Source organism: Clinocottus analis, unplaced genomic scaffold (genome assembly GCF_023055335.1).
Source record: "Clinocottus analis isolate CAN_PGR_092001 unplaced genomic scaffold, fCliAna1.0.p SCAF_16, whole genome shotgun sequence".
In the NCBI taxonomy this organism is placed as follows: Eukaryota; Metazoa; Chordata; class Actinopteri; order Perciformes; family Cottidae; genus Clinocottus; species Clinocottus analis.
The window spans coordinates 17,825,356-17,955,312 of NW_027175887.1; the positions used below are offsets into that span (position 1 = coordinate 17,825,356).

Below are 129,957 nucleotides of genomic sequence, written 5' to 3' on the forward strand. Positions count from 1 at the left end.
TTCAAAGCAACCCGGGGTTAAAACACAACAACACACGCACGAGATTTATGCCAACCAGATTATGAACCTTTTGGAAACTGTGCGCAAAAATCCTCCCAGCATGCCCCATTCAGACAAACTTTTGACATAAAATACGTAATATTTTTCCATTTTTTAACCGAATGACACAGTTTCTTGACTGAAACTTCTTCCTAACAGGACAAGACTTTGTTTTATTGTGATTTTTGTTGCAGGTTCTGATTCTTTAGGTCCTAATCTTTCCATAAAGGTGTCTTATTGACGCTCCAGGAGGCATTTTTGGGGAATTTTGCTCATATCATGCTGGATGTTCATAGTTACCATTAAAGTATCTTTTAAAAGTGATTTTTTTTTGCAGATATACATTTTTTTCCCAAGACTTTGCTGAACAAATACATACAATAAACACAAGTATTGGATTGAATTTGGGGTTCCTACAATGACTCAAACAGGGAAAAGGTCTGGAGGCAACGGGTTGATTGATATTAATTTAGCAGAGGAATATATCAGCGTGTTTTGCTTCTACGTAAACATTTCAGTCTGTTTTGTTGCATATTGTATAGAATATTGTGTTATGATTGACTGAATAAAACAAACAAACAAACTAGACTGTCTGCAGCGCCTCGTTTTAGCGCCTGTCTCTTTAAGAGACCCCGCCCCCTCCCCAAATAGCTCCACTCTGATTGGCTTGCGTGTTCCGTGACAGGCGTGTTTCCATGCTGGGAGGTGAACTCTGACTCCTCGTGCGCTAACCTACATTCATAAGTCGTAGAACAGACACTTCTGCATGTTCACCACTTGGAGAAAAGCTTCTGCAGCGCATTCAGACTCCAGCAGCCGTCGTGGTGAAGCTGCAATAACCTTCAGGATGTTCGGGGCGATTACGGCGGCGCCGGCATCGCGGCCGTAATCCCGGGAAGAGAACTTCCTCCTGGGTGTTTCTGCTGCGAGGCAATAACAAAACTCATAATCAATACAGGTGGACTTTATTCTGCCTGTCTGGGGCTTAAAGAAGAAAACATGTGTGCATCTGCAAAGATATGACGAATAAATCTCCCTCATATATAAAAATATATATATATCTGTCTTGCTTTCAAACGTGACATATTCATGCTGAGGGACTGCGTGCCTCTTATGTTCCTGTCCGTCACGCCATCGCTCGGATTTCACGTCATTTCATTGGAGGGCGGGCCTTCGTCTGCAGAGTGACAGGCGCCTCGTCAAAGGCAACGACAGCGCAGTGACCTTTTACATGGACGTGTTGAATAAAACAATATCTCTGTGGACGTCCCGTCTGCTCGTCGCATCGATCCGACCCCGCGATGCCGAGCTCCTCCTCGCCGCTTTATGAACTCGACCCGCCGTGTTTAAATACTCGAGGTGGCGCCCGGCTGATAGCCATCGTAATCCTCCACTATCACGCCATCTGAATCAATTCCTTTTTTTAATTCTTTCTTTAACGCCGCGGGGCTCTTCATGCTCCCGGCGTTTCGCTCTCTCACTTCCTCTCCAAGGCGCTTCGCGTCACTAATTTTTGATCTGCAGTGTCTCTGAAAATCGCCGTGAAATTGCATTTTATTAACTCCGTTTTACTCGCGGCTTCATCCAGTCAACCTGCAGCGTAACATTCAATCTGCTCTGAGAGGAGTCACGAGAGGCACCGAGTCTCTGCTTTCATTAGCGATCTGAAGCTTTACAACCGGAATTAAAGGTCGACTGCATCGGCGTTCCTTTCTGGGCTTTTCAAATGGAAACACTCAGCTAATCAATATAATTATTAATAATTATAGCACGAGTCTGCGTTAGCGGTGTTTGGAAATGACTGAAAGGTTTAGTTCAGATGTCTCGTCGGGAGTTTTGTGTGTCGGCTCTGAGAAGTAAAAGATGGAACAAGTAGTTTTTTGTCGATGGCGTCTGGAGGCTGTGAGGAAACGACGTTTTCACTCACGAGTCTTCAAACATCAGGACAACGTCGTGAACTCAAACCAAACTGGCCAGTTATTTTATTTTTATTATTTCTTATTATGAAAATAAGAAATAGTATTTTGATGTTTAACAAGCAGAGCATTATCGTAGCCTCAAACGTCTAAAGAGCAGAGTGACGTCGACCTGAACAGAGAAGGAAAGGCCTTTAGTGAGGGATGCTGCGTTCACAGCAAAAGCGTTGTGAATTCGACACAAACGCCGACAATCGACAAAAATTAGGATTCTAAAAAACAAACAGGCTTCAGACAGAACGGACCAAAGAGCCGGAGCTGGGACGAGGCCACAGACACACACAGTGTTACACAGTACAACAAGGGGTTGAATCCAAGGGGAAGGCAACGAGACACAGGTGGAAACAACGAGGGCAGCACAGGTGAAGCTATCAGACACTCACAGGGGCGGCAGGGCAGAGGAACAGAGGACCTTCAGCATGAGACAGGAACCCGGAAAAAAAACAAAACCGTGACTCTGAGCGTCGAGCGTCACATGTGGTGAACGAGCATCCATGACACAGGGAAGTAAAGGCCGGTGAGGAGGTTTGTTCTCTACGTGACGGCTGTCACACATCGGGATCGCTGCCAACGCCGCCGCCAACGCCGCCGCCGCCAACTACCGGACGTCCCGCTCGGCTCTCTTGTTCAATCAGCGTTCTCGGGCCTCCGTTGGCATTTTGATTGAATGTTTTCCCCCCGCGCTCGGCGCTCCGTCTCCACGTGACAGTGATCCACACGCAGGTGATTACGGCGTGATGGATGGCGCCGTCCGCCTCGCCGTGATTATCCCCCGAGATTAAACATGTTTCAGAAAAATCCCAAATGTCAGAAACTATTACGAGGTCACGGGGAGGAGTTCTTCACACTCGTAACGTTTATGAAATATGGCCGCGGGGCGTGGATGAATTTCTCTTTTAATGTTGGAAACCGTTCGGACGTGAGGTTGGAAAAGCGACGGCGTGCAGCGGGTGTGTTTTTGTTTATGGAGATTGAATCTCTCGGCTTGAACGTCGCGGTGCAAAGAACGCACACGGTGAGCTAGCAGAGCGCCAGGTGTCAGGTTTCAGGTTTCAAGTGTCAAGTTTCAGGTGTCAGGTGTCAGTTTTCAAGTTTCAAGTGTCAGGTTTCAGCTTTCAGCTTTCAGGTTTCAGCTTTCAGGTTTCAAGTTTCAGCTTCACAGACGTTAGAGTCTTCTATCGGTGAACAAGTGAAGTATTGCAGAGTGCCATTTCCTGCATATCTGCAAAAAAGTCACTTTTAAAAGATATTTTGATCATAACTATGAACATCCAGCATGATATGAGCAAGATTCCCCAAAAATTCCTCCTAGAGCGTCAATAAGACACCTTTATGGAAAGATTAGGACCTAAAGAATCTGAAGTCTGAGAGAAACTTTGGATTTCAACTTTTTTATTTCCCAACCCTGAAAACATTTTATCATTCTGGGCAGAGAAGCTTCAGAAGTTGTTTTGAAGCTGCAGCTGGACAACAGTATTGATCCTGAAGTCTGCATCGAAAACATTATGTCCTCAAATCATAGAGCAACATGAGGAGGTCATAACGAATCCACCTTATTATGGTCTGTCTGACTCTAACAGACCATAATGTACTAAATGAACATCACGCTGTATAGAAGAAGACTAGAAACTAGAGATTGAGACATAAACTCATGTTTACAATGTTTACTGAGGGAATACATCAAGAGAGAAGTAGAGTCACTTATATAGACTTCTATACAACCAGAGGAGTCGCCCCCTGGTGGTCAGGAGAGAGAATGCAGCTTCAACACATGAAGCATAGACTTCTATACAACCAGAGGAGTCGCCCCCTGGTGGTCAGGAGAGAGAATGCAGCTTTAACACATGAAGCATAGACTTCTATACAACCAGAGGAGTCGCCCCCTGGTGGTCAGGAGAGAGAATGCAGCTTTAACAGATGAAGCATAGACTTCTATACAACCGGAGGAGTCGCCCCCTGGTGGTCAGGAGAGAGAATGCAGCTTTAACAGATGAAGCATAGACTTCTATACAACCAGAGGAGTCGGACCCTGGTGGTCAGGAGAGAGAATGCAGCTTTAACACATGAAGCATAGACTTCTATACAACCTTTAAGACACTTCAGCATCACTCAGCAGAACTGGAGGTTGACTCTTCTCTCACATCATTACTTTGCAGTTAAGTTGCTTCGAAGTCCTTTTTCATGAAGCGTTGTCATTATTTTGTGCGTCAGCATCATCCTGCTGATGTGGAGCAGGACTGAGCTTCTGGAGTGAACTCGTGCCCGTCGGCTTTGGTTTCCTTGCTGGATCTCTCTGCTCCCCGCTGAGGCTGTTCTGGTGAAAAAAAACACACCAAAAAAGCGTCTGAAGTGGGTCACAGCTGTGCTGCTCGCGGTGGCTCATGTCAGGGTGAGTGAGGACGATCTGAAGGCTGTTAAACTGCCTGCGAGCGAGAGGAGCAAGAAACCATTAATCCTGCATGAAGGGAACGTCTCCGGTCTCTTCGTGCGGCTCTGACACCTCCAGGTGGCGCTCTGCAGACGCACAAGAGGAAACAAGGAAAACAACACAAAACACAACTTTATATCCTGCTCCTCTTCCTCCTCTGCTTCCTCTTCCTCCTCCTCCCTCAGCCAAAACTTCTCACTCAACTATCTCTATTAATTGAGCTATACAACTCAAAATTAATACATAATGCTAAACTAAGACATGACAAAGCGTATTAAAGATTGAATCATTTATCTGTGCAAAGTTAATAAATGTAATTCCCGTCCCGGACTCGGTGATTAAACGACTTCATCGGTGACCGATGGGAACAAAAGATCAGCGGATCGGAGCCGAAAGTGACGCAGAAGCCCAGGTTATGAATTTGTATGATCCATAACTCTGCCGGATCGTCATTAGGACGCTCTGCTATGCGCTCGTTGTGTTTCTGAAGCGATCTTCACGATCAGCATTCATGTGGCGTCGCATGAGGTCATCTCTAAAGGTCTAAAGGTCTTAAAGTCTTAATGAAAGGTCTTGAAGCCGAGTTGAACCAGTTCCCTCCCCGCGGACAGGAAGCAGCAGATATCATTCATTTCTTTTAAAGTAAAAGAAAATCCCAACAAAAACAAAAGCATTCTTATTCTTTGCTTGTTTAGTTTCTTTTTAAACACATCTTGTGCTTTTTCAGTTACTTTTCTTGATTTTTGATTTTTGATTTTTTTATGACAAAAAAAATTATGACAAAAGATTTTGACAAAAAAAAAATTGACAAAAAAATAAAAAATTTGACAAATAATATGACACAAAAATTTGACAAAAAAAAGTTGTGACCAAAAAAATTATGAGAAAAAAAAAATTAGGAAAAAAAGACGAAAAAAATATGCCCAAAAAGAAAATTGACAAAACAAATTGTGGCCAAAAAAATTTACAAAAAAAAAAAAATCATAATTATGACTTTGTTTTTGTTGTCATAATTTTGACTTTCTTTTTCTTGTGGCGGAGATCGGCTTCCATACACTTAGATTTTAATGGGGAACTTATTTTGTTATTTCTAAACATGTAAATAAAGTTGTGAGCGTCTTCACTACAAACTTGATAGGGTCACAGTTTGGGTTTTTCTGAGTTCCTGTTTTATTTTGTAGTCCGTGTCTCTTGACTAGCTAGCAGCAGCAGCGCTAGCTGGCTACCGCAGGTAGCTAGCGGGGACACAGTTTTGTAGCGTGGGAAGATCATTTCAGTGGATCAATTCAGTAACATTTGAGCTCCTGCATGTGTGAACATCGGGGTTTTCCGGCCTCGGTGTGTTACTCTCTCCCTCCATCGCTCTCTGACCGGCTAGAGGAGGAAGTGTTGGAGGAACTCAGCAAAGTGAGACGCGTTGGGAGGACCAGAGGACGCTATTTTTACCCGCTGTTCTCCTGCGAGGGCGGCCATGATGTCCCTTTGAATGGAGGTCAGGTCCTGTGCTCACAGACGGCTCCTTTGTTTAACGGCCTGGAGAAGCCCTTCTGGAGGCCTCAGACAGGTTCAGGCAGTCGTATGAACCCCAAATGAGTTCTGGTGCTTTTGTCATTTCATATAATTTTTCCCACAATGCTTTGCTGTAGTTCATCAATTTAAATGAAGTGAACCATCGTCGTGGTTCAGGAGATCCTTTAGGAAACGTCACTTGACTTATTGCTTTATTTCCTTGTCTGATAATGTTAAACTTTAAACAGATGGTTTCTCACAGTGGCCTCTGGATCCTCTTCCTCCTCCTCTTCCTCTTCCTCGGCTGTCGCCTGCAATCGATCTCCAGCTAATTGTCGCGCCACCTCGCCCGCCATTAGCCGCCCGCGGCCCCGGCTCGCCATTAGCTGATTACCGCCCACCGCCACCATCTTATTAATGCAAATCCCCGAGAGGGGAAAAAAAACAACATGGCCGCCGCACGGCGCGCTCTCAGCCGGCTCCGCCGCGTTACAGAGAGATTTTTAATGAGTCTTAACCAACCGCCGAAGACGAGGGTTTATTATTCCGTCCCGCCGCACGCCCCGATGAAAATAAATAAGCAAATAAATGATAAGGGGAGGAAATAAATTAATAACGTGGAGGAGCCGCCTGCTGAGGTGAACACGCTGCATTTTTAATTCACGGTTCGGGGAACAGAGGTAATCCATCTGCGTTTGCATCGCAAACAAATATCATTTAGACCCGCGAGGTGACACGCCATCCTCTCTCCTTTGTTGACTCTTTTGTTGTAAATTAATCGGAGCGCTCGTCCCGTCTCTCATCAGGAGGCCGAGGCCGTCCTGCATCCTGAGCAAAAAGGGAATTATAATTGATAACAGGCCCCCCGTTATTGATTTAGACAGAAAGAAAAGTCCTGTTATCGTATCCGAACAGGCGGCCTGTGACATGCTTCAACGTCCTTGTTCATCATTTTGTGTTTCTGAAGCGACTCGTTGCAATTAAACATGCGCTCGGCGCTGGTGTGAATATATACCAGAATATAAGTCCATGTTTCATGTTTGTGACACTATTCAACAATAAATATGAACATAATCCATCACATGACTGGAGAGTGACTTGGGAGAGCGCCCTAGTCTTTTTAAAATATGACTTTTCATATCGATGGCATGAAGCTACATGTGATTAGCATACAGTTGTGGAATCCTTAAATAAAGCCGACTCTGCTGGGAAACCAACACTTATTAATACACCCACAATGTTCACATTTAGGTCCAGCAGAAGAAAACAACAATTTGACTTATGGCTGAAATAAGTGTTTCTTTTCTAATATTCTGTGTACTATCATAAACTAATACACCACTAGCACGCATATGAACGTCTCATCTAAGGGTTTTCTGTACATTAAAGCTTTTTAAATGACTAAAATAGACCTCGTGGTTGAGGAGATTTCAGTGTTTAGTTGAAGGTGAAACTTTTCATCGGGGTGAAAAGATCCGACCGTTGGACCTGATGAACAGCTCGTCCTCTTCCCTGAAACAAAGGAAGTCTGGAGCTCAGGAGATCTTCAGAGGTCTTGAACCTTCATCGATGCGTTGAGCTCCATCGTCTTCATCGGCCGGTCAAACTCACAGCGATGTCCGCTCTTAATTAGCTTCTTTTTTCATTGGTTGGTAATAAATTAATTTGACCTTCCTAAAATAGAACGTGCTCAGCGATATGTCTCGTGTTTAACATAATCCAAAAACAATTCCAGTGCCAGAGTCCAATTATTTTTCATATTACCTTAACCTTTACCGCGGGTGAAGGATTCTCTCACGGAGCCGGAGAGCGAGATTTGGGCCGGGGCATTCCTGAAGGGGGGGGGGGGGAGGAAGAGGAGGAGGAGGAGGAGGAGGAGAAGGAGGAAGAAGAGGAGGAGGAGGAGGAGGAGGAGGGGAGCTCGTAACGGTAACGTCTGATTTGAGTTAGAAACACACAACACACAGAGACCCAGGAAGTCACTATATAGTCGATAGTTTAGTTTAAACTGTCCATATCATATATATATATATATATATATATATATATATATATATATATATATATATATGTGTGTGTGTGTGTGTGTGTGTGTGTGTGTGTGTGTCTAATAAACAACTAGCTTTCCTCCACTCAATAAGTAAATTCATCCGAAACACAAATAAATAAATCTCTTGTTATTGAAAGACGTTGGTTGCTCTTGAGGTCTTTTCAACATATTTAACACCAGAACCCAGACGTCCTTCATTCCTCTGAGGTGGAGCCAGAAGTCTCTTTTAAAGAAAACTCATAAACATGAAACCATCTGTGTATCTGTTCATCCCACGAGAGGCTTTTCTTCTTGTCATCAGCTTCCACGAGTGCAATTAAAAGTTCAAATCTGCAGCGCACACAAACGCTGAAGTCTTCAGACGTTCTCTGAGACGGATTAACACGTTCACCCGGGAGGTTCGATACCCGGCTCCGCGAGCTAATGTCCACGTGTCCTTGGGCAAGACACTTAACAAGCAGTGCTGCGGTGGTTAGCTTCTCCTGATTGACAGGTGTCACCTTAGCCCCTCCCCCCGGTGGACAGATGAACGATGACAAGTAGTGTGAAAGTGATTTAAGGGGTTAGAAAACTGGAAAAATGCTCTAAAGGTCCAACGGACGTCTGACTGGACAAAAGGGCCCTGAGCTTGTGAATATCATGTGAAGTTTCATTTCTCTAACACGGCACGTCAAAAGCACAACGCAGAGACACCAATAAGCCAACTCTGGCTCTGTGTCAATCAGTGGATCGGCGGTTCAATCCCCTGATCCGCTAGCCCATGTCAATGTCTTATTGGGCAAGACACTGAACAAAAAGGTGCTCCAGTACTTGTGTGTGGATTTTAGATATTCTTGATGGACAGGTGGAATCTTAGCCCCTCCCATCAGAGTATGAATGAATGGGTGAATGATGACAAGTAGCGTGAAAGCGCGTTGATTGGGTGGAAAACTAGAAAAGTGCTTTACAGGTACAGTTCGATGGCCGTGTGAACGGACTAAAGACAAATCTAGTCTTCTGCTTTGATAGTGAAATCTTTCAAAAGGGACAACGGTGAGCTCCCTTTACTGCTGCCCACTGTGGTAAGTTACAGTAAACCTCCACATCAAGACCCTTTAGCGTCAAAGAGCCGCTCCTATCTTCCTCAGCGAGCTCTCCATCAGCATCACTCCGGCTTGTGATTGGGCCGGGATGGGATCTCGCGGTTGGCAACCTCATCCGTCTTTAGAGCGCCGCGGTGACGGCGGATGACGAGGCGCAACGGAGCTGCCGGCTTTATCTATCGGCGCGTCTTCTCAGCCTTCGTTCTCCTGAGAGCTCTGAAGGACAACTTCCTCTCACTGATAGCGGCGAGAGATGAACGCCGGGGGTGGAGGGGGGGGGGGGGTTACCTTCCTGCTTACACCGTTACTGCATTACTTCATTCATGTGTTCATGCTCAGGGCCGCCGACCGATGACGTCGGAGCTGCCAGGTCGAGGAAGAGCCGGCTCGGTGTGACTCTGCAGGCTGATGCACAAACAAGCATCGGATACATTTTTAATCAGAGGGAATTAACAGGGGAGGAAGCAAACATCTCCTAATTACAGTGGAGGGTTAGCTTCAGAACCCAGAGAACCGGGCAGGAACACATGTTGACTTACTTAACCCTCCTGTTACCTATGGGATCAACTCGGGAAACAACTAGGTAAACGAGGGAAACAACTAGGCAAACAACTAGGTAAACAACTAGGGAAACAACTAGGCAAACAATTAGGTAAACAACGAGGTGAACAACTAGGTGAACAACTAGGGAAACAACTAGGTAAACAACTAGGTGAACAACTAGGGAAACAACTAGGTACACAACTAGGTAAACAACTCGGCAAACAACAAGGTAAACAACTAGGTGAACATCTATGTACACAACTAGGTAAACAACTAGGCAAACAACAAGGTAAACAACTAGGTGAACAACTGGGTGAACAACTGGGTGAACATGAAATAAACATGATGGTAGGTTCTCAGTGTCCTGAACACATCTTGTACGTATCGGTGTTCTTTGGGGTCAATTTGACCCCCGGATGTTTTGCTCTGTGTAAAACATTGGTCTTGGTTGTTTTGGACGATTTCAAGTCACTATAACATACAGTTGTATAATCTTCAGAAACCTTTAGGGTTCTTAACCTTAAATAACAGCATCGACCGACAAAGGGGAGATTTTTTTATGATGACTCATTGATCTTGTTTCTTGAGGACGGTTTATTGGCGCGCACATTCCCGCTGCTTTTTCTGTCCCTCAACCTTTTGTCTTTTTGAATTTTGTGACATTATTGTTAAATGGCTTAATTCCTCGGCCGTGTTTCAAGCTACTAGAAGTCATCAAATGTGCAAATATTAATGCAACATAAAGGAAGACCCACTCAACCTCCACTCCCTCCTGCTCCCATTAAAAAAAAAAGAAATCCCACAAAGTAAAGTGAGACAAATCAACCGGAGCTATTAAGATACGCAGCTTAATTATGAATGAGCCATGTGTGGGCGTAATAAGCATGGCTAATACAATGGCCCTGTGCACAATATGTGCCTCCGTGTATGAATTAGAGCCAGTTTAAAAAGAAAAGGGGGAAACACACCACATTACACTTTAATTATGAAGCAATAATTACATTATATAGCTGCAGGTCACCGGTCGCTCTTCTCATTGGTTGAAGCAATGAAAAGAGACGTGCGGTTGAAAAAGTACAAGCAACTGTTGCTGCTGAGGGAGCCGAGGAAACTGCATCCAGTCAAATTAGTTTGTCAAGTAACAACCTTGTGAATAATTGAATGCTCAAGGACTAAAACTCTGAGACTGACATTTAAAAAAGAAAAAAACAAACAAACGGAAATTCATTGTTAGTTAGAACGATTTAAATAAAGGATTCAATAAGTGATTTGTTAGACTGAATCAGAAGCAGCGACGAGAACGCTGAAGAGCATCCCAACCGGGAGCAGTGGGGGGGAACAAATGTAAGCAGCTTGTTTTAAGCAAAGACTGAATTAGCAAGTAAAAACACATTTGCTCCGTCAATCCACTGGCAGCACAGCCCTCTGTTGACACGCAGCGACGAGCTCCTTCAACATGAGTTCATGTGACGGCACGAGATGCTGGAGCCAGGAGGCTGCAATGCCTCACGACGTCTCGTGTTAAAGACTCGTGATTAGAAAAAGTGATTATGTGCAGAGGATGCGGTAAGAAGCCATTATTCTAGCTCCCCCCGACCACCATTAGCTCAATGACAAATTACACCCAACATGCTGGAATCAGGACGACCTTCAAAACGCCCATCACGAGTTTGTTTACGTCTTTCTCTTAATTTGTTGTTTTAAAGGAATATGTTTCATATGCCATTAAATGAGAATCAGATGTTAAAATACATCCATATTATCTCAATGAGTTCTGCACAGATCAATAACTTCCAGTTCTGAAGAGTGAAGTTTAACTGTGTTAAAGCTGCATTCTCTCTCCTGGCCACCAGGGGGCGACTCTTCTGGTTGTATAGAAGTCTATGCTTCATGTGTTAAAGCTGCATTCTCTCTCCTGACCACCAGGGGGCGACTCCTCTGGTTGTATAGAAGTCTATGCTTCATGTGTTAAAGCTGCATTCTCTCTCCTGTCCACCAGGGGGCGACTCCTCTGGTTGTATAGAAGTCTATGCTTCATGTGTTAAAGCTGCATTCTCTCTCCTGACCACCAGGGGGCGACTCCTCTGGTTGTATAGAAGTCTATGCTTCATGTGTTAAAGCTGCATTCTCTCTCCTGACCACCAGGGGGCAACTCCTCTGGTTGTATAGAAGTCTATGCTTCATGTGTTGAAGCTGCATTCTCTCTCCTGACCACCAGGGGACGACTCCTCTGGTTGTATAGAAGTCTATGCTTCATGTGTTAAAGCTGCATTCTCTCTCCTGACCACCAGGGGGCGATTCCTCTGGTTGTATAGAAGTCTATGCTTCATGTGTTAAAGCTGCATTCTCTCTCCTGACCACCAGGGGGTGACTCCTCTGGTTGTATAGAAGTCTATGCTTCATGTGTTAAAGCTGCATTCTCTCTCCTGTCCACCAGGGGGCGACTCCTCTGGTTGTATAGAAGTCTATGCTTCATGTGTTAAAGCTGCATTCTCTCTCCTGACCACCAGGGGGCGACTCCTCTGGTTGTATAGAAGTCTATGCTTCATGTGTTAAAGCTGCATTCTCTCTCCTGACCACCAGGGGGCAACTCCTCTGGTTGTATAGAAGTCTATGCTTCATGTGTTGAAGCTGCATTCTCTCTCCTGACCACCAGGGGACGACTCCTCTGGTTGTATAGAAGTCTATGCTTCATGTGTTAAAGCTGCATTCTCTCTCCTGACCACCAGGGGGCGATTCCTCTGGTTGTATAGAAGTCTATGCTTCATGTGTTAAAGCTGCATTCTCTCTCCTGACCACCAGGGGGTGACTCCTCTGGTTGTATAGAAGTCTATGCTTCATGTGTTAAAGCTGCAAAAATCCAAAATAGCAACGACCAATACACCGGACAAAAGTTATGCAACTAACGTGTGTGTGTGTGTGTGTATATATATATATATATATATATATATATATATATATATATATATATATATATATATATATTAAAGGCTTTCTTAAGTGCTTTACCAATATAAAAAAGGAAAGTAAAAGTCGTGCCAAGAGGTAAATACCTAAAAGGAAATGGGCTGAGTTTTGTTCACAGTCGAGTTATGACCAATGACCAAACGATTACAAAAGCCGAATGAGAAATGGAAAATCTATTTTAACAAAATGTAATAAAAGTAATGTCCAATATGTCACAGAAACACAGTTAGAGCTCCTGTTTCCACATCTGCTCACAAACAGCTATTATCTGTGTCCTGATATCTGCACTAACGTGGTTGGGAAGCCTGAAGGAGACAAATACTGAGCAGCGTGGTTCCATTAACTCATATTATTTTTAAAATGCTAGGGGCCTATTAGGAAAATTCACCGGGTTAATTTTCTGAGCCATTTCACGCTGGCTATCTGTATGCTTGTCAGCAAGAATTAATGTGCAAATTAAGGTCTGAGACGTAGCTGTAGGCCTGTTTCACAGGTCTAATGCATTATGGGTCTTGGGTGCATTGCAACAGAGGCTCTGTGTCCATAAGGGGAACAATCACACTGCAGCTGGAGCCCATCACACCTCCACCGCTTTGTTATCGCCAGCCTGAGGACGACTTCACAGATGATTACAGCCCTGTCAAAATAAAAGCCTTTTTTCCCACAACACACTTTGTTCTCGATGATGATTTTGCCATTTTGAAAAACTATAAATTGGTTTTCAAACAGCAAACAGGAAGACAAGATATGAGGAAATTAGCGTCTTAAATTGAAAAACTCCTCTGGTTGTATAGAAGTCTATGCTTCATGTGTTGAAGCTGCATTCTCTCTCCTGACCACCAGGGGGCGACTCCTCTGGTTGTATAGAAGTCTATGCTTCACGTGTTAAAGCTGCATTCTCTCTCCTGACCACCAGGGGGTGACTCCTCTGGTTGTATAGAAGTCTATGCTTCATGTGTTGAAGCTGCATTCTCTCTTCTTATGTCTAAATCTCTAGTTTCAAGTGTTTTTTCTTCATGTTGGTAACTGGAGGGGTAATCTCAGGCATAATTCTTACTCCAAGCCGAGCTTGTTATTCTCTTTCAACCCCAACTATGAGCGAGGAGGAAAAGGAAACTTGGTCGGCGGTGATAAACTGTCGGTCGTGGTCATCTGGAGACAGCGAGCTGTCTGAGGGAACGTGTCGCCTCCGTCCTCTACAAATGGAAACCGGCGGCTGGGAAGAACATTTGGGAAGCAATTAGTCAACGTGACGTCGAGGGGAACCTCACGGAGGCGGCTTCATGAGCGGAGGAACCCCGCGACGCTGGAAACCTGCTGGGCGTCGCAGGCGAACACGTGAAGCTCAAACACTCCAGACGACGAATCTCTGACGGCTCGAGTTCCACCGCCGACCTCTGAGCCCGGAGAAGTTTTCTAATTTTCTCCACTTCCAGGTTCAGAGTCGTCTCCTAACTCTTTGCCCTTTATGACGTTAAGAGAGGTGTGTGTGTGTGTGTGTGTGTGTGTGTGTGTGTGTGTGTGTGTGTGTGTGTGTGTGTGTGTGTGTGTGCAGGGGGAAACAACTCCATCAGTAATTCCATTTTCCTCTTCACAAGCTGCATATTGCTCATTAAATATTAACTGACAGGGCCTGAGCTTCTTTGCATTTTGATTATTGTTTTTGTTTTTTATATATAATTATTAATGTCTGGCAGCTTAAGATTGTCAATAAGACCTTTCAATTGAAGCAAATTGAGGAGAAAAAAAAGAGAAACAACCAATTAAATGTTTTCTGACTCATAATTGCTTCACAATGTACCTGAAATCAGAGTGAAGGTGACAGCTGGGCCAGGTGAGGCTTCACCTGGAGGTCGTTGTGACGTCCTAGAGGTCACACTGATTAGTCAGGCTCATAATTGAATAAATAAATAGTAAAACAAATAAGCAATAAGAGGGAGTTTAATATTTGATGTTGTGCGTCTTATCTCTATTTTCCACACGGTCATTTGTCTGAAGATATTTATCTTTTCCCCGTTCATCATAATGCTGAGAAATACGTTTCTAAGCTTTCTGTAGTGTGTAGATGTTATTTGTGTAAATGTCAACGTTGTCATTCATTTTGAGTCTTGTTTGTATTTTAGGACAATTTTTTTCACCTTTTTGCTCCACTTTTGGTCTCTAGCTTCTACAGGATGCTGTCTGAGAGAAACATGGTCAGTCAGTCAACAGTTGACTTGTTTCACAGGACGTGAACAACGGTCTCCTGGGTTAAAGTCTCCTGTGTTAGAGCCTCCTGGGTTAAAGTCTCCTGGGTTAGAGCCTCCTGGGTTAAAGTCTCCTGGGTTAGAGCCTCCTGTGTTAGAGCCTCCTGGGTTAAAGTCTCCTGTGTTAGAGCCTCCTGGGTGAAAGTGTCCTGGGTTAAAGTCTCCAGGGTGAAAGTGTCCTGGGTTAAAATCTCCTGGGTTAAATTCTCCTGGGTTAAAGTCTCCTGGGTTAAATTCTCCTGCGTGAAAGTCTCCTGGGTTAAAGTCTCCTGGGTTAGAGTCTCCTGGGTTAAATTCTCCTGGGTGAAAGTCTCCTGGGTTAGAGTCTCCTGGGTTAGAGTCTCCTGGGTGAAAGTCTCCTGGGTTAAATTCTCCTGGGTGAAAGTCTCCTGGGTTAAAATCTCCTGGGTTAAATTCTCCTGCGTGAAAGTCTCCTGGGTTAAAGTCTCCTGGGTTAAAGTCTCCTGGGTTAAAGTCTCCTGGGTTAGAGTCTCCTGGGTTAAAATCTTCTGGGTTAAAGTCTCCTGGGTTAAAGTCTCCTGGGTTAAAGTCTCCAGGGTGAAAGTCTCCTGGGTTAAAGTCTCCTGGGTTAAAGTCTCCAGGGTGAAAGTGTCCTGGGTTAAAATCTCCTGGGTTAAATTCTCCTGGGTTAAAGTCTCCTGGGTTAAATTCTCCTGCGTGAAAGTCTCCTGGGTTAAAGTCTCCTGGGTTAGAGTCTCCTGGGTTAAATTCTCCTGGGTGAAAGTCTCCTGGGTTAGAGTCTCCTGGGTTAGAGTCTCCTGGGTTAAAGTCTCCTGGGTGAAAGTCTCCTTGGTTAAATTCTCCTGGGTGAAAGTCTTCTGGGTTAAAGTCTCCTGGGTGAAAGTGTCCTGGGTTAAAATCTCCTGGGTTAAATTCTCCTGCGTGAAAGTCTCCTGGGTTAAAGTCTCCTGGGTTAGAGTCTCCTGGGTTAAATTCTCCTGGGTGAAAGTCTCCTGGGTTAAAGTCTCCTGGGTGAAAGTCTCCTTGGTTAAATTCTCCTGGGTGAAAGTCTCCTGGGTTAAAGTCTCCTTGGTTAAATTCTCCTGGGTGAAAGTCTCCTGGGTTAAAGTCTCCTTGGTTAAATTCTCCTGGGTGAAAGTGTCCTGGGTTAAAATCTTCTGGGTTAAATTCTCCTGGGTGAAAGTATCCTGGGTTAGAGTCTCCTTGGTTAAATTCTCCTGGGTTAGAGTCTCCTGGGTTAAATTCTCCTGGGTGAAAGTCTCCTGGGTGAAAGTCTCCTGGGTTAAAGTCCTGCGTCAGTTTGACCGTCTGACCTCCTCAAAGCTCTGTGAGTCCTGACCGTCGGGTCCATGAACTACAGTTAAAACTCCTGACAGCCAGACGAGGACTCAGAGGCTTCTCTTCGGACTCTGCTCATTATCACACCAGCAACTGCACACAAAGAAAAAGGAACATTTTAACATGAATTTGAATAATTTAACTGACTGTTATTTATTGATGTATTCAATTATACTTTTGACTGATGGTTGACGGCATTTCGGCGGCGGCGGCGGCGGTTTCGTGGCGTTTCAGGACTCGTCTCTGACTCGTTGTCGGATCCCCGGGCGCCGGCGCTCACTCCCATCGTGATGCACCGCGAGGCGCTCGCCGCCGAGGTTTGGTTATCAATAAGCCGCCGAAACGGGGAGAGCGTACTCGTACCGCGGCTTTTCTTGACAAGCTCTGACTAGCAGCCGTCCACCATGGTGGTGAATTATGAAAACCGTTGATGGATGAAATATGAACATCAATCTTTCTCAGCTCCTGTCTGCTGAATAAATTACTTTTAAAGTTTGGCTGCCATGTCGGCAGACATGTGAGCTCCGCTCTCCTCCTCCTCTGAGTGGAGGGAACTGATCTCTGAGCGCTGAAGCCAGTCGTAACTCATCAACCTCGAGTTCATCTGCTTGATAAAAAGGGTTAAAAAGTCTTGTCGCTCGTCTAATAATTTATGGTATTGTGAAGCGATGAAAGCAGATCCAGCGCTTTGATGAATGCGATCTTTCTGACTCTGCTCGGGGGTTTTCTGCTGCTGGATGGAGACATTTCTCAAGTTTTTACAATTAATGAATGGGGTTGTATTTCTTCTCTCTGGCCCAGAGTTCCTATAAACAACACAACAACACAACAACACAATAACACACTTCCTCCCGCTGCAAGAGGGGAAGGAGCAATGTGACGTTGTTACACTTTGACTGAAGACTTTAAATGTTTTATTCATTCCAAAACCAACGTAAGAGCTGTGTAAGACACACAAAACAATTGTTAGCTTACCCCTTTAGCATTCATAGCATTCATAGCCAACACTCATGCTAACTTATGCAGCTTAAACTAACCTCGTGCCTCTTCGGGGGAGTGCGAACACTGTTCATCTCATTTGTATCCAAAGTTTACCGTTAAGGCTCTTTGCGTCTTCCGTTCCAACTGCGTTTGCCGCCTTCAAAATAAAAGCACCGTATCTCAAAACAGGAAACCAGATGCATTTGGCTTACAGCAGACAATAAACATGCAACAACATTGATTGACAAACAGTGTCTCAGGTCAGAAGGCTGTTGTGTTTCCTCCACACACCAGAGGGGCGGCGCGCTCGGTGGCGTTCCACATCGTCCGGATCAATTTGAACATTTTTTTCTTTCTCGATGGAAAAGCTCCGAAGTTTCCAATGTGGGTCTCTCATCCCTTATTAACACTCGCAGCATGTGGGCGAAGACATCTGACTCTGAAACTCTGAAACTCCAGAACCAAAGTCCTCCTGAAGCCTGTGAGAGTCGCCGCTCTACGACGAACATCTTTTATGGAATAAGCACATTAAAAAAATACAAACGCACGTTCTGTCCACAGGAAGTGAGAGACAGTGTGTGTGTGTGTGTGTGTGTGTGTGTGTGTGTGTGTGTGTGTGTGTGTGTGATGGTGAAAGGTTAAAAGAATATATAAGAAAACTGAATTATGAAAATGGTGCAAAAATAGACAAAATCTTTGATTCTGATAAAAAAAAATCTTGTCATACTTATAAACAAATTGTTTAATTCATAATTTCTTAATAAAGATGCAAATTAAGCAAAAGCATGAAGTTTTGTTCTTTTTAAGGTGAGATTGTCATCTCTCTGTTTAATGAGGCAAAAGTGTGAAGTGTTGTGACTCCAAAGCTGAAAAATTGAATCTCCATTTTGTAAATTCTTCATTTCTCTTGTAAAAACACACAACCTTGTTGTGGTATTAATGTTCTGATGGAAATTGGTCTACAAAAGGTCTTTTGTTCAGAAAAGCAGTGAAATATATGAATGAAATGGCAGATAAATGTAAATTAATGTTTAAAACCACATTTAAGATTCTTAATTAATTAATCCTGTGAGGTCATTTTCTCAATTTCACATTCTTTTTTAAATTTCTCTTTTTAAAGTCACTTGAATATGAGAATCATACTCATGTGTTACATCAGACATTTCAGTTTATTCCATATATTTCAATTTAAAGAGACAATTTGTCCCTAAAGCTGAAGCACAGAAGCGTGACTCTTCACGTCCCTGCTGGTCTTTGTTTGCGTCCCGTGGAGCCGTCGGGTCCGTTTCAGGAGTTTTAATACTTGCAGCGCATGTCTGACGTGGCCGTACGTCCAGAGCGCTGCGGTCCATTAACACACTGTAACCTCATTACCATCTGAAGGCCTTTATAACCCCCTGTCAGCCGGCGGTGCGGCTAATCATCTGCAGATTTACATTTTCATCACCGTGTAAGATGTCAAGAGCCTCTTCTGCCGATCTCCACTCACAAACAACGGCGCCGCGGCGTCGCGCAGCCTCCATTGTGTATGCTGAGCGGCGTCGAGGGAGACCGCCTCGCCGCCGAGTGAACGCTGCCCAAAAGAACCGCAAACGGGGCCCTGTCTCTAAAACAGGGTGCATTGTGGGTCACCATATAGATTTCTCTCACACCACAGCTCCATAAAGCGGCTTCAGGTGGAACATTAATTGATTTTTTTCCTCCATTTCGACATCAAATTCAAATTAAACTCACATTTAGTAGCTCTGCTTTTCCCTCTGGGGGGTTTCCTGTTGAAGAGCGCATGACTTCATGTTATTGTTTATGTTTATGTTCATAACTACGTGGACAGGTGTCATCACATTACAGAGAAAAACTCAACACAAATACATTAAATTATCCTCTGGGAACCCCGAATAGTCACTTAGCACATAGCAAGGCTTCAAGCTACATGCTAACATGCTCAAAATGACACATTATTTTTCAAATATTATTTATTTTTCGTTTAAAAAGAGACTAAACAGACAAATGTGAGTCACCTGAAGGGATCGTTTTTCATCAGCAGTCCCTTCGCTTGGTGGTTTTTTTGCATCCTATAATACAAAAATATCATAAAATGCAGTTTTTCCGAGTGAGATTGTTCATCTCCAACGAGCTGCGTCTCTTTCTGGTTTGGAGCTCATGACACCGGACGGAGCAAATCCATGTGTGATATGACTCAGTAAAGCACAAATAAATGCTTCTGACAAACACAGGACTTTCACCCAGGACCCAGTGTTCGTGTCCCAAAACATTTGACATCCTTTACGTCCTTATTTTCAGCTCAAACATGTTTCTCATGAACTAAACCAGTGTTTTGGTTTAAATTAACTACCCAGCGTGTTGGAGAGTTACGTCAGGTCGTCAGTACGAGATAATCTGGACTCTATAGTCTACAAAATTATAAAGTATAAATGAGATTACAGTTACTTCTGACACGGTGAGCCACATTTGGGCCTCAGCACCAGGACCGGACTGGACTTCAAAGACAGATAATCAAACACATTTACACGCGTTCACGTCATAAATAGATCACCGCTCACACACTTTGGGCTGCATTTTGGAGACTCTTTCACTCGCCCTGATGTTTAGGCGCAATTATCTTAAATAACACAAAAACAACCCCACAAAGCACCGCACAGCGTCCGGCCGTCGTCTCCCGGCTCTGAAAGCCTTCTGGCTCCATCACGCCGGCGAGATGGAGGCTCGGCTCTCAGCGGGATCAATATTTTCCTTCAGCCGCAGATTCCTCACTGATAAGGCACTTTGATGTGGACCGGAGTGCCGGAGCGAGAGGCCGTCATGAAGTGTGTGAGGAGAGAGGCTTCATTATCTCAGACAGCTGTCAGCGGGTCGTCTTCAATTAGCTCTAATACGTTTGTCAGTTTGGAAAACAAAGCAACGGTGTGGAAGAAGAAGAAGAAGAAGAAGAAGAAGAAGAAGAAACCAACAGAGATGCTAACACCTGACGGGCTGCAGCGGCCAAAAGAAACACAAGTGAGTAAAGAAACACAAGTGAGTAAAGAAACACAAGTGAATCCGTGACGCCATCGCAGCGTTTTATCAGCCGGTGAGACGCGTTTAGAGACCAGAGAGAAAAGGTTTATCTCTCGACGTCGAGGAGAACGAGTTCCTCCACGAGTCTCCGTTTAATTTCCCTGGATTGAATCATTTGATAATAAATTGTTAAACCGCTCTGTGCAAAGTGAAAGCGGATGTAATGTTTGCTAATTAACTCCGTGATGAACGGCCGCTCCCGAAAAGCTCATTGAGTTTGATCTTTTTTTTTTTTGCTGCTGTTACTTCTGGAAGCAGCTGAAACCTGCAGCGGCGGCGGCGGCGGCGTCCATGTTGCATCAGCTCCAGCTGCCTCCGCTTCATTTGAATTAGCTCGTCAGAGACTCGGCGTGCGTAAAACAAACAACGCTTTTCCTTTTTTAAACGTCTCCTGTGAGGTTTGCTGCTACATTAAACATGTTGTCTGGAGCAACCTGCAGGAGAAGTGTGGTGAGGACGCGTGAAGGTGTGCAGGAACTAACAAGGAGATGCACATCCATCAGCTCCACGCTGCAGGTCCACTGCACGCAATCAGCGTCTGTTCATGTCGAGTCGGCGATTACGAGTCTGCGTCGGACCTCGTGGAGCAATTAGCTCCACAGAGTTTAGTTACTTCCTCTTCAGCGTGCTCGTGGATTAGAAACACGACATCAGAGCACTTCATCTTCCGTGGAAGTCGAGCTGGAGAAGATAAAAAATAAAAAAGCGGCAGAGAAGAGCACTTACGCAGAGAACTTAATGGGGACAAGAATAACCATTTAGCTTGAAAAAGCCATAAGAGGCTGAGCTGCAGCAGCTTTTCAAGGATAAATTACAAACATTTAGAAACGAATAAGTAGGAAAATAAAAAAAGAAGAGCTCCATGAAAGCGTGGAAGCGTGCATGTAGAGCCTTCAGACCCCTCCACTCCTCTCAGGTTGTGATCTGCATCATCAGTCTTCTGAACAGCATCCAGACAAAGTCAGGATCTTTATTGCAACGTTATGTTTGTGAAAAAACGAGAATAAACAGTGAAATAGTTGCTGCACCTTTTTGGTTGGAGTCCTTTCAAGTGACGGAGCGCTGAGAGGAAAAGACTCGTGATGCTTTCACAGGAAGAGAAAGAAGAACTGCAAGTGGATTCTTCCACTTTGATGGAAACATTACGGGCGATAGCGCCGCTCGCTAGCACGAAGAACAGAGGCGCTAATCATCTTCATCAGGAAACGCATGAGGGAGGAGCTCTGAAAGCAGGACGAGCGTCTCAGAGGGCGAGCTGCTGGATTCCAGGTTTCAGTTCTTAACTGGAAGATGAAGCTCGCGGTTCATGAAGGCGTTTTGTTGATGCTTCCTATGCTGCGTTCACAGCAAAAGCACAAAAAAAACACTTTTTCGCAAAACTTTTTTGGCAACGCTTTTTTGCAAGTTTTTTTTTTTCGCAACATTTTTTTTCGAAACGCTTTTTCGCAACGTTTTTTTTCTCCCAAAAATTTTTCGCAACATTTTTTTTTAACATTTTTTTCGCAATGCTTCAGTTTTTTTTCGGAACATTTTTTTTGCAACTTTTTTTTCACATTTTTTTCGAAACGCTTTTTCGCAACTTTTTTTTCGAAAAAAAAAATTTCGCAAAAAAAGTTTTCGGCAAAAAAGTTTTCGCAAAAAAATTTTTAGCAACATTTTTTTTTACAACATTTTTTTCGCAATGCTTTTTCAGTTTTTTTTCATTCCATTTTTTTTGCAACTTTTTTTTCGCAACATTTCTTTTAACATTTTTTTCGCAATGCTTCATTTTTTTTTGGGAACATTTTTTTTGCAACTATTTTTTCACAAGATTTTTTTTTAAACGCTTTTTCGCAACTTTTTTTTCGAAAAAAAAATTTCGCAAAAGAAATTTTCGGCCAAAAAATTTTCCCAAAATTTTTTTTAGCAACATTTTTTTTCGCAATGCTTTTTCGCAGTTTTTTTCGTTCCATTTTTTTTGCAACTTTTTTTTCGCAACTTTTTTTTCACAACATTTTTTGCGAAACGCTTTTTCGCAAGGTTTTTTTCGAAAAAAAAAATTTCGCCAAAAATTTTTTTCGCAAAAAAAAATTCACCAAAAAATTTTTTCAAAAAAAAAAAAACACAAAAAATTTTTGCAAAATTTTTTTTAGCAACATTTTTTTTTACAACATTTTTTTCGCAATGCTTTTTCAGTTTTTTTTCGTTCCATTTTTTTTGCAACTTTTTTTTCGCAACATTTTTTTTAACATTTTTTTCGCAATGCTTCAGTTTTTTTTGGGAACATTTTTTTTGCAACTATTTTTTCACAACATTTTTTTTTAAACGCTTTTTCGCAACTTTTTTTTCGAAATTTTTTTTTCGCAAAACAAATTTTCAGCCAAAAAATTTTCCCAAAATTTTTTTTAGCAACATTTTTTTTCGCAATGCTTTTTCGCAGTTTTTTTTCGTTCCATTTTTTTTGCAACTTTTTTTTCACAACATTTTTTTCGAAACGCTTTTTCGCAAGGTTTTTTTCGAAAAAAAAATTTCACAAAAATTATTTTTCGCAAAAAAAAAAATCACAAAAAAATTTTTTCGCTAAAAAAAAAAATCACAAAAAAATTTCGCAAAACTTTTTTTTCGCGACATTTTTATTTGCAACATTGTTTTTTTGCAAAGAAACAAAAAGTGAAAAAGTGAATTTTCGCCACACTTTTTCGCTTCATTCGCATCACATGGTGAAAACAATGTTGTGTTTTTTTGCAACCCTTCGTGCAACTCTGATGTGAACGCAGCATTTGATGTATTTTAAGAAATCCACAGCTGTCCTCCTGCTCTGCATAGTTTCTGTTTCCAGCCCATCCTCTGGGTTCAAACTGTCTTTGTTACGTCACACACGTGTCTCTTAGCTTGCAGGTGTTAGCAAACTCGCCTTTTTAAAAAAAAATTTTTTAAGTGCAATATAAATCAACTTAAATGCTGTCTGGCCTCTTTAAACGTCTCTCAAAAGCATGGCGATTAAAAACAACATGTTTTATTAAGAAATGAATCACTTAAAACTGCCCGGTAGACAATTTTAAACGCTTTTAATTATTTTCCAGTTGCGTTCCCGGTTTTGTTTGCGTTGTGCAAACTCAGACACAACATGAACACACAAATCACCCATGAACTTAATCACAGTCCAGCTCTGCTTTCGTGCAGCAGTCGTTCCAGTTTTGGACGGTGTGTTTGGCTAGCAGCTAACGGGCCTACACACACACACACACACACACACGCACACACACACACACACACACACACACATACTGGTTTTCGGACACCATGGGGTTCACTGACTGGAAGCAGCCTGGTGGGATCCGCCCTTTCTGAATCGTCTAAAGTCAGACTGGGTGAGTGACATGTGTTCAGACAGACACACACACACACACACACACAGCTGACTGTGTCTTCCTCGTTCCGTGGTCCAAACAGACACACACACACACACACACAGTTGTGCCATTTTAGTTTGTATTTTTGAGCATGGACCTCACGTTCACATGCATATTGCGTCGCAGAAAAGGAAATAGACTCGAATAAGCCGGAATGAACGCTTCAAGTCACGGCGTCGGCCGTCAGACGGAGCCGAGACACGCACTCCTGCACAGAGCCGCGCAGACATCTGCATGAATTATAATAAAATGAGAGCGTATCTGTTGTGTGAGACGTGCAGAACGAAGAAGTCTGATATACTCACAGTCTAGATGGGGGGGGGGGGGGTCATTGGATAACACACTACGGCAGCGGGTCGTTGCAGACGTTGGCGGAGATCTGCACCTTTTGATGAGTTACTATCCCACTCATCTTTAAGAGGGGAAAACGTGCCAAGAAATGCACGACTGCGTCTGTAAAGGTCGCGAGAGAGAAGACTTCCAGCACGTTAAACGTGCATCTAAAGGAACTTCTGCAGCCGGACGCTTTGCGTTAAAACGACCTGAAGGACGAATCCGGACAATGAGCTGTGTGTGTGTGTGTGTGTGTGTGTGTGTGTGTGTGTTTCTGAACCTGAGTAAGTTGCCTTCCCATCTCTTTTCAACCAATCGCTTTGATGGCCTTCGCCGTCTGATTGGTATTCAGCGGCGGCGGTGCAGCTCTCATTTCATGTAAGTTCTGCTCCGCGCCCCCTCGATTTAAATGACTTTCAATCTCTTTGTTCCGGGCAGCGGTCCAGGCCGGAGGGCCGGGGAGTGATGCATGGAGGCGGTTTATTTTATAAACGCGATCTGCTGCACAACCACCGACGGCGACAACAACGGTAGATTTTTTTCCTCCGGAGTCCATCGGGTCGACCAGAAGCACGAGATCCCCCGAGGCCTCGCGTCCGTCAAGAAAGCTGCGTTTGCCGGCCCACAAATCACCTCCTGAAACGCCCCATGTGACTTCACCCCGACCCTCGCCCTCTCGCCATATCTTTAACTTAACCTTTTGGAAACCGTGTGGAAAAATCCTGCCGCTCCTAATTTTAAGTTCCAGCATGCCCCATTCAGACAATCTTTTGGCGTAAAATACAATTTTTTTTTTCCATTTTTGAATCAAATGACAGTTTTTTACAATACCATAAATTTGTCTTGGACTCTGCAGTGCGTCACAAATGCCTTAAGTTACATAAAAACACACAATATATCCCCAGCCAAACAACAACTGCAGTATTGCACACGTCCCATAACAAACACATACATACACCTCATAAAAACACATGCTGAAAGGATACCATAATAAAAGCACTAATAAAAAGTATTTCATAGACTTGAAAAAGACTTTTTGACTGAAACTCCTTCCTAACAGGACAAGACTTTGTTTTATTGTGGTTTTTGTTGCAGGTTCTGATTCTTTAGGTCCTAATCTTTCCATAAAGGTGTCTTATTGACGCTCCAGGAGGCTTTTGGGGGAATCTGGCTCATATCATGCTGGATGTTCATAGTTATGATCAAAATATCTTTTAAAAGTGATTTTTTTTTTTGCAGATATACATTTTTCCCCAAGACTTTGCTGAACAAATACATACAATAAACACAAGTATTGGATTTAATTTGGGGTTCCTACGACATGTCGAACAGTAAAAGGAGGTTCCACAGTCTTCAAGGGGTTAATTAACGGTGGTGGAGAGTCACTAACTGAAGCGTCTTCTTGTCGTGGAGCGTCTCGTGTCAGCGGACTGATCGTCGGCAGGAGGTTTGAACCGCGCTGGTCGACGGGGCGGATTAGAAGTTTTACATAAAGCTGATGCCGCGCAGCCGAAACAGGATGAAGCAAACAATCCGCTGCTCATTAAGTGGAGTTATGGAGCAAGAAATAACAAGCAGCCGCTCAGACGTCAGGAGAACCTGATGAAAGCAGGAACTCTGTGTTCACTTCCACCGCTGAACGACATCCTGTTAGCAGCAGTTTTCTTTGCTAAGAGCACAGAAAACAAGCACAAGTGTCACAAATAGCAAAACAGCTATTTATACTTCCACAACCAGATCAGACGGGAGGTATCGATCACACGTGAACCAGAAGCTCTGAAGGTCAAGACCATCATATGTACGCGGCCCCAAAGTCAGACATGCGGCTCAAAGGGATTTACAATCTATACGATGATGCCCTTTGACCTTTGACCCACTGTAGCCAGCTAGCGCTGATGCTAGTTCTCCGCCAGCACGCTGCTAGCTCCCTGCTAGCCCCCTGCTAGCCCCCACGAGAACCACCAAAGGCAGCGGGACCAGCTCGACGCCCAACTCGAGCGCTAGCTAGCTTGCTACAGCAAGGAGCTAGCAGCAGCGCTAGCTTGCTACAGCGTGACGCTAGCAGCGGCGTCTTTTACTGTAGTTGTGTTCTTTTATGCCTCTATTTGAATGTATTGCATACATTTTATGCAATACATTCAAATATAGTGTATAAAAATATTATTTTTACAGAAAAGTTGCAGCTTCATTTTTTAAAAATGTTCCTCTTTTGGGGTACAAAGGTGTCCCGCTGCCCTCCAGGCGTCTGTGAGGTGTTTCCACAGTCGGAGGCTGGTGGACGTCCAGCGGCACGAGGAGCTGGTTAGCTTGTTAGCTTGTTAGCTGGTTAGCGGAGGCCGTGAGCGTTGCTGCGCGCTAGCGGGCGGGGCTCACACAGGAGGCGATGGTGACGAGGTCCGGCTGGCGGAGCATCCGTTCACCTCCTCCTCTCCTCTCACGAGCGCTTCACCTCGTGAGGGTTTCTGCTCAGGACGAGGAGCTGCAGCAGAACTGGGCTACAGGACCGAGAGCGGCCGCGAGAGCCATCCTCAGCGGAGGAAACCCAGATACACCAGCGATAACCTGTATATCAAGCTCTCAATCTGCCACGCGCTGAAGGGAGGGGGAGGAGGAGGAAGAGGAGGAAGAGGAGGAGGAGGGATAAATAGCCTTCATCTTGGTGAAAGTGTGCTCTCCGTCTGCAAAGTGGTAAATCTTGCCCATCGTGGAAGTGGGACACGACGGAGCGCTGATGGGGAAAAGAAAGAGACGACGAGGGGAGTGGAGGAGGAGAGGAGGATAGGACAGAGGAGAGGAGAGAGGAGGGATGAGGAGGAAAGAGGAGAGAGGACAGAGGAGAGAGGAGAGGACAGAGGAGGGATGAGGGGGAAAGAGGAGAGAGGACAGAGGAGAGAGGAGACGACAGAGGAGGGATGAGGGGGAAAGAGGAGAGGAGATCTGTGACTGTGACGGCGTCATCACGTTTCACATACAGTATCTGCACATTTCCCCCCTGAGCTCTGTGTCTTCCCTCTTTCCTTCCCTCCCTCCTTCCCTCTCTCCTTATCTCCTTCCCTCCCTCCTTCCCCTGGTTGACATCACATGTTGATGAAGTAATCGCTGAGAAGCTCGAGTCTGCAAATGTCTTTCTTTTTGTGTGTGGGGGTCTTCTCTCGAGTTTTTCTGATTTCCTCTTCATCCTAACTCCTCCTCCTCCTCCTCCTCTTCCTCCTGAGGAGGAGTCGGGTCGTCCAGACGATCAGAGTGTCCCCGTAATTACAGACCTGTCAGTTCTGATATCCATCAACAACTGTGCATGTGATGATCCGGCAGGAATGTTAATGAGTCCTCAATTGGAGTTAATCAGCTGCCTCCTCCTCTTCCTCCTCCTCTTCCTCCTCTTCCTCCTCCTCCTCCTTCTCCCTAAGTGGTTGATGTGAGAGGCTTTAGGGTTTGATGGGTTTTCTACTTTTTATTCATTGATTTGAACGTCTTCCTCAGAAGAGAAGAAGTCGTTTTAAATTATTTATTTACTCGTTTTGTCAAGACGAAATGTTTGATTAATGTAAAATATAAATAGCATTCCTCTTATGTGTTTTTAATACGTAATGTTGTAGTTTAAAGGTATTTCAAGGTATTTAAGGGTATTGAAGGGTATTTCAAGGTATTTTAAGGCATTTCATTGCGTGTCTTTTTGTTTGTTTTACTGTCTCACTGCTTCCATTGGGAACTGCGTGTTTAACGTCACATTGCTATGCATTGTGGGTATTTCCCTTATGCAAAGTCATGGTCTAGTATGTGAAGGGTTCATGAAGGACTCAAAGCTCCACCGTGTGACAGCACAGTTTGTGATCGGGCCACAAAGTGCGGAGATCTTTTTTATTTTCCAGTCAAAGTTCCTGTCGGCTCGCCGTGCGATCCCTTCACTTAATGAGGGGAAAGCTGCAGACGGGCCTCCTCCAGGGTCACGGAGCCAAAGACCTTCTGCAGCTAATGGGAGCCGGCGAGCGCTTTGTTCACTTGAACGCCGCCGACGCCTCCGTGAAGGCTTCCTGTGACAGGGAGGGCCGACCTCAAGACACACTCCTGCTCTGCAGGGCTGTGTTTTATCCTAATTAATTATGTGTGTGTGTCTGTGTGTGTGTGTGTGTGTGTGTCTTGAACCTCGGTTGCAAATGTCATGGGATTATTGCGTCGGGAGACGGACGGACGATCCTCCGGAGAGACGCCGTGAAGGTGAGCGGGAGCCTCGTCGCTGTGTTGTTGCCGCTCCTCCGTTCATTAACCTCGGAGGGAAAGTAGCTGAACGTAGTTCATAAAGTATCGCAAAGAAAGTTCATAAAACACCCAAAATCACAAGAAAAACGTCTCTGAACATCGACCGGCTAAGTCGATATGTTGAAGTTGTTGTGTTTACGTGGAGCCGTTGTCGTTCATTCAGAGTCTTTGTGTTGGTGTCAGCTGATGGATGATGATCCGATGTTCTCTCTTTTGGCTCTGCTCTTGGTCTCCTCCAGCTCCCAGAGGGAGACGAGCTTCTTCCTGTTAAACGCCGCTCGGCGTCGGCCAGCGAGTCTCTAACGCAGTCTGTCTGATGCTCGATGAGCAGCTCGAGTACACGATCGTGTTTTCTTTCTTTTTTCCTTCTCTGAGAACAGCCGCCTGCTGCCGAGAGCAGCGAGGCCGAACCAGAAGAGCAGAGAGCTCCAGAAACACAAAATAATGAGCAGAGGAGACTCGACACAGCCGAAGTTGGGTGATTATCAAGTTTATTGGGTTCGACCTCCTTTCACAATCTTTGAATCGCTCGTGAACATGTGAATCAGTGCAGCTTTAATGAAGAAGTTCACAGATTCACCTGTACTCTGCTCTCGCTTCTGGAAGTTAGCTTAGCAGACGGCTAACAGCTGATCCATGAAGGAAAGACGCAGGAATCTGGAGTAGAGTTTAAGGTTTTTAGAGCTCCTATCTCCTATCTCCTAGCGTCTATGTTCTAGCTCCTAGCTCCCATCTCCTAGCTTCTAGCTCCTAGCTCCTATCTCCTATCTCCCATCTCCTAGCTTCTAGCTCCTAGCTCCCATCTTCTAGCTTCTATCTTCTAGCTCCCATCTCTGATCTCCTAGCTTCTATCTTCTAGCTTCTTTCTTCTATCTTTTAGCTCCTAGCTCCTATCTCCTAGCTTCTATCTCCTAGCTTCTATCTTCTAGCTTCTTTCTTCTATCTTTTAGCTCCTAGCTCCTATCTCCTAGCTTATATCTTCTAGCTTCTAGCTCCCATCTCCTAGCTTCTAGCTCCTATATTCTATCTCCTAGCTTCTAGCTTCTTCTCCTTCTTTCGTACGCTGTCCCACTGACCAATCACACACGTCCACGGCATTTCGCAGGCGCTTGCACCTCAAAGAACACACCCAGCTTGTCAAGCTAAAGATGCTAAAGCTCTGATGTGTTGAAGTCCATGACAATCGACCACAACGTCCACTCCCCGTGTACTTTCAACCTGCATAGGCCTGCTACGGTAAGAGAGGAGGGACAAACACATGAACGACGATACAATGACACTCTGCACCACTTGGCGACGCGTGAAAATGTGGAGCAGAACAACCGGCAACGTAGCATCTTTAGCTATCTTTAGCCATCTTCTGCGGGTGTGATCCCGGTATTGAACACAGGGGGCGACCTGCGTATCTGTTTCAGTCATCGCAGCCTCGCTCCCAAAAATGGCAGCACAAAGTTAGTGACATTTGAAGCGGCAGTCAGGAAGCACCTCGCCGGCGGTCGACATTAATCAGCGAGGCGGTTTAATCGCCTTCTGGAGGCTCGGCACACTTCCATCGTCTCATCACGAAGAAAGAGAAGCGCTCTCTCGGTCGTAGGAGTTCCTTTTTGAACAATCTTAACTGGGTTTAATCACCAGGCTCAGCCGTTGTTCCTGTAATGACTCGCACAGTGTGTGTTTGACGCGGCGGCGCCGGATCGGCAGCAGCTGACTGCACACGGAGCCGACGCCGGCGGTACCGAGTGAATCCTAAGTAGGACACGAGAGGAGGCTGGAGCAGCTCTTTCTGAGTGTGTGTGTGTGTGTGTGTGTGTGTGTGTGTGTGTGTGTGGTTAAACTTCTTCTACAGGCTCAAAGTGGGGATGAAGTGAGGGCGAGCAATGAATCACAATCCACTATTTGTCCTTCACCTAATTTCTCACCGAGGTGATTTAACCTGTTGACCACACACACACACACACACACACACACACACACACACAATCACACACACACACACAATCACACTCTCACACACATAGACACACACACAAGATAGCGATAATGCACCTTTTGTTATATAGCATTAAAAGAAGAAGCTGATGACTAACAGCTCAGGTATTAAATCCACAGCTTTTAATAATCATCATTATTAGCGTCTTCATATCAATAATCAATACATCCTGATGATTTGATCAAAGAGGTGAATAAGCTCCTCCCCCTCCATGACACTGCTCTGAGTCACCGGTCTGAGTACAATGAGTAGAAGTACGGTCAGTAGAAGTACAGTGAGTAGAAGTACAGTGAGTAGAAGTACAGTCAGTAGAAGTACATTGAGTAGAAGTACAGTCAGTAGAAGTACAGTGAGTAGAAGTACGGTCAGTAGAAGTACATTGAGTAGAAGTACAGTCAGTAGAAGTACAGTGAGTAGAAGTACAGTCAGTAGAAGTACAGTCAGTAGAAGTACAGTAAGTAGAAGTGCAGTCAGTAGAAGTACAGTAAGTAGAAGTGCAGTCAGTAGAAGTACAGTGAGTAGAAGTACAGTCAGTAGAAGTACAGTAAGTAGAAGTGCAGTCAGTAGAAGTACAGTAAGTAGAAGTACAGTCAGTAGAAGTACAGTGAGTAGAAGTACAGTGAGTAGAAGTACAGTGAGTAGAAGTACAGTGAGTAGAAGTACAGTCAGTAGAAGTACAGTCAGTAGAAGTGCAGTGAGTAGAAGTACAGTCAGTAGAAGTACAGTCAGTAGAAGTACAGTCAGTAGAAGTGCAGTGAGTAGAAGTACAGTCAGTAGAAGTACAGTCAGTAGAAGTACAGTGAGTAGAAGTGCAGTGAGTAGAAGTACAGTCAGTAGAAGTACAGTCAGTAGAAGTACAGTCAGTAGAAGTACAGTGAGTAGAAGTACAGTCAGTAGAAGTACAGTGAGTAGAAGTACAGTCAGTAGAAGTACAGTCAGTAGAAGTACAGTCAGTAGAAGTGCAGTGAGTAGAAGTACAGTGAGTAGAAGTACCAACACGTAGAAAATTAAAGTGCTTTATCAACGTTTCCCACATTTACATTTCTGCGTCTCTCTCAGAGCTGAGACAGATCTGCAGGCTCACCTGGGGACAGGCGCACGCAGAATACCCACAATGCCCCGGGAGGAGGAGCACCGGCCCCGCGAGGCTGCAGATTGCAGGAAAGGAGGAACGCTGGCAGGCGAGTGGATGATGGACGAGTGTTCCTGTTGATGTTTGAGAGTCAAGAGACTTTGTTCACCGGGAAATGAAACGCTTTCTCAGATAAAAGTCTTTACACGCAACCATGAGCACGAAAGCCTGTGCTCCATGTGTTAAAGCTGCATTCTCTCTCCTGACCACCAGGGGGTGACTCCTCTGGTTGTATAGAAGTCTATGCCTCATGTGTTAAAGCTGCATTCTCTTTCCTGACCACCAGGGGGCGACTCCTCTGGTTGTATAGAAGTCTGTGCTTCATGTGTTAAAGCTGCATTCTCTTTCCTGACCACCAGGGGGCGACTCCTCTGGTTGTATAGAAGTCTATGCTTCATGTGTTAAAGCTGCATTCTCTCTCCTGACCACCAGGGGGCGACTCCTCTGGTTGTATAGAAGTCTATGCTTCATGTGTTGAAGCTGCATTCTCTCTCCTGACCACCAGGGGGCGACTCCTCTGGTTGTGTAGAAGTCTATGCTTCATGTGTTAAAGCTGCATTCTCTCTCCTGACCACCAGGGGGCGACTCCTCTGGTTGTATAGAAGTCTGTGCTTCATGTGTTAAAGCTGCATTCTCTTTCCTGACCACCAGGGGGCGACTCCTCTGGTTGTATAGAAGTCTGTGCTTCATGTGTTAAAGCTGCATTCTCTTTCCTGACCACCAGGGGGCGACTCCTCTGGTTGTATAGAAGTCTGTGCTTCATGTGTTAAAGCTGCATTCTCTTTCCTGACCACCAGGGGGCGACTCCTCTGGTTGTATAGAAGTCTATGCTTCATGTGTTAAAGCTGCATTCTCTCTCCTGACCACCAGGGGGCGACTCCTCTGGTTGTATAGAAGTCTATGCTTCATGTGTTGAAGCTGCATTCTCTCTCCTGACCACCAGGGGGCGACTCCTCTGGTTGTGTAGAAGTCTATGCTTCATGTGTTAAAGCTGCATTCTCTCTCCTGACCACCAGGGGGCGACTCCTCTGGTTGTATAGAAGTCTGTGCTTCATGTGTTAAAGCTGCATTCTCTCTCCTGACCACCAGGGGGCGACTCCTCTGGTTGTATAGAAGTCTATGCTTCATGTGTTAAAGCTGCATTCTCTCTCCTGACCACCAGGGGGCGACTCCTCTGGTTGTATAGAAGTCTATGCTTCATGTGTTAAAGCTGCATTCTCTCTCCTGACCACCAGGGGGCGACTCCTCTGGTTGTATAGAAGTAAATTATGGTCATTTAGAGTCAGACCATAAAGCAGGGGACGCTTTAGGGGCGGGGCTACCAGGTGATTGACAGGTCCTTACTAGTGACGTATACAGCGTCTCTATGGTCACTCCTCCTCCTTCCACATATGTTTGCTTCTTTTAATTGGCTGCAAAACAACAACCACGTGACGACCCTAATCCAAGATGGCGACCACAAACCGACAGGTGACGTCACGATGACCCGCCTCCGCGTTCTCTGCGGGTTCCCCCTGACCTTGTCGTTGCTCCCTATTATCTCACTTGACAAGAACTAACTTGATTTATCTTGTTTTTCAAACCCAGGAAGCGACACGCGAGGACATCACAACAGGTTAAATACGCCCTCTGGAGTCACGGACCATATCTTTTTAATCCAACCCGCTAAATGACCGGCGGCGGTGGGAGGGTTGGGGGTGGCAAACGCTGTTCATTTCAGATAGTCATCTTCTCTGTTTGAAGCGACTACAGATTGTCGACCTCATTCTGCAGCCGTCACCTGTCAAACACCTCCTCCTCCACGCCGCCGCCGGCACCCAGAGGCGGTGAACGGTGAGCACAACCCTTGCTGTGTACTTGTATTTTGCTTCTTTTTTTTTTTTTGGAGGGGTTTGTCGAGTGGTCCCGTCAAACCCTGTCGCCCCCCCCCCCCCCCTCCCCCGCCTCCGGCCCCCTGGAGGACACTCGGGTGCTGGCATGTTGACAAGAGCAGCTGCCTCGGTCCACCCTGAGCGCTGATAAGAAGCAGCACATCTAAAGACTGAATAATGGCCGGCTGTCCTCGCGCCTGCAGATCACTCCCGCGCTGCAGGACAGCGGGGGGACGAGCAATCAGCGCTCAATCTCTGACGAACGGGAACGAGGGGAAAGGAGAAGAAAAAATCAGAGAGAGGTTCATGCAGCCAGCGGGAGACAGAAGGAGGATGTGTTCACACTGACAACCACACAACCGGGACCAGGCGTCTGCAGAGTGTGTTAAAGCTGCACTCTCTCTCCTGACCACCAGGGGGCGACTCCTCTGGTTGTATAGAAGTCTATGCTTCATGTGATAAAGCTGCATTCTCTCTCCTGACCACCAGGGGGCGACTCCTCTGGTTGTATAGAAGTCTATGCTTCATGTGTTAAAGCCGCATTCTCTCTCCTGACCACCAGGGGGCGACTCCTCTGGTTGTATAGAAGTCTATGCTTCATGTGTTAAAGCTGCACTCTCTCCTGACCACCAGGGGGCGACTCCTCTGGTTGTATAGAAGTCTATGCTTCATGTGTTAAAGCTGCACTCTCTCTCCTGACCACCAGGGGGCGACTCCTCTGGTTGTATAGAAGTCTATGCTTCATGTGTTTTTGACACGCCCACACATGGTTTTTGGGTCAGCGTTAATAATCTGAGTGAGATTATTCTCCATGGACGCCGTATCTCATAAATTCCCTTCACATGAGTCACGTTCATCTTTTTTGAAGTTTGGCATCTCGGTTTCACTCACACGCCAATTAAGACACATGTGACTTTAAAACAATTAATTTCTAATTAGACAGAGTGGATAAAAAAATAATTCTAAAGTGTTTTTTTAACCATTTTTGATCGTGTGCATGGTACAAACAGACAAATTTATCGTATAAATCTGTCCAGAACCTGCAGCAGGTTTTTATTTTTTTAATCCACCTGATCCGCCGGCATCAAAGGACTCTTCTTTAGGCAAGAGAGAGTAAAACCTTATCTCTGTCCTTCAAAACGTCTTGTAAACAGGATTTGATGGACTAAAGCTCTCTGGTCCAGAAAGCAGAAGTGTTGCTGGCGCTGATGAGCAGCGGCCCTCCTCCTCCTCCTCTTCCTCTTCCTCCTCCTCAGACGAAGAGCTGCTCTCTCAAACTCACTCTCTGCACCAACACACTCACCTACTGTCTGTCAGCAAATAATCAGCGGATGACAGTTTTATAATTCTGCAGGGACGGTGAGATTACGCTTCACAATGTAAGTTACAGCTGGAATGAATATTGCATTCCAGTAGCGTCCGCATCACAAGCGTCACATTAACTTGGATATTTTTCTGCTGCAGTGCTGCAGTTTTCTGCAGTGAACACCATTTGGGGGGTTTTTATTCTCCCTGCAGGCCGTATCGTAGAAGATGTGTTTTATTCTGGAGCCACGGCGACATCACGGGGCGTTAGCGTGACGTCATGCGTCCAGGTTTAAACATTCATGTGTCTGATGGAGTTGAACTAGTGTTCCTAGCTCATGCTAATGCGGTCAGGCGTTTTATTTCCACTGTCGTCCTTTCACTGTCCTCCAGCGGTAACGTGAGCGGCCATAAACTGGCAAAATGTCAAAATCATTTGTCTTCATGAGGTTGACTTTGTCCCTGCGGTGCTGCCACGTCCCGACTGAAGAGCTCCAACGAGTAGCGTCGTAATGAGAAACCATGAGCTGCGTGTGGACGAGCCGAGAGAACAAGATGGCTGTTGTTTTAATGTTTTAAAGGTAACTTTATTGTTCATGAAGGAAGAAACACTTCATCATAAAAATCCACTGAAGATTTATTTCCTAAAAGTAATTCAACCATCACAGTTTGATAAATAAAAGCCCCGACTCGGGCAGTAGCACAGCAGCGCTAGCTTGCTACAGCGGGGAGCTAGCAGCAGCGCTAGCTTGCTACAGCATGGTACTAGCAGCAATCCTAGCTTGTTACAGCGGGGAGCTAGCAGCAACTCTAGCCTGCGACAGCGAGCAGCTAGCAGGAGCGCTAGCTGGCAACAGCGGGGAGCTAGCAGCAGCGCTAGCAGCAGTGCTAGCTTGCTACAGCGGGGACACCCTGTGAAGGCAGCAGCGGCTCGTAACCCGACCGCTCCGGTTGTTTTCATGGTTGTGCAGAAGTCGTGACTTCGGGTGTAAACGGTTAGAAGTCCTCTGGGGATCATGAATGTCTGCGCCACATTTTTTGGGGCAAAAAGGAGATTTTCAACTACAATTTAAACGCATTGATTCTCATCCAGAAGTGAATCAGGGTTCAGGAAACAGCTGAGATATTTGATCAGCAGACGCCCTCAGCTCACGTTGTGACCGTGCTTTTGTTTCCTCGCTCGGCCAATAGATTTGTAAAAGCCTGGAAGCTGCGAACAATAAGACGGAGTCTCAGAAATGGATTTCCTGGACTTTAACCCGGACACCGGAGCCGACTATTATGTTTCCTTTCTGTGAGCGAGAAAAGGCAATTAAGCTAGCAGCGAGCGGCCGGACGGACGGCAGCGCTCCGTCCAGCGGAGTCCAGCCTTCTGACTCCTGCATATTAATAACAGGAATGACATTCTGATTATGTCTGAGCATCAAACGCTTTGGTCACATTTTAAGGAGTTTATTCACGCTGAATGGAAGATTAACCTTTTTATTTCTCCCCATAAATGAGTTCAACTCATCGTGCAGAGCTCATGTCTGCTCTACTGTCTGTTAGCTTGACGCGACTCTCGCTAACATGCAGAGATCCACTCGTTCCCTCTGTCACTTCTGGCTTCAGAGCCTGACGGAGAACCAGAACCAGAACCAGAACACGGAGAACTTTGTTTCCACGTTGACGTTTTCTTTTTAAACTTTTACAACAATCAAAGTGCAAAGAAGGAAAAAAAAGACTTTTGAAATCAAACAGGTTAGTGCATCTTTTTTTGTAATTTATTGTATTTTTACTGGCCCTGCACTTTGTCCCAGACCGGCTCAACGACATCAACACACACACACACACACACACACACACACACACACACACACACACACACACACACACACACGTCAATACAAAGTTTAGTTTTAACCTCGTGCTATTTTGGAAAAATATAGATTTTCTTTCTGCTGGACCTGTACGCCTTCAGCACACACACACACACACACTGACAGACACACACACACACACACACACACACACACAGACACACACACTGACAGACACACACACACACACACAGACAGACAGACAGACAGACAGACACACACAAACACACACTTGAGACTTAAACTCATGTTTATTGAGGTCATAAGTCAGAGAGGGGCGGGTCTATAAGGAGGCGGGGCTTAAAGGAGGCGGGGCTTACAGGCAGCCCAGTGGCCATTCCCCCTGAACGAGAACAACGTGGTATGATGTCAGCAGCATGAACTGGACCTTCAGGGAGAGTTGAACTCAGTTCATCAGAACATGAAGTTTCTCCAGTTGGTGTTTCCAGCTCTGACGTCATCGTCTGGTTAATCAATACTCTGACATTTAAAGACAGAATCATCCATCGATCGATAAAGTCATTGATGGATAATGATGAGAATCATGAGCGGCGGACCTGAAGGGTCGAGAGCTCAAAACGTATCCTGAGACCGCAGGAAACAGACTCAGGAACATCTGTGACCTCGACCTCTGAACCCCGACTGAACCCAACGAGACATCTGCCCCGGGCTCTGGTGAGGAGGAGGAGGAAGAGGAGCAGGAGGAAGAGGAGGAGGCATGTTGTCTTTGGGCTGACGGCAGCATCCTGATCATTTCACCATGATGTCCTCCACAAAGTCAAGTCCCACTTCAGCTACCAATCTCCTTCCTCGTAAACAAGTGTGTGTGTGTGTGTGTGTGTGTGTGTGTGTGTGTGTGTGTGTGTGTGTGTGTGTGTGTGTGTGTGTGTGTGAGATGCAGAGTGAAGGGTTGATGTTCATTGAGAGTCAGGCTGAGTTCTGGGCTGTAAGAAGGAAGCGTCTCGTTTCTCTTAACGCATCAGGATACTTTCTGCTTCAGGCGACTGAGAAACAACAACTTCCTGCTGCCGGCGCTGACAACAAGATGCAACAGGAAGCTTTTCAAAGTAAAAGAAAGACATGCGGATGACAGAAATAAAAAGTACGTCAGAACTATTTGTGTTTTATAAAAAGAGCTACAATGTAGCATCGCAGTCAAAGTCTCCTCTCAAACGCGAAGTGTGTTTTACTCTGAAAAACAGTTTCTCGTTACGTCAGATGATCTTTTCAAAATAAAATACCGTCCTCACAGGAAACTCCGTTTGGGTTGAAGGCAACAAAACTACAAAGTTGCTTCTTGTGAAGATAAAAGTATATTTCAAAATAAACTCCACAGGAAACAAAGGGAATAAACTACAGTTTTCACTTTGTGTCGTTTCAACATCATCTCACATGGACGTCTTTGCTCGTCTGATCATGTGTTGTAATAAATAACAACCTCTGTCCTTCACTTCCTGTCATCTCTCCTCTTTATCTCCAGCAAATAAAGAGATAAAACACCGCAAACCTCCTCAAACCCTCTTCTGTCCTCTGCTCGTGCAGCGCCTGAACGCATCGCCTGAACCCTCGGGTGGGCGGAGCTTCGCATCTCGGTTCATGGAGATGATGATGATGATGATGAATACCGGCTGACAGGCTCTTTGCTTCTCACTTTAATGTTTTAATTACTTCAACACGTGTTCTGAATCCAGCGGTTGAGACGTTTCCTGATTCCTCTGGTTTGTGTTTCAGGACGATGGAGACGACGCCGCCTGAGTCCACGCAGACAAACCAGACTCCATCTTCCATCTTCCCTCCCATCCGAATGATTTCCGGTGTTTCTGAAAGTGTGAGCAGTAAAGCTGCCGATTACTTTCATTCTCGTTTGATGAAGTCTCTTTTTTTTTGTCTTACGCTCAAAAAACAACTGAATTATCTCATTAAATCAATCTGATTTGACAAAATGACGTTTCTGGATCAAACAGGTTGAGCCGTCGTGGTTCCCTCTGCGCTCAGAGTTCATCTTTTACTTCCTGTTAGTGGCCTCCTGGTTGACGTTCCTGCATCAGGTCTGAGGCGTAAAGTCTCAGCGACACGAAGCGGAACCTGAAGCGTCGCTCAGAGAGTCGAACGTCCGCTTCATCCTGACTCTGGTCCTCCGCTTTTGGCAGGAAACCATTAATAAGTCAGAGAAACGCTGGAAATCTGAGCAAATGTTCAGAAATCCCTGAGAACCCAGAGTCTGTGCGCCATGATGATGATGATGATGATGAAGCATTGCTTTGGGTCCGAACTCTTGATTTCCTTTTCTGCACAAACAAACTCGTTGCTCCTCTTCTTCCTCATCTTCCTGCTTTCTGCTGTTTCTTTCATAAACACAGAATATGATGATGAAACTTTTCCTCCAGCGTTGAAAAACCTGAGTTCACCGTCTGAAATATGAAAGCTGGATATTAATGTTTTGTTTCTTTGCTTTTCCACAAGAGGATCCGTGCATTTGTTTCCTCGTGGGCGTACGAGCTGGACATTTCAACCACGTCCGCTGCGTACGGTGGAAATATGTCAATGTTTTATTCATTATGGCGTCCATAAGCAGCCAGAAATATGATAACAAACTCTTTAATGTGCCATCAGACACCAGAAAAGCATTAAAATCGGCTTCCAGGCCGTTAACTTCCTCTTGAATCCTAAATCTCATCTTTCCACTGAACTTCTTACTATGTTTGTGAATAACTTTATGATTTTATGAACGTTTCTTTGACCCTGTCGTTTTGCGTGTTGTGAAACATTTCCTGAAATGTTGCTTTGCATTGTGTTCAGTTGAGTCTGGTGCAGAGAGCTATGTATTAAATATAATAACGATGAAACCCTCTTGAAGGGAACAATAAAGTAAAGCAGTAAAGACTTGAAGTGTTTCACTTGTTTCATAGAACTTCATTATTGTTTATTGACATAAAACTACAGATTTAATGGTCGACTTGGAGCCTTTCTTTCCTCCTCGTCATCGTCGTCCTCGTGTTGTCGTGTCATGTGACTCCTGACACACATCAAGAGCGCCAGTCAGGAGAACTGACCTAAAACTAAACGCGTGGGTTGAAAGGAAGACGGTGAATCGATGGAAGAGGAAAAGCAGGAAGTTGCAGCTGCAACAGGAAACTTTTCCTCTCGGCAGCAAAACATCCGTCTGTCAAATCTCACAAACAGAAAAGAAGAAGATGGTTTCAGCATCGAAGAGGAAGGCGTTCACCCCTCCACCTTCCTCTTCCTCGTCGCTCTTCGTCTCTTTGCATTTTCACTTCTGGCCTCAGCGAGGAGGAAATAAAACACCCAGAATGCCTCTTGATTCCTTCTGGATTGTTTTTTAAACGGCACTCGCTTGTGCAGGTTGCGCACGAGGAGGAGGAGGCGTTTTGAAAAATCATGTTTCTTCGCCTCTTAAAAAAATACAATTTCTGGAGTCAGGAGGTGTAATGAAGCGGCGGCTCGGAGACGCCGCTTCAGTCAAATGAAATAAACATCAAGCCGGCAGCGTGCCGCGCTGACAGCCTTCATTAGAGCCTCAATCTGTTAGGAAACGGCATTTTCATCTCACTCGAGGTGCTGCGACTGAAACGCAAGTTATTATATCTGCCATATTAGTTATGAAAAGGTTTCTGATGTTTTCATCTACGTCGAGATCTTACGAGTGTATTTCCTGCCTCTCTTCACATGTTCCAACATGCGTTTGTGTGCTTTCTGTCGACGGCGGGAGATTTAGGGATGTCATATAGGCGGGAGATTTAGGCGGGAGATTTAGGCGGGAGATTTAGGCGGGAGATTTAGGCGGGAGATTTAGACACGAGGTATAGCCGCGAGATTTAGACGTGGGATTTAGGCGGGAGATTTAACGGCGAGATTTAGGGACGAGATTTAGGCGGGAGACATAGGCGGGAGATTTAGGCGGGAGATATAGCCGCGAGATTAAATGGGAGATTTTGCAGATTTAGGCGGAAGATTTTATGGCGACATTTAGGGATGAGATTTAGGCGGGAGATATAGCCGCGAGATTTAGGCGGGAGATTTAGACGATTTAGGCGGAAGATTCAACGGCGACATTTAGGGACGAGATTTAGGCGGGAGATTTAGGCGGGAGATTTAGGCGGGAGATCTACATCACAGAGTATTTAACAGACGAGTTGCAGGTCATTCGCCGCCGTCATCGTTGTGTTTTAAAGTCTCGTCTTGCTTTTTAGTTTGAATCCAGTTTTCATCATCATGATTATCTTGAGACACTTTTGTAGTTTTTTAGCCTCTTTTGGTTGTTTTGTGTCTTTTAATGATTGTTTTGCCTCTTTTTGTACTTCATTGTGAGTCTCTGTTGTCTCTGTTTTTGCAGTTGATGACAGTTGAAGCGTCATTGAGGTCATTTTGACTCTGTGGTTTCTGTGTCACATACAGACACACACACGTGTGGTTGTGTATCACATTTTAGTGGTATTTTTTGTCTCTTTGTGGTTGTTTATCCTCGTTTTGTCGTTATTTGGAGTCTCTGTCGTTCAGCATCATTTTGTTGTTTGTTGTCTCTTTGGGGTCATTTTGTCTGTCATTTGTGGTTATTGTGGGTCTTTGCAGAGGTTTGGCATCTCTTTGTGGACTTTCATGTCTTTGTGGTCAATGCTTTTCCCCGTTGTGTAGTTATTTTGTGTCTTTTAATGTGTTTTTAACAAAGTCTTTCTGTCACACACAGACGTTATGATTGTTGAGTCTCATTCAGGCGTCTTTTCATGGGTTTGTGTGTCTTTGTGGTCATTCTGCCTTGTGTGTCATTGTGTTTGTTCTGTCCCTTTGTGTAGTTATTCACGTGTCTTTGCAGTTAACAACAGTTGATGCGTCTCTTCCCGCTCATTGTGTGTCTCATGGTGGTTATTGTGTGTCTCATTGTGGTCGTTACGCATCCCTTTGTGGTTGCTCTGTGTCTATTCGCCGTCTCTTTGTGTCTCTGTGCGTTTGTTGTGTGTTTCTTTGTGGTCATTTGGAGTCTCCTCGTGGTCGATCGGCGTGACGTCTCGTTGGCGGCGGCCAGAGGGAGGCGGGCCTGAACCCAGAGCGCCCGTTCAGTAAACCCATCCAGGATCCACTCACAAGATGCCAGTAAATGTTGTCTGGTAAACACACACACACACACACACACACAGTCTCTGGCTCTCCGTCTGGCTCGGTGACAGCAGCATCTGTGAGGACGTGAGGATGACACTCGGCTCTGAACCGTCTCGGGAGCAGATGGTTTATCAATTCAAAGCAAAAGAGGGAAAAATAGAGATTCGCGCTTCGGAAAAAGCCAACAAACAAACAAACAAACAAACAAACAAACCACTGAGCGATCAAAGTACCACCGGCCTTTGGATCCCGTTCCTCTTTGTGAAGAATGCATGAAAGGAAGAGGATTTATACATCCAGCAGTCTGGGAATCGCTTGGAAAGGAAACCGTGTGTAGCGGCGAATGTTTTATTCTCTTTCAGATTGATGGGTGGAATATTGCAATCGCGGCGAGCGAGAGAGAAACACTTTCCTGTTCCTCTGTGTGCTGCGTGGTGTTAGAAAAGAGCCGTAATGGAGCAGCTATTGAACAATAAAATCCATATTGACCTTACAGAGGATTTAATGGGATGAAATAACAAGCCTCTTCAGTGTAAAAACACACAAATGAGCCCCGAGTTAAGTGCTGAGTTTGTTTTTCCAGAGACAGCTGGGAGGCGAGTCTGTAATTTACAGGAACGCTGCCTTCAGGTACAAGCCGACGGCGCGAGGTTTGATCTGAACCTCCAGAATGATGAATTTGTGTCGTTTCCCTCAATCTGCAGCTGCAGGTGGTGAGTTCACCATCAGTCGGGTCTCTTTGAGATTTTCTTCCCGCGAGCTCTCTAGCGGAGGCTAACAAGCTAACAAGCTAACACGCGCAGCCGAGGTCCTTCCTAAAGGTCGGCCCGGCCGCTGAAAGGTGCCGGACTTTCTGCATAATTCATCTCCGCTGTTTTTCCTTTTGTAAATTGAGAGCGGCGAATCGATTTCCACGCGCCGCCCGGACGCAGCGCCGCCTCCTCGTCTCGGGGCGGCGGGTCGCTCGCTAACGAGCGGATCATCAACAAGTATAATGGATCCTGAGAGGGAGGAGGAAGAGGAGGAGGAGGAGGAGGAAGAGCGAGAGGCTCGGTGTCTGAACACGACTTGTTTCCAGGTGACGGAGAAACTTTCAGAGGTCAAAGGATGAAGACGGGAACGCTGGGACCCTTACTACTGAACATGGACCAGAGAAGGAGTGGTTTGTCCCTCACAGGGACCCTTACTACTGAACATGGACCAGAGAAGGAGTGGTTTGTCCCTCACAGGGACCCTTACTACTGAACATGGACCAAAGGAGGAGTGGTTTGTCCCTCACAGGGACCCTTACTACTGAACATGGACCAGAGAAGGAGTGGTTTGTCCCTCACAGGGACCCTTACTACTGAACATGGACCAGAGAAGGAGTGGTTTGTCCCTCACAGGGATCCTTACTACTGAACATGGACCAAAGAAGGAGTGGTTTGTCCCTCACAGGGACCCTTACTACTGAACATGGACCAGAGAAGGAGTGGATTGTCCCTCACAGGGACCCTTACTACTCGGTTCCTGCATGAGAACAAGTGGATTAACTTTCTCTCTGTGTTTTCTGAAAGCCTTGGAACAAACCCAGCGTTGCCACCAGCGTCTGCTCGTCTTCACGTCCTCAGGACGTTCGTCCCGGTGACTTCCAGCCCGTTGCTCTGTTGTTCTTCTGCTTTTGTACCGAAACAACGCCGGTATTGGAATTCCTCTGGAGTTATTGAACAGGAGGCCGGCTGTCTGTTCACCCTCCCCGCACCAGTAAACATTACTTATTCAAAGATGGCTCCCCCGAGAGGCAGAGGGATGGGCGAGAGAGCTCATAAATAAGAGAGAGAGAGAGAGAAGAAGATGTGTGTTCAATCAGGGCTTTAAAGAAGAAGCCTCCACAGAACCTGCAGAGCAGAAGACGACTGCTGAACATGGACCAACACGACGGGACATGCACAGAGGCTAGAGGTTAGTTATGACATCACGCTTTTGAAAAGCAACCCTCGACCTGCAGACAGGACGCAGGGCTGAAGGAACCCGCACCTCTTCTGTATTAAAGGCTGAAATTTTGTTTTAATATTTTAGGTTTTTACTTCCTGAAAGGATGATAAAATATCATAAATCAGAGAACAAGCAGTATCAGACTGATCTCTTACAGCTTTAAAGGTCCAGCGTTGAAATCACAAAAAGCAGTTTGAACAATTTTTACATAATAAAATGTTCACATTTCTAGAAAAACATATTTTTTATTTGTCATTTCATCCATTATTCTTTAACATAAAGCCTCAATGTTTAATAATTACCGGTAGCTCGTTGGCTGCATTATGGTCATCGATCACTTTTTATTGCTCAATAAGCTCTTAAATAACAAAAAGCGTCTTAATATCAGATCTCTTTGCAGTATTTTAGGACTATTTGCAGATGAAGTGACCCATTTTCCTCTCAGCGGCCGTTAAAATTCATTAAACTTTCATCTGATCTTCCTCTAATTTAAGACATGTGACAAATCACCGACCAGCGCCGCCGTCACCACGTCCTCTTGACACGATGGGAATGTGCTTCTTTTTCCTTTTTTTTTTTTTTAAAGAAAGAAGAAAAAAAATCTCCCGCTCCTGCATAGCAACCGGGCAGCCGGGCTGAGCCAATCACGTGCCGGCATCCGTGTTTTGGCCCTCGTGGGCGTCGTCGTTGCAGAGGGACGGCGGAGGAGGACGAGGAGGCCGGTGGCGAAGAGCCGCGGAGGAGCGAGCTCCCCGGCGACCTCGAGACGCCCTTGAAATGAAAAAAAAGAGCCGCTGATGTCGTCCTCGCCCACACACACACACACACACACACACACACACAGGCAGCTCCCTTCAGCCTGCTCGGCCTCGCAGGGTGAACAACCTCGTCGCTCACTTCCTCATGGCTCACTTCCTCGTCGCTCACTTCCTCATGGCTCACTTCCTCGTGGCTCACTTCCTCATAGCTCACTTCCTCGTCGCTCACTTCCTTATGGCTCACTTCCTTATGGCTCACTTCCTCATGGCTCACTTCCTTATGGCTCACTTCCTCATGGCTCACTTCCTCATGGCTCACTTCCTCGTCGCTCACTTCCTTATGGCTCACTTCCTCATGGCTCACTTCCTTATGGCTCACTTCCTCATGGCTCACTTCCTCGTCGCTCACTTCCTTATGGCTCACTTCCTCATGGCTCACTTCCTTATGGCTCACTTCCTCATAGCTCACTTCCTCGTCGCTCACTTCCTTATGGCTCACTTCCTCGTCGCTCACTTCCTCGTCGCTCACTTCCTCATGGCTCACTTCCTCATAGCTCACTTCCTCGTCGCTCACTTCCTTATGGCTCACTTCCTCGTCGCTCACTTCCTCACCGCTCACTTCCTCATGGCTCACTTCCTGCTGTCCAGGTTTTATACAACGATAATCAGCGGGTTGTTGAAGCAGCAACACTTTGTATGCGTTGTTATGTTTGGAGAGTTGTGTTGATGCACGACAGCAACATTTAAAAAAAAGCTTTAAACGGGAAAAAAAAATGTAATGAAGAAAATATAGTTTTTTATCTTATTACTACTTCCGCTCTTCGTGCGTCATGACCACGAGATTTAAGAGATTTAAGAGGTTTTAGAGGTTTAAAGCTTTATTCACAACATAACTGCAGAATAAAAACTACTTTGAGTCTTTCTGCCTCTGAGTTAAAGTGAGTGAAGTTTTTCCAACGTTATCTTTATTTAAGAGTCCATCGGTTGTCTCCACACGGCTCTCAACATGGCGTCGGCTGAGTCGGCCGCTAGCAGCTAACAGTGCTAACAGTGCTAACAGTGCGAACTACAGCATGTGATTGTGATTATGGGATTAATATGAATGTGTAACTGAGCGTCATCCTGTCAAACGCATCTTTTCTTTGTTTTTCAGTTATGGACGAACGATCTTTTGTTTATTCTTTGGATGTAATTAATCCCCAAATTAAAGCATTTGGACTCAATCTGACAGCGCGAGTGTCACCAGCTCTCTCCAGTCGAGGATAAGTGACTCTTTCTTTCTCCTCCGCTGGTTCTCTCGTCTGGAGCCGCTCAGCGATCACGACGCTGCTGTCGGACGTCACGGAGACCACCAGCTTTGTGTTGTTGTTGTCGTGCCGTCAGGTTGTTGTCTGGCATGCATCTACACAATGAAGAGCTTCACAACCTCAGGGAGTTGAGCGGCGTCCCCGGCAGCCGCTACGTCCACGTTCCTGCAGGATTTGAGAGGAACCGGACTCCTTTCTGCTCCTTCAGGACTGAACCGGATGTCCGGTGTTTGATCTGAGCCTCTGGACAACAACTCAGACTCAACGACTACCTGCTGCATCACATCCGTTTGTCAAATTACTATCAGCGTGATAATTGTTGTTAGTTTCATCATGTTGTCTTTTGAGGTTTTACTTCACCGTTTTCTTTTGTTAAAAAAAAAGCAATAGAAATAATAAAAGGAGCAGCTGAGTATGTTTTATAAGCAGATTACAAAACGTGCTCGTGACCTCTGAGAAACAACGTTTGACACCTCCAGCGGCCGTAATAGAAAGCAGTCCCAGCGCGACGCCGCTCGCTGCAGCGGATTGGTTTCACTTAAGAGCGCCGACGACGGAACCGACGAGTTAACGGATGAACATCGTCTGCGTGTCGCTGCCGGAGTCAAACAGCAAATTAAAACTGTGAAAGATTTTTAAAAAGAATAAAGAGCCAGTTCACCCTTCCAGGCTGCGCGACGTGAGCGCTGACGTCCATCAAGCCCACGCGCCCCCACGCCGCCCGACTCACTGCCTGCATCGCAGTTGCGATCCGGAGCCGAGCGCCTTAAGTTCCCGTCCGGCGCGACGACGCTGGAGTTGATTTTTCTTTTCTTTTTTCCTGCTCCGGCTCGGTGACGAAGCATCCCGGGGCCCACCTCCTCTATTTCACCGCCGCACGGTTGGGCGCTGCAGCGAGAGGTGATAAATGATTTATTTTCCTCGATGTTCACCGCAGTCGCTCCACTTTGCCCGAGCCGGTTCCACTCACAACGCCGTGTGATTTATGTGGGAACGTTCTGGCTAACTCGCTAACTCTGTCTCGGTTCACTCCCTTCCAGTAACGTTCCTCTGCGCGGAACCACCACACGGGGGTAATATATAGTGGATACGCTGTGTGTGAGAGTAGTATATAGAGGGCACACGTGCACGCTCGCACGTACGTGCACGCCAACACGTGACCCTCTATATACTACTCATGAACCCACGACTTCAAAGCACAGCAAACGCAGCCCGGTCGGTCTGAAAAGAGCTGCCACCCAAAATGATTCTTTTATTTATTTGAGTTTCTCCAGATGGAGCTCCATCTGGAGCTGACAATCAAGGAAATTCAAGTCCGATGTTTTGGACGTCAGCAGTTTTCCTTCTTTTGCGCTCAGCGGTCAGAAGTTCCCGAAGTAGCGAGAAATAAAGGAGTTCTTAAAGTGACAGTACGTGTGACTGAATAACTCCTCCCTAATCTAGACCGTAGTAACGAGAGCGGCGGGCTAAAGGGACGGCGTCTGGCGGTGCCACGGTTTGGTTTGACCCTTCATGGCCACCGTAGAGACGCGGTGGGTGAAACATGGCGGCCTCCGTGAGGAGGACCGGCTCTGTTGAAAAGGGTTCACAGTGGTTTGTATCACAGCCCCCTTCTGCTAGCAGATCACCCAAAATGCAACACGACGGCCCGTTAATTAGTTCAGTAAAAACTGAGCAAAAGTTTACAGAATTAATTGCAGCAGAATCCTGGAGGGGAGAAAAAACCTCAAACGCTGCAGACTGACGCTCCGGTTTTTAGTGCTGAATGCTGAAATAATTAAAGAGTTATTAAATGATGATGAACGAGCTAAACGCTCTAGTTACTTGGAGAGAAAACAAACTGGAATTGCAGAGCTCGAAATGTGCAACTGGACATATTTCAGCTGCACAAACGATGTCGCGATCAGCTGACACTTGTGATCCAACGAGTCCAGCAGCCGAGCGGGAAAAGACTTCATGCAGCGAGAGACGAGTCACAAAGCTCAGAACACTGAAGACGCACAGCGAGAAAACACAGCCAGAGAGCGGCCGCCACCAGAGAAGCCTGCAGACCAATGAGGTCAAAAGGTCAGAGGGGTGAGGAGGGGGAGGGGTGAGGAGCGGCGGGTCAGAGCGATAACTAAGAGAGAGAGAGAATATTCATTAAATTCTCCACAATAAAAGAATTTAATCTGCCAATTTAATTACGGGGCCGACGCTCAGGAAGGATTTGGTCTAGATCCTGTTTCCCCGAGAGATTCACCTCCATCACCGACTCCACCATGGGAGAGAGGAGGAGGGAGGGGGGGGAGATAAAGATGGAGAGAGAGAGAGAGGGGGGGGGGGGGGGGGGAGATAAAGATGGAGAAAGAGAGAGAGGGGGGGGGAAGATGGAGAGAGAGAGACAGAAAGAGAGAGAGAGCAGTATTTGACCAGTGATGAAGGGAGACTTGGCCTCACACCAGAGCAGAAATAATGAGTGAAGAAAGAAGAGGAGGAGGAAGAGGAGGAGGAGGAAGAGACAGAGGAAGAGGAGGAGGAGGAGGAAGAGGAGAAACGTCAACATGTAAACAACAAATGATGCAGCAGACGCTCACTGTGTCGAGTCTTCTGCAGGAAGACACACAAATAATAATCTGTGTGTGTGTGTGTGTGTGTGTGTGTGTGTGCGTGTGTGTGTGTGCGTGTGTGTGTGTGTGTGTGTGTGTGTGTGTTCTTCTGATCCGTGTCACTGAGTCTTTTCTTCAGACTTTATGGAGCGTTTTGTCTCATTAGGATCAGTTTGGACATGTGACGTGTTCAACGTCGTTAACCAGACTCTCTGTGTTCAGTATGTCGTGTGTTCGCGTCTCTTCACCAGCTGAACTTTGTTCAAACAGAACTTTCTGTTCCAATTCCCAGTTTCCAAAGATGCCAAATACGTCTGGCTTGAAAATGTCTATTTGATCGAATGAAGCGGCCGTGAAGACGGTCCAGACCGGCCATATCTCTCTGAGCCACACAACTAACACTCCCCTCCTCCTCCTCCATCATCTCCTCCTCCTCCTCCTCCTCCTCCTCTTCCTCCTCTCTCCTCCTCTGTTTGAACTCAGCCACATTCATCTGCAAAGTGTCCGTCATATTCGGCCACCGAGCTGCTTCCTGTTGTGTGATCACACCGGACGAGCAGCGCCGAGCGGCTGATTGAGAGGAAGACGTCGGCAGCAGAGGTGATTTACTTCATCTCTCTCTCTCTCTCTCTCTCTTTCTCTCTCTCTCTCTCTCAATCAGTGATTTTAATCAAGGGGCCGATCCAGCAACAACGCACGGCGTCATCACAGCTTCACCTGAGGCCCGGCGCTCGTTACTGGACTCTTTATGTTCTTGTAGCCTCAGAGCTCGCGGCCGGTGGTTAGAGAGCAGCGTTTAGGATGAACAAAGCTGTTAGAAAGGCGTTCGCACCACGAGGGCTCGGCCTGGACTCATCGCGCTCTTATGATCTCACCGCTAGCGCCGCGGGGCGGTAGTTATTAGCGATGGTCGTTTATGGCGCACAAACGCCAGAAACTCTCAGATTCAAGCTTCTGAAATGCTGCTTTCAGATGAAAAAACAAGATGATCAATAAAAGACATAATTGAGACGTGAATTGGTGGTGTGTCCCGCCTAAATCTCTCACACGAGTTGTCACAAAGCTGCTAACTTTTAACCAAACGGCAGACGCTCTCTACAAAAGAACCCCCGCTGACATCCATCTTTTATTTTTTACTGGGAAAAGGTTCAGATCGGTTTTTCAGAGCCGAGACAAATGAGTCCGCAGCGGACATTTTATTGCCAATAATGGAAACATGATCTCTTGGTGGAGACGCTCATTTTAGCCTCGCGCTAAAATATAAAACAGTTATGTGAAAGCAAGAGTACATTTCTCTGCATCTTTCTTTTTACCAGGGTTTAAGATGTCCAACAAGAAACAGGCTTTTCCACCTTTAAAACACACAACGCATACATATAAGCACATTTTGGGTGGAAAAAGACTCTTACTAGTATTAATATTTAGGCGGGAGATTTAGGCGGGAGATTTTAATGGGAGATTTAGGCGGGACATTTTGGCGGGAGATAAACGGCCTTTGGGGAGATGAACTTCTCTCCTCGGACAACCTCCCCAGGTCCTCGTCCGCCCGCAGGAAACCAGGGGAACTACATGACGTGGACTCTTCATTCAACCTCCCGGTCGGCTGACTCTGCTCTCGATTCAACGGCGATGGAGGCAGATCTGTTTTGTTGCAGCTGCAAACAACTGAACCACAAGAAGATGATGTCAGGCGGCAGAGAGACACAACAACTGATTCTCTCTCTCTCTCTCCCTCTCTCTCTCTCTCTCTCTCTCTCTCTCTCTCTCTCCCTCTCTCTCTCTCTCTCTCTCTCTCGCTCCGGGGGCAGCAGCAACAACAACTTGGGAGTGAAACGATATCAAGGGGCTGCGATTTGATTTGGATCGTGAGGCAATGAGGCAGAACGCTCATATTTACTCTGCAGGCGGTGCAGAGAGGAAACGGGAGGATTTTTAATCAAATGCAATGGAACCGTTTTTTTTTTTTTTATGGCCTCTGGTCAGAAAAGAACAAATATGGAGGGAAGGAGGAGAAAAAAACAAAAACTACCGGTTTACTGTTTGGAATTTCACCGTTCTGCACCAAACTGCTTCACGGAGGCGAAGCGCAGCCGGCGGCGAGAAGACGCCATGCGGCGTGTAAGAGAAGCCGCCATGCGGCTTGTAAGAGAAGCCGCCATGCGGCTTGTAAGAGAAGCCGCCATGCGGCGTGTAAGAGAAGCCGCCATGCGGCCGACGTTCTGACAGGTTGCACCAAAAACCATCCGGCTAACGGAAACGACGAGAAGGGAACCCCTCAAACAGCATTTTTGGGTTCTGGCTCGGCTGTTTTCAACATGGCGGCCGGGGACAAAACGTTGTCGTTTCACAGCTAAACGCAGACGAAAGTTTTGAAGTTTCATCAAATATTTGAGGCAAAAATAATGTTTGTTTTTTATTTAGCAATGCAGAGTTCTGCAAAGTTAGAGGCTAAAATAAAAGTGGATATCTTTCGATATTTGATTTATTCTTTTGTTTTTTTAGTGTGGATCCATAGGAGAGAATTAACTTCACATATTAAACCAAAGACAATCTCACAAAACTACAAATTAACCACAAAAACAAAAAAAGGCTCAACTGTACCGAGTGTGAACAGCACAAGGAACATATTGTGAAAAAGTGATTATCTAAAAATAATTTCACTTTTGTACTTTTTATAACATTTATTATTGTGTTAGGGGAACAGGACTCAAAAGACACCAGACGACTTAGTTTGTTTGCAAAAACAAGATTCACTCAAAACTCTCAAGACTAAGACGACACCAAAAGACAAACTGACCCCGGACTGAAGGAACTCAGACTAAATACTCAGGGAACGAGACGCAGGTGGAAACAATGAGGGCGGGGCCAGCAGTCACACGAGGGGGGAGGAGCCTGAAACCAGCGGCAAGGTGAGTGACAGCCAACACAACAAACAGTGAACGCACAACTCCTCTGGGCGTCTGGGCGTAACACAATGAGTTCACTGCTTTTTAATGGGCGTGAAAACAAGTCAGTGAAGCGCTATCCGGTCGCTTCGCTGCAGGACGTTGAGAACGGCGTCTTGGTCCTCGTTGTTGGAGCGTTTGTGTTGCAGGAGGGAAGCCCTGTGAGGGAGCACAGCCAGACGAGGCCTCCTGCAGGTGGACGCTCACCTGCAGGCCGCTTAGGACACGATGAGCGAGCAACTTCAAGGGTTCCCGGTGGCAGGTGTTCTGTTCTCGTGGTGCTTCCCTCCTCCTCCTCCTCCTCTTCCTCCTCGTTATGTTTACTGTACTCAGTGTATTCCCTCAGACGGCTCGCTCTGTCCACGAGGTCGTCTGCAGCTCCGCTGCAAACTAAGAACACAAAGTCCTGGTTTTAACGCCGGCGGCTTTGTTTCAAACTGCATTGTGCGAACAATCAGCGCGTGGAGGTGCTCGTGTGTCTCCAGGCTTCAACGAAACGACTCGGTTCAAAGTCTTGGAAATACATAATGCACTCTCACAGGAAGGAGATGTTGCGAAAAGCAAACAGAAACCACAGAAGCGCAGCTCGTCCTGCTCTTCATATCCCTGGACGTCCTCCACAGAGCGAGACAGAAGAGCCCGAGAGATTAAATTTGCGGTTGCAGCAAATACTTATTTTCTTTGACACGAGATTAAACGCGCTCCTCCGTCTGTATTCAGCAAAACCGAGACGGGTTTTTTCCGTTCGTCTAAATCTTCTGAAGCTCGGCGTCTCTCGGCAAAAACCCCCGGTTCTCCGAGCTCGACATGATCTCGCAGTTGTGGTTCTTGTGCTTGTTAGCGCCGCGGCGTTCAAACAAAGTACAGCATCAGCTGCAAAAGAGGAAGACATCTTCTGTTCTGAGTCTGAACCTGGAATCACACAAACCAAATACACAAACTTTGAATGAGTAACAAACCCCCAAAAACCTTAAAAGCGCATCACGTCAGCGGCTGGACGTCAGGGCCTGCTGAGCCTCCTCTGCTGGCCTGAAGGGAATCACAAAGATATAGATATTTTATCATTTAACTGTATTCATAATGTCCCTATTAGCTTATTTCCTCTGTTGCTCTGCCTTCAGCCTGCCGCTTCCAACCTGCTGCTTCCAACCTGCAGCCCACCGCTCATCCAATCACATTTCACCGTTCCTCTGGTAGATCTTAAACGACATGGAGAGGCCTTCCAGCATCACGGCCCTTTGTTTCGGCACTGAAGACCAGGTAGAAAATCCACGGCCCGCCACTGCGTTACATGGAGGTACAACCTGCATGGGTGGATCCCTCAATGGGCCTTCAGGGCCCAAAGTGGCCCTCGCCTACAAACTGTCGCGTTAAGAGACTCAAAGGAGGAACAAATCAACACACACATAGCGAGAGAGCCGGACGTCTTCATGCATATCGCTGCAGAGGGCGACTATGCGGCCGCTGTGTCCATGCAGGATGGAAACCCGGCGCGAGTCGCCCCGCTGCAGTAAAAGTTTTTTAGCATATACTAAATTTAAACCAAGGACACAGCCGGGGATTTATGGAAAGACTGAGATTATATCGCCACACTGTACGACGATAATAAGCCTCCACCAATTCATCACCGCGGCCAGGAACGCTTACCTCAGCTAAAGTCTCCGTTCAATAGAAACGGTCCGTTCTTTTTTTCTTTTCTCTTCTGATTCTCCATCGAGATAAAACACTAAACTTCCCTTTCGGTTTGGAAAACACTCGGCTTCCCCCGACGTCTGACTGGGTTCGCTCGTACAGTAAACAGACGTTTATCATTCAAGGTGCTCGCCGGGGGATTAAACAACGAAGGAATTCTGAATGTAGAACGTGTTTTTATTATCGTTGTACCTGGTTACGTCGGAATAAAAAAGGTCGTTCTTCTGGGTCTAGGATAACGAGAATAAGTCTGTGGGCGAGACGGAAAGCAGGACTTTCACCCAGGAGACCGCTGTCAACGTCGACTTATTTGTTGTGCAACTTTTGCATTTAAGTGACGTCGCTTCTGAGCAGCAACAGTGTGTAGAAACAGCCTGAAAGTTGTGTGTTGTGGGTTCTTTGTGGGTTCTTTAAAGCAGTTTAAATGCGTTCAGCCACAAAGAATCCCAGCTATGATTTCATTATATTCAAATGTAATGATGAAAAGTATAAAAAAAGACTTTCTTATGCTCAGTATGTTCCCGTTATATATTCTAAAATGCCTCTAATTATGAATTCCGATCACTTTCAACTCTTTGCATACAAACATTAAAACAAAATCCACTTTAACTGCCATTCAGACTGTGAAATAGCAGAAACATCCTCATTTTGTTAAGGTCTTGTACGCTTTGCACACTTTGCCATCTTGAAATCCCCGTAGTAATCTTCTTTTTGTCGCAGCCTTTATTCTGAAATGCTGCGTCAGATCACATTTGCAAACATCCCGAACGCCGACACCCGCCGCCGCACAAAGAAGCTGCATCTGATAAAAAATAAGAGATTTTTTTTCAGGTTTTCTGCGGGCCGAGGTCTTCATTATCTCCCTAAATCAAGCTCTGCGCGTACGTCGCTGTCGGAGACGATAAGGCCGATCCGTCTTTGTGGATCTGGGGGGTTTATCTGCTCGCTGCATCTCAGCACAGAAGCCACCGTGGAGAGTGATTATCCTCCTTTTCCTCCTCCTCCTCTCGCAGCAGCGTGGCGGCGGCGTCTCGCCTCACCGGCGGCTTGAGAACAGGGATCTTCCTCCAGGAGAGTTCACCATCGTTTAGGGAAAGATGGGACGGCTCCTCCGAGGCCGTTTCTCATCCGCTACCATCCGGCTTTTGTCTTCAGTTGGAAACGTTGCTGTCGGCTTCGATTCTCCCGGACAAACGGATCGCGGTGGACACAGGTTCTGGCTCCGATCAGCAGCGATGGAAACTCCCTCTAGTGCTCTATAGCGCCCTCTGATGTCCTCTAACGCTCTCTAACGTCCTCTGATGTCCTCTAACGCTCTCTCATAACCTCTAACGCCCTCTAGTGCTCTATAGCGCCCTCTGATGTCCTCTAACGCTCTCTAACGTCCTCTAACGCTCTCTCATAACCTCTAACGCCCTCTAGTGCTCTTTAGCGCCCTCTGATGTCCTCTAACGTCCTATAACGTCCTCTAATGTCCTCTAACGCTCTCTAATGTCCTCTAACGCCCTTTAGCGCCCTCTAATGTCCTCTAACGTCCCTCTAACACTCTCTAACACTCTCTAACACCCTCTAATGTCCTCTAATGTCCTCTAACGTCCTCTAATGTCTTCTGACGTCCTCTAACGTCCTCTAACGCCCTCCAGCGCCCTGCTCGTTAGCTAACCGTTAGCTAAAAGTTAGCTTGCCTCGAGCAGAGGCCTAAAAATAGTTTGGTTTTAAACTAAAACAAATGATGTCATCAAAACAAAACATGGGATGTTTATTTAGTTATTTTTTCCTCGAGCGTTGGAAACCTTTTAATTCAGAGACCTTTCTGTTTTATTATATTTTAAGTAGTTCCTTCCCGGTGACGCAGTCCTTAACGAGGTTACCGTCACGCGCCGGCTCGTCCTCGTTATATCAGGAGAGTTTCTTCACCGTCTGGATTCAGACCAAACACAATTAATCTGCACGCGTGAAAATTGTCTCGTGGACTGATTTCCTCACAGTGTGTGTGTGTGTGTGTGTGTGGGGGGGGGGGGGGGGGGGGTTGGGGGGGTTGTGTTCCCTCGCGTCTCCGGCGACGTTCTTGCTAACAAGCGTCACGCCGCGGCTGTTTAGCATAACGGATGTTTTCATTATGTCGCCTGGGCCGAAGGAAGCCTCTGTTAAAATGGCCCCCGGGCGGCGTTCTCGCGTCCGTCTCCTCGCCGCCGATTCCCGGATGAACCCGTGTACGAGTCCTCAGATGAAACTAGAGAGCGCCGGGTTCACTTTGTTTACTTTATTTACCGTAAGAAAAGCACAACGAGGAACAGACCCGGGTCCTCCCTCATGACTCATCGCCCAACACAGAACTCAGGTGTTTCCTTTAATGAGTCCGGCAGCAAACAAATTCAGCCATTCGTCAAGTTAATAACGCACAAAGACAGAGCGCACGCCGCTAACAGCACGCTGAGGAATGTGGCTGAAAGTCTTTAAAACTTTTAAAACTTTCACAGGCAGAGTTTTAAATGAGGGGGATTACCTGCAGCGTGAGAACACAAAAAGGCTAGCTAACGGTTAGCTAACGGTTAGCTCACCCTAAACTAACGGTAAGCTAACCGTTAGCTAGCGAAGCTTCTCAGTAGTTTCTCTCCGCTGTCGCTTTACTTCCTGCATGTTTGTTCATGTAGATGTTCCTCCAACAGGATCAGAGCTCTCACGTTGTTGTTTTTTTGCATTTTGTTGGATTTCCGTGATGAATTAAACTCGTTGTCCTTGTAAACGGCGTCGCTGCTAACGCTTCCATTGAGCGGTGCCAGAAGCTCATCGTGCACAAAAAAAAACCACCTGGAAGTTCAAAAACAAACGGGCGCAGCCGTCAGGATGGTGATTATCATCCAGCTGCTTTTTCCTCTTTTGTTCTGCAGATGTTCGACACGACGTCTCTGCTCAGAGCGCCAGCTTCCTGTGAAAGTTCACTCGTCATCCTGCTTCCTGTCGGCGCTGCAGACTCGTCTCCGTCCGAGTCTTTCCAAAGCTGCAACAAACTCTACATTTCTGCTCACCTTTCTATTGCAAACCGATGCTCCGTCGCGTCGGCCATCTTGTTTTTCTCCTGCAGTTTAACTGGACGTCGACGAGGTGCGAAGACGCTGACACGCACACGGCCTTCTGATTCCCGCGTTTAATGCACAGCCCTCCAGGAAACAAACACGTGCACACGTATGATCACCGATATGATCGCCGCTCGTTTCAACAGCCGGCAGCTTCGATCCCTCCACGCGCTGCAGGACTGAAGAGACGACCGGAGCAAATATTAAATATCTATCTTTATTTGTGATTTTTTTTTTTTTGCACATATACTTTTTTTCCCCAAGACTTTGCTGAACAAATACACACAATAAACACAAGTATTTGAATTAATTTGGGGTTCCTACGAGGACTCAAACAGGGAAAAGGTCTGGAGACAACGTTGGTTGACAGACGTGTGACGTGAGCCACTGACGAGCAGGACGTCCACGTCGTGCGTCCATGAATTCAATAATACATAAACACACAATACGCTGCTCGACTGTGTCGTGTTAGTGGCTGAAATGAGGAGAAGTTGCGCTCGCAGCTGCAGTTTAGCCGACAAATAATGACCTCAAAGTGTGTTTATTGGATTAAATATGAGTCGCTTAGGACCGTTATGGATTTTTTAATAATTTTTTGTAGAAATCCAGAGGCATAATTAAAAGAGAAATGTGTGAATCAATAACTTGTAGCTGCTGAGTGGCTGCAAAAGCAGAAGGCATGTTCCATTACAGGAGTGAGTCACTGACGCAGCTCACAGCTCAACACCTTTTATTAATTCCTGCACGATGGCCGCCGCAGCAGGAAGTCCATCGCTTCACAGACGGCGACGCACGACGCTCGTTAACGCACCGACAGATCGATGCACCAAGGAATGCATCTGGAGAAAGATGATCCATAAATGATATGATGAGGCGACGAGGCCGGAGAACCGTTCTCTGCTCCGTCTGCAGAGAAACACTTTGAGGAGGATTTCCCAGGTTTAAAATAACTTCTGTCCACCATCTCTCCTCCCGTCTGGCTGCTCAGTGAGTTCATCTGAACGGGACCAAAGAAATCAATGTTAGTTCATCTTTACCTTCACTTTTGTTTCTCTGCAAGGAGGAGGACCTCATTATGCGAGAGAGAGAGAGACAGAGAGAGAGAGAGAGAGAGAGAGAGAGAGAGAGAGAGAGAGAGAGAGAGAGAGAGAGAGAGAGAGAGAGAGAGAGAGCTACATGGAGTATTAATGCTTTGAGTCTCTCCTCTTCTTCTTTCCTTAAAGAGAGAAACATGTTCACAGTATTGTGAAGAACGGTCTCACTCTGGTCTTTAATCTCAACTTTGCAGCAGACGGATGGAGGTGTGTGTGTGTGTGTGTGTGTGTGTGTGTGTGTGTGTCCTAGATGGAGATGTGAGCTGGCAGCTGAGGGACAGATCTGCAGGGAAAGATCTTCTGACCACCGTTACCTCTCTGCTGTGTGACGGAGATGAACTGTGACCTCAATCTGAGCGGCTCAGGGCCTCTTCCTCCTCCTCTTCCTCCTCTTCTTCCTCCTCTTCCTCCTCCTCCTCTTCCTCCTGGCAGTGAAAGCCCCTTCATGGACTCCGGCTCAGAGTCAATGCATCTTCATCTCACACTACAGGACACAAGCTAATCGCCGGCTCAGCGCTCACTGATCCCTAGAGGAGGAAGAGAGTTCAGACACCTGAGAGAGAGAGAGAGAGAGAGAGAGAGAGAGAGAGAGAGAGAGAGAGAGAGAGAGAGAGAGAGAGAGAGAGAGAGAGAGAGAGAGAAAATAGTGCAGGCTTCACCTTTGGCCTTCATCTTAGAGAATTGTATAGTTCATGAGAAGAGTAGTTTCTTCTTCATGAAAGTTCACTCATCCTGCAGCTACTGTAGTGTCAAAGTAAAAGCACACACACACACACACACACACACACACACACACACCCTGTCTGCAGGCCTCCATGTTGTTCCTGCAGCCGCTGCTCCCTCTAGTGGCCACGATGAGTCATGAGGATCTTTATGGTTTTTCCTGTGGCGGCTCACTGACGCCCCCACGAGGCCACGAGGGGAAACGCCTGCAAACTAACCTCAAACAATAATACATAAATAATAATATAGTTATTAAACTGGACTAATTCTTGAAGTGAAAGACACTTTAAGGAAAGAAGACAGAGTACGGGCGTGACGACAAGTTGGTGTTGATGATAAATTATATTTGAAGATAAATATTGCATATCTAATATTTAATCCAGAGCCTCTTAAATATTATTTTAAATGTTCATTTATAGTTAAAATCTGTGTCTACCTCTAATAAAGTGTAGTAAAAAGAATTAATTCAACATTTTATACAGATTATATTGTTTTAAATGTGATATTATAAGAACCAGAGATAAGAGATAATCCAGAGGGAACCACAGAATATATTTAAACATCCGCTTAGTGACAGAACAACACGGATGAGTTCATATGTTAGATTGACGTGACCATGAACTACGAACTGTGTGGAAACTCTTTATTCTGTTTCATGAAGACAAAACGCTTTGTTCTATACGTGATGCTTCTGTCTTCAGCCACACGAGCCAAAAAATAATAAAACACAACTAAAAGTCTCTCAGCTGCTCTTCAGCCTCTTGGCCTCGTCGCTGTGCGGCGACGCCCCCTGCTGGGCTCTTTTGGCGGCGCGGCTCTCGTCTGCCGGCGGCGGCTGCGAGGCTCCTCCTGCTCCTCCTGCTCCTCCTGCTCCTCCTGCTCCTCCTGCTCCTCCTGCTCCTCCTGCTCCTCCTGCTCGCGGCTGCTTCAGCTCCCTCCTCTCACGCCGGTCCTCCATCTCGCCGATATCCTCGGCGAAGAGGGTTTTGAGGGCGGGGATGAGCCGAGGGAGAACATGGACGTCTCTGAAGCGAAGCTGAGAGGAAAGAGGAAGTGGTCAGGAGCTTTAACACGTGAAGCATAGACTTCTATACAACCAGAGGAGTCGCCCCCTGGTGGTCAGGAGAGAGAATGCAGCTTCAACACATGAAGCATAGACTTCTATACAACCAGAGGAGTCGCCCCCTGGTGGTCAGGAGAGAGAATGCAGCTTTAACACATGAAGCATAGACTTCTATACAACCAGAGGAGTCGCCCCCTGGTGGCCAGGAGAGAGAATGCAGCTTTAACACATGAAGCATAGACTTCTATACAACCAGAGGAGTCGCCCCCTGGTGGTCAGGAGAGAGAATGCAGCTTTAACACATGAAGTGTGTACTTCTATACAACCAGAGGAGTCGTCCCCTAGTGCTCAGGAGAGAGAATGCAGCTCTAACACATGAAGTGTGTACTTCTATACAACCAGAGTGGTATCGTGGCTCACCGTCATGTGGTCGAAGGAGATCCCCACGCGGTCGTTGAAGTCCTCGCTGAAGAGCGGGATCTTGGCGTATCGCTGGCTGAAGTGGTTCAGAACGATGAAGTCGGCGTTCATCTTCATGCCGACGCCGATGGCCTGCGAGGTCGTGCTGCCGAGAAGAAAATATATAAAATATAAAAGAAATACACGGAGAGGAAAGCCGAGAGATTCTGACCAATGGATTTTCCTGACTTTTAACCAAATTTCATTTTTTTTCAAACCAACCTTCAAGGACCTTAACCAACTCTCAAGGACCTTGAACCAAGATTCAAGGACCTTGAACCAACTCTCAAGGGCCTTGAACCAACCTCCAAGGGCCTTGAACCAACCTCCAAGGGCCTTGAACCAACCTCCAAGGTCCTTGAACCAACCTCCAAGGGCCTTGAACCAACATTCAAGGACCGTGAACCAACATTCAAGGACCGTGAACCAACATTCAAGGGCCGTGAACCAACATTCAAGGGCCGTGAACCAACATTCAAGGGCCGTGAACCAACATTCAAGGGCCGTGAACCAACTTTCAAGGCCCTTGAAACAAGATTCAAAGACCTTGAAACAAGATTCAAGGACCTTGAACCAACATTTAAGGGCCTTTAACCAACATTTAAGGGCCTTTAACCAACATTGCAATGACTTGTAACCACATTTTAAGAAGCTTTCAATGACTTTTCCAGGTTTCCATGATCGCATGAACCCTGCTTTGTGTTGCCCGTTCCTCCTTTCAACCTCAGCTCAACGTGACGTCTTCACCTGTGTTTCTTCTCCACCGCCTCGTCCTCCATCCCGTCCTCCAGCGTGGCCTCGTGGATCAGCAGCGTTGCATTCTTTCCTGCAGAGTAAAAGCAAAAAGGAAGTGGAATGAGAGCCCTGAATCACAGAAGCACTAACGGCCTCTTCCCCCTCCGTCCCTCAGGAAATCAATCAGGTCGTCGGCGTGATCAAGAATCGGCACGGCCCCGTTCTGTCCGGCGAGCAGACGCCATCTATAACGTGTGGAGGTCCATAGTGGAGGTGGAGGAGGGGGAGGGGCCCGAAACCAGAGGGGCAATCTAAGGAGAGTCAATGAAGTGAGCTCCCGCAGGAACCTTTCAGAGGACGGGAGGCCTGGTGCATTATTTAGCGAGCCGCTCGATGACCTCATATGAAGAAAGCTCCGGATTATTGAGCGGAAACTGACCGACGTGCACGAAGGCGTCGCAGGGCATGGTGTCGCCGGAGAACGCCAGCTTCCAGCCGGCCCGGTGGACGAAGCTGCAGGCGAAGGCGTTCCTACAGTGACGCACGATGCACGTCTGGAACTGAGACACACAGACACACACACACACACACACACACACACAATGAATGCATTGAAAAAAGGAAAGTTCAATAGTAAAGAGGACGCAGCGTTTAAGGACCTCCATCAAGTCGTTCTTCTTCAGCATCGCTTGGAACAACGACTTCGTCGTCTGGTTCGACATCTCGGCGCCGTCGCACAACTGTTTGTTCGGGATGAAGCTGAAAACAACGAAAATAAAGAAATACACGATAATAAAAAATTAAGGAATGATCTACAGCCACATTAAAGCTGCATTCTCTCTCCTGACCACCAGGGGGCGACTCCTCTGGTTGTATAGAAGTCTATACTTCATGTGTTAAAGCTGCATTCTCTCTCCTGACCACCAGGGGGCGACTCCTCCGGTTGTATAGAAGTCTATATGATTGACTACTTCTCTCTTGATGTATTCCCACAGTAAATATTGTAAACATGAGTTTATGCCACAAGTCTTCTTCTATACAGCATGATGTTCATTTAGGACATTATGCACACGCACACACACACACACACACACACACACACACACACACACACACACACACACACACACACACACACACACACACACACACACACACCTGATGTGGTCGAGGATCTGCTCGCAGTTGTTGTGGTACTGGTTGAGCCACGTCATGATGGAGGTCGGCCCCATCAGGTAGACGGGGCTGAACGGCTTTCCTAACGTCGTCTAGAAGGAATGAATGACTTCATTAACATAAATACCAATATACAATCAATACATTCTGCAATCAACGGTCTAGAACCATCACCAAAGGTTTCAACGTAGCCTTTTCTTTGACATACCAGTGCTCGTCGCCTCTGGTAAAGCAACATCAGCAGCCCCTGAGAACAAAAAGAAGAAGATCAGTACTTCTTCCCGCATTAAAATCCAACATGGCCGCCTCCCGCGGCGCTCGGCGGCGCACCGTGTGGTGGTCGGCGTGCATGTGCGAGATGAAGACGCTGGAGATCTTGGCCAGGGCGTCGTCCACGGCGTCTGCGTAGTGTCTGCACAGCTGACCGAAGGTTCCCTCGCCGCAGTCTAGCAGCAGCGACTGAGTCGCGCTGCACGCAGACAACAAACAAACAAACAAACAAGGAGGAAGAAATAATCAAACTCAATCAATGCATACACCAGAAAGAGAGAACATGTCTCCTTCCATGGAAACAGCCTCCATCTTTAAGAAACCCAACATCACATTTATAGAGAGAAGGCTCGACGCCCGACTGGGGGAGAAGGTACGCGGGCAGTAGCAGCTAGCTAGCAGCAGCACTTGCCGGCTGCAGCGGGGAGCTAGCGGGGACTAGCCACATACCTTGTGGTCACTCGCCACATACCTGATGTTCACTAGCCACATACCCGACGTTCACTAGCCACATACCCGACGTTCACTAGCCACATACCCGACCTTCACTAGCCACATACCCGACGCTCACTAGCCACATACCCGACGCTCACTAGCCACATACCCGACGCTCACTAGCCACATACCCGATGCTCACTAGCCACATACCTGATGTTCACTAGCCACATACCCGATGTTCACTAGCCACATACCCGACCTTCACTAGCCACATACCCGACGCTCACTAGCCACATACCTGATGTTCACTAGCCACATACCCGATGCTCACTAGCCACATACCTGATGTTCACTAGCCACATACCCGACGTTCACTAGCCACATACCCGACGTTCACTAGCCACATACCCGACGTTCACTAGCCACATACCTGATGCTCACTAGCCACATACCCGACGTTCACTAGCCACATACCCGACGTTCACTAGCCACATACCTGATGTTCACTAGCCACATACCTGATGTTCACTAGCCACATACCCGACGTTCACTAGCCACATACCCGATGTTCACTAGCCACATACCCGACGTTCACTAGCCACATACCCGACGTTCACTAGCCACATACCCGACGTTCACTAGCCACATACCCGACGTTCACTAGCCACATACCTGATGTTCACTAGCCACATACCCGACGTTCACTAGCCACATACCCGACGTTCACTAGCCACATACCCGACGTTCACTAGCCACATACCCGACGTTCACTAGCCACATACCTGATGTTCACTAGCCACATACCCGATGCTCACTAGCCACATACCTGATGTTCACTAGCCACATACCCGACGTTCACTAGCCACATACCTGATGTTCACTAGCCACATACCCGACGTTCACTAGCCACATACCTGATGTTCACTAGCCACATACCCGACGTTCACTAGCCACATACCTGATGTTCACTAGCGTGCCGCTGACGTTCCTGATCTTCATTGGCAGAGCCGATCCGGTTCCCAGGAAGACCACCTCCGGGTGTTTCTCTTCTTGTTTTCCTGCCGTAAAAAACAAACAAAAAGTCCTCAGTGAAACACACGCTCGAGTTCTTTCCCGTCACGCCACCGAAGGACGATCCACTTAAAAGTAAGAGCCGGTCTGCCGGGCCGTGAACGCCCCACACGCCTCGGGAGGAGAACACGCTACCAGCTGGATCGGCGGCGTCAGCGGAGCAAATCTTCCTGCACTTGTCCACTTCCTCCAGGAAGTCGGGCACCTCGGAGGCCTCCTTCACGAACTCCTGCAGGTCGCAGGACGGGACGGCCTCCCTAACGAGGAGAGGGAGAGACGGAGTCAGGGCGACGCACAACGACACGCACCGCTGCACACAACGCAACGCTGCACACACCCGACCGCCACGGCAACTTGACAGAAACACTGACAACGAGACGAGGTAAACAAAGAAGAAGAAGAAGAGGAAGAAGAAAGCGGCCGAGGGCAGCGGACCGGGCCAGATTGTTTTCTGGGATGAGGAGCTGCAGAGTAACGCTGGCTGAATTGGGGAAGAGGAGGAGGAGATGAAGGAGATGAAGGGCAAACTCACCTTTGCCACTCCATTACGGGTCGGAACTGGAACCTGAGGAGACACTCGGCTCTGACGATCGGGACGAGCGGCTCAGCCGGAGCCTCCTGGGGAATGAAGAGGGAGCGCTTGATTTATCACACGGTGGAAATACAGTCACTGAGGGACCAGGGGGGTGTGTGTGTGTGTGTGTGTGTGTGTGTGTGTGTGTGTGTGTGTGTGTGTGTGTGTGTGTGTGTGTGTGTGTGTGTGTGTGTGTGTGTGTGTGTGTGTGTGTGTGTGTGTGTGTCTTTCCTTTTTCGATTAACTTTTCGGATTATTTTCCCAATTAATGTCGGCAAAACATTTTTTTTAAAAAGGATGAAAATTGTAAAAATGGAAATTCTAGTTGTTTGCAAATATTTTTTTGGTCCAAAAAAAAAAAAAGGCAAATTTTTTTATTCCTACCTCCTTTTTGTAAAAAAAAATTGTCAAAAAAAGAAAGTCAAAAAAAAAAAAATTAATAAAAAAAAAAAATATTCCTACCTTCTTCGTCAAAAAAAGAATTTTTTTTTTGGGTCAAAAAAAAAAATTGTCTTTTTTTGGCACTTTTTTTTGTCAAAATGCAAACTTAATTTTTTTTGACAATTTTTTTTTATGTCAAAATATTTCTCACGGAAATCTAAAAACATGAATTAAAAAGGAATGAAAACAGAAGAGACATTTAATCCACTTTCAGTCCTTTTTGATGGTTGTTTCTCTGATTAAAGTCCCTCTCTCTAGAGTCATATCATCTCTTTATATTGGACCTCATGATAATGAACACTACATAGAGAGCTGAGATTGTTCTGCAATGTTTGATGTAACACATGAGTGTGTATCTCATATGAAGGTGTGTGTTCTTCGTTAAATGTTCTGAGTGTCTTTCCACCTTGGACTCGTAGGCGGTGAGCTGGGGGAAGATGTCGGGGAAGATGTCGGGGTGGATCACGTTCAGCTGCGCCTGGATCTTAAGGCTCCGCACGTTGTGGATCGTTCTGACGCTTTCATTCAGGATCAGGTGTTGTGTTGTGGACGGAAACCTGCAGACACACACACACAGACAGACACACACAGACCTTTAAAGGAGGCAGACTCCGTGTGTGTGTGTGTGTGTGTGTGTGTGTTCGTGGGCGGTTCGGACCTCTCCATCCAGCGCTGGTACTGGGGCGAGGACAGCAGGGCCTCGGGGGTGATGTGCACCACCAGCGCAGCAGAGTCCTCCAGCGCCCCCTTCTGGTGCCTGAGGACACGACGCCGACTCTTTAAATACTTTACACTTAAAGAACATGCACGTCACAAGGTTTCTACTGAAATACTGACGATGTAGTTGGGATAAAAAAACATTTTTTATTTTTTATTGTGACAAACACTTAAAATATTGACCAGATAGATATGAATGAATCACCTTCATGAGGCTTCAGGAAACTGAATTTAAAGAAATGTGGGGAAGGTGGAGAATGTTTAATTCCCTTTTTTCTGCATTCAAACCCCTCATGAGGCTTCATGTGATCTCCAGTATTACGTAATAAAAGCGTGTACCTGCTGAGCTGCTGGTTGCTGCAGAGCGGCTCCACAAACTCCTCTGACGGACACTCCACGATGATGAACACGGGTCCGGGCTCTGTGGCCGTGCACACCTGCTCCGGCCGGATCTACCAGAACCAGACGGAGGGAACGAACTCAGAGCTGCAGCTTTTAAAAGAAACATGAATGAATGAATAGCAGGAGACGGGTTTCACCTCTACGCCTTCGTACATGACGCTCTTGCCGCTCTTCAGAGCCGCGACGATGGGGCCGATGGCCGACTGGCCTCTGCAGGAAGACGAGTTCATACAGTTTACACAGCTTGAATGGTTTAGTTTGGTTTCATTGACTGGTTCCCCGTTAGCTGACGCCTTAGCAGCTGCTAATCTCCCTGGGGTCAGCAGAAAGGTCCCCGTTAGCTTCCCGCTGTAGCCAGCTAGCAGCAGCGCTAGCTCTCCGACAACCACCGGAGGCCGCGGCTCGACCGATATTGTGGGAGTGATATTTACTCCTTGATATTATTATTACTATTATTACTGTGTTTTTAATTTTTTGGACAATCCTTTTTAATAATGATAAATAAATATATACAACTGTGTCCGTTTCCATCCCATAAAATACTGGAATCATTACTCAGACGTCCTGATGAACAGATCGACTCACACGGGCAGGCCGAGCGCCCTCGCCTTGGGCACCAATAAGTTTCCTTTCTTGGGCTGAAGCTGTAAAGGAAGAGGAGGAGGAGGAGGAGGAGGATGAAGAGGAGGAGGATAAGAAGAAGGTCAGACACAAAGTGTGAAACATCTCAAACATCACTAGAGTTCAATCATCTAGTTTCTCACCTTGCAGACGAAGGAAACCACTAAGGAGTTATCTCGAGTCGCTCTCCGTCGGTCACCTGCAGGACGACAAAAACAACTTGAGCATGTCCGCTGCAATGCATTGTGGGAGAACAGCCTCGAACAACACAACACTAAGACATCAAGTGATTCATCTATAAGAGATAATATCAATATTTAAGCTAAAGCCTCGATCAGTTTGTGACTCACTGCGGTCGCCTGCGTGTCGGTTGTTGAGGGAGGCGGAGCTACGAGAGGGGCTCGCCTGAGCTGAGAGAGTGAACACATGAAGAGTGAGCTGAGAGTGAACACATGAAGAGTGAGCTGAGAGTGAACACATGAAGAGTGAGCTGAGAGAGTGAACACATGAAGAGTGAGCTGAGAGTGAACACATGAAGAGTGAGCTCAAAGTGAACACTTGAAGAGTGAGCTGAGAGAGTGAACACATGAAGAGTGAGCTGAGAGTGAACACATGAAGGGTGAGCTGAGAGAGTGAACACATTTTAGAAAGACTCACAGAATATCGGCACCTGGTGGACGGTCATGGTCTCGTCGCTGTACGACTCGTCGGTGTACGGTCGGACCGCTGCCGGAGAGAGACACAACCGACATCACACAACTCATACTACACACACACGTTCAACACAAAGAGAAGATGAAGCAACACACTCCACATACACAACTTGATGTTTTCTAGCGGGCCAGAAAACGACTTGATGGCGTTCACAAAGTCCTCCTGCAAAAGAAAAGGTTTTCAAAAACAAATATGCGTTGTTGTATTGAATATATGAATACATCATGTAATATGTAAATATAGTACTTAATATGTAAATGATGTGTTGAATATGTAAATGACGCATTTCACATGTGAATACTGCATTTAATATCTAAATACTGCATTTAATATCTAAATACTGCATGTAATATGCAAGTACTGTATTTAATATGTGAGTACTGTATTTAATATGTAAATCATGTATTTAATATGTGAGTACTGTATTTAATATGTAAATCATGTATTTAATAAGTAAAGTGAGGTTGAGTTTCTTACCAGCTGTGGCGGTCCAGAGAGGACGCACTCTGGGACGCCGGTGTCCTTCAGCGTTAATATCATCCCTGCAGAGGAAATATAACACATTTAATGAATTTTAATAATTAAGCCGTAATGTTGCCGCTCGATTTCAGACCGTCACCGACCCGATAACCCGCCCACGTTCTCCCAGCTCATCCTGGTCAGGAAGATGTTGTCCAGTCGAGCCGCTTTCAGCCTGCCGGAGGAAGAGAGACTCGTTAACGCATCAGACGACCGCGAGCAGCTAAAAACATGCTTTTAAACCGTGAAGCCGCTCACTTGTGCTCCTGCATGAGTCTCTGTGTTCCTTCTCCACAGTTGAACAGATACCTGCAGCAGGAAGAGAGAGTTTGACAAACACACAGCTGTTTGACTTCATTACTGCTGGATGACAAACTGCACAACGTCATCAGAGTATGCAATGCAGTGTGTGTCTGTGTGTCGTTTAACCCAAGAACACCTGAAGGCATCTTATCGATTTAGTGCTGAGAAGTTCTGCGTTTTTGTATTTCATGACTTGGCGTTAAATCAGATGATGTCATCAGGGTCATTTGATGATGTCATCAGGGTCATTTGATGACATCATCAAATGATCCCGAGAGTCAAGCTGCACATTATTAACGGTGCACTCTTCCTCTTCACTCCAGATGTGGAATATGGAACATGCATATCTCTATGCCACACATCAGAAACACTTTTTTTTCATCACATGTCCCTTACTGTTACTCTGATTTTGGTATTGCACCTTACAGTTGTTTTTATATTTTCAAGGTTTTTAATGTCCATAAAGTTACCCTCTCATCTCACTGCAGCAGGTCAAACCACTAGAGGTCAGTAAACACCACATGTTCAGCTCTTCGTTCAGAAACCACTCTCTCCTCCATCGTTTTCACTAATAGTGCCGTCTATGTACTTCTGTACTGATTTTCAAAGTAAAAGCATGGCCTGCTGGTGACACGGGACTGCGTGACGTACCTGTTGTACTCGGAGAAGACGTACAGGGACGCCGAGTTGTCTCTGCTGCCGGCGCCGACCACCTGCAGGTACACGGTGGCCGGTCCGTGAACGTCCCCCCGCTTCCCCCGGAGCTCCTTGGTCTTCAGCCGCCGCAGCGGCTCCTTCTGCTTGGCCTTCTTCAGCCCCTGCGGCGGCGGCCTCGTGTCCACGGGGTTACTGTCGGTCGTAGCCATTGATCGGACAAACTGGAAGACAGTCCGGCGAGGAGGAAAACAACAGCTCGTGACAGCAGCAGCAGCGGCAGAGAGAGCTCTGCCTTTAATATCCAGCAGCGTAAAGTACCTCAGCTTCAAACGCACCGTATTCATAATAAAGTTATTTTTAAACAAAACAGCGCCGACGAGTCACTTCACGCTTGTTTGTACATTTCCAGGCGTTTTAAAAGTTACCTAAAGGGAGCCCGGTGCGCATCCAGCAAGATTTTAGAGGTTGGTTCACACATGGGGCAGCTCTTCCGGCATCTAATGATGACGTAGGCAAACCTTGACGCTCATTGGTGTGTGTAATCATTTACCAGGTCTGGGGACCAATCACAGCGGCGCTTTAAGGGAAAGAGGCGGGGCTAGCTCCACTAACTTTCTGCTGTAGTGCAGGTTACCGCTACTGATGTAGCTGCTATATACACATACAGTATATCTACACATACAGTATATCTACACATACAATATATATCTATATCTATATATCTATATATCTGTGTGTGTATATACTTTATGTAAATGTTGATTCATATTATTGTGCACTTTACTTTTTATGCCAATAAAGAACTGAATTAAGTTGAAAATATCAACTGCAGTTCAGTATTTTCCATTTGAAGTCGTCCCGTGAAGGTTTTCAACCATACATTTTGCATTTTAAATATTATATTTAAAGGGAAACGGCTAATTTTGAAAAAGCATACAAGTCATTCCTACGACCTGAGCCCCTAAAACATATAACCACGGAGCTGCTCCATAGATAATGCATTACGCATCTTTAAAGCCATGTTAACGTCCACAGATATAAAATCACAATTACTTAAAGCTACAATGTGGAGGATGTGGTGGCACCTAGTGGTGAGGACGCAGAATGCTCTGAGGCTTCATTTAAATGTATTCCACAATAGCCTCTATACTTGACGGGCCCTTGCACTGGACGGGCCCCTACACTGGACGGGCCCCTGCACTTCATGGCCCCTGCTACATGACCCAGACCCCATGCGTTCACCCGGGGACAGACAGACAGACACAGGCGTCCTTCCTCCTCCTTTATTCAGACATCAGCGTATAGTCACTGTACACGAGGACGCTCGGCACCGGCAGCGGGTCCAAAACGGGATTCGGACCGCCGACACTTTTTGTTTATTTTTTTCTCTTTTCCTCATTTAAACTGCTTTTTATACCCAGAGAAGCGAAGTTCCATTAAGATAGCAAACACGATGCTGTCAGTGACGCACATGGAGAGGTGGGTTCACAGAGTCCAGGGTGCTGAAGAGTTTGTTCTTTTGGTTTCTATAAATACAAGTTCCACGTTGTTGTTGTTATTTTTATTTGTAATCACTGTACTAACCACGGAGGCGTGTCCTCGTTAACATGAGTCAAGACCATATGATGGATTCAGCTGCGACTATACGTACATGACAGTGCGTCCGTGTGTGTGTGAGTGAACAGAGAAACAGAAGTGTTGATATATTATACAGACATGTATTCATGTGTTTTAGGCTTTACAATTCTCTTTTTAAACACTGCAATAAGGGATCAAGCAAATGTACACAAGGATTTGATTTGTTCACGTTCTTGTCTTTGTCTGTTCTTTTTTTTTCTGGTGTTTTTGTGTTTTTTCTTTAGCGTATTTACGGTTGCAGACTGGTGAAAATATCCGTGCGTTTCAGTCCATGTACATCGGGGAGCTCGGAGACGTCGGCATCTGATCCATCAGCCGGCAAACGTAGCTCGCCGTGTCCACAGAGCGCTCCTCGTACATCTGGATGAACGGGTCCTTCTGCAGAGGGGGGGACGAGGAGGAGGAGGAGGAGGAGGAAGAGGAGGAGGAGGAGGAGGAGGAAGAGGAGGAGGAGAGGATGGAGAGGAAAGGAGAGGAGAGGAGAGGAGAGGAGAGGATGGAAAGGCAGAAAGGAGAAGAGGAGAGGAGAGTAGGAGGGGAAGAGGAGGGGAGGGAGAGGAGCAGGAGATGGAGGAGTAGGAGGAGGAGGAGTAGGGGAAGAGGAGAGGATGAAGAGGAGGAAAGGAGAGGATGGAGAGGAGGAGAAGAGGAGAGGAGAGAGGAGAGGAGGAGGAAAGGAGAGGATGAAGAGGAAGAAAGGAGAGGAGGAGGAGGAGGAGGAGGAAGAGGAGGAGGAGGAGGAGGAGAGGAAAGGAGGAGAGGAGGAGCAGGGTAAGAGGGGAGGAGTGGAGGAGGAGAGGAGACGAGACGAGGAGGAGAAGAGAAGAAAAGAAAGGAGAGGAGAGGAAAGGAGGAGAGAAGGAAGAGGAGAGGAAGGACAGGAGGAAGAGGAGGAGAAGAAGAGAGAAGAGGATGAAGAGGAGAGGAGATGTTTCACAGGCAGACATTAAAGGAACAAACAGCAGCATATTTCCACATTAATACACATCTCCAAACGCATATGAACGAGTCGCCCACACAGAGGCTCTAACAGGAAGTGACCGTTCCTTTGACTTCCTGTTAATTCTTTAAAGGCAGCTGAAAACTGTCTGGATCTTTTTTCAGGTTCTTCTCCATCAACTCGTTGACGCTTTGACGACAGAACACAGAACTCACCAGCAGCTCTTTGTACTTTGGCCTCTTGGACTCGTCCTTCGTAAGGCTGCAGACGGAGAAACAAGAAGCGTTAATGAGGAGGAGGAGGAGGAGGATGAGGAGGAGGAGGCTGCAGCGCCGCCTGCGTCCACCAGGCGGCGCTGCATAAAGGAGCAGACGGTCGGCCTCCTCACCACACGTTGACGAAGGAGATGAACTTGGGGGAGAAGCGGCGCTCCTCTGAGTTGCTGAGCTGTGGCGGGTCTCCTCTCACCACCTGGGTCAGCTGGTCGAACACGCTGTTCCACTTCGGGTACGGGAACCTGCCGGTGGCCAGCTCGTACTGCCCCGCAGAACACGGGACACAGAACACAGGACACAGGACACAGAACACAGGACACAGAACCAACGCATGAGAACAAACACTGCAGCAACGTCAGGCACTAAACCTGCACTCAAGCTTCTCCTGATGTGGTAAATATCACCATCACATTCAATTTATATATATATATATATATATATATATATATATATATATATATATATATATATATATATATATATATATATATATATATATATATATATATATAAAGATATATACACACACTTTTTTGTTTTAATCTATTAAAATAAATAAAAAACATCTATATTTATACATAAATTTGAAAAATTTAAAAATCTCCGAAAAAGAAATTACAGACAAATTACATACAAAAAAAATCTATCTACAAAATGAACTTAAAAAAATAAATATATAAAATAAATATATAATATATATACACAATATATATATATATATATATATATATATATATATATACACAATATATATATACACAATATATATATACACAATATATATATATATATATATATACACAATATATATATATATATATATATATATATATATATATATATATAAACACACACACTTAATTATGTGTTTTTATAGATTCATTAAAGACTCACCAGCGTGATTCCCAAACTCCAAACGTCTGAGCGCACGTCGTAGCCCTGCCGGGACGCGCTGGGGTCTATTCTCTCTGGCTGCAGGACACACACACACAGACACAGACACACACACACACACACACACACACACACACACACACAAAGTTTCAAAACAAGAGCACACAGAGAAATACCAAAGAAAACTAACATGTATTTTTGTTTCCTTTTAGACGTATATGTGTGTGTAGTTTTAATCATGAATGAACTCATTTAATTAAAGTAAACTGAATGTCAAACGTGTGTTTGAGGAGTTCCAGCTTCTCAAATGTGAGTATTTGTGTATATTTGTGTCTTTGTCTGTGTGTTTTCATGTTATTTGAACTGAAAACGCATCCAGGAGACGTCTGCTGAGCGTCTGTCCTCATTTCATATCTTACAGACTAAACAATTCATCGTTTGAGTCAAAAGAACGACAACACACGTTTGTTTGCGTCCCCAAACAACAACAACCAGAAGTGTGTGTGTGTGTGTGTGTGTGTGTGTGTGTGTGTGTGTGTGTGTTGTGTGTCGAACCAAATTTAGAATGGAAACTGCTGCAGCGCAGGAAAGAGGACGGGGGATGAAACCCCACGACAGAAAATAACCTGACGACGACGCGCTGAGATCACCTCTTTGAACTGTTGTGTGTGTCTACACACTACACAACACACACACAATTAAAAGGTGAACTCCCACAGTCATGGCGAGTGCATCTCTCAAAAACTACAGAATACACATGAAGCATAGACTTCTATACAACCAGAGGAGTCGCCCCCTGGTGGTCAGGAGAGAGAATGCAGCTTTAACACATGAAGCATAGTCTTCTATACAACCAGAGGAGTTGCTTACCGCCATGTACGGCCTGCAGCCGGCGTCTCTGGTCTTGGCGATGGAGTCCACCAGCTGGCCGCTGATGCCGAAGTCACACAGCTTGATGTTGCCGTTCCTGTCCAGGAGGATGTTAGACGGCTTGATGTCTGACGGGAGGAGAAGAAGAAACGTTGAAGTGAAGAGAGAGAGAGAGAGAGAGAGAGAGAGAGAGAGAGAGAGAGAGAGAGAGAGAGAGAGAGAGAGAGAGAGAGAGAGAGAGAGAGAGAGAGAGAGAGAGAGAGAGAGAGAGAGAGAGAGAGAGAGAGAGAGAGAGAAAGAGAGAACTCACCTCTGTGTATTATTTTCAAGTTTTCTTTTAAGTGGTTAAGAGCCTTCACAGTCTGCGGGGACACCAGAAGAAGAGTTAGCTCGTTAGCTAGTTAGCCCGTTAGCTCGTTAGCGAGCGGCAGAATGAGGCTTCTTTGTGTATTTGTGTGTTTTTCGTACTCACAGCTAAAGTTATTTTCCCTAATATTTCCTCTGGAATCACGTCGTCTAATGAGCAATATACAAACTTGTAAAACTTGTCTAAGGAGGTAGCCATGAGTTCCATACAAATCCAACAGTCGCCCTGGAACGCAGGAAGAGACGGTGGTGAGGTCGGGACTGAACGCATGTCTAATAATAATAATAATAATAATAATAATAATAATAATAATAATATCTCGTCACCTCTCTGAACAGAGCGCCGTAGAACTGCACGATGTACGGGCAGTCGCTGCTCCTCATCACCACGTCCAGGTCCATCAGCAGCTGCTTCTGCTCCTTCTCGTCAACCGTTGAGCGAATTCTCTGCAGGGAAACGAGATGAAAGGAACACGATGAAAGAAACGATGAAAGAAACGATGAAAGAAACGAGGTGAAAGGAACGAGATGAAAGAAACGAGATGAAAGAAACCAGATGAAAGAAACCAGATGAAAGAAACCAGATGGAAGAACCGAGGTGAAATAAACGAGGTAAAAGAAACAAGATGAAAGAAACAAGATGAAAGAAACGAGGTGAAAGAAACGAGGTGAAAGAAACGAGATGAAAGAAACCAGATGAAAGAAACCAGATGGAAGAACCGAGGTGAAATAAACGAGGTAAAATAAACAAGATGAAAGAATATATCTTGTTTCTTTGATCTTGTTTTATCTTGTTTCTTGAAACGAGATGAATGGACTGTGATCAAAGAAACGAGATGAAAGGGGATTCTAAGAGAGATGAATCACCTTGACCGCCATGATCTGGTTGCTGGGCTTGTGCATCATCTTGTTGACGGAGCCGTAGGCGCCTCGGCCGATCTCTCCCAGGTCCTTCAGGTCCTCGGCGGTGAAGTCCCAGTGCTGCTCCGGGGAGATCTTCAGCTTTCCCGACGACTCGATGCTGTGCGTCCTCAGCCGCTCTCTGCCGGGGACGAATCAGGACGAGTCAAATGAAGTGAAAGGCGGAGGGGGCTCGCTCCTCTGCGCGGCCACCAGGGGGCACTCACATGTGCGGGTTCTGGAAGGGCGGCCCGGCCGTGTTCAGCGTGAATCTGGTGGTGGGTTTGATCGGCGGGTTGGCGAAGTTCAGCTTCAGGGCTTTGCGTTTACCTGACGGGACGAGAAACGAGCCACCAGGTGGATCTTCAACGAGGGAGCCGGCGAGAGCCTCAAAAACACGTTTTAAAAACACGTTTCCCCAACGTGGAAATGTGAGCGAGAGGAAACACAAAAACCATGACGCGGGATGACAGAGGGAGGACACACACACATTCCTAACACACACACATACTCACCAACATGTCCTCACAACTATCAGTGAGTCAAAGTCTGTATCTTTCTGGAACTTTGTGTATCCGTCGTTGTAAAGACTCGCCGGTGAGTCATGAATCTCACCTGGTGCGGATTCATCCGCCGCTGAAAATAGTTCCCAACGAACGCACTATTTCCTCCTGCGAGCGGGTCTTTAAGTCGACAATTTTAACAGGATGTCTTCATCAGAAACATTTAGAATAACACATTTTAACATGTGCCAACACAAGCGGTTCACATCTATATTTATGTACTTCTTCAGGCTGTTTTGTTACACGCTTGGAGAGACTTTGATTACTTTACTCGTAACCCTGCTCTCAGATTTGCAATATAACTATAAACTAATGTGACTACGACATGTCTGTGTGCGAGCAGACTCTCATCTCCTGCAGACGCTTTCAGTAAAAAACAATGAACACACTTTAATCCTGTATGTTGATGCAGAAAACAGAGGCGTAGCATGCTGCTAACACACACCGACACACACACACCGACGCAGAATCAAAGAAGGGAAAAGAAAACACTGACACACTGCATGCTCCTCAAGGCCAACTGCTTTGATTCCACCTCCACCTCCTCCTCCTCCACCTCCTCTTCCTCCACCTTCCAGCAGCAGCTCTGCTGCTCCACCGCTCCGCCCCAAAACACCACAAGAATGCGAGCGCTTGAATTCCCGTCGGCCCGAATGCAAAACACCCCTCTGAGACGACAGCGTGTGTGTGTGTGTGTGTGTGTGTGTGTGTGTTCTGTCTCAACAAGCCAGCGCTGTGCCGAGGTGCGCCCATGCCAATAACAATAAAACAGATAAACCGGTCGTATAGAAACTAAACGTAAACGTGACAACACTGAGACTTTAGCTTGTTAGTTGCACGCTGAAACAAACCAGTGAGGTGGAGCTTCCAGTAGAGCTTCTAACTGGTAGTTAATGGATGAGTGTTTATTGGGGGGACTTCTCTGTGGAAACCAGTTCAGAGTCTCAACGGGTCGATGGGAGCTCTGAGTGTGAGGCTCGTGCCGAGAAACGTACAACTCACCGGTTTGACTTTAAGATAGACAACCCTAAAATGACAAAATTGGGATTTTTTTGATGGACACTACCGTTCAAGAGTTTGGGGTCTGTTAGATATGTCCCTATTTTAAGGAAAAGCACTGTTTTTTAATGACGATAACATGAAATGAATCATAAATACACTTAGAAGACTAATGGATGAGGATAAAACCCTTAAGGAAACTTGAAACCCCTGAGAAAAAAAACTTTTTTTAACCTTGAAAATCATTTGTTAAACCTTAAAACACCTTTAAAATCCTTGAAAACCCTTGAAAACTGTTGAAACCCCTTAAAAAAATGTAAACCTTGAAACCCCTTTTAAAAAACCTTAAAACCCTTAAAAAAAAACCCTTAAACTCATTTTTTTAATTGAAAACCCTTAGAAACCCTTTGAGCTGATTGAGGATCTGGAGCTTCACATTGTGGGTTCATTAAACTCTCAAAATGTCCAGAAGAAGAGAACGTTCATGTGAAACTCTCCAGTCGGTTCTTGTTCTTAGAAGTGAAGGATGTTCCATGACAGAAGGATATTCAATGAGAGAACTTGCTAAGAAACTGAAAATGTGTCTGTGTGACCCCAAACTTTTGAACGGTAGCGTTTGTATATTTTTAAAATTCTTAATTATCCGACAAGCTGCGAGCTTTTTCCTCATCGGAGCTCTCGGCCGCCGGCACAAGCCTGAGGAGGAACCCGGTGCCAGAGGTCTGGACGTGGATTAGTTGAGGGCGGCAGGACGGACAGACCCCCCACACACACACACACACACCTCCACCCACACCTCCACCCCCCAACACAGGGATGAGAACTGTTGGTGCTGAAGCAGAAAGAGGGTTGTCTTACTTGGGGGCGCTCCAGACAGGTTTATCTGAAACCCTACAGAGGTGAGAAGACAAGCTTTTATTTTCTTCACATCGACTGGACCCTAACGTCACCGCCTCCTTCAAAGAAACTATTGAGAACACACCTCCTGCGCCCGTCTCCAGGATTCAAGGTTGACAGATAATCACAGAAATTGGCCTTGCAGTGATCACGGCATGCACACACACACACACACACACACTGTAGAGCGAAATGAAAAGGAGGCACGACCACGACAGTAAATCATAGGACTGGGAGGGAGTCACCATCACGAGAGACATACTACAGCTTTAATACACTTTTCTTTGTTTTCTCGGGACAGCTCACCATCATCAGCATCGTGTCAGGAGTTAGGAATCATTAGTTAGCAGCGGTACGTTGAAGAAACAACAACAAACAGGTGACATTTGGTCAGAGAGGATTACACAACAGGCTGTCACAGCAGATACCTGATCAATTATGTGCACAATGGAATCAGTTAAATCCTGGATTATAATGAGGGTTCATTACGGGGAGGTTTCTTCACAAGAGAAGGGAAGCAGGGACGTAGAAATCTACATGCACCTCTGTTATAAATCCAATTATTATTGATTCTGAGCACGCAAACTATGTTAAAGATCAGAAACTACTACTCTGTACTCTATTACGGAGGCAAAGAGTGTGTGGAGTGTGTAGCTACCTGTTTCACTCTGACATCTCCAGCAGGTGTTGGACTCTGAAAGTCAAGAAAAAGGAGACATTGGTTGAACAAAGAGGGGTCAGAGGTCAAGAGAGGATGGGGGGGGGGGGGCATGATGATGCTGCAGAGACCAGATAAGAACCCCATCAAGCTTTACAATAGATTTAATGCAGTTGTGCACGTTGCCGGCCTCACACACCCGCTGTGGCGTGACTTGACACATCGTCGTGACCGTGAAGGTGTTTTCATCCATTCGGCGGCCATTGACCACCAGCACAACGTCCCGTTGCCGGGCAACTAATCCACATACACTGATTACACCCATGCGGAATCGGGCTTTATGACATGTTCGCGTGATATATCTACTAAAAATAACACAATTGGCTTCTGAGACTCTGCAGCAAAACTCGCGACTTAAAATCGCCAATTTTTTTAATGGAGTCTGGCGAGATTGGCAACGACATAATCTACATTTTCCAAAAACTAAAAAAAGACAACAAATATTTTTACAAAATTATTGACAGCTAACAAAACCCCTACTATTCCGTCCCCAATGGGATATTTGTATTATTATAGTTATTATAATTATGGAGTGTTATTATTCTCCCGGTCCCGGGGAGTAGCCGGAGAGCCTCCCACCGTCGGCCCCGCTGACGTTAACCTTCACTGCAGCAGAATGAGAGCTCCCAGCTGCCAAAAGACAGCACTCGTACGTGTTTTAGTACACGGAGTACACTCACCCTGCATGCTGCTCATGGTGGTGATGTGCTGGGGCTGCGAGCCCGCGTTCATGCCGCTGCTGTGGCTGCTCGGTGTTGTTGAGTTGTTCGGACTGGGAGTCGCCATTGTTGTGTGCCTGAATTCCATCAGCAGCAGCGGCGGGGCTGCAATGCAGATACACGGAGAGCAGCTTCCCTCTTCTTCTTCTTCTACTTCTTCTTCTTCTCCTCCCGGACACGGCGCTCAACCACACAGGCCGCAAGGAGGACACAAATAATAATAAATTTAATTTTTTAAAAATATATTTTTTATTTTTTTAATAGTTAGTTGAAAACGTTAAAAGTGACGCGAACGGAAAAAACAAACATCCAGCTATGCTAAGCTAACTAAGCTTTAAGACCCGCAATCAGCTGACCAAGTGACACTGACATGTCAACACCCACACGGCGGCCCGGAGCTGACGACAAGGCGGCGGCGGTGAGCGAGACGAAGCCGGATGTGACGTTGTTGTTTCTTTCAAAGTAAAAATTGTGCGTTAAGAAGAATTCAGCTGTTTCAGATTACTTAAACTTTTTTTTTTTTTTAACCAAAGATGTCACCACTAAATACTATGGAAGCCAATTTCCGACACAAAAAAAATAAGTCATAATCATGACAACACAAAAAAGTGAACAAAAAAAGAAGCAATAATTATGAAAAAAAAATCTAAATAATGAGATAGTAAGTGTGCGTGCAGTGTTGATGGTGGAGCCTGCGGCCCACAGCAGCATGTGTACTGTCCCCGAATAAACACGATGAGCAAGATAACCTCTCGCAGCTTTCCTGAAGGGGCGCTACAATATAATACTGTTGTTCTTCATTCTCTATCTAAATGCTATCGTGCTAACACACTTTCCACCGCAAAGCGTCTAAACGACAGAGGACAACTCGGTGCGTTACTTAACAACACACTGCGTTAGCGTTAGCAGGACGGCTCTGATGACACAACTTCTTGTGTTAAGGGCTATGTGGAGCACTTACAAGCTCATAATTTTGATGATTTTTTTTGTCTTTTTTTCCATCATTTTCTTTTGGTGGACACAAAAAAAAGTCGACGAAAAAAAAAAAGTCAACGCAAAAAAAATATCGACAAAAAAAAAAAGTCAATATATTTTTTTAAATCTTAATTATAATTTTTTTTTTTGTCCTATTTTTTTATTTTTTGTGGCGTAAATGGGATTTCATAAACACTACAGTTGTTTTCTATATTAATTTTCTTATTTTTGTTGTTTTTTTCAGCCTGTGTATATTTTTAGCTTTCATTCTAATAATAAACTAAAACAATAAAAACACATTTATCATGTTTGGGATTATATTAATTGTCCGATAATCATTTTAGTTATGTTTTATCAAAAATCATAAGCACAACTTTAAATATAATTTTCTCACTAAGAACTTTACTTTGGTAAGACCTACCGGAAGTCACGCCTCTGCCTCATAGGTGCCTTGACGTCACTGCGGAGAACGTGTGCTCGTTTTGTTGTACGGGGCAGCTGGGCACAGGAAAACGTCCGAGATTTAATCCAACGTAGTCAATGTGAAATGGGGTTTTTTATACCCCTTTTTCTCCACAATATATATAAAACATATCGATAAAAGGACTGTGTCCCGGGTAGTAGTGATGACGTGTACGGGCGGTTACACAACCCCAACGTACACAAATAAAACAACATCGTCCGCGGGGTTTAAATAACGTCACACGGCGGGGTGTGGCCGTGTGTTACGTGTATGGACGTTTAATAGGTTGTGAATTATGTTTTAATGTTAAAATATTAACTCTTAATATCAGACGGACCCCTCGCCGGTGTATCAGACTAGAAACACGCAAGGGGCGTTTGCTTTGTGTCGTCTTTACGTCCCGCAGGGCCGGGCGGGGAGGTGAAAGGTCGCCAAAACAACAATGGGCGAAGTTAGTGAGCCGTGGCTTTCTGCCACTTGGAGGGTCAGCAACTCGTTCATGTGTTTCTTCTTCGCTCTCGCATCGTACGTCCAGGTGAGTTCACATCTTCCTCGCCTCCTCCTCTCCTCTTCATCACCTTTAGAGCCATAACCACTAAACACGTCACGTGCTCACTTCCAGATCAACGACCCGGATGCAGCGGTGTGGATGGTGAGCTCATCGTCATGCAGTCTTTCCAGATGTTAAGACATAATTATAATAATAATAATAATAATAATAATAATAATAATAATAATAATAATAATAATAATAATAACTAATAACACCGCGTTCCCGCTGCAGGTCGGTTACGGTGTCCCTGCAGTCCTGTGCGCGTGCATTGGCTTAAACCCCCACGTGACCGGTAGAAAGACGACTGTTTTTATTTATTTATTTTAGTAAATGCTCCACCTGTTGACAATAACAACTTTCTGAGACTTTTGCACATGTCAGTGACGGTGTGTGTGTGTGTGTGTGTGTGTGTGTGTGTGTGTGTGTGTGTGTGTGTGTGTGTGTGTGTGTCTGTATAGAGACCTTACCCTGGAGAGGCATTGCTGACCTCCACCTCTTGGTCTCCAGCGCTGTGGTTGCATCGTTGGGCTGGAGGCTCTACAGAGAGAGACCTGCAGACGTCCTGCAGCAGGAGGAGGGCAGGTGAGGCTGGACAGGTGCTGCAGGATTGATTCAGGTAAAAATAATAATGTGGAATGTAATATATTTTTTCCTCCTTTAGAGAGTGTTGTGGTCTCATGTTGACGGCCGTCTGGCTGCTCCTGGCTCGCCGCTCTGGAAGGTAACAAGGAGACGTGTTGAAGTGAAGATGGTCAGTGTTTTTATACCCAGAATGTGTTTTTGTACCTTCACTCCTCTCCCGTCTGCAGGGCTCCGGTCGGGCGGCTCCGAGTCTCAACAGCTGTTTCCATCACAGTCTTCCCCTTCGCTGCCTGGCTTTACTACCACGTCAACAAAGAGCTGAGAGCCAGCTGGCCTTCACATTGTCAAACTGCTATTTAGACATCTAGATTTAGATTAAATATCCTTTTGTGATGTTCTTTGACTGATAATCCTGCACCAATGATGCCACTTAAGTGAAACATTTTATAGTATGATTGACAAACATGTGTCTGTTAAATGCCGTCACTTAAAGAAGGATTTTATTTTTATTTTTTCCAATGTTTACCTACAAGCTGTGTCTTTAAGTACCATTTAAATGAGTTTATTTCCTTTTAATATTTTTTTTTATAAAAGTCTATTGATTTGTTGAAATCAATACCTTAATTTTCTGTCCAATTAAGTGTAATGTATAAATAATATCTAAAAGCAATGATTCATATATTTTGTACATTACTTTCTGCCCTCCAGAAGGCAGCAGAGAGCAGTATGACTAACAGAATGACAGAAGAAGATGTAACATACGTCACTTCCGGTCTTAAGTAACGGCTACCTAGCCGCTGATCTGAGAGCAGCCTTTTCCGCGTTAGTATCAGGCGTTCCTTCTTCATACGAATACGTAGAACCGACTCAAGGTCAGCCGTTTGTACGCCGTGGCTACTCTACTCTGTAACCGCTTCCTCGTTGGAGCAGCGGGTCCGTCAAGGTCCAGATATGGCCCCGGGTGTGTTGTACCACGGCCTGGCATGCCGGTTGTTTAGTTGTACCCGGACACACACAGTCAGACTCGCGCACAGTCTTCCATGGAGGCAAGCCGGACTGAAACACACACTGTCCCCGCACGGAGTCCACTGCTGCCCGGTAGGTCAAAGCTCGCAGCTGGGATCAGGTGCGACACCAGACTCCATTGAGAAATCAGTCAAATTAACGTACGCATCACCGAGCCAAATGTATTTTTTTAGTGTGTCGCAGTGTATATTTATGGGGGAAATGTGGCATTAAAAAGTGTTAAAGCTTCCAAAACTCGAGCCGAAATAGGTGTCAGGTTCAGAAAACACTATTAATAATTTAGAAACATCACCAGCTACACCACCTGTCTTCCCATCATGCAACACCACGTTAAAGTTGCACATATTTGAGTGGAGTTTAATGCAACACCTGTTTGTTTTATGACACGATGATGATGATGTAATAATGTCAGGTTTTAAACACTAACCGTATAGCTTTGTCTCCCGTTTGCTCGTGAACAGGTGAGGCAGTGGTCTTCCTGCAGAGCAGCTCAGCATCTGGGCTATCGACACTCCTCCAGAGCGCTGTCCTCCATCCCTCCACCGCCTCCATCGGGGAAGAAGTCTGGGGTAAGAAGTCACACACCGTTCACGTCAATGTCTCAGGACTTAACTTGTTTTACTATAAATGTATAAGGTTCGTCATACTAATATAACACCATGTATCGCTCATTCCATGAGTTTGAGACCTCTAGCTACATCATCAATAACATATCTATTGTCTAACTTATATTAAACACATGGGACTCACGCCAAAGTTTCCTATTGTATATACTTATAACGGTGAATATCAGGTATAGTAAGTGACTATAAGTACCGTAAAAAATCGGGTTACAAGCCGCTCCTACCTTCGCTGGGTGTCCCCGCTGTAGCAAGCTAGCGCTGCTGCCATCTAACCGCGGTAGCAAGCTAGCGCTGCTGCTAGCTCCCTGCTGTAACAAGCTAGCGCTGCTGCTAGCTCCCTGCTGTAACAAGCTAGGACTGCTGCTAGCTCTCCGCTATAGTGAGCCAGAGCTGCTGCTGCTTCTGCTCTCGTCCCCGCTGCCCGAGTCGGGTGTCGAGCCGGGGCTGGTCTTGCTACCTTCGGTGGTTTTGGGGGAGCTAGCAGGGAGCTAGTGGAGCGCTAGCAGCAGCGCTAGCTTGCTACAGCGGGGACACCTACCGGAGGTAGTAGCAGCTTGTAACCCAACTTTTATGGTTAATGTAAAATATGGACTATATAAATAAATGTGAAAAATATAATAATACATAACTATTGAACAGTTGTGGTAATATCTGCCTGAACAAAGCGTTGTTCTGAATGTAAAGACTCCTCTGTTCTCTTTTCTAAAGCCGGTGACGTGGAAATCTTTAGCAATAACTTTTGCTTTTGGCGGCGCTCTGCTCGGAGGGATGAAATATGTGAAGAAGGAAAAGGAAGAAAGTGAGTGTGTGTGTGTGTGTACTTGAGTGTGTTAAAACAAGTGAATAAAAGATCCCGCTCATTTTTAATGCAGAGATACAGCAGCTAACCCCCAGCAGTGGGCTCAGCTGGTAAACTCTCTCTTCCTGTCTGCAGAGTTGGAGAAGGAGAGGACCAGGTCCATGGGCCGGCCGGCGCTGGGCGGCCCGTTCTCCCTCATCGATCACAACAACAAGCCCACCACCAGCGAGGACTTCCTGGGCCAGTGGGTGCTCATCTACTTCGGGTTCACCCACTGCCCCGACATCTGCCCCGAGGAGGTGGAGAAGATGATAGAAGTGGTGGATGAGATAGGTGATTAAAAAAGAAGCTGTTTTTGATAAAAGACGAATATAGTGTTGAGCTTCATCACACTCAAACTTTTTCTTCTTCTTCTCAGATAAAATAAAGTCTCTGCCCAACCTGACGCCGCTGCTCATCACCATCGACCCCGAGAGGGACACGGCTGAGGCCATGGCGACGTACGTGAAAGGTACACGATGAATACTCACCTCTTCTGTGTTTGAGTGACAGCTGCTTCAACCGTTGGTCCGCTAGCTCCATGCTAGCTCCCTGCTAGTGGCCCAGGCAGCGGGACCAGCCCTGTCTCAACGCCTCAACACTTTTTCACCATTTTCCTCTGTTTGTGTGCCTGTGTTTTTCAGAGTTTTCCCCGAAGCTGATCGGCCTGACGGGCCCGAAGCCGCAGATCGAGCAGGTGTCCAGAGCCTACAGAGTTTATTACAGCGAGGGCCCGAAGGACGAAGACAACGACTACATCGTGAGTAGAGACGCCGCTCCTCAAACGCCACGACCACACGGTCAACACACGGTTCTTATACGCTCATGGAGTTTTAAAATAGTTATTTCCAGACCTGCAAAAGTCCTTGAAAAAGAATAAAAATCCCAAACGTTTTTGTAAAAGTCATGGATATTTTGTTTAAAAGTCTTGGTAAGGTCATGGTTAAAGGTCATGTTAAAGGTCATGGTCGTGTGTCTGAACCCTGCCCGTGTCGTCCTCTGGCTGCCGGCAGGTGGATCACACCATCATCATGTACCTGGTGGGACCCGACGGAGAGTTCGCCGAGTACTTCGGACAAAACAAAAAGAGTGCGGAGATCTCCGGCTCCATCGCGGCGCACATGAGGAAGTACAAGAAGGCCATGGGGGCGGCGGCCAAGGGGGCGGCAGCCGAGTGACCGGCGGGTTCCCGACCGACGCTCCGTATTTCTCCTGCACGCAAGGCTCTGCTCTGCATTCCCTTTTTAACCAAAAAGACATTCTGCTTCATACAGTTGACACTGGAAGAAAGAGAGAAAAAGGCTCAATGAGATCAAAAGCTCTGATGTCTGATATTATTATGAGGAAACTGCCTTTTATTTTGCAAATGACGTGATTTTGATTTTGTGATAAAATTCCAAAATGCAACTCTGCGTTTGATTATTTCATTTTTTTGTTTAATCAACGTCCTCAATGCTTCTCTGGCGCATGATTGGTCAGGATGTCTCACGTTGACTCTGGAGCCTCCTGGTGGTCGGAGACGAGAAGACGGCCTTCAGCGTTCTGTGACGGTTTCCATCTTGTTTGTTTGTTCATGAATTTATTCTAAAAAAAACGTTTGGTAAAATGTTTTCTTCGCAGACTGAAAGACACGATGTTGCAGAAGGTTTGAAGATAAGTATGGATCCTTAAATTCATTATTAGAGCTTAAAGTTTGAGGCGCAGGAGCACGTGAACGTGATGATAAACGTGTTTAAACTCGTTTATTATGTCCTGTAGAAAACTGACGCAGCGTTTAAACATCACAGCTGCTGGGACATCGTGATAAGAATGAGTCTGTTTGAGCAACGCTGGCGGAAAAGAACAGTCACACTCATATTTTGACTGATTTTGACAATTTTCTGACGACTAAAATACATAATATATAAATGTTTTAGAGCAGCATTAGGTTAATTCTGCATTGCATTGATTTATTAATATCTGCTCTGCCTGCACACCTGTCATGCGACAGGTGTGCAGGCAGAGCAGATATTAATAAATCCTTTAAGAAACGGGATTAGAAAAGAAAAACACAGCAGTTGTTTTAGCTCAGAGGCTCATTCCTGCAGGAGAAACCACGCGGAGCGGAAAACCATTTTATTGTTTTTGTAACAACAACAACAATTTTAAGCTTTAAACAGTCGACCTGGAAAAGTCCTGGAGTTTTAAAAATGATTATATCCAGGCCTGGAAAGTCATTCAAATCCCCAAAGTTGTGTAAAAGTCCTGTAAATGTGTTATATTCCTGTGTTCATGACGTTCATTTAGTTTAAATAATGAATCTGCTTTTAAAAGAAAGAGGCTCAAAATATCAGCAGCATACATACAGGCATCTATATAAATGTTTATTCTTTTACTCAAACTATTGTCTCTCATTCATTTGAGTCATTTAAGGTTTACTGTATGCTTTGAATAAATACTACATTTTATCACTTTTTACTGTCTACACACACATTTCACACAATATTTACTCATGAACATGTGGTTTAAAGTCATGGAAAAGTCATGGAAATCCACATGTCACAATGTGTGTGAACCCTGCGTTAACGCAGGGTTCACACACATTGTGACGTGGATTTCCAGGACTTTTCACAATTTAAAAGTCATGGAAATGTGGATAAGTCATGGAAATGTGGTGAAAAGTCGTGTAAATTTGTTCAAGCAAACTTTCTAGACGTTCCTAGATGAAGAAAGCTGATTATGACGCTGCAGCTTTGCATCAAAAACATGTTTTTTCTAGACAAACAGCATGTGAAACGTCTTTCTCCCTCTCTCCTTTCCTCTCCTTGTCTCCTCCCTCTCTCCTCGTCTCCCGGCTCATTCTCCTCTGACCTCTGACCTCGTGGCTTCGGCCTCCTCGCGGGCCGTCGTTCGCGGCGTCGCGGCGCGACAGACAGTCGGTCTGCGCTCGTCCAATTAGCCTGCAGCTGTCCCCTCCCCCGACCTTCAAGTGACATTCAGAGCGATTAACTCGGCAGCAATCCCAGCGTCTGTGATGCGATGCCAGGCGAGCCGCCGGCGCTCTGCCTCTGGAATGCAGCGCTGGAGTCTTTCGATTAGTTTAGTTTAATTTAGCCGGTATTGTTAATGTGCCGTAACGAGCAAGAGTACAAAACTCATTTGGTGCAGCAGAGGTCAGGATATCCTGATTTAAAAGTTCCTAAAAACGGTCGATCCTACAGTTCCCAGAATGCAACACGGTGGTCTTTTGATCGGGGAGGAACGCTCCATCAGAAGGAGTTCCTACGACGTGTCGCAGGAAAGATGTTCAACGGTCTGGAGACCGCTTTAAGGCTGGGGCTTTTATTGTGAAAGGGAAGGACAGGACTGACTGGGTCTCCTTGTTGTTTTATAAAAGAAACGGCGTGATTGGTTGAAGTAAAAAACAAACTATGTTCCCAAATAAAATAATGACGCTTTTTTTGGCGTGTAATTAATATCCAAGAGAAAAAGAAGAGATGATTTGTTCCGGTTTGTAGAAAACGTTTCAACCGCTTTAGTCTTGAAAACCTTTTATCTGGATCAAAAGTTAAAAAATAATTTTTTTTAGTTAAAAAATTCAAAAAATAAAACAAACATTTTTTATGAAAAACAACAATAAATAAAATTAAAATTCATTTAAAAAAAAAGTAAAAATATATTTAAAAAGTAAATAGTAGCTTTTCTTCTAGTTTTTTCCTCAAAGCTTCGACCAACATGCAAATAATGTGACGTCACAGATGAGAGACTTGAAGCAGACGCTGCTGGATGGAGGAAGATGATTTTAACGCTGAAGCTTTGCATCAGAAACACGTTTTACTCCAAACCGCCTGTGAACCTCTTGAACAGTCTCAGTTGAACTTGTTTTATTTTCTCTGCAGATTCTGTTTGGTGTCCCTAAAGAAAACCCTCAGATGAGGAACCGGCGAGCGATGGCTTCCAGCGTCCTCCAGAGTTTCCTCATCGGTCTGGAATGTGGTAAAAGCCGCTCGATCAGCTCGGCGCTCCAGAATTCCAGCGACGCCCCAGCGGACCTTAATCTCCCTGATCCCAGACAATGAGCCCGGCGGCGTCGGGGCGCCGTAAGCCGCCTAAAGCCGCCGTCCTTAGCATTCATTGCTTTTTAATAATGGACGGCGTGGAGGGGTTACAATAGAAACCGTTTAAGTGGCGCGACGCGGCTAAACATAGACCCCGAAATACAAAATGGACATAACTTCTTTTTTTTTCTCCTCCAGCAGAAGCCAGATCTCCAAATATAGAAGAACGGGCGTCTATAAAAGCTGCAGGAGCCTCGTCGGGCTGAGGGACGTCTGTGCTGCTCTGAGACGACTCTTCCTTTTGGTGACGCCGACGCGATAAATCATCTGTTTGTCGTTGAGTGCGTTTATTTATTTGCAGCCAGATTAAAAAGATGAGCGACGCCGAGATGGAGATCTTCGGGGTGGCCGCCCCGTACCTCCGCAAGTCGGAGCGCGAGAGGATCGCGGCGCAGATCGCGCCGTTCGACGCCAAGACGGCCATCTTTGTGCCCGATCCCAAGCAGGAGTACGTGAAGGGCAGGATCAGGAACCAAGATGGCTCCAAGGTCTCCGTGGAGACGGAGGACGGGAAGGTGGGCGAGCAACGTTTCCAACATGGCGTCTGTTTTTTGAATTTTGGCTTTTTAGCCATTGTTGCCTGTTTTATGTTTTTATCTATTTTTAAACGTCGTCTCTTAATGTTTTCACACATGTTTTCACCTGTTACTGCTGTACTTCATCTCGTATGTTCTTTCAGTGATGAACATCCTCACTTCTTCCCTCCGCAGCTCGTCACGGTCGACCTGGACGACGTTCGGCCCATGAATCCTCCGAAGTTCGACAAGCTGGAGGACATGGCGCTGCTGACGCACCTGCACGAGCCGGCCGTGCTCTTCAACCTCAAGGAGCGCTACGCCGCCTGGATGATCTACGTAACTGCAGCTTCACCCGAGAACACTCGTGTTCACACTCGTGTTCACACTCGTGTTCACACTCGTGCTCACACTCGTGTTCACACTCGTGCTCTCGGGTTGAAGACATTAGCATCTTTAACCCGAGAGCACTGACAGACCTGACGTCACTGATACTGTGACTGTTTCTAACGTTGTGTTCTCGGGTTACTGGACGTGATCTTCATCTTCCCCCTCTGGTTTCTTGTCCTCTGGTTGGTTCTCCAGACGTACTCGGGCCTCTTCTGCGTCACCGTGAATCCCTACAAATGGCTGCCGGTCTACAACCCCGAGGTGGTGGCCGGCTACCGAGGGAAGAAGAGACAGGAGGCGCCGCCGCACATCTTCGCCATCTCAGACAACGCCTACCAGTACATGCTGACAGGTCTGACAACTACACACAGACAACTACACACTACACAGACAACTACACACTGCACACAGACAACTACACACTACACAGACAACTACACACAGACAACTACACACGATAAATGAAGCTCAGTTTCTTTTCTTCACAGATCGAGAGAACCAGTCGCTGCTGATCACGTGAGTTCACTTCATGCGCCGTTGAGCTCAACTAATAATAATAATAATAATAATTCAGTGTATAATTTCTCGGCGCTCACATTGTTCGTCCTTCAGCGGAGAATCTGGAGCCGGGAAGACGGTGAACACGAAGCGGGTCATCCAGTACTTTGCAACCATCGCAGTCGGAGACTCCAGCAAGAAAGAGCAACTTCCCAGCAAGATGCAGGTCCAGAGCTTCTCTCCCAGTCTGAGTCCCAGTCTGGGTCCCAGTCTGAGTCCCAGTCTGGGTCCCAGTCTGAGTCCCAGTCTGAGTCCCAGTCTGGGTCCCAGTCTGAGTCCCAGTCTGGGTCCCAGTCTGGGTCCCAGTCTGAGTCCCAGTCTGAGTCCCAGTCTGAGTCCCAGTCTGGGTTCTGGCCTCCTGCTGGTTCTCACTGGTGGTTCCTGCTTTGGGTCCACAGGGGACGCTGGAGGACCAGATCATCCAGGCCAACCCTCTGCTGGAGGCCTTCGGGAACGCCAAGACTGTGAGGAACGACAACTCCTCTCGATTTGTGAGTGCAACTTGGATTTGTACGGTAGCTGCCATTGTTATTATTATTATTTTTAATTATTTTTTTTGCATTTAATTTCTTTTCATTTTTCTATTTTTAATTTTTTTTAAATTTTTTAATAAAAAAAAATCTTTAAAAAAAAAGATTTATTTGATGTATTCGTGTTTTTTTGTGTAACTTAACTACGTTAATAAATACTGCTGGGTATCTTGTGAATTAAATAAAATATTACGTTTGTTGGTTTTATTGAATAATATTTCGTATTATATCTGAATTTTAGTACAAAGAAGTACAAGTACCTCAAAAGTACATCACTTACTTTCCTCCACTGCTTTTCAGTCTCAAAGTATTTCTTCAGTTGTAAAATGTTAAAAATCCAAAGTGAAACTTAAATAGTAATTTAATAACTTTTTTAGGGAAAATTCATCCGCATCCACTTTGGAACGAAGGGGAAGCTGGCGTCAGCCGATATAGAGACCTGTAAGTACGCTGCTCATTCATATTATTATTATCTGTGGTACATATATTTATATTCTGTCTGCTCGATTCTCTTCAGACCTGTTGGAGAAGTCCAGAGTGACCTTCCAGCTGCCGGCAGAGCGCAGCTATCACATCTTCTACCAGATCCTGTCCAACAAGAAGCCCGATCTCATCGGTACATATAACTTACAGAAGTTATTGACCGGGTTGTGAACGCGACGCTGACTTTGATCCTGAATGGAGGAATCATAACTTTCAGTGTTCCTCTGCAGAGACGATGCTGATCACCACCAACCCGTACGACTACCCGTTCATCAGCCAGGGAGAGATCAGCGTCCCGAGCATCAACGACCCCGACGAGCTCCTGGCCACCGACGTGAGTGTGGATGGATGCATATATGTGTACATATATATATATATATATATATATATGTATATATGTGTATATATATGTATATTAAGAAGTGGTCGCTGCTCCTCAGAGCGCCGTGGACATCCTGGGCTTCAGCCCGGAGGAGAAGCTCGGCATCTACAAGCTGACCGGCGCCGTGATGCATTATGGGAACATGAAGTTCAAGCAGAAGCAGCGGGAGGAGCAGGCGGAGCCCGACGGCACCGAGGGTGAGCTGACCTCTGACCTCTGAGCCCAAGGCGAGGCGAGGCGACGCCACGACCCGTCCTCATGAGTCTCTCTCTCTCTCTCTCTCTCTCTCTCTCTCTCTCTCTCTCTCTCTCTCTCTCTCTCTCTCTCTCGCCCCCCAGTGGCCGACAAGGTGGCCTACCTCATGGGGCTGAACTCGGCCGACCTGCTGAAGGCGCTCTGCTTCCCCCGAGTGAAGGTCGGGAACGAGTACGTCACCAAAGGTCAGACTCCTCAGCAGGTACAGTCTCTACAAGGTGTTCAGTGTGCTTGTAGATAGAAACACTTCCACGTTGGGCCACAGGGGGCGCCACAACCAACAAACAGGAACGATCCTCATCGTCGCTTTAAGTCATGAGCCCACAATGCTCCAGTGCTTCCAATCGCTACTTTGTAGCGATTAGCGATTGTGCTCGCGCTACTTTGTACTTATGCTACTTTGTACTTATGCTACTTTGTACTTATGCTACTTTGTACTTATGCTACTTTGTACTTATGCTACTTTGTACTTATGCTACTTTGTACTTGTGTTTTTTTCTACATTTGTTACTTCCTGTCCAGTGAAAGTCTCGTATCTCCAGATGTGTTGATGTTGTTTGTGATTAATAAATGTTTATGTTCAGAGAAACTCCTCCTACTTCTTTAAAATAAACTATAAACTCTGACATCAAGCCCTCCACCACAAGGTGTATTTGAATAATTTAAAAAGGTATAATATACAGAAAACCCTTGGGAACATAGATAATGAGTTCATATATGTGTCTCTGGTGTATTGGTTGGTTTCAGTAATGTCAAATTGCAGCACTGTTACTCGTAGCGGTGTATTTTCAGAGTACTTGTACTGCAGTAAAGGGCGTGAATACTTCCTCCCCGGCTGACCGCAGGTGAACAACGCCATGGGCGCTCTGTCCAAGGCCGTGTACGAGAAGCTGTTCCTGTGGATGGTCACCAGGATCAACAAGCAGCTGGACACCAGACTCCCGCGGCAGCATTTCATCGGCGTCCTGGACATCGCCGGGTTTGAGATCTTCGAGGTGAACGAAACCAAACAAAACCGCAGCGCCGCAAACCTTGACGAGAGTTCCCCTCGTCAATTTTAACGCGCTGCTCTGATCCAGATGAACAGCCTGGAGCAGATGTGCATCAACTTCACCAACGAGAAGCTGCAGCAGTTCTTCAACCACCACATGTTCGTGCTGGAGCAAGAGGAGTACAAGAAGGAGGGCATCGACTGGGAGTTCATCGACTTCGGCATGGACCTGGCGGCCTGCATCGAGCTCATTGAGAAGGTCAGATGGATCTGCTGCACGTCAGTTCATATTCCATCTCATGGCCACCAGGTCTAATGTCCGTCTGCGATGCGTTCAACAGCCGATGGGCATCTTCTCCATCCTGGAGGAGGAGTGCATGTTCCCCAAGGCGACGGACGGCTCCTTCAAGAACAAGCTGTACGACCAGCACCTGGGCAAGAACAGCATCTTCCAGAAGCCCAAGCCCTCCAAAGGGAAGGCCGAGGCGCACCTGGCGCTCATGCACTACGCCGGCACCGTGGACTACAACATCTCCGGCTGGCTGGAGAAGAACAAAGACCCGCTCAACGACACCGTGGTGCAGCTCTACCAGAAAGCCTCCCTGAGGCTGCTGTCGCAGCTCTTCGCCACCTACGCCACCGCCGACGGTCAGTTCCCTTTTACTGTTATTATCAGGGTTCAAACGGTCATGGAAAACCTGGAAAAGTCATGGAAATGTGGTTTAAGATCATGGAAATGTGGTTTAAGATCATGTAAATGTGGTTAAAGGTCATGGAAATGTGGTTAAAGGTCATGGAAATGTGGTTAAAGGTCATGGAAATGTGCTTAAAGGTCATGGAAATGTGGTTAAAGGTCATGGAAATGTGGTTAAAGGTCATGGAAATGTGGTGGAAGTCCATTGGTCACAATGTGCATGAACCCTGTATTCGTGTTGTGTCGAACTATACTGTTTATTACTGTGTTGAATTGTCTCTCTTGTGTTTCCGTAGATGGAAGTAAGAGAAGTACCAAGAAGAAAGGATCTTCTTTCCAGACGGTTTCTGCACTTTTCAGGGTAATAACTCAATAAATCAGTTAATGAGATGAAAGCTTTAACGTACATCTTCACTTTTCTGTTCTTAAATCAAGACATTTGAGCCTTTTAAACTTCCACAGTAACTCACGTTGCATTATTAAAACTCTGGATGTAAACTGCACTTCAGGCTCCCCGAGAAAGAAACACAGACGTTCTGTAATTTATGCAAAGCAAAATGTCTGGAGACTTTAACGTGTCGGTCTGCTGCAGGAGAACCTGAACAAACTGATGTCCAACCTCCGGTCCACACACCCGCACTTTGTGCGATGCATCATCCCCAATGAGATCAAGACTCCAGGTGAGAAGCAACATCTCCTTCGTTTCCAGAACAGAACGCTAACACAAGAGATGCTAACGGAGCGCTAACACAAGGGGAAGGTTAAAGCACGTTCATCCCCGCTCAGGGTCCATGGACCACCACCTGGTTCTGCACCAGCTGCGCTGCAACGGCGTGCTGGAAGGGATCCGGATCTGCAGGAAGGGGTTCCCCAGCAGGATCCTGTACGGGGATTTCAAGCAGAGGTAGAAAACACTCGGCGCTCTTGTTTGTGTTTACTGTTTGGTCAGGAGTTTGAACCCTCGACTCTCTCTCTCAGATACCGGATCCTGAACGCCAGCGCGATCCCAGAGGGTCAGTTCATCGACAGCAAGAAGGCCTCTGAGAAGCTGCTGTCCTCCATCGACGTGGACCACGCCCAGTACCGCTTCGGATACACAAAGGTGCTTTATGCTACTGCCTGTGTGTTGTAAAGGCTGAACAACTAAAAAAGTAAAGAAACATACTTGAATTGTCATCATATTTCTCTTCTAAACAATTGAAAATGAACCTGAGCAAAGCTTTTGAGATTACAGAAATGAATCCTGTTGTAACCTATTCTACATCTTCTCAAACAGGAAACAGGAAAGTGGCCTTTAGCGAGGGGTTTAGGTGGCCAGCAAGTGGCTGAATTCTCAGAAACTATACTTATGCTATTTTTACAGCCCCAACACATTATTTAGAAAAGAAAGCACTTCTCAAAAAGCATTGAACAGCAGTGAAAAGCCAGTCAAGTCTCTCTGCGCTGCTCTCTTCCACCCCTCCCCCACAGACAAGCTCGGCACCATTGTTTTTGTGCCGCATGGCATTGGAAAGCTTCGCTCCTTAGCGTTCAGAATCCGTTGGAATTACGTCGATGGCGTAAATATTCCAGGAGTTGTGGTCAAATTAGTTTTGCGTCCTGTTTGCATGTTACTTTACTCGCACTAGAAGGGTTGAAGACGTTAGCGTGACTTCTCTCTCTTCACGCCGCGCAGGTGTTCTTCAAAGCCGGCCTCCTGGGTCTGCTGGAGGAGATGAGGGACGAGCGCCTGGCGGTCCTGATGACCCGGATGCAGGCGGTGTCCAGAGGATACGTCACCCGGCAGCGGCTCAAGGAGATGATGAAGAAAAGGTCCGTGAGGAATCCGCTCCTGCCGTTTATCTCTCGTGACTCTGGTGGAATGACTCGATGGCGATCGTCTCTCTCTCGCTCCACAGAGAAGCCGTCTTCATCCTCCAGTACAACATCCGATCCTTCATGAACGTGAAGAACTGGCCGTGGATGAGGCTCTACTTCAAGATCAAGCCTCTGCTGCGCAGCGCCGAGGCCGAGAAGGAGATGCAGAACCTCAGGGAGGAGCTGTCGCGGCTCCAGGAGGAGTTCGCCAAGTCGGAGGCCCGGAGGAAGGAGCAGGAGGAGAAGATGGTCGCCCTCGTCCAGGAGAAGAACGACCTCTACCTTCAAATCCAGGCAGTACGTAGAGCAGCAGGGTCCATTCGTATTGATTCCCTTCTGCCGGGTGAAGTTATAAATAACTACATGAATCCATAGCGGCGGGAGATAAGAGGAAGAGGCATTGATCTCTGCAGGTAAACAGGACACAGCAGGAGAAAACATCAACAAAGTAAAAGTAGATTATCAATATAGGAACAAAGCGGGCGAGAGGATTCATAAACAAGAGGTTCAGAGGTGGAATAAAGGTTGTTAGAACTCTAGAGGATTCATAAACAAGAGGTTCAGAGGTGGAATAAAGGTTGTTAGAACTCTAGAGGATTCATAAACAAGAGGTTCAGAGGTGGAATAAAGGTTGTTAGAACTCTAGAGGATTCATAAAGAAGAGGTTCAGAAGTGGAATAAAGGTTATTAGAACTCTAGAGGATTCATAAACAAGAGGTTCAGAGGTGGAATAAAGGTTGTTAGAAGTCTTTCTCACGCCCTCCAGGAGAGGGAGAACCTGTGCGATGCCGAGGAGAGGTGTGAAGGCCTCATCAAGAGCAAGATCCACCTGGAGGCCAAAGTCAAAGAGTTCTCCGAGAGGATGGAGGAAGAGGAGGAGATCAACGGCGAGATCACCGCCAAGAAGAGGAAGCTGGAGGACGAATGCTCGGAGCTCAAGCGCGACATCGACGACCTGGAGCTCACCATCGCCAAAGTGGAGAAGGAGAAATACGCCACAGAAAACAAGGTGCAGGAGGCAGGCAGATACTTTACAGACGGAAAAGTAGTAACACCGCATACAAGTACCTCAAGCGGGGATGTTGCAGTCATGGAAGACCGTGAATATAACACATTTCCATGAATTTGGAGATTTTTTTTAAAAGACTTTTTCAGGCTTGGAAATAACCATTTAAAAAATGCATGACTTTTCCAGGGTTATTTCAAGGCCTGGAAAAGTCATTGAAAAGTAATTGAAATTTGGTTTAAAGTCATGAAAATATAATTAAAGTCATATAAATTTGGTTTAAAGTCATATAAATTTGGTTAAATGTCATGTAAATTTGGTTAAAAGTCATATAAATTTAGGTTAAAGGTCATGTCAATGTGGTTTGAAGTCATGTAAAATTGGTTCATAGTCATGGAAACCCATTGGTCAAAGTGTGCATGAAACCTGCTCAAAGCCTCTCAACTCGTTGTGATTTTTGCTCCCCAGGTGAAGAACCTGGTGGAGGAACTCTCAACGCTGGAGGAAAAACTGCTGAAGTCCTCCAAGGAGATCCGAGCTCTGCACGAGGTCCACCAGCGGACGCTGGACGACCTCCAGGCCGAGGAGGACAAAGCCAACGCCCTGACCAAGACCCGGGTCAAGCTGGAGCAGCAGGTGGACCACGTGAGTTCCACTGAAGGTGTCGGGCGGAGTAACGCCTCAACGCTTCGGTTCCCTCGGTTCTCTGGTTTTTGACGTCCTGGGTTTTGTGTCCTGCAGCTGGAGGGCTCGCTGGAGCACGAGAAGAAGCTGACCACCGACCTGGAGAGATCCAAGAGGAAGCTGGAGGGAGACCTGAAGCTGTCGCAGGAAACCGTCATGGACCTGGAGAACGAGAGGCAGCAGACGGAGGAGAGGCTGAAGAAGTGAGGCGCCGCTTTAATGATTCACTGCTGCACGATTAATGCGCATCAGAAAACACACAACAGATGCAGTTAAGTTTGATTATTACAAGATGAGACACTCGGCTTCTCTTGGACAGTTCATGTGATCAGCAACAGAGCGAAGCAGCAACTGGTTTCATGTTGAACGGTCCTCCAGTCAGTCCTGCTGTGTGTTTAGGTTCGTTAGCCTAACACGCCGCTAACAGCTAACTAGCTAACTAGCTCCCCTCCTCCTGACGTGAGACTCAGTGCTCGGTTGTTGTTTTTGAAGCCGTAGTTATGGCTTCAACAATAAATACTACTCAAGACACAGAGGACTACAAACGTTTTGTCAGAGTAGATTTGTACTGGCTAGCATGTTGGTTAGCATGTTAGCTTCATATTAGCTGTTGCTGTAATAAATACTACGTTTCCTCTTTTCTAGGAAGGACTTTGAATTCAGCGGCTTGCAGAGCAAAATCGATGACGAGCAAGTCCTCAACACGCAGCTGCAGAAGAAGATTAAAGAGCTGCAGGTAGAAGAGAAGAAGAAGAAGAAGAAGAAGAAGCTCTTCCTGTGTTTCAACACGCTTTCTTTTCACCGAGTGACCACGATCCCTCACCGCAGGCCCGCACCGAGGAGCTGGAGGAGCAGGCCGAGTCGGAGCGCTCGGCCCGGGCCAAGGTGGAGAAGCGGCGCTGCGACCTCTCTAGGGAGCTGGAGGAGATCAGCGAGCGGCTGGACGAGGCCGGCGGCGCCACCGCCGCTCAGGCCGAGCTGCACAAGAAGCGCGACGGCGAGTTCCAGCGGCTGCGGCGCGACCTGGAGGAGGCCACGCTGCGGCACGAGGCCGTCGCCGCCGCGCTGCGCAAGCGGCAGGCCGACGGCGCCGCCGAGCTCGCCGAGCAGATCGACAACCTGCAGCGGGCGAAGCAGACGCTGGAGAAGGAGAAGAGCGAGATGAGGATGCAGATCGACGACGCGGCGAGCAACGCGGCGAGCGCCCAGAAGAGCAAGGTCAGAGGTCGACGGCGACGCGCTGCGGTGCAGGACAGCGACAAAATGATCCTCTAACAGCGTTGAAGGGTCATGGAAAACCAGGAGAAGTCCTTGAAAAATTCCGGGCCTGGAAAAGTCCTAGAAAAAATGAGTTATATTCATGTGTTCATGACGTTCATGTACGTCACAAATTTGGTTAAAAGTCTTGGAAATTTTATGAAAAGTTAAGGAAATTTGGTAAAAAGCCTAAAAAATTTAGGTAAAAATTCTTGAAAATTTGGGGAAAAGTCTTGAAAATTTTGGAAAAATATTTTGGAAATTTGGTGAAAAGTCTTGAAAATTTGGGTCAAAAGTCTTGAAAATTTGGTTTAAAGTCTTGAAAATTTGGTTTAAAGTCTTGAAAATTTGGTTAAAAGTTTTGAACATTTGGTCAAAAGTCTTGAAAATTTGGTTTAAAGTCTTAAAAATTTGGTTAAAAGTCTTGAAAATTTGGTTAAAAGTCTTGAAAATTTGGGTAAAAGTCTTGAAAATTTGGTTAAAAGTTTTGAACATTTAGTCAACAGTCTTGAACATTTGGTTAAAAGTCTTGGAAATTTGGATTAAAGTCTTGAAAAATTGGTTAAAAGTCTTGAAAAATTGGTTAAAAGTCTTGAAAATTTAGTTAAAAGTCTTGAAAATTTGGTTGAAAGTCTTAAAAATTTGGTTAGAAGTCTTGAAAATTTGATTAAAAGTCTTGAAAATTTGGTTAAAAGTCTTGAACATTTGGGTTAAAGTCTTAGAAAGTTGGTGAGAAGTCCTGGAGAAGTCCTGGAACTCCCTGGTCCCAATGTGTTGGACCTGTTGAATCGTTCCAGGCTCACCTGGAGAAGCTGTGCCGCAGCCTTGAAGACCAAATGAATGAACACAGAACCAAAGCCCTCGAGGCTCAGAAGTCGCTCAGCGAGCTGGCGGCGCTCAGCGGCCGGCAGCAGGCGGAGAACGGTACGTTCACCGCCCGCCAAGATGTTTAAAGCACAGAGCGATGAGGTGAGTGATGATGTCATCGATGACCAGGTGAGCTGTCGCGTCTGCTGGAGGAGAAAGACGCCGCTTTGACTCAGCTGAGCAGAGTCAGAGCTGTTGGAGGACAACACATCGAGGAGCTGAAGAGACTCCTGGACGAGGAAACCAAGGTCTGAAGGACACGAGGAGATAAACGAGGAGATGAACCAAGAGTTAGACAATGAACCTGTGGCGTGCCCCGCTCTCCCTCCTCCAGGCCAGGAGCGCCCTGGCTCACGCCCTGCAGTCCAGCCGCCATGACGGAGACCTGCTGAAGGAGACGTACGAGGAGGAGCAGGAGGCCAAGGCCGAGCTGCAGCGCGGCCTGTCCAGAGCCAACGGCGAGGTGGCGCTGTGGAGGAGCCGCTACGAGACGGACGCCATCCAACGCACCGAGGAGCTGGAGGAGGCCAAGTGAGGACTGCTCTTCTCCTCCTCCTCTTCCTCCTCTTCCTCCTCCTCCTCCTCACGGTGTGTGTCCGGCTCCACAGGAGGCGTCTGGCCCAGCGGCTGCAGGACTCGGAGGAGATGACGGAGGCGGCGAACGTGAAGTGTTCGTCTCTGGAGAAGACGAAGCAGCGCCTGCAGGCCGAGGTGGAGGACCTGCTGGTGGAGGTGCAGCGCTGCAGCGCCGCCCACATCCTGCTGGAGAAGAGGGGGAGGAGCTTCGACAAGGTGTGTGTTCACTTTTCCTCAGGGGAGGAGACATGTGCGCTGCTCACACTCCTCCTCATCCTCCTCCTCCTCGTCCTCCTCCTCCTCAGGTCCTGTGTGAGAGCAGACAGCAGCAGGAGGAGAGTCAGGCCGAGCTGGAGGTTTCCCAGAGAGAGTGTCGTGTTCTCAGCTCTGATCTCTTCAAGCTGAAGAACTCGTACGAAGAAACGCTGGAACACCTGGAGAACACCAGGAGGGAGAACAAGAACCTGCAGCGTGAGACTTCTTCTTCTTCTTCTTCTTCTTCTCCTTCTTCTTCGTCTTCTTCTTCTACTTCTTCTTCTTCTTCTTCATCTTCTACTCCTTCTTCTTCTTCTTCTTCTACTCCTTCTTCTTCGTCTTCTACTCCTTCTTCTTCTTCTTCTTCTTCTTCTTCTTCTTCTTCTTCTACTCCTTCTTCTTCTTCTTCTTCTTCTTCTTCTTCATCAGATCATATTTTTATCTTTATCTTCTTCCACATCCAGATGAGCTCTCAGACATCTCAGATCAGGTTGGACAGTCCTCTAGGATGCTTCATGATCTGGAGAAAGCGTCGCAGCAGGCCGAGCAGGAGAAGAGAGAGACTCAGGCCGCGCTGGAGGAAGTCCAGGTTTCCTGTTCTTCATTAAACACCATGACGTCATCGTTGTGTGAGTCATAACCACAGTCACAGCGTTGTGTTCTTCCTCCTCCTCCTCCTCCTCCGTAGTCGTCCCTGGAGCACGAGGAGGCCAAGACGCTGCACCTGCAGCTGGAGCTGAGCCAGATCCAGGCCGAGCTGGACCGCAAGCTGTCGGAGAGAGACGAGGAGACGGAGCAGCTGAAGAGGAGCCAGCAGAGGAGCGTGGAGGCGCTGCAGAGCGCGCTGGACGCCGAGACGCGCGGCCGCAACGACGCGCTGCGCGCCCGGAAGAAGATGGAGGCCGACCTCAACGACATGGAGCTGCAGCTGGGGCACGCCACCCGGCAGGCGGCCGAGGCCACCAAGCAGCTGAGGAGCGTTCAGGGGCAGCTCAAGGTGCGTCCAGGGGCAACTCGAGGTGCGTCCAGGGGCAACTCGAGGTGCGTTCAGGGGCAACTCGAGGTGCATCCAGGGGCAACTCGAGGTGCGTCCAGGGGCAACTCGAGGTGCGTCCAGGGGCAACTATATACATATATATATACACATATATATATATATGTATATATGTATATGTTCTGTCCCAGGACGTCCAGGTCCACCTGGACGAGGCGCTCCACTGTCAGGAGGACTTCAGGGAGCAGCTGGCGATCGCGGAGCGCCGCAACACCTTGATGGCGGCGGAGGGCGAGGAGCTCGTGGCGGCGCTGGAGCAGTCGGAGAGGAGCCGCAAGCTGGCCGAGCAGGAGCTGCTGGACGTCAGCGAGAGGATCCAGCTGCTGCACGCTCAGGTGAGGAGAGGAGGAGTCAGGTCATGCAGCACAGGAAGCTAACTGTACTTAGCTACTGTACACTCCACTGCATCAGATATATATGTTGTACTTTTTACCCCAGCAGGACACGACAAGAGCCAAGATGATGCTGTTTTAATGCATTATACTGATGCTAAGCTACGCCGCTAACATTTAGCGTCAACTCTTGTGCAGTTGATCTCTGGCAAAATGCTTTTAATGTTGTTTAAAATACCCTTCTGCTCGTGGTCCTGAGTATCGCCAAGAAAACTGTCCTCATGAACTGTAAATTAAGGAATGAACATGGATATCACACGCTGAAGGAACATGATGGAGAATCTAACCTCCTCCATCATTTACAATACGAGACACAGTAAAAGTCGGGTTACAAGCAGCTTCGGTGGGTGTCACCACTAGCAGCAGCTTTAGCCAGCTAGCGCTGCTGCTAGCTCCCCGACAACCACCGAAGGTACCGACTTGGGCAGCGGAGACACGAGCAGCAGCAGCAGCAGCTAGCGGGGAGCTAGCAGCAACGCTAGCTTGCCACCGCATGGAGCTAGAAGCTGCACTAGTGGAGAGCTAGCAGCAGCGCTAGCTGGCTAGAGCGGGGAGCTAGCGAGGACACCCACCGAAGGCAGTAGCGGCTCGTAACCCTGACTTTTATGGTACTACTTCCTGAAATATAGATTTAAAAACCTTTTAAAAACATGACCACTTGTCTGCGGCTCTAAACACTTTGATGAATCTAAATGTTCCTCAACGAGCAGAACTCCAGCCTGCTGAACACCAAGAAGAAGACGGAGTCTGATTTAGCTCAGCTGCAGTCGGAGATGGAGGACTCGGCCCAGGAGGCGAGGAACGCCGACGAGAAGGCCAAAAAATCCATCATGGATGCAAGTCTCACACACACACACACACACACACACACACACACACACACACATTCATCCAGATTACAATCTCACAGCGAGCTGACGTTCTTTGCCCGCAGGCCGCCATGATGGCGGAGGAGCTGAAGAAGGAGCAGGACACCAGCGCTCACCTGGAGAGGATGAAGAAGAACCTGGAGGCCACCGTGAAGGACCTGCAGCAGCGGCTGGACGAGGCCGAGCAGCTCGCCCTGAAGGGCGGCAGGAAGGAGCTCCAGAAGCTCGAACGCAAGGTGGACCGGTCTCACACAGAGAAAATAGAAATAGATTTTTAAAAAAGCGAAAAGGTGAAAGGTTAAACTGGCGGTGTTGTTTTGAAGGTGCGCGAGCTGGAAAACGAGTTGGACTCTGAGCAGAAACGCAGCAGCGAGGCCATGAAGGGCGTCCGCAAACACGAGAGGAAGATCAAAGAGCTCACCTATAAGGTGACACTTTCACTATTACCCTCCTTACTGTCCATGTTCAGTAGTAAGGGTCCCTGTGAGGGACAAACCACTCCTTCTTTGGTCCATGTTCAGTAGTAAGGGTCCCTGTGAGGGACAAACCACTCCTTCTTTGGTCCATGTTCAGTAGTAAGGGTCCCTGTGAGGGACAAACCACTCCTTCTTTGGTCCATGTTCAGTAGTAAGGGTCCCTGTGAGGGACAAACCACTCCTTCTTTGGTCCATGTTCAGTAGTAAGGGTCCCTGTGAGGGACAAACCACTCCTTCTCTGGTCCATGTCCAGCCTGTGTTGTCTTGAACAGGAGCCCTGGCGTCTGGTTGATCGAGGTGTCGATGACGTTTGACTGAGCCTGTGCTGTGTTTCAGGGCGAGGAGGAGAAGAAGAGCGCGGCGAGGCTTCAGGATCTGGTGAACAAGCTGCAGCTGAAGGTGAAAGTGTACAAGCAGCAGTGTGAGGAGGCGGTGAGTGCAGCACACCGACACAACGCAGCGATGCCGAGGGGGAAACGCTGCGCTTCACGCGCGACTCTTCTTCCCTCTCCAGGACGAACAGACCAGCATCCACTCAACGAAAGCTCGCAAGGCGCAGCACGAGCTGGAGGAGGCCGAGGAGCGAGCCGACGCCGCCGAGTCGCAGCTGAACAAGTTACGAGCCAAGAGCCGCGAGGTCGCCGGGAAAGGGGAGTAGAAGACGGAGCCTCCTGCTCCACCATGTGAGGAAACCAGAGCAGCTTTGAGGCTCTGCGTGATGGCAGCTCCACCCAGCAGCTTTTGACCTGTTGGAAACTGTGCGAAAATCCTCCCGCGGCCATTTTAAGTCCCAGCATGCCCCATTCAGACAGTCTTTTGGCATAAAGTACGTAATTTTTCTCATTTTTGAACCGAACGACACAGTTTTTTTGACTGAAACTCCTTCCTAACAGGACAATACTTTGTTTTATGGTGATTGTTGTTGCAGGTTCTGATTCTTTAGGTCCTAATCTTTCCATAAAGGTGTCTTATTGACGCTCCAGGAGGCTTTTTGGGGAATCTGGCTCATATCATGCTGGATGTTCATAGTTACCATCAAAATATCTTTAAAAGTGATTTTTTTTTGCAGATATATATTTTTTTCCAAGACTTTGCTGAACTAATAGGAGACAAAAAGGAGGTCTGGAGACTAAACTGGTCCCACAGTTTCATTGTGTTAAAGGGTTTCTTCAGTCTGAAGGCGTTTCTTCATTCTCATCTCAGTTAATTGTTTTTCTAATTGTCCCCAAACTAAATGTTTTTCCTGCATTTTTCTGCATTCACTCTGTTTTTCTTCTGCGTCTCACGTGTTGAGACGATGTTTGCAGTTCAGATTGTCTCTTCTCAAAAGTCAAATTATGTTTGTTTAAAAAAAAAAAAAAGGGTCTTGTGCCGTTAAACCCCGCCTCCGCTTAGCTCCGCCTCCAGCAGAGGACTCACCGCAAAGCCACAATAGAACTTTTAGGTCAGGATATAAATACTATAAACAGTTCAGACTCTCAGATTAAGAGACGAAGCTCTCTGTCTCGTAATCTGGTCACCAAACCAGTTGGACGTTGAACTCGTCTGCTGCTTTGATGTTGACAATAAAACACAAATAAAGTTTCTGTCTCTTAAGATTGAAGTGAAAAGATCCCTGAAGCCAGTTGGGTTCATCCTCTGGGGAGCATGAAAGCTTCATGACGATGCATCAGATAGCTGTGGAGATATTTAATCTGCACAGAGCAAAGCGTCCGGACGTTTCTGCCTGAGAGATTTTAAAAGCACCACGTCAAAAGAAAAGAGCGCTTTCCTCTCACTCCCGTCATGGGCGACCGGCAGCAGCGTGAAGGTGACCTTCAGAAGGAGGAGGAAGGTCACCTCCAAGAGGAGAGGAAGCACAGAGACTCACAATAAACGATTCAGAAACATTAGAAATAAAATTGAAAAGCACATAAACGATCCGCTGATTAAAGGCGGCCAGTGAGATCCCTTTAGCTTCAAGATAACCTGAGCTAAAGCTAAGCTAACACTTATTTTTCCTGTTTCCTGGAACTGAAATACCACCGGTGACGCTTTGACGTCTTTACATCTGAGATGTTGAAGAACGGCAGCAGCGCAGTGAAATCATAATTTAGGAAAATAAAACCAGTCAAAATGAGCTAGAAGTAAATATCAGAGACAAAACAAACTGCAGGATTTATGCAGATTTTGAGAAGTTATGCATGAACTATGGCTTGTTTTTAAATGTAATCAATATGGTTTTACATTCAACAACTCAGTAATTAAGTTTATTTTGCACATCTAATTGAATACAAAGTAAGTAAATCTAATGATCTCATCAATCTAAAGGAGTACCAGTGGATAAATACATCAGATCTGTATTTTAGATAAACCTTTTAATGATAAAATTGGATTCCAAACTTAGATTTCATGCAATATTTCGTCTTATTACAGAGCCGTGTTATGCACTCGTAATGATTTGAAGCATTACCAGACGACGACCTGCGTTCTCACTCGCTCCCCGAACACGCCGAGAGCTCCAGTTACTGACGCTTTTTCTAAAAGAGGAAACAAAGCTGCCGTCATGTGTCGCTGTGCCGGACGCCGCCGCGTGTTAACCTGTTAACGAAGCAGACAAACCAGACGCCGTCCCTCAAGGTGGACGGCTGCCGCTAACCTTGAGGGACATGAACATCACGAGATGTGCAGAGTCATGAGTTATGCTTAGAATGACACTAACGCAGTAAATACATGTACAAGTACATGTGCCGACAGGTTTCAGTCCTTGTACACAACGATTAAACATGTTTGAATGAAATCAAAGTCTGGGTGCATTACTTTAAGAGGTGGTGAGCCCCAGGGTTCGATTCTGGGCCCATTTATGTTCCCTGTGTACGAGTTACAACAAAGACATTTATTCATCTTTTTTTAATCTAATCCTTCTGCTGATGATGTGCCACTATATCTCTTTATTAAAATGGCATTTTGTATTTATTTGATACTAATTTAATCAAATTGTGAAACTTTTAGAACACAACTGCCACGTTTTGGAGCCAATTAAAACAACCTTTATTTTCTAAAGAATGGAATACATTTCAAACAATCACCAAACCAGAAATAATCTCATTCAAACACCGGACAAAAAGTTATTTTTCTCTCGTGCCACATTCCAACAAAAAGTAATGTCAACATTGTACCGACATCTGTCTGGAGTTTAATCCGGTTAATCCCAGCAAGGTGCCTTGGAGGCGAGCGAGCAGGTGGTTCTGGAGTCCAGGATGAACATAAAGGTCACAATGCATCGTGGAGACGCCGCGTTACGTATGTTCTATACCCATAAGTGCACACGGGCGCTCGTTTCTGTCTCTACTTCGACGCTATCGCACTAAACGCAGCAGCTCACTAAACACTGAACACGAGCTGTCGTCCCTCTGAGCACCAAATGCTAAACAAAACGCTAAGTGAGCTAACGGCCGCATGGAAGACATGTAAAAATAGTGCTGGAGGATCATCGCCTGTCCTTCCTGACATGTTCCTGTTACCACGAGATCCCGAGCAGAGCAGAAGCCGCTAATGCGACTAAATTGACATTTGAATGGAGGAACATCGCCAAGTTTGGAACGCCCGGGTTGCTCCAGCGGGACGTTCGTCTGGATAAAAGCCGCCTGGACCTCCTGCTGCTGGTCACTCAGAGTCCGGCCATCGCTGGGATCGTTGTTGGCTTTTGATTTAATTCTACTCGGGTGTGTGAACCCGGTGAGTACGACACGAGTTACCAGGAGAAATCCTTTCTTAAATTCGTTTGATTCATTGCTTACCTTCTTGCTTTTTTCTTCAGATATCGACATGAGCTCCGACGCCGAGATGGCCCAGTACGGGCCGGCGTCCGTCTTTCTCCGCAAACCCGAGAAGGAGCGCGTCGAGGCTCAGAACCGGCCGTTCGATGCCCGGACGGCCTGCTTCGTGCCCGACGCCAAGGAGCTGTACGTCAAAGGCGTCATCCAGAGCAAAGACGGCGGCCGAGTCACCGTGAAGACGCAAGCGGACGAGGTGAATGTGTCCGTGTGCAACGAGATCGCTGCATAGATGTCAATCAAAACAATAGAAACAGAACTAGAAGCAGCTGCAGCTTGGGAGGTATGAAAGAGAAACCTGGACCGACTCTTAGAAACAGACGATATCATCGCACATACGCGGAGCTTCAGGTGACCGTTAACATGTCGACCACCACTGAACTTTGTAGCGGCCATTTTAACTGTGGAACCAATGTTGGACCTCCATTTTCCTGTGTTTGAATCGTTGTAGGAACCCCGAAAACATTCCAATACTTGTGTTTATTGTATGTATTTGTTCAGCAAAGTCTTGTTAAAAAATGTATATCTGCAACAAAAAAAAAGACTTTTAAAGATATTTTGATGGTAACTATGAACATCCAGCATGATATGAGCAAGATTCCCTAAAAAGCCTCCTGGAGCGTCAATAAGACACCTTTATGGAAAGATTAGGACCTAAAGAATCAGAACCTGCAACAGAAATCACAATAAAACAAAGTCTTGTCCTGTTAGGAAGGAGTTTCAGTCAGAAAACTGTGTCGTTCGGTTCAAAAATGGAAAAAATTACGTATTTTATGCCAAAAGATTGTCTGAATGGAGCATGCTGGGACTTAAAATGACCGTGGGAGAATTTTCACACAGTTTCTAAAAGGTTAAAAGACAACATGTGACATTAAGCCTCAGCTGGTTTGATGCTTTTCTTGTTTGAAAAACTCCCACTTTTGATTCATTCCAATGCTTTTACATTTCTACCTGTTCGTTCCCTGCCGATGGACCCTGAACATCCTGTTTCCTCTCGTCTCATATCAATGTCTTCCTCTCTTCTCGCCCCTGCAGCCCGTTACAGTCAAGGAGGAAGATTGCCACGCCATGAATCCCCCAAAGTACGACAAGATCGAGGACATGGTGATGATGACGCACCTCAACGAGCCCTCGGTGCTGTTCAACCTCAAAGATCGCTACGCAGCGTGGATGATCTATGTACGTGACCGAGGAAGTCTTGGCCTCCCTGCTGGGTCCTCTGCTCTCGCTCACCTGACGCTGATGCGTACTCTCACCTGCAGACGTACTCGGGGCTCTTCTGCGTCACCGTGAACCCGTACAAGTGGCTGCCGGTCTACGACCAGAAGGTGGTGTCGGCCTACAGAGGGAAGAAGAGGATGGAGGCCCCGCCGCACATCTTCTCCGTCTCTGACAACGCATATCAAAATATGCTAACGGGTGAGAGAGAGAGTCACGTTTCAGTGCTGAAGAACGCCGTGTGGGGGATTTTAAAAGCATGCATTTTAATCTAAATTCTCCTGTAAATATTGTTGGCGTCTTTTGCTAATTCCAGTCGTTTGAGGCACTTTGAACTGAGAGGAAACATGTCTGAAGCGTGTCTTTTATCACCAACAGATCGGGAGAACCAGTCTGTCCTGATCACGTGAGTCTGACTCCATGTTCTCTAAGAGTCGGGTTACAAGCTGCCGTTACCTTCGGTGTGTGTCCCCGCTAGCTCTCCGCTGTAGCAAGCTAGCGCAGCTGCTAGCTCCCAACTGTAGCAATCTCGTGCTGTTGCTAGCTCCCCTGCTAGCTGCTACTGTGCGCGTTCCTGCGTCCCCGCGTCGGGCGTTAGGAAGCTAGCAGCAGCGCTAGCAGAGAGCTAGCAGCAGTGCCAGCTGGCTACAGCGGGGAGCTAGCGGGGACACCTACCGAAGGTAATAGCAGCTTGTAACTCGATTCTTACAGTTAATATTTTTTTAACGTAATAATTCAGTCAACATGGTCTTCTTCTTCTTCTTCTTCTTCTTCTTCTGTGTTCTCAGCGGAGAATCCGGTGCAGGGAAGACCGTCAACACCAAGCGGGTCATCCAGTACTTTGCGACAATCGCAGTGGCTGGTGGCGACAAGAAAGACAACGCACCTGGCAAAATACAGGTAGCAAGATATACATGTATAGTATATATACACATATATACATATAGTACGCCTAAACAAAACCCACAATGTGGTCGTGATGAGCTGTCTGCTCTGCAGGGGACGCTGGAGGATCAAATCATTTCAGCCAACCCTCTGCTGGAGGCCTTCGGGAACGCCAAGACTGTGAGGAACGACAACTCCTCTCGATTTGTGAGTCTGAGATCTGGAAATCAAACAGCTGAGACTGTGTCTCATTGGTTTGATGTTTTCTTCTGCACATTCACAGTGGATGTCATTTATTTCACAGGGTAAATTCATCAGGATTCACTTTGGATCCTCAGGGAAACTGGCTTCTGCTGATATCGAAACCTGTACGTTTTTCATTGTTTTCCACGCATTGATTAAGCTCCTCGTCGGCATTCTTCACCATCATTGTTGCTGCGTAATTCAATGCAGATCTGCTGGAGAAGTCGAGGGTGACGTTCCAGTTGACTCAGGAGAGGAGCTACCACATCTTCTATCAGATCATGACCGGGCACAAGGCAGAGCTCATCGGTAACGGCGAGGACGTCACGACCACGGCTGATGTTTCGAATGCTAAATACTTTAAAGTTGTTTCCCTTTCAGATATGCTCCTCATATCCACGAACCCGTACGACTTCCCCATGGTCAGCCAGGGCCAGATCACTGTGGCCAGCATCGACGACAGAGAAGAGCTGCTGGCCACAGACGTGAGCGCTCGCCTCGTCCGTCGCTTCGAGCACTTTCAGCAATTTCATCGGCTTCCGCTTAACTCTGAATTTCCCGTGACAGATGGCCACCGACATCCTGGGCTTCACCGGCGACGAGAAGCTGTCCATCTACAAGCTGACCGGCGCCGTGATGCATTATGGGAACATGAAGTTCAAGCAGAAGCAGCGGGAGGAGCAGGCGGAGCCCGACGGCACCGAGGGTGACGCCCCCCTTCTTCACTTTTAAGTCTCGTTGTTGTCGCGCAGCCGGTTTTAACAGGACATGTCGCGCGTTCGTTTCTCTCAGTGGCGGACAAAGTGGCGTTCCTCATGGCGCTGAACTCTGCGGACTTGTTGAAAGCGCTCTGCTACCCCAGAGTGAAAGTGGGGAACGAGTTCGTCACCAAGGGCCAGACCGTCCCCCAGGTACCGAGACGGCCCCGAGGTGCATGATGGGGTGTGCTGATGTGAGAGGATGATGCACAAAGTGATGCTGACCTGAGATACTTTTAGGATTGGGAGATCTGGCCATGAATAATTACAAAAGTAGTGCAAAAATAACTCTCAAATGATCAATCAGCAGCATTTAGAGGGGATCTGTTGGCAGAAAGGGGATTACAATCTTAATGTGGATGTTTTATTCGGTGTTTAATCACTTTAAAATAAGAATTGTTGGGTTTTTGTTGGCTTAAATTATATTAATTACGGTGTCGCCTTCATCATTCGGCATGGCTCAATCCATGATAATTACTGACGAATACGAACCAGCAGGTGGAAGACTAATGTTTCTTTTCAAGCAACTTTGTGACGTAGAAAATCACTTGTATACAGCGACACAATCGATGATGAACAGTTCAGTATTAGGCCGAATGTTAATGGGACGGCATTGTCTCCTTTCCTTTGGTAGATGGTGTTCTGATACTGAAGGAGATGGGAAAGGAAGCATTGAATTCGACAACCTTCTTGTCATTGCTGCCCCTGAATGTGTCGTTTCCTTAGAATGAAAGACTTCTTTATCTTCATAAAGAAATCTACATTTTCTGTTCCATCCCTCAGTTTGAATGTCTCCCCATCAGGTCACCAATGCCGTTGGCGCTCTGGCCAAGTCCGTCTACGAGAAGATGTTCCTGTGGATGGTGATCCGGATCAACGAGATGCTGGACACCAAGCAGCCGAGGCAGTTCTTCATCGGGGTGTTGGACATCGCTGGATTTGAGATATTTGACGTGAGCTCGGACCTCCGTCTTTGTGGGTCGATGGTGACGATGTGTGTGTGTGTTGCTTTCTGGTGTCATGAGTTGATTCTGGTCTTCAGTACAACAGCATGGAGCAGATCTGCATCAACTTCACCAACGAGAAGCTGCAGCAGTTCTTCAACCACCACATGTTCGTGCTGGAGCAAGAGGAGTACAAGAAGGAGGGCATCGACTGGGAGTTCATCGACTTCGGCATGGACCTGGCGGCCTGCATCGAGCTCATTGAGAAGGTCAGGTGGATCTGCTGCACGTCAGTTCATCTCAGGTTGGACACCGAGTATAATGTCCATCTGTGATGCTTTCAACAGCCGATGGGCATCTTCTCCATCCTCGAAGAGGAGTGCATGTTCCCCAAGGCCTCAGACACTTCTTTTAAAAACAAACTCTACGACCAGCACCTCGGGAAGAACAACGCTTTCCAGAAGCCAAAGGTCGTCAAAGGGAAACCCGAGTCTCACTTCACTCTGGTGCACTACGCCGGCGCCGTGGACTACAACATCTCCGGCTGGCTGGAGAAGAACAAAGACCCTCTGAATGAGTCTGTGGTGCAGCTCTACCAGAAGTCATCCATGAAACTGCTGTCCTTCTTGTATGCTTCATTCTCTGGCGCTGAAGCAGGTGAAGCATTGGCAAAGCTTTGGATTAATTTAAGCCGATTTATCCGAAGACGCCCGCGGCGCCCACCAACGTTTGGCCAATACTTCCTCTGTCTGCTTTGTAGAATCGGGTGGAGACGCCGGAGGCAAAACCGCAAAGAAAGGAGCAAAGAAGAAGGGAGGCTCATTTCAGACGGTGTCCGCAGTCTTCAGGGTAAAGACGCGATAACCATCTGTTGAGGTAAGACCTTTTCTTGTCCCGGAAAAGATCTGATGACGATCGATCTCCTGCAGGAGAATCTCGGAAAGCTGATGACCAACTTGAGGAGCACGCATCCTCACTTTGTGCGATGCCTGATCCCGAATGAGGTTAAAACACCAGGTACGAACTCACGAGAGAAACTTCACACGACAACAAGCTCTTTGCCAATCCCTTTGTGTCGACTTCCCCGTAGGTATCATGGACAATCACCTGGTCATCCACCAGCTGCGCTGCAACGGCGTGCTGGAGGGCATCCGGATCTGCAGGAAGGGGTTCCCCAGCAGGATTATTTACGCCGACTTCAAGCAGAGGTCGCCCTCGATTCCAAAGATGATTCATACCAACAAAAAAATCCCAGTTTGTGATAATCTATCTTCATCCAAATGGACAGGTACAAGATCCTGAACACCGGGGCCTTCCCAGAGGGACAGTTCATCGATGGAAGGAAAGCTTCTGAGAAGCTCCTGGGCTCCATCGACCTGGACCACACGCAGTACAGATTTGGGGCTACAAAGGTACGTACGTGTCCAAAGGCCTCACAGGTTCAGACACCCCGGTGTGGACTTCACTACACCTGTACCCTTGCAGGTGTTCTTCAAAGCCGGCTTACTCGGCACTCTGGAGGAGCTGCGAGATGAAAAGCTGGTTTCTCTCGTGACCCAGACTCAAGCGGCGTGTCGCGGTTACCTCGTGAGGAAACAAACCTCCAGCTTAACGGCTCAGAAGTAAGTTCGGCACCAAGAACGCTCTCCTCCGGCCGATCGGACACTCAACCAAGAGATACTAAACAACCTTGATGTGTGTTTTGCAGAGACTGCGTCTGGATCCTGCAGTACAACCTGCGCTCCTTCATGGACGTGAAGCACTGGCCGTGGATGAAGCTGTTCTTTAAAATAAAGCCTCTCCTCAAGAGCGCGGAGTCCGAGAAGGAGATGGCGACCATGAAGGTGGACTTCGTCAAATGCGAGGAGGATCTGGTGAAGTCCGAGTCCAAGAGGAAAGATCTGGAAGAGAAGATGGTTTCTCTTCTGCAGGAGAAAAATAACCTCCTCCTGCAAGTGCAATCCGTGAGTGGCATCGCAAAAAGGACGACCATTGAAACCGTCGAGACGTCAGCGTTTCTCTCTCTTCTTGTTTTCTCAGGACTCCGAAAATCTTGGCGACGTGGAGGAGAAGTGCGAAGGCTTGATCAAGAGCAAAATCCAGCTGGAGGCCAAACTCAAAGAGGTGGCCGAGCGGCTGGAGGACGAGGAGGAGACGAGCGCCGAGCTGACCGCCAGGAAGCGGAAGCTGGAGGACGAGTGCTCCGAGCTCAAACGAGACATCGACGACCTGGAGACGACTCTGGCGAAAGTGGAGAAGGAGAAGCACGCCACGGAAAACAAGGTCAGCGCTGGTCGGTTTGGGCATCTCTAAAACAACGTGTCTTACCATCAACCGTCGTCCCTTTCTCCCTGATCAGATATTGGCCTCTCTGAGGGCTTTCTCGCGGTACTTCACCTCCGTAATGAATGTGTTTTCCTGCAAACTACCTGTTGTTTTCCAGGTTAAAAACCTGATGGAGGAGCTGGCTGCACGGGAGGAAACCATCGGCCAACTGACCAAAGAGAAGAAAGCCCTTCAGGAGGCCAATGCGAAGGCTCTGGACGACCTGCAGGTCGAGGAAGACAAAGTCAACACTCTGACCAAAGCTAAAGCCAAGCTGGAGCAGCAAGTTGCCGGCGTGAGTTGCTGCAAACCATCACACACTCAAGTTGTGTCACCCGACATCCTGATCACGTTTCCCTAATTTCTCTTTTCAAGCTCGAGGGTTCGCTGGAGCAAGAAAAGAAGATCCGCATGGACCTGGAACGAGCCAAGAGGAAGCTGGAGGGGGATCTGAAAATCGCTCAAGAATCCCTGATGGACCTGGAAAACGACAAGCAGCAATCTGAGGAGAAGATGAAGAAGTATTTTTTTGCAGAATGCACTGATTTCTCACAGCTTGTGAGAGGAGAAAACATCTGAGCTGACAGCTTCTGTCTTCTTGTCCACCTGCAGGAAAGAATTTGAAAACAACCAGCTGTTCAGCAAAATCTCAGAGGAGCAAACGATCAACAACCAGCTTCAGAAGAAGATGAAGGAGCTCCATGTAAACGCAACTCTTTAACCTTCTAGCCCTGCAAATTGCTGAAATAGAGTAAAGCATTGTGGGAAGGTCTCAAAAAAAGAAATTGCTCTCAAAAAAAATTTAACAAAAATTTCCTCTAAAAAATAAAAAAAAAATCTCTCTTGAGAGCAAACTTTTCTTTTGAGATTTTTTTTTTTTTTGAGATTTTTTTTTTTAAAGCAATTTTCATTTTTAGAGTAAATTTATTTTTTGAGAGCAAATTTTTTTTTTAGAGTACATTTATTTTTCGAGCAATTTTTTTTTTTTTTTTAGAGCAAATTTTTTTTTTTTTAGCAAATTTTTTTGGAGAATTTTGTTTTTTTGCAGCTTTTTTTTATAGAATTTTTTTGTTTATTTGTTTTGAGAGTACATTTTTGTTCTGAGAGCCTCAATCCGAGCAGGTTTAGACATAAAGATTCTAACTTTTACATTTCTGAACCGAGCGACAGTTTTTTTTGACTGAAACTCCTTCGTAACAGATCAAGGCTCAAAAAGGCATTTTTGGGAAATCTTGCTCCTATCATGCTGAATTTCATACCTATGATCAGGATATGATATACAAGTGAAAAAAAATGCTATAAAATATCACAAGTATTAGAACTCATTTGGGTTCATACGACTAGAATCGGGGCTCAACCGGTCAGACTGATAACGACCTCACGGTCCGCGTGTTTTGTTCTTTTAAGGCTCGTATCGAAGAGGCCGAGGAAGAAGTCGAGGCCGAGCGAGCCGCCCGGGCGAAGATGGAGAAGCAGCGGTCCGACCTCACCCGCGAGCTGGAGGACATCAGCGAGCGGCTGGACGAGGCCGGAGGCGCCACCGCCGTCCAGGCCGAGCTGAGCAAGAGGCGCGACGCCGAGGCCCTGAAGCTGCGGCGCCAGCTGGAGGAGGCCGAGCTGCGGCACGAGGCCACGACCGCCGCGCTGCGCAAGAAGCAGGCGGACGGCGTGGCGGAGCTGACGGAGCAGATCGACATCCTGCAGAAGATCAAGCAGAAGCTGGAGAAGGAGAAGAGCGAGATGAGGATGGACATCGAAGACCTGTCCACTGCCATGGGGACGGCTGCAAAAACCAAGGTGAGAAGACTTCTATACAACCAGAGGAGTCGCCCCCTGGTGGTCAGGAGAGAGAATGCAGCTTTAACACATGAAGCATAGACTTCTATACAACCAGAGGAGTCGCCCTCTGGTGGTCAGGGGAGAGAATGCAGCTTTAACACATGAAGCATAGACTTCTATACAACCAGAGGAGTCGCCTCCAGAGGAGAAACGCTCATGATTTTTCAAACTTTCAGGCGAACCTGGAGAGGACGTGTCGCTCTCTTGAAGATCAGCTGATGGAGCTGAAAACCAAGAGTGACGAGAACATGCGACAGATTTCTGATCTGACCAATCAGAGGGCTCGTTTTCAAACTGAGAACGGTAACCATGTTGAAATTCATATTATGTAAAAGTGCAGCGCTAGCTTGCAACATCGCTAGCTTGCAACAGCGCTGCTACAGCGCTAGCCTGCTACAGCGCTAGCTTGCTACAGCGCTAGCTTGCAACAGTGGGGAGCAGCTTGTAACCTGAAATTTACGGTTTTATCATTTTTCCGGCTCGTTGTAGCTGAATATTCCAGACAAATGGAGGAGAGAGAGAGTCTGGTCTCCCAGCTGACGAGAGGAAAGCTGGGATTCACGACGCAGGTCGACCAGCTGAAACGCCTCGTCGAGGAGGAAACCAAGGTAATCCAAGATATTCTTGATGTTCTTCTGCTTTTCTTGTCTTTTTCTCTCTTTCTTTTCTTTCTCCTCACGGAGCCTCCTGATTGGTTGTCTTTCACCCTCGACAGGCCAAGAGCGCCCTGGCTCACGTTCTGCAGTCGGCGCGTCACGACTGCGATCTCCTGCGAGAGCAGTACGAGGAGGAGCAGGAGGCCAAGGCCGAGCTGCAGCGCTGCCTGTCCAGAGCCAACAGCGAGGTGGCGCTGTGGAGGAGCCGCTACGAGACGGACGCCATCCAACGCACCGAGGAGCTGGAGGAGGCCAAGTGAGGACTGCTCTTCTTCTTCTTCTTCTTCTTCTTCTTCTTGACGTGTAGCCAGCTAGCTACTGGCTAGCTAGGAACTTGTGAGGAGCTAGCCCTGGCTAACAAAATGTATTGTTTCACTATACATAATATGTACCGTAAAAGTCGGGTTATAAGCCGCGAGTACCTTCGGTGGTTGTTGTTTGCGCTAGCTTCCCGCTGCAGCTAGCTAGTGGGAAGCTAGCAGCAGCTACTGGCTAGCTGGGAGTGGTGACTAAAGGCTTTTACTTTTAGTCTTTTAACAGACGTTTTTAACGCTGGTGGTTCGTCCCGACAGGAGGAAGCTGGCTCAGCGGCTCCAGGAGGCCGAGGAACAAGTGGAGGCGATGAACTCAAAGTGCGCCTCGCTGGAGAAAAGCAAGCAGAGGCTGCAGAGCGAGATGGAGGAGCTGATGGTGGACGTGGGACGGTCCAACAGCGCCGCCGCCGGCCTGGACAAGAAGCAGAGGAACTTCGACCGGGTATCTGCTCCTCCTACTGACCGCACGGATCACTTCCCATCACACTGTTCTCTAGGTCATGGAAAAACCTGGAAAAGTCATGGAATTTTAAAATACACCCAGATTTCACGACATGTTTGCTTATGAAAATGTGGTTTAAAGTCATGGAAAAGTCATGGAAATTTGGTTTAAAGTCAGGGATATTTTGTTTAAAGTCATGGAAATTTGCTTAAAAGTCTAAATATTTGGTTAAAAGTCAGAGAAATATGGTTTAAAGTCTTGAAACCTGGTTAAAAGTCAAGTATAAGTGGTTAAAAGTCGTGGAAGTCCATTGGTCAGAGTGTGTGTGGACCCTGCCATCCCCCCGTCGTCCTGACATTTCCTCCGTCTTCAGATTCTCGCCGAGTGTCGGCAGAAGTTGGAGGAGACTCAGGCCGAGCTGGAAGGCGCTCAGAAGGAGGCTCGGTCTCAGAGCGCCGAGCTCTTCAAGCTGAAGAACTGCTACGAGGAGGCGCTCGGCCGCCTGGACGCCACGAGGAGGGAGAACAAGAACCTGCAACGTGAGCGGAATAAAAGGATTGAGTTGAAAAAGTAAGATGTATTTTTCTAATTCTTGTCTTTTTCTTAATCGCAGTGGAGATCTCCGACCTGACGGAGCAACTCGGTGAAGGCGGGAAGACGATTCACGAGCTGGAGAAGTTCAAGAAGACCATGAAGACGGAGAAATGCGACATGCAGACGTCGCTGGAGGAATCCGAGGTATATGCGCGACAGCGAACGCATCGCCGGCAAATCCGGCTCAGACTGTGGGGCGCGACCCTCTAGTGGGGCGCAGAGGTATTACAGGCGGGGCTGGAACAGATCGGCCTTTTGGTCGTGGCAGAGGGGCGAGAACATTTTTCTTTCTCCAAAGTCGGACAGATCTCTTCTCATCACACAGTTAGTGGTTATGGAAAACCTGGAAAAATCATTGGGTTTTTAAAATGGTGATTTCCAGGCCTGGAAAAGTCATTGAGTTTAAAGTCATGAAAAAATGGTTTAAAGTCATGAAAAAATGGTTTAAAGTCATGAAAATATGGTTTAAAGTCATGAAAATATGGTTAAAAGTCATGGAAATTTGGTTTAAAGTCATGGAAAAACTTGTTTTTCAAAATAGGTTTGTCACGCCCGGTGGTTGCCTTAAGCAACCCAGTTGTTGCCTTAAACAACCCGGTGGTTGCCGTAATTACCACTTTATTACTTCCTGTCTGAAAGGCCGCCCTGGAGCAGGAGGAGTCCAGGATCCTACGCGGGCAGGTGGAGCTCAGCCAGCTGAAGGCCGAGGCGGACCGGAGGGCGGCCGAGAAGGACGAGCAGCTGGACCAGCTCAGGAGGAGCGGCCGGCGGGCGGCCGAGTGCGTTCAGGCCTCGCTGGACGGCGAGACGCGCAGCAGGAACGACGCGCTGCGCGCCCGGAAGAAGATGGAGGCCGACCTGAGCGACATGGAGCTGCAGCTGGGGCACGCCACCCGGCAGGCGGCCGAGGCCACCAAGCAGCTGAGGAGCGTCCAGGGGCAACTCAAGGTGCGTTCAGGGGCCACTCGAGGTGCGTTCAGGGGCAACTCAAGGTGCGTTCAGGGGCAACTCAAGGTGCGTTCAGGGGCAACTCAAGGTGCGTTCAGGGGCAACTCATGCTAGGTCCAGGGGCAACTCATGCTGGGTCCAGGGGCAACTCATGCTGGGTCCAGGGGCAACTCATGCTGGGTCCAGGGGCAACTCAAGGTGCGTTCAGGGGCAACTCGAGGTGCGTTCAGGCGCCGTGTGGAAGCATTATAACGTCATGTGCTCCAACGCAAAATCTTGTAAAATTACTTTTTTTTTTGGGCCAGAAACTTTCATAAATGCAGTTTGTTTGAGGGAGATTTTTCTTCACACCAAAAAAAAAATCTATATTTGGAGATAATTATTATTTTTACCTCCTGACGTTTGCTCTAGTCCACGTTTACCCAGAGTCCAAAGCGACTTCGTCACCATGGTTGTCATTAAAAGTTCAAACAGCAAATCTTCAGATTCGTGAAGCTGCAACCATTAAACTTTGTGACTTTGTGTTCAGGACGCTCGGCTCCAGCGGGACGAGTCGCTGCGCGGCCAGGACGCCCTGAAGGAGCAGGCGGTGCTGGTGGAGCGCCGGGCGTCGCTCCTGCAGGCCGAGCTGGAGGAGCAGCGAGCCGCCGCGGAGCAGACGGAGCGCAGCCGCAAGGCGGCCGAGCAGGAGCTGATGGACGCCAGCGAGCGCTCGGCCCTCCTGCACTCGCAGGTGGGTTTGTGGACGGTTCTTACACGGCTACGGGAAACCTGCAACAGCCATGGAGTTTTAAAATGGGCACACACCTGGAAAGTCCTTGAAAATGGAAAAGTCATGGTAATATGTTTTGAAGTCATGGAAATTTGGTGAAAAGTCATGAAAATCTGGTAAAAAGTCATAAAAATATGGTTTAAAGTCCTGGAAATTTGGTGAAAAGTCATGAAAATATGGTTAAAAGTCATAAATATTTGTTTTAAAGTCATGGAAATGTGGTTAATGCACAAGGTTCATACACATTTCGACCATGACTTTTCACCAAATTTAAAAGCCATGGAAATTTGGTTAAAAGTCATAAAAAAGTTATTTGGTTAAAGTCAAGAATTGTGGTTAAAAGTTGTTGTTTTTTGTTTAAAAGTCATCAAACTCCATTGATCTACATGTGTAGGAATCCTTTTACACGTGATCAAACTCACCGAAGCAAAACTCAGCATCTGTTTCCATCTTTGTCTGCATCAGAACATCAGTCTCGTGCACACCAGAAAGAAGCTGGAGGCCGACGTCGCTCGTCTTCACTCTGAGATCGAGGAAGCCGTTCAAGAAGCCCGGAACGCCGAGGAGAAGGCCAAGAAAGCCATCAGCGAGGTACGGCTGTCTCCTCGGGGTTCTCACGCCGCTAACGACGTCAAACACTAAGTCTTTATTGCGACACCCCGCAGGCCGCCATGATGGCCGAGGAGCTGAGGAAGGAGCAGGACACCAGCGCTCACCTGGAGAGGATGAGGAAGAACCTGGAGGTGGCCGTGAAGGACCTGCAGCACCGGCTGGACGAGGCCGAAAACGTGGCCCTGAAGGGCGGCAAGAAGCAGCTGCAGAAGATGGAGGCCCGGGTGTGTTCACGCTCCGAGTTTCATCATGAAGATAATAAATATGTGAAATGATTTGGTATTTTTAATGGGCACTAAAATAGGCATGATTGTGGATTAAAGAGGTAGTGTTGGTTCTAGTGCCCCCTGTGGACTAAAGAGGTAGTGTTGGTTCTAGTGCCCCCTGTGGACTAAAGAGGTAGTGTTGGTTCTAGCGCCCCCTGTGGACTAAAGAGGTAGTGTTGGTTCTAGTGCCCCCTGTGGACTAAAGAGGTAGTGTTGGTTCTAGTGCCCCCTGTGGACTAAAGAGGTAGTGTTGGTTCTAGTGCCCCCTGTGGACTAAAGAGGTAGTGTTGGTTCTAGCGCCCCCTGTGGACTAAAGAGGTAGTGTTGGTTCTAGTGCCCCCTGTGGACTAAAGAGGTAGTGTTGGTTCTAGTGCCCCCTGTGGACTAAAGAGGTAGTGTTGGTTCTAGTGCCCCCTGTGGACTAAAGAGGTAGTGTTGGTTCTAGTGCTTCCTGTGGACTAAAGAGGTAGTGTTGGTTATAGTGCCCCCTGTGGACTAAAGAGGTAGTGTTGGTTCTAGTGCCCCCTGTGGACTAAAGACTAAACTAATGTGTATTTCTGTATATTAATTATGCAGCAGTTCAACATGACTTCTTATATAAATCGTCGCTGCTCGCTGTAACAATAACAAGCTCTAAATCACGGAATCGAACCCCCGACTCGTGTCCGTCAGGTCCGTGAGCTGGAGGGCGAGCTGGAGGCGGAGCAGAGGCGCTCGGCGGAGGCCATGAAGGGACTCCGCAAGTACGAGAGGAGACTGAAGGAGCTGGGCTTCCAGGTAAAGAGACAACACGATGACACAACCGCTCCCTCCATGCTAACGTAGACAACACGATGACACAACCGCTCCCTCCATGCTAACGTAGACAACACGATGACACAACCGCTCCCTCCATGCTAACGTAGACAACACGATGACACAACCGCTCCCTCCATGCTAACGTAGACAACACGATGACACAACCGCTCCCTCCATGCTAACGTAGACAACACGATGAGCTTGTCTGCTCTCCTTTCAGTCGGAGGAAGACAAGAAGACGATCCTCCGGCTGCAGGATCTAAACGACAAGCTGCAGAACAAGATGAAGTCCTGCAAGCAGCTCGCTGAGGTCACGGTGAGTGCATCCATCCTTCCATCTATCTATCCATCCATCTATCCATCCTTCCATCCATTCATCCTTCCATCCATCCATCTTTCCATCTATCCATCCACCCATCCATCCATCCATCCATCCATACTTCCATCCATCCATCCATCCATCCATCCATCCATCCATCCATCCATCCATACTTCCATCCATCCATCCTTCCATCCATCTATCCATCCATCCATCTATCCATCCATTCATCTATCCATCTATCCATCCATCCATCCATCCATCCATCCATCTATCCATCCATCCATCCATCCATCCATCCATCCATCCATCCATCCATCCATCCATCCATCCATCCATCCATCCATCCATCCATCCATCCATCCATCCATCCATGCATCCATCCATCCATCCATCCATCCATGCATCCATCCATCCATCCATCCATCCATGCATCCATCCATTCATTCATCTATCCATCCATCCATCCATTCATTCATCTATCCATCCATTCATTCATCTATCCATCTATCCATCCATCCATCCATCCATCCTTCCATCCATCTTTCCATCCATCCATATTTAGCAGTAATATTAATCCAGATATAACAGTAAACAACTGACTGGGATATTTTTACTTCGCGTTTAATACTTTAAGTGCATTTAGCTAATCGATGTGATGTACTTTTACTGAAGTAACGGGACCTTGGAGTATTATTACAGTGCAGTATTAGTACTTTTACTGAAGTAAAGGACCTGAACGGGTTAAACTTTTGCAGGAGGAGCAGTCGAACGTTCAAATCTCTCGGTTCAGGAAGGCCCAGCACGAGCTGGAGGAGGCCGAGGAGAGGGCCGACGTGGCCGAGTGTCTGGCCCACAAGATGCGAGCGAAGAGCCGCGAGATAGGGACGAAGGTGCCGGCTGTCTTTTATTTCATATACACGCAGTAAATATGCTCAAATATAGCTGTTATTAACACCTGTGTGATTGGAAGAAGATAGAAAACCGTAAAAGTTAAGTCGCTACTACCTTCAGTGGGTAGCAAGCTAGCAAGGCTGCTAGCTCCCTGCTGTAGCAAGCTAGCAAGGCTGCTAGCTCCTCGCTGTAGCAAGCTAGCAAGGCTGCTAGCTTCTCGCTGTAGCAAGCTAGCAAGGCTGCTAGCTTCTCGCTGTAGCAAGCTAGTGCTGCTGCTAGCTCCCCACTGTAGCCAGTTAGCGCCGCTGCTAGCTTGCTACAGCGGGGACACCCACCGAAGGTAGTAGCAGCTTGTAACCCGACTTTTACGGTAAATGTTTCTTTTGGCTTCTACATTTAAAAGTCGGTGTTAGAAACCATAAAAATAATTAATATGTTGTGTTTTTAATGGTTTGCAGGCACAGGAAGGACAGTGCGAGTAGCTGAAAGACTTTCACTCTCCAGCGGACTCAGATGAGCACGACAGAAATGTTTTAGAGCAAATTATTTAAAAAAGTAGTTCATAGTTTAAAATATTCACATCACAACGTGTACACTGATCAAAGCGATCATAAAAATGAAGAACTGCCCCTAGCACTTAACTATAATGAATACTAATTGTGTTCTCTACAGGTATATATTTCAGTTATTATGTTTCAGTTGCTGCAGCTTCACTTCAACAATAATTAACTTGATTAAAAGTAACTTGTGTCACAATAAAAACACATTATTTAAATGTAAACATGCTGCATACATCTAAATTAGCACACATGTTAATCATTTACATTTTGTATCCTTTAATTATTCTGGTTAAATTCCTCTTTTTTCAATCTGTCTCATTTTCCAGAACGGTTTCACGTCACGTTTAGTTTCTTGTCTTTGATGTTGTTCATTGTTTTAGAACAATAATAAAAGTTTGTCAAATGAAAGTCATTTGTCTTTTATTCATGCACTGAGCAAGTGAAGGCGCAAGAGAGAAAGTCACAGGATTCATCCTCTGGGGACCACGAACGTTTCTACAAAGTGCTAGCAGCAGCTAGTGCTCCCTGCTTTTGACAGCTAGCGCTGCTGCTAGCTCCCGCCGGTGGTTGTTGGGGAGCTAGCAGGGAGCTAGCAGCAACGCTAGCTGACTACAGCGGTTACTACTACTATTAGCGGTTTATAACGCGACTTTTACGGTAATTTGATTAAATCTGAATATAAAAAACAAAGTTATTAACCCTGAAGTTATTAAGTGTTTTCCTGATGGCCTTTGAGCCTCATCAGTGAATAAATCCAGTGACATAAACATAATGAAGTCATATCGAGGTGATTTATTCTCTCGTTTCTCTCGCCTCCTTTAATCTTTCCTGTCGTTTGAAGTTACGAGTTATTAATTTTAGATCTGGTCTTTCCAGAGAAACGTCAAACTGCTTCTGATCCAAAATGAGAAGAAGAAGAAAGCAGAGTGACATAAATAACCCAGTTCTTTTATTCTTATTATTTTACTGTTAGCACTGCTTTGTGCGGAAGTGACAGAATGAGGAGAAAATATGAGGAAAAAATGATGTTTTTTATTCATTTATTAAAGCATGAAATACTGAGACAAGTACAAATAAACAAGCAATGCTTCATATTTATAACCTCAACTTTACAGGTTATTAATTTAATGATGCATTTATTCATGAATCTAACTGTAGTTGACTTAAAGATAACCATCAAGTTATTCATAAGTATTTCATTTTACATTTGAAGATGAAGTTTATTTACATTTAATGCCCATAAAGTAAAATATGTATTAAAATGTGTGATTAGCTCTATAAATATATTTACATTGACATGTTTAGAAGTGTTTTCCATAAGACGAGAGTCGACCTCATGTTGGAATTATTTATTCATGATACTTATGACATGAAAACTGGTCTCAAGTATTGAGATTAAGACACCAACTCAAGCACAAAGAGAACATCTGGGAACTTGTGTTCATGTCCTTTCCGTCTCTTTGTCTCCTCCTCTCTTCATCCTCCTCTCTTCATCCTCCTCCGTGAGACAGACCTCGTCTGTTGCCTCTCAACATGAGCCTCTCTCTCCTCTCCTCAGCGGGCGAGCAGCAGACAGACATCTTGTTGTGCGTCGGCCTCACACTGCGTCCTTGTGTTCCTGACAAAGACTCATAGAAGCTCTCTCTCTCTCTCTGAGGTCAGAGTCTGTTTCCTCCTGCAGGAGAAGCATCCTGCAGGATGCTCACTGCGTCTTCAGCTCTGGATCATCATGTCAGCCAGTGATCTCTTCTTCTCTCCAGAGGCTCTGCAGCGCGGCAGCATGGTGAGGAAAGCTCATTATCTTGATTATTGACAACTATCATAAGCAAAACTCTGGATAGAAAACTCTCATATTTGAATGTGAGGCTCAGTGTCATAGCACACGTCCACAGTTCAACAGCTGTTTCCTTCATGACTTCATGTCACAGGTTCATCCTGTAGGATCCTCTCTGTTGGACCTCGTCGCTCTATGAAGGTCAAACAGCTGTTTTCAGATGTTTGACCTTTTCATCATGATAAATAATTATGAACTGGATGAAGTTAAAGCGGAAAAGCTTCTTCTGCGAGTCACTTTAGATACGGAGAAATAAATAAATCACACATTTTTAGTTCCAACTTTAGTTCCCTTTTTAGTTCTCTCCATAGTTCCTTAGTTCCCTCACTAGATCCCTCACTAGTTCCCTCATTGGTTCCTTAGTTCCTCAGTTCCCTCCTTAGTTCCCTCACTAGTGACCACATTAGTTCCTTAGTTCCTTCACTAGTTCCCTCACTAGTTCCCTCGTCGCTCCAGGAGAAGTCTTCTGACCCGAGCAGAGCTTCTGGCTTCAGGGTTGCGTTGAGAGGCGGCGCCCCTGAGGATTGTGGGGATTTAGCGGTGATATCTCTCTCACATCAGAGAGCGTTTCCACAGAAGCTGCGACGCCGTTCAGCTTCACGTCTTCTCTCTGCGACTCGATAAAGAGTTTGTCTTTGAGCCGAGGGAACGCTGCTGGAGCAGAGAAGAAGAAGAAGGTTTGTTTTGGGTCCATCACAAGAGATGAAACTGAAGGACTTAAAGCTAAAGAGCGTCACGTCCAAGTGTAGAACATAACTCTGCATACAGGAAGTGGCGTGACATTAAAGGAGGTCACGGGGTCAACGGGTCAGTGATCTGCTCTCTGCAGCCTGAACCCTTCTCTTTCTTCTCTGCACCACCGCTAAGAACCCTCATTCATGCATCGAGCGCTCTCCTTCCTCTATTACTAGTACACTGCAGTACTAGTAAGTAGAGTTTATGTACACTGCAGTACTAGTAAGTAGAGTTTATGTACACTGCAGTACTAGTAAGTAGAGTTTATGTACACTGCAGTACTAGTAAGTAGAGTTTATGTACACTGCAGTACTAGTAAGTAGAGTTTATGTATACTGCAGTACTAGTAAGTAGAGTGTAGGTATACTACTTGAAGTATAATACTGAAGTAGTAACATTCAGAGTACTTGTGTTGGACAGGAGCCGGCGGCCGTGGGCTCTGCGGCGCCCAGAGAGCAGACTGACAGGCGGCCTCTTCCTCCTGGATGGAGGAGCTACACGTCAGCCGAGGGCGTGCGGTACTACGTCAACAGCTGCAGCAAAGGTGAGCGAGCGAGGAATCTGATTGGATGAAAGTCTGTTAAAAGCAGCGCTGAAGGCTGAAGCAGAGCAACAGAGGAAGAAGCAGCTGAGAGGGAAAAATAATCATATTACATGTTGTGTGTTAGTGAAACACGATACAATCATAAAATAGCTTCAACTGAGATTGTGTTTAGGCAGAGAAGCTGAGCAGGCCCTGAAGTCATGCGTTCTATTTATTCACCTTGTACCGAACTCTGTGTGTGTGTGTGTGTGTGTGTGTGTGTGTGTGTGTGTGTGTGTGTGTGTGTGTGTGTTTGAGTTTGCTCATCCTGCCGTTGGGCCTTCGCCGCTGTGAACTCTGAGATCTCATTATCATTCCTCACCGCCGTCGTGTCTCAGCGCTCCATTCATGTGGACACAGGCCCGCGGATTGGATCCACTTTAATCTGATTACCCTGAACGCATCGCGCTGCAGAGTCTCAGCTGCCTGCAGGCGAGGCGCAGGGCAGCAAGCGCCCACGCTGGAGTCTGGAAAGGTGTGTTAGTGCAGCCGACCTCTCGCAAACAGCTGCTCCTGTGTGTGTGTGTGTGTGTGTGTGTGTGTGTGTGTGTGTGTGTGTGTGTGTGTGTGTGTGTGTCTTACACTTGATTTGGGAGTGGATCCAGTGGGGATAAAACACTCCCACAGGACCGACGAAAGGCTGCATCAACAACATCTCTGGCAGTGAATCCACTTTGGCTCACAACACACACACACACACACACACACACACACACACACACACACACACACACACACACACACACACACACACAGACTGAGCAGGAAGAAGAAAAAACAGAAATACCACCTAGAAGCTATTTTTAAATCCAGCAGCAGATGCTGCAGCAGTCTCTTTTTATTTTGTTGCAGTTTGTTGTTGTTGTTGTTGTTGTTGTTGTTGTTGTTGTTTTGTGTCTGAACAAAGCTTCAAAAGAGAGACTGTGTGTGTGTGTGTGTGTGTGTGTGTGTGTGTGTGTGTGTGTGTGTCATAGAGATGCCAACAGTGTTTATTAGAGAGCTGTTGTTTTTGTCATTTAATGGAGTTGAAGCACGTTTGAGGATCAGTGGAATCGTCCACGTCATCCCTCTGTGGCTGTAAACGTGTCGGTGGGATTTGGAGCGATGAGTAAAACATAATTAGCAGAAGGATTTGAGGCTTTAAAAATGTGTAATTGTGTATGAAGAGACATTTGCTGTAATTTGTGAGCAATAAGTATCATAAAAGTCGAGTTACAAGCCGCTACTACCTTCAGTGGATGTCCCTGCTGCGGCCAGCTAGCTCCCGGCTAGCTCCCTGCTAGCTCCCTGCCAGCTCCCTGCCAGCTCCCTGCCAGCTCCCTGCCAGCTCCCTGCCAGCTCCCTGCCAGCTCCCTGCTAGCTCCCTGCTAGCTCCCTGCTAGCTCCCTGCTAGCTCCCAGACAACCACCGAAGGTAGCGGGACCAGCCCCAGCTCGACGCCAGACTCAGGAAGTATCAGCAACAGCAGCGGGGAGCTAGCAGCAGAGCTAGCTGGCTACAGCGGGGAGCTAGCTTCAAGATGGCGGCGCCGTGTAGCTAACGCTACATCGCTCTCTGCTCCGGCAAACACTTGTTTGCCGCTATGTTAACGCTCTGCTTGTCATATGTTCCTCCTTTTAATTCAAAATGGTTTCAAATGTCCTCGATTCTTCACTTTCATGAGAAAGTTGAGCACTTTTTTTTTAGAGCAAATTTTTTTTGAGAGCAAATTTTTTTCAGGAGAGCAATTTTTTTTGGGAGCAAATTTTTTTCGAGCAAATTTTTTTTATGAGCAAAATTTTTTCGGAGAGCTAATTTTTTTTTTGGGAGCAAATTTTTTGAGAGCAATTTTTTTTTTGAGACCATTTTTTTTAAAGATTTTTTTTTTGAGCAATTTCTTTATTTTTGGCTCTGCTTGTCATATATTCGTCCTTTCAATTCAAAATGGTTTCAAATGTCCTCGATTCTTCACTTTCATCTTCACATTTGGACGTTCGTGCTCTGAGTTTGCGCGTAAAGGACCGACAAAGTAAACGGCGTTCAGCCTGTGGCAGCGTAGAGGACTTCCTGCTCACTGACTGGAATGATCACTTTGTGTGATAGACGACTGCAACACAGGAGAGGAGCTGGATCATGCAGCAGGTTACACACCTGACCAGACGCTGAGTCATTTCTGAGCAAAGTTTACTGTGACTTTACCTGAAGGTTAACCTTCCCTTTGTGTTAGCTTTCTGTTAGCATCTCTGAATGCTCTTATGAATCCATTCAAGTACTTTTTATTATTCCGTCTGTTTATTTAATTGTATTCTTCTTCTTTACTGTTTTTAGTACTGTTTTAGTGGTGGTAGTGGCAGTAGTTATAGTGGTGGTAGTGGTAGTAGTGGTGGTATCTTGTGTATTTATATTACTTGATTTGTATTTACTGTGTGTGTTTTTGTGCGTTTGGAGCTGACGTTGTGTGAACATTGTGGTGCATTCTCTCTCGTTCAGCTGCTGTTGTTTGTCTCCTCTCAGAAACAACATGGCGGCGTCCCTCCTCGACGGCCGACGCCCCGCTGAGACCGCCGGCGCCGCCGAGCGCCTCGCCGCATGGTAAGGCCGAGGCCTTCGTCCTCTGATTCGCACCGACACCTAGAAAGACTAGAAAGACTAGACGGCGGCGCAGGAAGCCGTCTCAGGAACATCCTGAAACCAGATTCCTTCAGCTGACACACATCTTTCCAAGAGACTTGGAGACGTTTCCTCTCAAGATATTCAGATTTCTGTAACAAAAGCTTTGACTAATCGCTCCTCCGTCGCGGCCCGTGTTATCTGGAGCCTCCCCGCTGGAGGAAATCCTCCATTTTCTTAATGACTTGGCTTATTAAGCCTCGTGGCTGCCAGCGCTCCTCCCTATCGACGCCTCGCCACGGAGCAGATGGTGCTGCTCTTGCTGCTGGCACGCCGCCAAACGTTTGAGAGGAAGAAAAGCAGGCGGCTGCAGGGAGCTCATGTCACCGATCAAGCAGACAAAGTGTGCTCCTCCTCCTCCTCCTCCTCCTCAGAGAGGAGTGTGATGAAGGCCAGGTGTAAAGGTGAGCATCTCCTCCAACCTCTGGACAGGAAACCGGGGGTTTGCCCACCTGGACCCGTGTAGAGACGACATGTTCCTGTCTGCGAGTCGCTGTTTTAAAGTCGAGTCAGCAAAATGTTGGATTTGGTTTTCCCGTAATAACAATATAGAATAATCCTATTTGTTGGTTTCACCCTACGAATCAGGATGAAGTGGGTCGACGCTCCTCTGCAGCATGAATCTACTTTCTTTGTCATCTCCAAGTCTTTGCTCTCAATTCCAAAAGTTGCGCTAAAAAAAAAAAAAGCTCTCAAAAAAATTATAGCAAAACTAAAAAGTGCTCTCAAAAGAAATTCTCTCAAAAACAGAAAATTTTCTCTCAAAAAAAAAACCCTGCGCTCTCAATCCCAAAAGTTATAGGTTGAGTTTTTTTGCGAGAATTTTTTGTTTTTAGAGAACTTTTCTTGGAGAGAATTTTTTTTTTGAGACCAATTTTTTTATTTTTTTTTTAGAGCAAATTTTTTTTTTTTTTTTTTTTTGAGAGCAAATTATTTTTTGAGAGATTGTTTTTGTAGGGAATTTTTTTGAGAATTTTTTTTTTTTGAAAGCAAATTATTTTTTTGAGAGCAAATTTTTTTAGAGCAGTTTTTTTTTGAGAATTTCTTTTTTTTTGGGAGCAAATTCTTTTTGGAGAGCAAATAATTTTTTGATGACCAATTTTTTTGGGGAGCATTTTTTTAGAGTTTTTTTTTTAGAGCATTTTTTTGGAGATTTCTTTTTGAGCTAATTTTTTTTTAGAGAAAAGCTCTCAGCTTGCTCTTGAGAGAAAGCTGAAGAACTGAATCTCGATTTTTGGAAATTCTTCATATCTCCTGTGAAAACATAACTTTACTCAAGTGGATGAATTGTTTTAGGGATGGAAATTGGTTCACACAAAAGCAGTGGAATATATGAATAAACTTGTAGGTGCATGTACATAAATGTCTAAAAGTAAATGTTGTAATATAATTTCTTGAGCAGAAGTGTTGTTGAACGATGGCTTCAGACTGCAGAACGAGCTTCATGAGGTGTGCAAATGAAACATTAGGCGGGACAGTCATCGTTATTTTCGGCCCGGTTCACTCGGTCATCGGCCGAGCCGCCTCGGGGTCTCGCTCATGAATCAGCGGCCGCGCTGAAGCATCAGCGGCCTCAAGAGGAGCTTTACCCCCTCGGGACCCGGCTCACAACCACAGTCCTTCCATGTGTTGATGTTCAAGGATCTGAGAGGAGAACGCACTGCAAACTGGGAAATATTGCCCTTAAAATCAGCCTTTTAAACGTGACAATAGTCCTAATATTCGGTTGAACCACAGAGTCACGTCTTCTGTCTTTTTCCTCTCGTTTGTGTGACGTCATCGACACAAAGTGAGTCTCCCAATAATCTGTAAATCTTCGTCTTTCAGCTAACGGATGCCGCGGCGGTACGAAGGCCGCGGACGTCGCCCTGAGGAGCCGACAGGTGAGCGCATTGAATGCATCGCGCTGTAAAATTACAAATTACTGTTACCTCTGGGTTTGAAACGGGGACCGAACAGCTGTTCATGTGTGTTGTACTGTTGAGTCATCCGTCCTCTACCTCCTTCTGGTACTTCCTCTCGTCCTAATTACTCCCACCGCCTGAGGCGTTTCTCCCTTATTACACCAAAACACATTGATTTTTGGGGATTTGCTGAAACGACCCGGCGTCTTCTCCAGAGGACGCAACATGCTGATACACATATTTTTCCAGCTCCATGCAGAGAACACCAGCTCTCTCCTGTTGACTATTAACATATTAACATATTAACATATTAACATATCTCGCCTCCTGTTGCTGCGCCGGCCCGCGGCGAGTCGAGGCTTTTTCAAAATGTCGCCCGTCTTACGGGGCCAGAGGCCGGCGGCTGAGATCTGGTGCCTGTCGATCACCATCGCCGTCACACTGGAGGAAACGTTCATTTTTTAAGGTCTTTATCTGCCGGTAGACGACGTCCCATCGCGTAGCGACGAAGCCGTTTCCTCTCTTTCAGGGTTTTCATGAAATGAATCAACGGCACCAAATATAAGTTTCATATCCAGCTTCTCCAGTCTGAAGAAATCTGTTTTCTAAATACCGTAAAAGTCGGGTTACAAGCCGCTACTGCCTCCGCTAGCTGTCCCGGCTGTAGCAAGCTAGCGCTGCTGCTAGCTCTCCGCTATAGTAAGATAGAGCTGCTGCTAGCTCTCCGCTATAGTTACCTCGTGCTGCTGCTATCTCTCTGCTATAGTTAGCTAGCGCTGCTGCTAGCTCTCCGCTATAGTTACCTCGTGCTGCTGCTAGCTCTCTGCAATAGTTAGCTAGAGCTGCTGCTAGCTCCCCGCTGTAGCAAGCTAGCGCTGCTGCTAGCTCCCCACTGCTGCTCTTGCTACTGCCCGCGGCGGACGTCGATCCGGGCTGGTCCCGCTACCTTCTGTGTTTGTTGGGGAGCTAGCAGGGAGCTAGCAGCAGCACTAGCAGCAGCGCTAGCTGGCTACAGCGGGGAGCTAGCAGGGACACGCAGCGAAGGCAGTAGCGTGTTATGACCCGACCTTCACGCTAGCTTATTTGAATACCTTGGTTGGTTCAAACGCTGGTCAGACAGCTAGCGATGTCGTCGCCTCGGAGTCTGGGAACTTTTTTAAAATGGATTTCTCCCAATATTTCATATTAGCTAAAGCGGATTTCCTCCTCATCAAAGCCGCGGCGCAGCGCTCTCTCTCTCCGCTCAGAGTCTGGACTCGGTTTCAAAAGCCTGACAGCCGGGCCGCCGCGATGGAGCCGGGCCAACATGGCGCCGACGTGCCAGAACGCCACGTGACCGATTCCCGAGTCGCACGAGGGCGAAGCGAAGCCTCGGTCACACGGGAGCGCGTCGCCGGGCGGACAGGTGGCGCCGGACGGGCGCTCCAGATTCAGGAGGCGAGTTAGTCCGGTTTTATTTTGGAAAAAGCCGAAACGGCCGAGATCAGGACACCTGGACGAGCGAACGCTGCCAGAGCGCCGGCGCCATGTTCTGTGCTGCGAAGGTGAGGAAGAGGAGGAGGAGGAGGAGGAGGGGCTGTTGTTCTGGCTGTGAGCATGTTGTTGTTGTTGTTGTTGTTGTTGTTGTGACCAGGTGGAGGGAGACGGTGGACACGTGTTCATCTGCTGCATCGCACACATTTACAACCACAGTGTTGTGTAGTGTGTGTACACAGACGCACAACCGGAGAGGCTTTGTCTCATTGGCTGCCTGCCACCCCTCCTCCTCCTCCTCCTCCTCCTCTTCCTCCTCCTCCTCCTCCTCCTCCTCCTCCTCCTCCCCCTCCTCTTCCTCTTGCTCCTCCCCCTCCCCCTCCTCCTGCTCCTCCTCGTTCTCCTCATCCCCCTTCTCCTCCTCCTGCTCCTTCTCGTCCTCTTCCTCCTCCCCCTCCTCCTCCTTCTCCTCGTCCTCCTCCTCCTCCTCTTCCTCCTCCCCCTCCTCCTCCTCCTCCTCCTCCTCCTCCTCTTCATCCTCCTCCTCCTCCTCCTCCAGTTTCCCAATCGTAATGATCCTTTTTTAAAGACCATCATTTACCCATTTCCATCAAACCAACCCCCATCACGTCTCCACCTCCACCACTTCCTCCCTCCTCCCTCCCTCCTCCCTCTCTCCTCCCTCTTCCCTCTCTCCTCCCTCTCTCCTCCCTCCTCCCTCTCTCCTCCCTCCTCTCTCCTCCTCCCACACTCTCTTCATCT

General features: G+C 46.6%; 6 protein-coding genes and 1 long non-coding RNA gene across 10 annotated transcripts; 4 read left to right on the forward strand and 3 right to left on the reverse strand.

Moving 5' to 3' along the window:
- Positions 1 to 58,303: 58,303 nt before the first annotated feature.
- On the reverse strand, positions 58,304 to 68,251 carry elac2 (elaC ribonuclease Z 2). Its single transcript, XM_068579401.1, has 24 exons — positions 67,783 to 68,251; positions 67,087 to 67,137; positions 66,933 to 67,003; positions 66,787 to 66,851; positions 66,414 to 66,471; positions 66,253 to 66,321; positions 65,946 to 66,005; positions 65,739 to 65,794; positions 65,560 to 65,618; positions 65,112 to 65,184; positions 64,912 to 65,024; positions 64,514 to 64,612; positions 64,262 to 64,412; positions 63,373 to 63,458; positions 62,976 to 63,097; positions 62,728 to 62,827; positions 61,392 to 61,530; positions 61,270 to 61,308; positions 61,044 to 61,153; positions 60,545 to 60,644; positions 60,325 to 60,445; positions 59,898 to 59,976; positions 59,112 to 59,256; positions 58,304 to 58,664 (listed from the first exon to the last, which is right to left on the reverse strand). Exons 1-24 carry the CDS (start codon positions 68,130 to 68,132, stop codon positions 58,371 to 58,373), a joined length of 2,610 nt encoding a protein of 869 aa, XP_068435502.1. The 5' UTR covers positions 68,133 to 68,251; the 3' UTR covers positions 58,304 to 58,370.
- Positions 68,252 to 69,057: 806 nt separating this feature from the next.
- Positions 69,058 to 78,561, reverse strand: LOC137787128 (dual specificity mitogen-activated protein kinase kinase 4-like). 3 transcript variants are annotated; one of them, XM_068579402.1, is made up of 13 exons: positions 77,529 to 78,561; positions 76,789 to 76,824; positions 76,092 to 76,124; positions 73,899 to 74,001; positions 73,639 to 73,813; positions 73,099 to 73,218; positions 72,878 to 72,997; positions 72,716 to 72,767; positions 72,406 to 72,533; positions 71,536 to 71,613; positions 70,755 to 70,903; positions 70,582 to 70,627; positions 69,058 to 69,804 (listed from the first exon to the last, which is right to left on the reverse strand). In XM_068579402.1, the coding sequence occupies exons 1-13, from the start codon at positions 77,653 to 77,655 to the stop codon at positions 69,691 to 69,693; spliced, it is 1,281 nt and encodes a 426-aa protein (XP_068435503.1). In that variant the 5' UTR covers positions 77,656 to 78,561; the 3' UTR covers positions 69,058 to 69,690. The 3 variants fall into 3 exon arrangements, with proteins under 3 accessions (XP_068435503.1, XP_068435505.1, XP_068435504.1); XM_068579404.1 differs by lacking the exon at positions 76,092 to 76,124 and having other exon boundaries at positions 73,899 to 73,989; positions 77,529 to 78,010; XM_068579403.1 differs by lacking the exon at positions 76,092 to 76,124 and having other exon boundaries at positions 77,529 to 78,010.
- tmem220 (transmembrane protein 220) lies at positions 77,535 to 80,899 on the forward strand. Of its 2 annotated transcripts, XM_068579408.1 has the most exons (7): positions 77,535 to 78,038; positions 79,412 to 79,540; positions 79,628 to 79,657; positions 79,790 to 79,850; positions 80,017 to 80,140; positions 80,220 to 80,279; positions 80,368 to 80,899. In XM_068579408.1, exons 2-7 carry the CDS (start codon positions 79,448 to 79,450, stop codon positions 80,498 to 80,500), a joined length of 501 nt encoding a protein of 166 aa, XP_068435509.1. In that variant the 5' UTR covers positions 77,535 to 78,038; positions 79,412 to 79,447; the 3' UTR covers positions 80,501 to 80,899. The 2 variants fall into 2 exon arrangements, with proteins under 2 accessions (XP_068435509.1, XP_068435507.1); XM_068579406.1 differs by lacking the exon at positions 77,535 to 78,038 and having other exon boundaries at positions 78,984 to 79,540.
- On the reverse strand, positions 78,925 to 82,142 carry LOC137787131 (uncharacterized). The gene is made up of 3 exons (XR_011077612.1): positions 82,014 to 82,142; positions 80,026 to 81,730; positions 78,925 to 79,040 (listed from the first exon to the last, which is right to left on the reverse strand). It is a non-coding gene; the product is annotated as an uncharacterized lncRNA (long non-coding RNA).
- On the forward strand, positions 81,008 to 84,519 carry LOC137787129 (protein SCO1 homolog, mitochondrial-like). Its single transcript, XM_068579405.1, has 7 exons — positions 81,008 to 81,238; positions 81,628 to 81,735; positions 82,498 to 82,588; positions 82,724 to 82,921; positions 83,007 to 83,099; positions 83,272 to 83,387; positions 83,641 to 84,519. The coding sequence occupies exons 1-7, from the start codon at positions 81,092 to 81,094 to the stop codon at positions 83,803 to 83,805; spliced, it is 918 nt and encodes a 305-aa protein (XP_068435506.1). The 5' UTR covers positions 81,008 to 81,091; the 3' UTR covers positions 83,806 to 84,519.
- Positions 84,520 to 86,405: 1,886 nt separating this feature from the next.
- LOC137786203 (myosin-8-like) lies at positions 86,406 to 102,170 on the forward strand. The gene is made up of 39 exons (XM_068577910.1): positions 86,406 to 86,968; positions 87,026 to 87,239; positions 87,435 to 87,578; positions 87,825 to 87,981; positions 88,118 to 88,145; positions 88,242 to 88,353; positions 88,586 to 88,678; positions 89,095 to 89,158; positions 89,235 to 89,333; positions 89,431 to 89,534; positions 89,641 to 89,779; positions 89,921 to 90,039; positions 90,683 to 90,832; positions 90,917 to 91,087; positions 91,170 to 91,476; positions 91,819 to 91,883; positions 92,115 to 92,202; positions 92,309 to 92,426; positions 92,501 to 92,624; positions 93,198 to 93,334; positions 93,421 to 93,676; positions 94,146 to 94,388; positions 94,854 to 95,030; positions 95,127 to 95,272; positions 95,715 to 95,805; positions 95,898 to 96,287; positions 97,124 to 97,250; positions 97,323 to 97,441; positions 97,528 to 97,724; positions 97,802 to 97,985; positions 98,075 to 98,240; positions 98,489 to 98,613; positions 98,713 to 99,021; positions 99,210 to 99,413; positions 100,181 to 100,306; positions 100,405 to 100,575; positions 100,663 to 100,767; positions 101,152 to 101,247; positions 101,330 to 102,170. The coding sequence occupies exons 2-39, from the start codon at positions 87,039 to 87,041 to the stop codon at positions 101,471 to 101,473; spliced, it is 5,796 nt and encodes a 1,931-aa protein (XP_068434011.1). The 5' UTR covers positions 86,406 to 86,968; positions 87,026 to 87,038; the 3' UTR covers positions 101,474 to 102,170.
- Positions 102,171 to 104,622: 2,452 nt separating this feature from the next.
- Positions 104,623 to 120,298, forward strand: LOC137786202 (myosin heavy chain, fast skeletal muscle-like). The gene is made up of 39 exons (XM_068577909.1): positions 104,623 to 104,826; positions 105,666 to 105,809; positions 105,893 to 106,049; positions 106,227 to 106,254; positions 106,637 to 106,748; positions 106,848 to 106,940; positions 107,038 to 107,101; positions 107,187 to 107,285; positions 107,358 to 107,461; positions 107,544 to 107,682; positions 107,769 to 107,887; positions 108,538 to 108,687; positions 108,777 to 108,947; positions 109,026 to 109,335; positions 109,439 to 109,527; positions 109,608 to 109,695; positions 109,769 to 109,886; positions 109,967 to 110,090; positions 110,164 to 110,300; positions 110,387 to 110,642; positions 110,719 to 110,961; positions 111,122 to 111,298; positions 111,379 to 111,524; positions 111,616 to 111,706; positions 112,411 to 112,800; positions 113,019 to 113,145; positions 113,332 to 113,450; positions 113,558 to 113,754; positions 114,071 to 114,254; positions 114,628 to 114,793; positions 114,868 to 114,992; positions 115,488 to 115,796; positions 116,326 to 116,529; positions 117,034 to 117,159; positions 117,234 to 117,404; positions 118,119 to 118,223; positions 118,465 to 118,560; positions 119,322 to 119,456; positions 119,916 to 120,298. Exons 1-39 carry the CDS (start codon positions 104,623 to 104,625, stop codon positions 119,937 to 119,939), a joined length of 5,841 nt encoding a protein of 1,946 aa, XP_068434010.1. The 3' UTR covers positions 119,940 to 120,298.
- Positions 120,299 to 129,957: the final 9,659 nt, after the last annotated feature.

Coding starts and splice junctions, on each gene's coding strand:
- elac2 (XM_068579401.1), bottom strand. CDS start 68,132: ATGAATACGGTGCGTTTGAAGCTGAGGTACTTTACGCTGCTGGATATT. Junction 64,613..64,911: donor AGCAACCAGCAGCTCAGCAG/GTACACGCTTTT, acceptor TCGTGTCCTCAG/GCACCAGAAGGGGGCGCTGG. Junction 60,645..61,043: donor CAGATCCTCGACCACATCAG/GTGTGTGTGTGT, acceptor CGTTGTTTTCAG/CTTCATCCCGAACAAACAGT.
- LOC137787128 (XM_068579402.1), bottom strand. CDS start 77,655: ATGGAATTCAGGCACACAACAATGGCGACTCCCAGTCCGAACAACTCA. Junction 74,002..76,091: donor CCTGTCTGGAGCGCCCCCAA/GTAAGACAACCC, acceptor TCGTCCCGTCAG/GTAAACGCAAAGCCCTGAAG. Junction 70,628..70,754: donor ATCTCCTTCGTCAACGTGTG/GTGAGGAGGCCG, acceptor CTCCGTCTGCAG/CCTTACGAAGGACGAGTCCA.
- tmem220 (XM_068579408.1), top strand. CDS start 79,448: ATGGGCGAAGTTAGTGAGCCGTGGCTTTCTGCCACTTGGAGGGTCAGC. Junction 79,658..79,789: donor CGGATGCAGCGGTGTGGATG/GTGAGCTCATCG, acceptor TTCCCGCTGCAG/GTCGGTTACGGTGTCCCTGC. Junction 80,141..80,219: donor CTGCAGCAGGAGGAGGGCAG/GTGAGGCTGGAC, acceptor TTCCTCCTTTAG/AGAGTGTTGTGGTCTCATGT.
- LOC137787129 (XM_068579405.1), top strand. CDS start 81,092: ATGGCCCCGGGTGTGTTGTACCACGGCCTGGCATGCCGGTTGTTTAGT. Junction 82,922..83,006: donor AGAAGTGGTGGATGAGATAG/GTGATTAAAAAA, acceptor TCTTCTTCTCAG/ATAAAATAAAGTCTCTGCCC. Junction 83,388..83,640: donor ACGAAGACAACGACTACATC/GTGAGTAGAGAC, acceptor GGCTGCCGGCAG/GTGGATCACACCATCATCAT.
- LOC137786203 (XM_068577910.1), top strand. CDS start 87,039: ATGAGCGACGCCGAGATGGAGATCTTCGGGGTGGCCGCCCCGTACCTC. Junction 95,031..95,126: donor TGGAGCAGCAGGTGGACCAC/GTGAGTTCCACT, acceptor TGTGTCCTGCAG/CTGGAGGGCTCGCTGGAGCA. Junction 100,576..100,662: donor TCCAGAAGCTCGAACGCAAG/GTGGACCGGTCT, acceptor GTTGTTTTGAAG/GTGCGCGAGCTGGAAAACGA.
- LOC137786202 (XM_068577909.1), top strand. CDS start 104,623: ATGAGCTCCGACGCCGAGATGGCCCAGTACGGGCCGGCGTCCGTCTTT. Junction 109,336..109,438: donor ATTCTCTGGCGCTGAAGCAG/GTGAAGCATTGG, acceptor TCTGCTTTGTAG/AATCGGGTGGAGACGCCGGA. Junction 110,301..110,386: donor TCCAGCTTAACGGCTCAGAA/GTAAGTTCGGCA, acceptor TGTGTTTTGCAG/AGACTGCGTCTGGATCCTGC.